Below are 144,179 nucleotides of genomic sequence, written 5' to 3' on the forward strand. Positions count from 1 at the left end.
GATGATAGTAACCTTCTTACATTTGCTAGTAATTTAGCTTCTTAATTTTTCTTGAACTTCATCTTTTTTTTCTTTGTCTTGGTTTTGGACTTTGTCCAATTAAACTTTATGATTGTACGTTTTTAATACCCATTATTATCATACACTTATTATTATCATACTCTCTCCCCGCGTTTGACCTTGGGAAAGTGAGGTGGGAATTATACACTACAAAATCCTAGCAATAAGCATAAGGTTATCATATATTTTTCAATATGAAAACATTTATTTGATATCTCCATTACTATTCAATTCAAACAAGTCAAGTCGCAGGAGGGGACTAAATTTCAAGTCTAAGTTACCAAACTTTCTGACAAATTGTGGCAACTCAAACAGATAGATATAACTGTTTATCATAGACATTTTAATCAAATTTTATATTTAAATGTCAGTAAGATAAGCATAATAAATTTCGATTTAAATGTGACTAAGATGAGCAAAATGGATTTTGATTTAAACAAATAAATTTGAAGTTGGACATTTAAATCTCGTTTTACTACAGATGTACAGGGAACAGCTGTTGTTATAACATAACGGGATAAACCAAAACTCGTTTTAAACTTTAGCATTCCATTCTCCGTCTGATCTATGTTCGTATCATTCCTAGGTTGCAAAGATGAATTGTGTTGCAGTGTTGTGTTTTCATCTGTTTCTGACTTTCATCTTTAGCACTCACCGGACAATTGCTGCCCAATCCAGCTCTGATGAACAAAGTCTTATTGCAATCTAGAATTCAATCACCTTGGATCCCCTGAAGGTTTTTGACACTTGGATCCCTGGTAATGACTTCTGGAACTGGACAAGGGTTACTTGTGATACAGCAGCGCAGAGAGTAGTCTCCCTTATTCTTGAGAGTAGGGGTTACAGGGTACTGTTTCCCCTTCAATTGGAAATCTCTCCTTTATAAAATAACTCTCTCCCTATGACAGCAGCCTCAGTGGTGAAATTCCAGAGGAATTAGGTAGACTACAGCGTCTGCAACAACTCCGTTTATCAAGCAATGAACTTGATGGCCCAATTCCATTGAATCTCATTGCTTGCTGGGATTTAGTCTGATTGGCTGTAGAGTATAATAATTTGGCAGGAAGTATTCCACCACAGCTGTGTCGCCTCACAAAACTCCAAGTTGTTAAGTTGGGATCCAATAACTTCACAGGTACCATTCCTTCATCTTTAGCAAATCTTTCTTCTCTAAATACTCTCTTTCTGGAAACTAACAATCTTCAGGTACAAATTCCTCCCGAATTAGGACAGCTCAGTGAATTGCAATCGCTCTATTTATTTGAAAATTATTTAACAGGCCGTGTTCCATCTTCTCTGTCAAACATATCTGTCCTTAGTGAGTTAGATCTTGACAGCAATAACTTAAGTGGTGAGATCCCTCCCGAGTTAGGGAATTTAGCCCAGTTGCAAACTCTCTATTTATGGGGCAATAATCTCAAAGGCAATATTCCAACCTCACTTTCCAATTGTTCCCAAATGGTTCAGCTGGATTTAGAGTTAAATCACCTTACTGGGTTTGTGCCATTGGAGTTCAGCAAGCTATCCGGCCTCAAATTTCTGAGTTTATCTTCTAATGAGATTGTCAGTGGCAGTTCTATCACAATCCCCATTCTTTCAGCTCCGTCAAATTGCACCCAATTGAATAAATTACTTTTCCATGACAATAATTTGAGAGGGCGCATACCAGAACAACTTCCATCAAGTTCTGCGAATCTATTCACGGGCCAGATCCCATCCTTGTTGAGCAATCTTCAGAAGTTGCAAAGATTACGGCTGGATAACAACAAGCTGGAGGGAAGCATACCTAGCGAGATTGGTAAAACGGCAAATCTTGGGGAGTTATCAGTGAGCAATAACAGGCTTTCTGGAGACATCCTTCTCACAATTGCCCTACTTCAACAACTCAGACGCCTTAAGCTTCATCACAACCAACTGTCTGGGAGCCTACCAGCTAGTTTGGGGAAATGCTACAAATTGGAGGTGCTGGACCTTTCCCACAATCAATTCACTGGACAACTACCCCGTGAAGTGGCTTCTCTTCCTAATTTACAGTTTTATTAAGCAATTAGGTGCTCATATTTGTAAAATTTTCCAAACCTGCAAACTAATGTACAGTTTTATTAAGCAATTAGGTGCTCATATTTTAAAAATTTTCAAACCTGCAAACAGAGTACAGATCTGCACAAGATCTAGCTAGAAAATAAGAAAAGCAAAACTGCAGATGAAAACCAGAGCAGCTAAGCAAGGAAATTATATTAACCATCTTATATTACATTATGCATACTGCCTATAAATACAGAAATAGACACATGAAAACCAGAGCAGCTAAGCAAGGAAATTGTATTAACCATCTTATATTACATTATGCATACTGCATATAAATGCAGAAATAGACACCGCATGAACAGAGAAATTACGGTGGATTAGGTAATTACAAAGGACATGCATTATGTTAAACATGCACTCTTCCTTTGTCAGATTAAATGCAATTACTGTTTTAACTAAATCATGGAGTTAAGAACTCCATTGAACTAAGCCTGCATGTATTGAAAAGGGCGGAGATAACAATATTAATCTGTCATTCACCTTGGTTAGATTTCGGAGATAATAATATTAATATGTCCTTCACCTTGGTTAGACTTAACATGCGCACAGATGCATATGCATGAATTCCTGTTATGGTGGAACAAACAGTTATCTGCAAATCATGAATAGGAGTCTGGTGCATGCGCTAACACCCCCCCTTAAGTCTAAGTGAGGAGAGATAAACATACTGAAAGGAAAGAGGAAAGAGGGAAAACCCAGTGGGAAGAAAACCCCCCCTCAAAATTTACACTCTCTGCATGATACCTAATATGCTACAATGTCTTGCAACCAAATATCTCACAAAAAGTGGCTATTTGTGCCTTCACAAAGAAGAGAAAGAATGTCAATACAGAATGTAGCAAAGTGAATGTTGTAGTAGGTTCCCTTGCAACAAATGATGCCTCTTCCTTTTGGAAGATAGAAACCTCGAGCTATCAAACTGCTGGATTCCTACTGAAGTGAAATGTATGAAGGAATCAAGATGAATGGTTCTAAAAAATACTCATGTTTCTCCAATCCAATATTGAACTGCGACTCTACCATATAAGATTCCAGAATAGTGACCGCTGAAGTGTGAGATTTGTTCGGATATGAATCAGGATGTGTCAAGATAGTAGCATGTAATGGTTGAGAGAAAATAAGAGAATCCAAATGAAAAGAAGATGCAACTTGATGTGAGCCGACATCAGAGAGAAGACATGTGTCCTCAAAATTCTCATCATGATCAGAGACAGATTAAACAAAGAAATGATAAATATCTTATAGGATGATATCTCGCTCATCAAGAGGACAAGAATGAACCTGCTGAAGAGAATCTGAAGTAACATTCAAAGAAGCCAAGATCTCTATCAAACTCGCATGTGAAGGTGAAGGTACATCAACTATTTTTGTAGGTGGAGAAGGAGCAGCATGCGATTCTAATGCATTCCCAAAAAAGAGTAGAAAGACATTATGTGAGAAATGGGGACACCATTCATGCCCATGTTGATTGGTTTCACAATACTTGCATTTACAACCCTTATACACATACATCATTCACTCCTTAAAAATATCTCCAAAAAGATACAAAAACAAAACCTTCAATACAATGGTCATTCCAATCTAAAAAGCTATATCTTCAGTGCCTGCAAATAAAAGTGTTTAACTTCTTCTTCCTAGCAACCTTGCTCTGATACCATGTAAAATTTTCCAAACCTGCAAACAGAGTACAGAGTTGCACAAGATCTAGCTAGAAAATAAGAAAAGCAAAACTGTAGATAATAGCATAGATGATGAAAACCATAGCAGCGAAGAAAGGAAATTGTATTAACCATACATTATGCAAACTGCATATTAATACAGAAATAGCCACCCCATGAAGAGAGAAATTATGGTGGATTAGGTAATTACAAAGGACATGCATTATGTTAAACATGCACTCTTCCTTTGTCGGATTAAATGCAATTACTGTTCTAGCTAAATCATCGAGGTAAGAACTCCATTGAACTAAGCCTGCATGCATTGAAAAGGGCGGAGATAACAATATTAATATGTCGTTCACCTTGGTTAGACTTCGGAGATAACAATATTAATCTGTCCTTCACCTTGGTTATACTTAACATACGCACAGATGCATATGCATGAATTCCTATTACAGTGGAACAAACAGTTATCTACAAATCATGAACAAGAGTCTGGTGCATGCGCTAACAATATTGACCTTTATATAATTTGATATGACAGGAACTTATTTTTTGTTTGTTTTTTAAATGCAGAATATGGAGTGGGTGGGAAGGTTTCAACAAAGGGTGATGTTTACAACTATGGTATTGTGTTGTTCGAGATGATAACCATAAAGAATCCAACTGATGATATGTTTATGGGAGATTTGAACCTTCAGATTGTTAGGTCCCGAAGACAACTAAGAGGGGGTGGGTGAGTCAATTGTCCAATAATTTCAAACCAAATATAACTTAACCAAACTTAATGCTTTATACCGGTAAACCAAACTTTATGTCGTTAGACAGTTTTAACAGTTAATTGTAGTACTGGTAAAGTTTAATACATGAAACAGAAAGACAAATAACATGCACAACACATAACATGGATATTTGTACATGGAAACCCTGTAAGGGGAAAAACCACAGTTGGAAACCTTACCCACAATCAGATGATACTACTGTAGATAGTATGTGTGTACAATATGGAGTCTGCACATGTAGAAAGGCCAATTGCCTAGAGCTCACTGCTCAATCACAAAATGGGAGTCATCCTAACTACAATTGGATGGTTAAATCCAATAATAATGTACTGCTCAAAATAACATCTTCATATGCTGGATTTAGTACTGGTTAAGCTTTGATTTGTCTTCTTCATACCTTCCTTGAAACTTGAATGATATTTGTGTGTATAGCTCTAGTTATATTCACATATACCTTATTAAACTCCTCTTCCACAATCACTACCTCAATCTCACAAATGAGATCTTACATATATACCAAACCTAAGACCAACTGAGTAGGTCGACTCACTAAAGATATTACAATAAAATCAATTACTAATGAATCAATATGCGATGCATCATGTCAGCTCAATGCATTTACAATAATAACAAATAATCTTCATAATGTGCCATGCTGATTTGGAATGAATAATGCTTGTCAGTGCATAACCTAGACCTATTTGCTGGTAATAGCAAATATGCAAACTTGATTAGACCAATGACCAAATCACAAAAACAAAGTGTCCAAACAATGTCTTCGATAGAACCAAGTAATCTCCAAGTCATTCCAAGTTCCGGTGAACAATATAACCTATCGGTGAACCATATATTAGTGACTGTGCATAAGTCACTAAACATGCTGGTGAACATAACCAAAGATCTCCAAGTGCTGATAAGTGTTGATAAGTGTTGCATCAATGACAAAACTAGTGCAATACATCCAAAATACCAACAATCTCCCCCTTTGGCATTGATGGCAACACAAGATGGAAAAACCATCTAAGTGCCAAAGCAGAAATGCCAAAAACCAAAAACCAACAATCTCCAAAAGAGATCATTAAGTAGAAATCAAAATACAGATACAAAGAGTAATAATCTCTCCCCCAATGAATAATGTCTCATCAAAAAATAATGTGTTTTTCCATAGATATCTCTCCCCCTTTGACATCAAATGCCAAAGAAATACAAAAATCAAGTTCAAATAGTTCATAGAACTTCTTACAAAATACCAACTACTCAATTTATCCAACTACTCCCCCTGACAAGTAGCTCTCCTCATCAAAGCCAGAAAAAAAAATTCTCTATTAATTCTGGCAGTTGATGACAATCATCAACTATCTAAGTCTCTACTAGTGGGGGTATTACTCAAAGCTTCTCTCTAAGATATTCAAAAGTTTCCTTAGGCAAAGGCTTAGTAAAAATATCTACAATCTTCTCTTTAGTATTCACATAAACCAATTTTACTTCTTTTGCCTCAACATTCTCTTTCAAAAAATTGAATTTGATAGAAACATGTTTAGTTTTAGAGTGAAATACCAGATTCTTAGATATATCAATTGTTCTCATATTATCACAGTAAATAGTTATAGGTTCCTTGCATTTTACCTTTATGTCCTTCAACATTTGTTTAATTCATAATACTTAGGTACATTTAGTTGTTGCTGCAACATATCCTGATTCTATTGTTGATAAAGATGTGCAACTCTGTTTCTTGCTCAGCCAAGAAATTAATCTGCTACCAAGAAAGAATGCTCCCTCGGTCATGCTCTTTCTGTTATCTATATCTCCTGCCCAATTTGCATCTGTGTATGTACATAAATCAAAGTTTTCATCTCTAGGATACCATAAACCAAGATTCGTTGTGCCTTGTAGATAGCGGAAAATCCTTTCCACTACTAATTCATGATTTTCTTAAGGATTACTCTAAAATCTTGAAACAATACATATTGCATTCATAATATCAGGTCTTGTTTGTGTCAAATAAAGTAAACCTCCTATCTTAGAATTGTATCTTGTCAGATTAACGAGTGTTGATTCATCCTTCAATGATAGTTTATCAGTTGTAGTCATAGGTGTACTTACCGGTTAAGAGTTTTCCATGCCAAATTTCTTTAGTAATTCCTTCAAGTACTTTGATTGACATATGAATATACCTTTATCAGTTTGTGAAATCTGCAATCCTAAAAAGAATTTTATCTCCCTAGTCATAGGCATTTCAAATTCTTCCTACATCTTTTTAGAAAAGTCTTTACACAATTCATCTTCTCCTCCAAAAATTATATCATCAACAAAAACTTCTATAACCAAGATGTCATTATCAGTCACTTTGTAATATAGATTGTTGTCAGTATTACCTTTAGTGTAACCAATCTTCAAAAGATATTTGTCCAATCTAGCATACCAAGCTCTAGGAGCTTGCTTTAATCCATACAAAGCTTTCCTTAACCTGCAAACCATATCTTTATCATTTGTCAATGAAAATCTATCAGGTTGTTCAATGTAAACTTCCTCTTCAAGATCACCATTCAGAAATGCACAATTAACATACATTTGATATACTTTATAGTTCTTGTGTGCTGCAAAAGCTAAGAATAATCTGACTGCCTCAATTCTAGCTACCGGTGCAAATGTTTCATTATAATCAATTCCTTCCTTCTATGAATAACCCTTACACACTAATCTTGATTTGTTTTTGATTACCTTACCATCTTCATTGAGTTTATTTCTGAATACCCATTTAGTTCCAATTACATTTTTGTCTTTAGGCTGGGGAACCAATGTCCATGTGTTATTTCTTTTCAATTTGCTCCAATTCATTTTCCATAGCTTTAATCTAATGTTTATATTCACATGCCTCATTAACTAATGCTGGTTCAATTTGAGAAATCAAACATACCTCTTCATTTGCCAGTCTTCCTCTAGTCATAACACCTTGAAATTTATTCGCAATTATCTAACTTTCAAAGTGGTTCAATCTTACATACCGGGGTGTTTTTACTTCTTGTTGTTCCTCAGTCACTATGGAACTTTCAGATGATGTTGGTGGGACTGGATCAACATTTTGTACCAGTGTACTCATTCTAGGTTCATTTGATATTATCTCTATTGCCGGTTCAGAGTCAATGTACCTTGAATTACCTCTAAATTGTTCATCAATCTTCACATTTGCACTCTCAACTATTTTCTGCAATCTCTTATTGAAACATCTATATACCTTGCTCTTAGATGAATAACCAAAGAAATATTCCTTCATCACTTCTAGGATCAAATTTGCCAATATACTCATCTCTTCTATTATAGCATTTACTTCCAACAATTCTGAAATATTTAAGAGTAGGAGTATTACCAAACCATAGTCCATGAGGGGTCTTACCGGTTTCACCTTTGATGTGAACTTTGTTGAATGTGTAAACCACTGTACTCACTACTTCTCTCCAATATACATGAGGTAGATTTTCTTTAGATAACATACTTCTAGTTCAATCCAAAATAGTTATGTTCTTTCTTTCCACAACTCCATTCTACTGTGGTGTCTGAGGTGCTGATAACTGTCTCCTAATTCCATTCACTTCATAGAATGTATTAAATTCCTTAGATGTGAATTCAACTCCTTGATATGGTCTCAGACATTTGATTTTCTTACCAGTTTCATTCTCTACTGTCACCTTGAATAGTTTGAATTTCCCAAAAGCTTTTGATTTCTCCCTGAGAAAAGTAACCCACCACATTCTAGAATAGTCATTAGTGATTAGCATAAAATATCTATCTCCTTGTAAATTTCTAGTTCTTGTTGGACTAGATAAATCAATATGAATTAAGTCAAGAACATTATTGGATTTTTCTGGGATACTCTTAAGAGTTGTTTTAACTTTCTTTCCAAATTGACATTCCTTACATACCAGATTGTGAGGTTTAATAATCTTAGGTAAATCCCTGATTGCCTTGGTTGTACTGATTTTTACAATGCAAACAAAATTTACATGACAAAGTCTCTTATGCCATAACCAACTTTCATCAATATGTGCAATCAAGTGTGCTTTCTCATTGTTATTCAAATGAAAGATATTACCTCTAGTCTGATTACCAGTTGTAATTTCTAAGCTAGTTTTGTTCATGATTTTGCATTTTCTATTCTTAAATTGTAACTAAAATCCTTTTTCAAGTAATTGACCAACACTCAAAAGCTTATTCTTTAAACCTTCAACATAGTAAACATTATCACTATTGTGCTTACCATCAAATGATATAGTGCCTTTTCCTTTGATCAAATAAGTTTTATCATCTCCAAATCTTACTAGACCTCCATTGTATTCCTAAAAGGTTAAGAATTTACTTTTATCACCAATTATATGATGTGAACATCCAGAATCAATGATCCATTCATCCTTATCTTCAATTTTAGCTGCTAGGACCTTCTCTACTGGTTGCATAGTAGGTGTCAATTGATCTTTTATTATAGCAATAAAAACCCATCCATTGTCTGTCGATTCCTCATCATAATCACCAATAACTCCTTCATTAACATAGTAACATGATTTGTCTCTATTCTTCTTAAATTTGTATCTCTGATATTCAGGGTTAGGCTTATATGTTCTTTTAGCTTCTTCTTTCAATCTTGCATGTCTATCAGGACACCTAGATGCCATATGACCAATTTTATTGTAGTTAAAACATTTAAATGGTGCTTTACCTTCATACTTACTTCCAACTGGATCTTTAGGCATTTTCCTTGCAAATAGTGCTTCAAGTTCTTCTAGTTCTCATTCTCCTTTCTAATTTCATCAAGTTCTCTTGTATAAAAGGCTTGTGATATTTTTCCAAGATCAAGAGGCAATGAAAAGCACAAATAAGAGAGACAAAATAGATGATAGAAATAAATTGTATTCTATCAAGAGAAAATACTGATCAACTGGATCATCAATTGTTCATTGTTTTCAATGAATATGAGCTTGCTTATATAGGCAAGGCTATATGGATATGTGAGCACACAAACATGACATGTGGCTCAATAAGAAACAAGGGTAGGTAGGAAATAGGTGTGGGTAGGTAGGAGAAACAATATAATATTCCACATGAGGTGGATCACCCACTGAATGTGGAGTGTAACAACAAGATCACACCATAAAAAGTGGAAATTCTCCTACACACACTATCCCAATGTGGTACAAACACCCAAGTGTCTCATACCCAAACTACTATGAAATGCATTTCCTAAGTAAACTTAAGTAAGGTGTAATAATATCCAAGATGAATAATTATTTACACCAACACCCCCCCTTAACTGCAACATAGGGGAATGCACTTAAGTCTAAAATGCAACTAAGCAATGCAAGATGGGTCCCAGCTACTAGGCCATGTTAGGTATTGAAGTACAAATGAAAAAGCATGCAAACCAATGCAATGAAATCTCTCACAAAATAGGGAAAGAGAGAAAAACCCAATGGGAAAAAACCCTCCCCCAAAAGAGAGATAAAAACTAGATACAAAGAACTCTCATAGAAGTATGTGAAGGACAAAACCCCATGTGAGGAAAAAGTCCCCACCATATGAGAGAAGAAAAAGGAAAGCTAGGAAGCCCCTCGCCAATGTGGAATCTGCACCAATGATAGAAGCTCGAAGATGAATGAAGAAACTATTCCATGAATGTCGAACCACATTCCTCCCCTTAGGAAGAAATAAAACCAAAGGTGTATCCATGAAGTCTCCCCAACCATGAAAGGAGGATGGAGAAAAAATACTCATGATGAAAGGAATCTCTGAAAACTGCTCAAGTGTCCCCATGTCGATGCTCAAAGGTACCCCCTCCAAAGATGGTAAACTGTGCCACACTGCTGAAAAAGGCACTCCAAGATCTAGTGGAGATGAATGTAGAACAATGTCCAAAGACTCATATGTCTCCTCAAAAGATAAAGGGACCTCCTCCAAGTGTTGTATAAAAGTATCCACAATCATGTCAACCTCTAAAGATTGATCATGTAGAGAATGCACAAGAGGGTCAAAGCGATCCCTCACAATAATCAAAGAAGGATCATCTTCGTCAAAGAGAAGATGAATGTCATCAATGGTATCTCCCAAATCTGCAATGTAGGAGTCCACAAACAAACCTACAATGTCTGTCAAGTAGGCATCCCAATCAACTGAAGCTGGAAGACATGACATATCCTACTGCATTGAATCATAAGAAGGCCAAACTATTGCACTAACTGCATCATTAGGTGCAATAGGTGGTGTGATATCAATAGAAGGAGATGAAATGCAAGGCTCAAGAACGGGTTCACATGTGAAAATCCCCAAGTTCAAATTCCCAAAGTCCTCCTCAAAATCTAAATCATCAACATAGGAAGAACCAACTTTATCAATAGGACCAGAATCTGAAAAAGAGTACAACCGAGATGAATGATCAACCACCCCAATCGCAATGATAGCTCCACTCTCCAAGTCTCTAATGATAACTGAATTAGGTGTGAACTCCATAGTTTTCCTAGTTGCCCCATGTGTGATTTGATAGATGGAAAGAAGATTATTTGTCAAGTGGGGTACACACAACACATCATTGAAGGAGTTATCGCCAATGGCAATAGATCCTTTCCGAATCACATCCATGTATGTATGATTGCCCATCAAAATCTGTGGCATGTGGCAAGGCTCAAATGTAGAAAACATTGACTACGAAGATGCCATATGATGAGAAGCCCCTGAATCTAGAAGCCATCTTCTTGAATCATGACTTGTAGTAGCACAAAGAGCTTGTCCCTTCCCTTTATCTATCCAAAAAGAGTGATCCTTTCCTTTATCCTTGGAAGAAGAAGTTGAAGTAGACATTCTAGAAGGTAGGTTGATTCTATTCTTCTCAAGAAGATTCTTCAACTCATCAATATCCTTCTTATAACAATGATGTTCATCATGTCCTAACTTCTTGCAGTATCCACAAAAGAAATTGTCCTTATATGATTTCCTCTTAGGTGAGAATGGTGAATCACCTTGTTGTGGAGAGGAAGATTGTGCTCCATCTTGTTTTGGTTTTGACTTAGGTTGCTTTTGATTCTTGCCTTTTCCTTGATTACTTTGATTCCCTTTGTTAGCCACCAAAGCTTGTGACTTTGAAGATTTGAGAATCTCCATCATGGTCAACTTAGATTGCTCAAGTATCAACATCTCTGTGATTGAATCAAATGAGAGAGAAGTGTATGAGGAACCTTGAGCTAACCAATGGGTGTGAAAGCTAGATACAAAGGTTGCATACTTTGAAGGAAGCTTGTCCAACAAGTTATAAACCAATTGAGCATCCTTTTTGTCAATTCCACAATCCTTTAGCTTTTCTCTTAACTCAGTTACTTTTGTGACATAATCTTGGATTGTATCAAAATCCTTGGAATCCAAAGTTGTGAGTTCACTATCAAGCTTGTAGCCCTTCATCTCATCAACTTGACCATACAATTTCTTAAAAATATCCCAAGCCTCTTTAATTGTAGTACACTTATAAATGTGAAAAATGAAGTCATCTGATACATACTTTCTAAGAGTTCCAAGTGCCATAACATTCTTTGTAAGCCATTCAATTTAAGCATTAGGATCAGCCTTAGGATTAGGTGGTGCTATAATAGTTTCATTTACATAATGAATGAGTCCTTTTTCCATTAGTTTACTCCATGCCTTAATTTTCCATGATGCATAATTATGAGGAGTTAAAAATGGAAATTTAGGAGAACCCATAGCACCAAAATGAAAAAACACAAGATAGAGAGAGGCACAATCACACAAGACACCCCCCCAAAATACTCAATCAAGAAATCCCCCCAAAATGGTGATTTTGGCACTTTATACTTAGTGTGTATACAATGGGCTACTTGCAAAACAAGGCAAAGTGGACTTCTGATTTCAATTTACAACTTCTCAAAATGAGATTTAAGAGACTTCAACAAATACTGCTAGTGATCTAAACTGAGATACAAGCAAAATGCAAGTACCAAATATACCAAAAATGGCCAAATACTGAAAGTACAATTTCTACTTAAAATCACTACAAACAGATGGCAGATTATGAAAGTAGATGAAAAAATATGCACTTTTAAAAAAAAGGCACCTGAAAAGGAGTCCATATGAGTCCAAACGAAGCCTCCAAAGTTGTAAAAATCAAGATTTCACGATTTCCGAAAAACCTATATCCAAAAATTAGAAAACTCCTGCACCACTGTACAAATCATGAAATTATACCCCCCAAAAAAAAAATTCTTTAAAAAACGAGTCTAGATGAGTGAGATATTGCTATTTGAAAATTGCCTACAAAATTATAATTTTTGGAAAATTTCCGCCGCAACGTCAAACTTCAAATGCCTCTAGATTTGGCCTCTAAAGTCTGATTTGGATGAAACAAAAGGCAAAACTAACTTTCTTGGACCTCCTTAATCCAATGGTAGCCTCAGATTTGACCCATCAAGCTTCAATAAAAACCTGCAATAGAAAGCTCCAAAATGCACAATCTCAAATAACATCAAATTTTTCTCAATTGACAAACCAATGACACTCTAATGGCTATGATACCATGTGAGATTTTGCCAAGATCAAGAGGAAATGGAAAACACAAATAAGAGAGACAAAATAGATGATAGAAATAAACTGTATACTATCAAGAGAAAATACTAATCAACTAGATCATCAATTGTTCGTTGTTTACAATGAATATAAGCTTGCTTATATAGGCAAGGCTATATGGATATGTGAGCACACAAACATGACATGTGGCTCAATAAGAAACAAGGGTAGGTAGGAAAATAGTTGTGGGTAGGTAGGAGAAACAATATAATATTCCACATGAGGTGGATCACCCACTGAATGTGGAGTGTAACAACAAGATCACACCATAAAAGGTGAAAATTCTCCTACACACACTATCCCAATGTGGCACAAACACCCAAGTGTCTCATACCCAAACTACTATGAAATGCATTTCCTAAGTAAACTTAAGTAAGGCGTAATAATATCTAAAATGAATAACTATTTACACCAACAAGGCTTTCCAATCATATTTTTCAGATGATGATGATGCCTTGAGAGCTAAATCTGTCTTAATTGTAGCAACAGGACCAAATTCCTCAAGTTCAAAAGCTGAAAGTTTTCCAACCAAAGTGTCTCTAGATACTAATGTATTAGGCATTGTTTTCAATTTATTTATAGCAGTTACTTTCATTTTATATGCCGATGGCAGTGCTCTTAAAACTTTAGAAACAATTTCATCTTCACTTAAGGTTCCTCCACAACATTGTATACCCAAGACAATTTCATTTACTCTTTCCATAAAAGTAGAAATCCTTTCATCTTCTTCCATTTTCAGATTTTCATACTTGACCCGGAAGCATTCAAGTTTTGCAATTTTGACTGCGGTATCACCTTCATTCAATGTTTCCAATTTGTCCCAAATAATTTTAGCAGTAGATCGGTCTGATAATCCCATGATTTATTGATTTGAAAATGCGCTCAAAAGTGCTTGTCTTGCTTTGCAATCATTTTCCTCATCTTTAGCCAAAGTTTGTGGATTAGGTTGACCTTGAGTAGGACCAACATAGTCATTCTTTGTAACATCTCATATGTCCTTTCCAATGCAATTCAGATGTGTCTCCATCCTGACCTTCCATATGCCATAGTTAGTTCCATCAAGTTTTGGTCTGTCCTTCCCGAAATAGTTAGAAGACATTGGATCTCCTCAAGTTGTTAAACTTCTACAAAAAGAGGACTAGGCTCTGATACCAATTGTTAGGTCCCGGAGACAACTGAGAGGGGGGGGGTGAATCAGTTGTCCAGTAATTTCAAACCAAATATAACTTAACCAAACTTAATGCTTTGTACCGGTAAACCAAACTTTATGCCGGTAGACAATTTTAACAGTTGCAGTACTGATAAAGTTTAATGCATGAAACAAAAAGATAAAGAACATGCACAAACATAACACAGATATTTATACGTGGAAACCTTGTAATGGGAAAAACCATGGTGGGAAACCTTACTCACAATCAGATGATACTACTGTAGATAGTATGTGTGTACAATATGAAGTCTGCACATGTAGAAAGACCAACTACCTAGAGCTCACTACTCAATCACAAAATAGGAGGCACACTGACTACAATTGGATGGTTAAATCTAATGATAATGTACTACTCAAAATAACATCTTCATCTGCTGGATTCAGTACCGGTTAAGCTCTGATTTGTCTTCTTCAAACCTTCCTTGAAACTTGAATGATGTCTGTGTGTATAGCTCTATTTATATTTGCAAATACCTTATTAAATTCCTCTTCCATAATCACTACCTCAATCTCACAAATGAGATCTTACATATATACCAAAACCTAAGACCAAATGAGTAGGTCGGCTCACTAAAGATATTACAATAAAATCAATTAGAAATGAATCAATATGTGATTCATCATGTCAATTCAATACATTTACAATAATAACAAATCATTTTCATAACGTGTAATCCTGATTTGGAATGAATAATGTTTGCCGGTGCATAACCTAGACCTATTTGCCAATAACAACAAATATGCAAACCCGATTAGACCAATGACCAAATCACCAAAACAAAGTGTCCAAACAATGTCTTCGACAGAACCAAGTAATCTCCAAGTCATTCCAAGTGCCGGTGAACAATATAACTTTCCAGTGAACCAGATACCAGTGATTGTGCATAAGTCACTGAACATGCCGGTGAACATAACCAAAGATCTCCAAGCGCTGATAAATATTGACATGTGTTGACATCAAGGACAAAACCAATGCAACACATCCAAAATACCAACACAGAAGTGGGTCAGCATGCATTTTCCGGATAGAGTGGTGGAGATTGTTGACCACAGAGTGATGAGAGATTTAGAGGAATATGAGATAAAAGGTGGTTCTTATTCCATTCATATACATTGGTTTGGTTTGTTCAAATGAATCACCTCTGCAACGACCCAATGAACAACTGGTAGCAAGAGCATAGGAAATCATGAGGAAGAACCTCCTTCAAAGCACAATGACAACCCAACCACAAACATGTATTTAAGCTTTTTTTGGTGGTAGAGAAATATGCAAAGGGTGATTCAGGTTAAGATGTGCCAATATTTAAGAATCCTTGTTTATTGTGAAGTTTTTGAAAAAGTTTTTGCTGAACACAGTTAATTTATCAGGTATGTCAAGTTATAATTATTAGATAGAAAAATGACCTTTCATTGCCAAGAATGACATAAAGCGGTTGACCAGATTGGTCAGCACATATCAAACATTTCATCGTGGATGATAATCAAATTACTTATAGCAATTTATATTTATTCTCATATTCCACACAAAATCACTCTTTCCAAGCGAAGCTTAGTCAAGCATATATGCAATATCTGATGTTTCCACTAGATGACATTTACAATGATCTCCACCAAACATGCTTGTAAACTCATGATATTGACGTGAGAGCTTTTCTTGTTAGTTAACAAATTGCAATAAAGTTCATGTTGTTTTAGCACAGAGCTTGTGTGCACTTGCGCGGGAATGAGATGATATCATGTACCAGTTGTCTGAAACACTAAAAGAAAGATGACAAGATTTTGTCATCAATCTGGTTGTGCTTTTTAAATGTCGTTTTCAAGTTCAGAGTGCTTGTAATATCTGTGTTTTTCTTAATGTCAAAAATATATAGTTCAAAAGGTGAAACTCTACCCAACTGTCTGAACTTCTAAAGTTCCTATTCAACTTGAAGAAGCCCATCAGGATAGGTGTCACAGTTTGGTATGGGACAAACACAAACAGCAGTATGTACTAAACCAGGCTTCACATGGTATAGATTTCTCAAGATTTGTTCAGAACATTCTCCTGTTATAGTGTCTCACAAATGGATATTTGGACCATCATGACAATTTCTTTTGTGCTACTTCAAAAGCACTCGATGAACGAAGATGATTAAGTAGTTTCAACAGTTCATTCAAGCAGTATAGCAGAACGTTGAATTTGTCCGGAACAAAATGACAAAACTAGACGGTAGAAACGCAAATGAAATATTTGTTAGGATGATCTGTAGTTGTTCTAATGTTTAGTTTAGTTAATTTTTTTTTTTTTGTGTGTGCTTTTATAAAATTGTCTGTTTTATTTTATATTTTAGTCATTATTATTTATGTGAAAGCAATCCTTTCATGAAGAATATGTTAAAGCATATATAATAAAATAAGTGGTTATAACATGTAAAAACATAAGTATATGGAGATTGTATTGTACATTAAGAATTTTGATCAGCTTATGATACATATTAAAGATGCGTTAGAGAGCATGTTTGAGGGGACTAGGTGAATTCAAAATGGGGTGCTTAAGTTCATGGGTAGGTTATAACAAGTCATTATTTCTATGATAGGTGAATAAAGAATATTTCAAAGACAGTCTATAATCTAAATTTAAAATTAGATGTTGCAATTTTCATTATGAATGTTGGATGTTACTTTTGTAGTTGGTGTGTTGGCACATGGTTTCTTAAAATCATTGTTAATTCCTACAATCTAGATGTTTATATTTGTTATTTTGATGGATTATGATATTAGATTTCAATTGAAAGAAGAGGATGTTTATATCCATGGAAGAAAGAGTGTGCAATTTTATTTTAAATGATTTATGAGTGTTAAATAATACATTGCTTTGGTGCTAAGGAAGCTAAGTTTCTTTTGAAAGATTTTTCCCAAAATATATTATGTATTTTCTCTTGCGTCTTCTTTTCATTCCATTTCTCTCATTCTTTCTTTTCTAAATGTATTGTTTGAATGTCAAAATATTATTAAATTTATGTAGATCTTATTAAAATATAATATTCTCCTCAAAGGCTAAATGTGGAAATATCTACATGTCCAATAATTATAGATGGTTTCTATTTTACTTGCTAAGGGGTTTATGGATACTTTTTCATAAAATTTAGCATCAAAGTAAAGGAATTTCAACGGATCACCACACATGTTTGCATGTGAGTTACATGTGCTTGCAAGGATTTGAATGTTGGTTGCATATGCTTCCACATATTGGTCTATCTTGATTGTTTTTGGCCATGCCTTTGTTGTTGATTTCTTACACTAGAAAAATTATGGGAATTTGTTAGGAGGAACTAACCTTTTATCAATCTTTTTAAAAATTAGATACTTTACTTGATATATTTCATGGCTTAAGAAATAACATGGTGAGCACTAATGAATGGTAGAAAGGTTGAACAAATGAATCTATCCTAAAAGAGGTGGAAATGAATGTACTTCAAACCTCCCAAGGTCTTTTTAGTTGGATCATAATGTTGTTGGATGGCTATGTGTTCATGATGGCCTATTTGCAAGGGGGCATTGCTAGTATCCAAGCAAAACTATATTGGTTTCTAAATTATTTTTTAAACTATAAGATTTAAAAGAAATAGAAAAAGATGGAACAACAATACAAGAAAATGAATGATCAGTATTATATCTACCCAATATTACCAACAAAATCAACAAATAATTATGCATTTAAATCATTCAACATGCACAAATTATCAATTCTAGCACTAAAATCAAATCAAACCTTTAGAACATGATTTTTTTTTCCTTTTATAGATTCATTTTAAACCTCAACCACCATTATGCATGCACAGACTAATTATAAAGATGAATATGCTTTAAAAACTTAACATCTATTTTGGATTAATGAAGTTAAATGAGCCATTAGACACTAAAAAATCACAACAAGAATCTAATGAGATTGCAAACCATAAGATTGATTTCCTTTATCCTTCAAATTATACCAACAAATCATTGATGTCTAATTTACAACTTTGCACAAAATATTTCTTAGAGTAACTAGCTGCTAAAACAAAGAAAATAATAAGATCTATAAACTTAACTAGGACCTCAAATCATCGATTCTCAAACCCTAATAACAAGTTTTGAGTTTATATTTGTAGTGAGAACCCTGCTAAAAATAAGGGAGTAAGATCCTTCTAAGACCAATAGCCTATAAGGCACAACCAACATAAAAATTATTGGCCTAGAACTAGAAGTATGAAAAACATAAATCTTTCCAAAATATTGAAAATTTTAATTACAAAATGGAAAGAAGATTTAGAGAAGAATGTGCACTGAAGGTAAAAATACAAAGATGAATCTAATGCATCTAGATAATTTCCTAAAAAAATTAGTTGTAACTTAAAGTATTGGAAATAGCAAATTTTAGACTACAACCATTGAGGAAAGTCTACCTTGTTGCCTTGGAAGGAGAATTTGAACTAACCGAGGGGAAGAAACTATTTATTTTCAAACTGAAAGTAACAATTGTTCAAGAGATGTTATTACATAGTGGAAGGAAGTTGTCAATTTGAAGCTCAGAGGCCAAAGTTAGCTACTTTTGGTATTATATTACATGTCCCCAACCAACAAACAATGTGAAATAAATAATCTATTGAAAGCATAAAAGAATGTTCTCAATTTTGAATTCAAAAGTATACCTTACTACTTATTACTATCTCTTGTATTCATTGTAGCTCTCCATGTAGCAATTCAGTAGCTCTTTCCTAGGTCCATCTATTCAATTTACTCCAAAAAATTTCACTATTAAAGCCTCTTTCAATTTATTGATATCTTCTTCAAGGGTGCTAACAATCTTCATTGCATGTTCTATTGACAAAACTAAATCTATGAATTCATTAAAAATTTGTTGATCAAACTTCCTACAAGGACCAAATTAGTTATCAACAAACTTATCCCATTAGGTAATTTATACCTCTTTAGTTTGGAGGACATGTTCATATTTCAAGTTTTGGTTTTCTCATCAAGTGAAGCTATGTTGTTCTGTTGTTTGGTGCTATTAGTTGTGTTGATCTCTACCAAACTTAGTTGATTTATCCTATTTAGATCTTACTCTTTTAGTCCAGATATGGATGGGAGAATGAGTTAAGGTATTGTTATGGGTTTTACCTTGGTATGATATTCACATTAATTTAATTACATTGAATAATACTTTTGGATTGATTGGTTACCATGCTCTATTCTTATCTATAGATTTTGTTTGATGTTAATTTTTGAGGATGTGTTAGAGTGTGTAGTTCATTGAGATCAATTTAGGAAGACATGTTCAAATGTATTTGGGTCCCCTTTATCTCCTATAGCGGACTACATTTAGCACAAGTTCTTATTGTGGCTGACATTGTTTAATACATGTTTATTTTGTCCATGACTAACCTGATTGAGAGTTTCAGTATGTAACCTTATATATGGATTTGCAAATGTGTGACTTGTAGTCTATATTTATTGTGAGTGATGATAAAGCATATGTGGAGAAGAAGTGCCAATTTTAGTTTGTGATGAGCTTTAATGATCATATATTTAAGTGTAATAGGGTTTTGAGATGGTGAATGAAGTGAGTTGTGTTCGCCATGATATTTTTATTCTGATGTATTCATTCAAGCATAGTTTCATGATAATGAGATCTTGTTCATTTCAATCCATCATTTCTTTATACATGTCAGAAGATGGATAGTCCTTTTGGTGGGTTGTGTATTTTTGTATCTTGCCCTCTAGTGTGCTTTAGTTTGTAAATCCTTTTGTATCTTTCGCTAAGATTATGTGTCTCAATAATGTAAGTCCATTGTATCTTTCCCTAAGGTTGTATGCCTTATTCTTGCAAGTCCAAATTAGGAACAATGAGCTACCTTGGCCTTGAACCTAAAACATTTTACTTAGTTATTCATATTGTCAGTTTGATTCTCCTCATGGTTTTTCTTTCCTTAGATTTTTCCATGTAAATTGGGTGTTCTCTTGTGTATTGTGTTGTGTGGTTTTATGTTCTATTTCTAGTATTCATGATAATTATGGTTTGAGGTGTAAGGGCTTAAATTATTTTAAGGTTCAAAATGATTCATTGCCCCTCTAAGTCTTGTGATGCATTCAACAAATATGTGATAAATACTATTTTTTTTAAAAATCATTTTGATGTAATTATATTCCTCAATTATGTTTTCAATACCTTCACCATATGGTTTCTCATAGGCTTCATCTGCATCATTTTTTTCCTCAAAAACATAGGTTTTGATGCTTTTAGAATGGAATTCCCCATAGATCTTTCATGACTAGACATGATCCCTCCACCTTGTGGAATTTTGTTCAACTACATATTCTTCAACTCATTTAGAGTTTATGGCATTTTAAGCATCAATAAGGTCAATATATCTTGTATATCATTCATCTTGATTAAATTCTCTTGCAAAAATTTCTCCCTCTTCAACACTATGCTTCTTCTCTTTCCCAAATATTTTATGTTTCATCGATTTTTTTTGTTCATTGGCTATTTTGTTGTTTTCTCCAAAATTTGATCTCTCTTTCCCTCAAAATCATCCACAAATAATTTTACCTTGTAGATTCACAAGGTGTTAATCTAATACTACTTCAATTACTCAAATAAAATATTTTTATTTTTATTTATAAACTACAACAACAACAACAATTTAAACACTATTTAAAATTAACTTTTAAATACTTTTAATGTTGAAATTGGGGCCAATTTACACTACAACAACATCTAATTCAATGTATCCTACACTCAAGATGGAAACCAAGAACAATTACATATTCCAGGGTTACAATGAATCTAAAAATCAAAATGAATACACAATAAGGTTGTTTCATTACAAAAACAATTGAGTTGACCAAATCCAAAGTAGATTCCTTTGGTCAGGGATTGAGCAGAAGAATAGAATGTCTCTCATTGATTGTGAAAAAGTGTTCTGTAATAGAATATCTAGTGGCCTTAGTATTTGAGATTCCCACTCCTTGAATGACACCCTTATGGCTAAAGTCAGTTGGAGACCTACTTCTGAATTTAGTGATTGGTCTTTTGTTATGAACTTCAAGTACCTTCACAAAAGGGATAATTATTCCTTCTTATTCTCTATGGATCATCTCATGGGATCCCATATCTAGAATAATTTGATAAAAACCAATGACATCCTTTTGAAAGGAGCTCAATGGAAAATTGGTAATGGTCATAAGAATAGATTTTGGATGTTTTTCCTCTGTCCCACTAGAATTCCACCCAATTTGTTCTTCTATTTAGTGTATTATGACAACTAGATAAGGAGTTCTTGTTTGTATTTATTGGATTCCTGATTCCTTCACTCCCTAATGGAATTTGAATTTTCTTGTTTGACCCTCTTCTAAGAATGGTGACTTTAGAACTCCTTAAGATCATCAACAATTTCAAGTTTTTTAGATATGAGGATGGTGATGGACTGATTTGGGTCCCTTTCAAAGATGGTAAGTATCTACTTTGTTTAGGATTTGAGTTGGTTTGTCCTGTAGAGCACAAGATATCACTGAGAGGGGGGTGAATCAGTGGTTATAAACAATTTCAAACAAAGTGTGAAACCAGTTAAGAGTGAAAACCATAAAAACATATCACACACACAAGCACATCACATAACATGGGATATATGAGGAAAACCTAATGTGGGAAAAACCTCGATGAGAAATGTTGCTAGAGATCTACTACTCTAATCCATCCTCACAATGAAAATAATTGTTTTATAAAGTTTTAGGGCACTGACCCAAGGAGAACCATACCCTAAACTATTTTGAGCACCAACTCAAGGAGAACCAACCCCTATACCGAGAACCCACTCAGTGAAATGAAATAAGATAAAACTATACAATAATATGAACCTTGTTACAAATGTATTTTATAACACCTTCAATCAATTCTCTCTACCAGTTTAACTCTCCTTTGTCTCACTATTTTTTCTAACTGATTGAGACATTGTTGGTTTAATAGATTGTTATGTTCTGTGATAGTTTATCGGTAACCTCAACCCTTGCCAGTTACACCTATCTTACCGATTCTTCTCCAACACTCAGTCACTTCAATATTTGCAGTTACACTCAGACTGATCACTCTCTGCTCATACAATCACCTTCTCTTCTCTAGCATCATAAAAAACAACCACTTAGACCTTCGATCTATATATTTATATCCATGTTTTCCCACCAAAATAAAAATTCAAACCTTACGCACCTAGGGTTTTCTTCACCAACCATGATCTGTATTAGATCAAATCAAATCTTATCTTTTGTATTGACAACCTACAACAAATCAACCATCATCACCATTTTGATCCTTCCAATGCACATTTACTATGTTTAGAAAATTTTATCCTATTCATCTGCCTTGATTTTTGTCAACCTAGCTATTTCCTTTCAATCCTCTTTGAGCTGCAATCCTCTGCACTCAATCTATGATTTTTGTAGTTGACATTTAATAGCAACCTACTCAGTAACAACCTCATCGATGCACCATTCACCTACCATTGCATGTTTGCCACTTGGAGTTCACGTGTTAAATTTGTCGACATCCAGCTCATTTGATTGTGTTGATTCAAGCTTAATCATCGACCAAGCACATTACCAGTATATACTGACCGGTTAAACACTATGAAACAAACTTCTTTGCTATGTTGGTCAGGTCATGACAACCCAAATTGTTCTCATTTCTATGTTCATGTCTTTAGTTTATACAATCTAACAACCAATTGATTTGTTTCCTTCAGATCTTGATGGCTTCTTTGTTTTCTTATGCTTTCTCACCGATGGACATCCATACCAGTAACATCTCCTGTCTCCATGCCAGTAACTTCCATGAAGACACCATGCCAACAATCTCCCTTTATCATACAACAATATCCATCTTACATACCAGTAGACAATCATATTGATAACATGTTGTATCTGTTGGCTATACCAGTTTGCTAATGTTACTAAATTTTCACTATGTTTCAATTTAGTTGAAGAATTATGCATTATGGAAAAGGTACATCTTTTAAGCTTATCCATTATTCAGTTTTGAAAGATTAAAATATTACAAGTACAAGTAAGGAACATCAAATTTTATTTAGTATTGAACTTTAAAAGATCATATCTTTTGTACATCAAAAGAATAAATGTAATCAATTGAATCTTAAAATGATCTCTCACACAAGCCATGAGAGTGACCTTACTCTTTTCTATACAAAGAGAGATTGTTAATTAGAAGAATAAGGAAGAGAGGTCAAGGGTAACCAGTCACTACCTTGCTCAACTGGTTGAAGTGTCTTCCATATCCATATTGTATTAGGTTGTGGTCTACATTTGCTTCCAAGTAGCTCCCAAAACTTGCATAGATCAAAACATAGTTAGATCCAATGGATCTAAGAAATAGTTGATTATGCTAAACCTTTATCACATATGCTATTAATATCTGCTCTAAGTTTTCATAAAGTAAAGCAAGGTCTTATTCACCATAATACATCTCATTAGAGTCACTATTTTTCTAATATGTTTGCTTCATGTATAGAACTAGGAAAATAATTGTTACAAATTTTGGATTTTATGTATGAGTGGGAGTAAATGAGGCTCCCACAAGGGTTGAGCCTAGCTCATAAATTTGTGTCCCTATAACTGACCTTTGGTCATCAAGACAATGATAGAAACAATCAGAGATCGGGAGGGAAAATAATTAGTGCATCATCATTGTATAAAATGAAGAAGTCCAATCAGATTAAGTATTACTGAGAATCAAGCATAATGGAACATTAAAGCGACATGTATACCTCACATGAAACCTTTTGTTTCAATCAAATCTATAGTAGTAAATGAATCATTTTTATGCTTGTTTCATAGTGGGTTATGTTGTAAGCCGAAAAAAGTTTAGTGGACCTATAATTGAAGGTTCTCTGAACTTTCCTAAGCTTACTATATAAAACCACTTATGAAAGAATAATGCATTCATATAAGAAGCAGTTTTGTGATAGAGGTAACAAAGAACCCTGCAAGTAAAAGAGGAATTCAAATCAAGATCATGTGTAGAGGAAGAAAGAGTCCAAGTTGTATCTCATATTTTGAGCAGCCAAGTGATGGGACCAAGACTGTAGTCAGGACAGTGTTCCTAACTAGAGAGCAGCTTTAGTATTTGTTCAAATAACAATGAAACATAAAAAAGACAATAATCATAGAGGATAGTGACCTATATGAGATTCAGATTTGGATCTTAATAGTGATAGTAGTCTCAAGCATCAAGTGAACAATGATCAAGGTGTCTCGGAGCGTAGCATCTCATGTGGACAAGTTTGCAGTTCAATGTAAGGAAACCATAGTCCATAAGAATAAAAAGGTACAAGTAAGTCACAACTAGTTACAGTGATCTAAAAATATCATATGACAGTCATCATAAAGCCCTTTGAGTAGACAAAATAGAGATACACAAATCAATAGAGGTTGATAGTAGCAATATTTGAACTCTACTAGGCTTTTGAAAGAAATGCTAAAGAGACTAACACTAGCAAATTAAGCTTTAGAGAAGTCATTAGCCTAGATGTAGGTCAAAAGAGTAGTACAATCATGGTAGTAAGAAGTCCTTATTACTGTGATAAAACAGACAAAAGAATGCAATCACAATTTGAAGATAACCATGTATTGCAACATTTCAAAATTCATAGAGATATGTAAAATGGAAAATATTGTGCAAGGTTGAAGAATTAGATGTTTAATAGACCTATAGATATCATTATTTCATGATCTTAAACATTAGTCATCTTTCAAAAGCATATCCTCAATACACATGTATCTGCAGAAAACAAAGAAAGCTTCAACAAGAAGGATTATTCAACATGGTGATGTTACAAACAGAGCCATTATATGCTCACAAAGGTCATTATCAACTACAAAGAGTGTTTCCATTAGAATACAATCATAGCCTGCAGTAAGTAGCTACTAGAGGGATAAATGCATGTTGACAATATATTCAAAACTAACAAGTTCAGAGTATCATTAAGCATTCATACACCTAGTCATAGATGCATATCATAGTAGTCCATAGTAAGGGATTTAATCATTGTTCTGTGACAACCAAGGTTCATTATCATAGGGTATATACTGGTGCATAGCTAATGAGTATATATTGTTTCAAATCAGTCATGATTCGTATCCTGAAGTGAACAAAGAAGAAAAACCTGTAAGAGCCATATCTATCCTACAAAAGACACTATCATTCGTGTAATACCCTAAAAATGGTCATCTAAACCATGGGCCCCTACTCTCGACAACATCACCAAGGTCCTAACCAAAGGCAATTAAATCAATATTGAGCACATAATTAATTCTTTAATCATCAAATGTTACATGGCAAATTAATTACTCAATATTACTTAAATATTTATTTAATTAATTGAATCATTCCAAGAATATCATTTGGATCAATTATCCTATGTTTAATTTATTAAATATCCTAGCATATTTAATTAATTAATAAATTTTCTATTTAATCATAAAAAAGGAATTAATTTATTACAAAAGAGGAATTAATCACAAAGCAAGAGTTAAATTGAAAATAAAATAAAAGAATTGAATTGACAAAAATCAAACTTGACGTATTCTAGGGCAATCGAACAAAACATGGGGCAATCGAACCTACAAAAATCAAACAACGATGCATGAGGAAACATTTCAAATTAGCCTATAAGAGAAGCAAAACATCATGCAAATCCAACTACATCAGTTGTAAAATCAAAATTTCAAGTTTGTACCTTCAAAAAAAGCTTACTATTTTTCAAATGAAAAAATATCATAAAGCCAGCAACTCGTATGAGTCAGGAATCGGCCTAGGATGACAAAAGACTTTAATATGACACAAGACTAGTTGCAGTACATCAAAATGGGCTCTTTTACAGGTTCTCGTATGACAGAAGGGAAGGTTCGGGATGACAAAACTAGTAGACTTAAAGGATAAAACAAACTTAATCACTTTGTCGTATGAGACAGGGTCCTGTCTCGCACGACAAAATGATAACACCCGACTTCTACATGCCAAAAAAAAAAAAAATTCAACAAAAAAATTCACAATTGAAATGATTAAAAGGTTTAAGTTCGATCACTAACCACTGGCTTGTAGTTTCGCAGTCAATTATGTCATCTCTGGTGCTCGAATCGATGCTCTTGTGTGGGAACCACCATTTTTCTTCACAGAATGCTTTTTGAATTTGCAAACTTGGAAGGTTAAAATGAACTAAAAATGACACTTTTACCCCATATTTAGCCAAAACCCTAATTTTTCAACTCTCTCCAATGGACATGAAAATTGTACCCTTAGCTAATTTTCCCATCCTGATTCCATTTTCGGGATCGAAATCAAAATCTAAGATCATTCTCCTAGTCAATTTCACTACAATTTCAACCACTTAGTGCTTTTCATCAAATACTCATTCTATCTCCAATTGAGGTCATTTTCTAATGAATCGACGCTTAGTCTCAATTTTATTCTACAAATCAATTTTGCACTCAATTTCTCATCAATCAATGCCAAATTTTCAAAAATTTATCTGACTCAATTTTGTCCTCAAGTCATTATCATTGCCAAAAATTGCCCCTGAGGAGGAATACTCATGACCTCACATCTTCAAAGTTGACAAAATTATTCAAATCTTCATCAAAAGTTGAGCAAAAATATTTTTCAACTAAAGAAAATCAAACAAATTCTTATTGCTAAGGGGCATCTTAGCTTCATTGCTTGATATCAAGTTAAGATTTCTCAATCATCTAAATCAAATCAATTGCTAGGGGTATACCAGTTTCATCACTTCAAATCAAGCTAATATTTCTCTTCATCTGAATCAATCTCTTAACATTAATCAGTTTCATCTCTTTTAAGCTCGTTATTCATTTAAACTCAATCAAAAGTTTAAAGAGTATCATTGATCACACACTCAATCTAAGCAGGTGTTTAGTTTCATCGCATCAAATCAATCTATACAGTTTACCTTCACTCATCGTGTCTTGATCCATCAAGTTCAAGATCGATTTTATCTTTGCTCACTATGTCTAGATCAATCAAGTTCTAGATCAGTAAGATCTGCTTCTTGATCAATCAAGTTCAATTTCAGTATCTTTACTCTCTATCGTTCCTAGTTCAATCAAGTTCGAGATTGGTATCATTTTAAACAACTCTGTTCAGCTTCATCGCTTCAAATCAAGCTAAATACCTCACTCTTCATCTGGTTTGTGATCAATCAAGTTCAGAACTGGTATCTCCTAGACACCAACTATTCTTTGAACCAACGCACTACTTGCACATTAATTCAAAGAGGGGAAAATGTAATACCCTAAAAATGCTCATCTAAACCATGGGCCCCTAATCTTGACAACATCACCAAGGTCCTAACCAAAGGCAATTAAATCAATCTTGAGCACATAATTAATTCTTCAATTATCAAATATTACATGGCAAATCAATAACTCAATATTAATTAAATATTTATTTAATTAATTAAACCATTCCAAGAAAATCATTTTGATCAATTATCCTATTTATTTTACTAAATATCCTAGCATGTTTAATTAATTAATAAATTTGGCTTTTAATAATGTAAAAAAGGAATTAATTTATCACAAAAGAGGAATTAATCACAAAGAAAGAGTTAAATTGACAATGGAATAAAAGAAAAGAATTGAGAGAAGTTAAACTTGAGATATTCTTCTAAATTGTGATTAACTTGAAATAAAAAAAGAAATTAATTGAATTATTAATCATTCTCCAAAATTATAACATGGTGCTTTTGAGAAAAAGAAGTTCAGTTGCATTGAAAAGACTCTTTTCTTGAATAAATCAAATAATTACAAGTGCATGGAATTAATTAATTCTTATCATCAATGCAACTTGAACTTATAATCTGAATACATTTTAATTAAACTATAATTGGAATCTATCTCAAGGTTAATTGAATCTGATTTCTCAATTATTTCAATTAATCCTAAACTACGCTTTTTCTTAGTCTCTCTTGTGAATTTCTATAAATTCAGCTTTCAGCTCTCATTCAAAACACCTTAGAGATTTATTATTATACACTTTTCTCTCTAGAGTCATTGAATATATTGTGCTTGCTTTTTGAGATTATTTGCATCTTAGTTTAGCTTTTTGCATATTTATTTCAATTATGATTGCTTGAATCCATATTGCTTGAATCCATATTAATTGAACTCATATTACTTGAATCCTTTTTTCGCTTCAATCTTTCATTCATCTTGCATCCATTTAGATTAATGTCATGCTCATATAGATTAACTCATTCATCTTGGTGTAGTCTAGTCACTGGTATTGCTTATACAAATCTGAGAGCAATGTTATACTCACATCTTTTAGAAGGCAATTGGTCAATTTGTTATGGTTTTATTATGCATTGTTATATATGTCTAACCATACATGTAATGACTTAATTGAAGTGTTGTGTCTTGCAACTTATAGACTTATTCCACTTTTTCACACACACAATTTGTGTCTTTATCAGAAGGCTATTTATATTAGCAATAAAAATGGCAATAAAGGACTAAAGCATAGCACTGAACTTCATAAGCATGAGTGTTAATAGTGATCAAGGTATGGCATAAGTGTTATGGAAACCCTTAACTTTCCAAAAACAAACCTGAAGTTATGAAAAGAAGGGATAGATATTACACAGGGTAAGAAGAAAATGAGCTTCTATAAAGATATTTTCTCTAGAAGATGAAACAGTTCCCAGATCTATGGGTCACCTCAAAATGATATGAATGGCATTCACAAATAGTGGCATATAATCTTCACAAGTAAAACCCCTAGTATCGACAACAAAAGATTTTCACTGATAAGAAATTGTCCTCAATACATGGAGCAGATCTAGAATAATTTGAACTTACCAGTTATTTCCCTGCAAAGATATCCAAAAAGTCATCAAAATACCAAAATAGAGTTCTTCCCAACCCGATTAGGGTTTTTCTCATGGTGACCATCCTCATGTAGTCAAAATGCAAAAATGAATGAAGGAAGAATTGAGTTTACCTTTCACATTTTTAAGGTTTCAAAGCCTAATGAAAAATGTTGTCATCTTCTCACTTTTGTCTTTGCTATTTTATTCAAACTTTAGCATTTTCATATTCTTTAAAATTCATTTATGTTTTTTGTAAACACTTAAAAGTTTTTATGTATGATGGGGAATATTTTGAGTGTTGTGAGAAGGCTTAGTTATTGTTGAAGTGCTAGCTTGAATAAATGAGATTGTTAGGTGTTTTCAAGAATAAGGTTAGGTGATAACTCCAATGCTTTGGTGATGTGGGATCATGAAGGGGAAGATGTGGCATCTTTATTTTTCCAAGTGGAGAGGTTTTAAGTTGAACGAGGAGTTTCCAAATTTGTGAAGACTTTGAGATGTAATGGTGGCATTTTTGTTTTGTCACATGGCTTAGAGTTATTTTGAACTTGGAGTCAACTTGATGCCTCATTTGAGTGCTTTTAGTGATTCTTTGAGTTATTTTGAGTTGTCACTAGGAGTATGTAATGTGACAAGTCTTTCACATTTGTTGGACACCATTTTTGGAGCTGTTAAGAACCTCTTTTTGGGGGATTTTGTTCACATCCGCCCAACATTTTTCAAAATGAAGTCCTATTTTCATGGGATTTGTCTTGAGGTAACTAAGATATATCCTCCTCTTTTATGCATTTTCAAGAGGGAGGAGGATAGGGGGCAGAGCCTAAGTGATGTGACATATGATGTCCTTCACATTGTGCTTGTAATTTTTTTGTTTGTTTTGAGAGTCTTTTTCTTGTATGCCTTGGGAGCATAATATATCAGACTTTGGATCTACTTTGTGAATTGAATCTTATGGTCCATTTGGTGATTGATGCCATATTTTGTGTTTTATTTCAGTAAACTTGAGTTTATATCTCATTTTTGCATCTTATTCAAGTTAGTGTTTACTTTGCATAGGTCATAAGTTGTGTAAAAAAATTTGGAAATCTTTCAGTTGTGATTATATCCTTTCGATTTTGCTTCATTAGAACCTTCTTCTGAAACATTGTTATGGAGGGTTATTCCTTCAAGGTTGTATTCTACAACTTGATGTTTTGGCTTTATTGTGCATGAAAGGAATAGGATTATATGTTTAGTTTGGTGCATAACCTTGTTTTTTATTGCTTTTAAGTCATTTCTTTTTAGAGTTATCTTTCTTCCCTTTTCCTTTCAAGGTTCAGGTTTTATCAGTTTAGGTGAAGTATCCAAGTAGGAACCAGCCTAATTTGGAGGTTAAACCAAGCCATAGGTTACCCACAACCTTTGGTTGTTCCCATGTTACCTTAAAAGTGTTAAGTTTTTCAGGAATTTCAATAGATATATCAACTAAAAATTCTTCTAAAATCCCAAATTCAATCTTTCCATCTTATTTTTGTCTTCCAACCAATTCTTAGCCTAACTTTCTAGTCCATACCAACCCTTTATTCGCTTCATCTTCTGTATCAACAATTTCTATTCCAGTAGTGGTTCTAGTGGTACTATTTCAAGTAGCTAGAATGGAAAGACAATTTTCTTTTATGCCTTTTAATAAAGTCAACCCCCTTAATCCTACCCAACATCATTATATTCCTTTGGAAGCTTTGAAAATCCTTCCTGATTTCACAAGAGAAGGGCAAACCACTATGTTTGAGCACATTAGGCATGTTGCAACTTTGTGTATTGTGCATCATATCACTAAAGAGGATATAGCTATGAGGCTTCTCGCAACCTCATTGAAAGGAAAAGCCCTTCAATGGTTCAGGAGTTTAGCACTTGGTTCAATACATTCATCAGACTTACTGGGAGATGCATTAACCAGGTTCTTTGAAGACAAGTCTGATCACTTGTCTTTAGTAGAATAACTTACCACTATCAAGAGAGCTCCTCAAGAGAAAATGACAGATTTCAACACCCACTATCAGAAGACATGGAACATGACTCTTATTATAGTAAGGCCTTTAGAAAACCATGCCTTTCTATATTATTTGAAAAGATTAAACAATGATATTTCTATCATGATTCAATCTATGCGGGGTCTTTCACTACCCCAAGCTTATGATATTGTTGTTAGAGCAGAAAATAGTCTTATCTAGGTTTGGAAGATTGCACCTAGGCCTCCTATGACCATCTTAACACATATTCAACCTAATATGCCATTGCAAATATCTCATTTTAGCCCTTTACCAGTTGTTTCTAGCCAAGAGATAGTAGTTGCAGGACCTTCTCAAGAGTTTCAAGAGATAAAAAATAGTCAGCAAAAGATAGAAATATTATTACAAAGTTTTAATAATGAATTGGTAATCCTTAAAAAGCATCAATTTTAGGGTAGATAGCATTACCAACTTCAAAACCAACCTACAAATCAACCTTTCCAGAAATAGAACCAAGGTCCATAGTACCAAGGTAATAGGCAACCTTATCAGGGTATTAATTTTGCTGCTAGGCAGAATGTCAACCAAAGACCTTTTAGGCTTTACACACCTACACCTTTAAATATAGTAATAGATATTGTTCTAGCCCAGAATTACCTTGCAGTTGAATATGAGTGGTTCTATCCATGCAACCAACCTCATAATCAAGCCACATGTTCCAAGGGAGTCATCAACCAAGTATTGATGGTTCAGAGTTCTTCAAGTTCACAGCCTATACTTGATGGTGAACCTAAGAAGCAACAAGATGTGCTTCCAGTTGATGTCACTTTCATGAACTGGCAGAGTGAGGAGTTTTGTGGTGTGAATAGAGATGATCTTCCAATTGTAGCAAATACAAGAGAAAAGAAGAGAGCTCTTGATAATGAGCCAAAAAATAAAGATAAAAATGTAGCAACTCCATGACCATCTACTCCACTAGTAACTCAAATTTCGCAAAGAAATCCTCACATGGTTGTCAAACAACTGCCACAACTATAAGAAGACCCTCTTGTTCCTAAGGTCTAGCAAAAGGTACATGCTATTGTGCCTTTTAATATTGTTGAAAACATGAAGAAAATAAATGTCTCAATCAGTAGTGGGATTCTCTATCGATTCCTAGACAAACAGATATCTTATAATCTACATTATCAAAAAAGGATAAGTCTAGTGACATTGATAAGATTCCTAATAGAACTATTTTGACAAATGCAATTGAGGTTAACACTAAGTCAATATTCAACGGTGCCAATCTTCTTCCTTTCTATGTTTCATTAATTATAGGTGATATATTAGTCCATAATTGTATGGTTGACAGTGTGGCCATAAGTTTTGTCATGCCTAAGAAAATTGCACACCACTTAGGACTAAAATATCAAACCTTGGAAAAATGAGTAGTTCATCTTGATGGATCAATTGTGAATACTATAGGTTTGGTTAAAGATGTAGCCCTGACCCTTCATGCTTGTCCCAACTTTTGAATTGCCTAGGATATCTATGGTATTTATCTTCCTCCTTACATTGCATTATGCCTATCTAGAGACTTTACAACAAAGATTGGATGGTATTTGTCATCTGATTGGTCCCATATGTTTTTCAGAACTAGGTATGGTACAAAGGTCACCATACAATTAGAGGTTCTTGCTATAAATCACATTGAGCCTTATGTTTCTAGTGCCATTAATGTAAATTGTGTAATTCTTGATCATAGTGATCATGTTAATGTGTCTAAACCAAAGACACAAATAGATGAGATTTCTAACATCCTTTTACATGAGAGGATAACAGAAAATGCATTAAGTGATCAACACACTGTTATTGAACAAACTGGAATGGGTATGTATATGATTCATGAGCCTAATTTTGTTATTCCTAATTTTGTTAAAGTTGTAGATCAAAATTCAGAATAACAAAATGAGGTGTAGGAAATGCACTTTGATGTATCTACAAGTAAGAATGGTACTAGTGGAGGTGTTATGCTTGTATCCCCATAGGGTGATAAGTATTATTCTACTTTTCAATTTTTTGTTTTCCTGTACTAATAATGTGGCTGAGTATGAAGGTTTTATTCAAGGTCTGGAATGGGCTAGGAAGAGAGGAATGAGATGCATTAAGGTATTTGGTAATAGTGAGTTGATTGTGAATCAGTTAAGGGGTTTACATATTACAAAGAATGATACTTTAAAGTTGTATAAACATAGGGTATGAGATATAACTGAGGAATTTGATGCATTTAACACTATATCTACATCTAGAAATCAAAATTAGTATGCAAATAGACTAGCTATTGTGGGGGCTCAATTTGACATTCCAAGTTAGATCAACAAAGAGAAGGTTTCATAGTATGTGAAGGTAGTTGTTAGACCTTCAATTCCTGACAATAATACTAATTGACAGGGTTTTGACAGTGATGAATAGATATTAAGTTTTGTGTTGGAAGAAGATTTTTTTCTGTTATAAATCAGGATAAGATAAAGTAGTACTATGATGAGCAGATTATTCAGCTTAAGTCTAATAAGCTGTCTAAGGGCCTAGTTACCTTGGAATCTACTTTCAGTTTAGATTACTAGCTGAAAAAGAACAAATCCAGTATGCAAGACAAGGATGCTCAATATGAGGAGGTTGATATTGCCAAGGATAAGTGCCTTAAGGTTGGTAAAGTTTGTACCCAGCAAGAAAAGTCTGATTTTGTTAGGTTATGTCAAGATTTTCTAGATATTTTTGCATGGGAATATTCTGATCTTAAAGGATTTGACCCTAAAATTGCACAACATACCATTGAACTTTTTCCAAATGCCAAAGTGGAAAAGTCGAAACAAAGGCCACCTAATCCCAAGTTAGAAACCCTAATGATTAAGGAATTGACAAATCTTATTGAAGGGGATATTATCTATGGGATTAAACATACTAGATGGGTTTCTAGTCTGGTCTCTATTAGGAAGAAAAATGGGGAGATTAGGCTTTGTGTACACTTTAGAGACCTAAATAGAGCCTCTCTACAAGACCACTATCCACTTCCTTTAATGGAACAAATTTTGCAAGTGGTAGCTAGTTCAAAAAGATTTTCCCTTGTTGATGGGTATTAAGGTTATATTCAAGTGTTGGTTAAAGATGAAGACCAATTTAAAACTGCTTTTACCACCAAATGGGGTACTATGGCTTATAAAAGAATTCCTTTTGGCTTATCCAATGGTGGTGCCACTTTTTAGAGGGTAATGGATATGGCCTTTAAAGTCCTGTTGTATAAAATGGTCCTAGTGTACCTTGATGAAATCACAATTTTTTCTAAGAGTGCAGATCAACACTTAATGCATTTAAGATAAGTATTTGAAAGATGTAGGGAATTTGGAATATCCCTAAATCCAAAAAAGTGCATCTTTGCAGTGCTTGAGGGTAAGCCTTTAGGACACATTGTGTCAAAGGATGGTATAACCATTGATCATAAGTGAGTTAAAGCCATCCTAGAGATGCCTCTACCTAGTCATAAGAAAGGTTTATAGAGTTTCATTTGTAGAATTAACTTTGTATGGAGATTTATGCTTGATGTTGCTTTACTTTTGAAGCCTCTAACTACAATGTTTAAAAAGAATACTATTTTCAGTTGGACAAAGGAAGGCAAACGTAGTTTCCAGCTATTGAAGGAAGCCTTAGCATCTACCCCAACTCTGGTAAACCCCATTTTTTCTAAAGACTTTATTCTTTATGCTTATGGGACTATGGATTCCATTTCTACTATACTTGTATAGAAAAATGGTGAAGGCTTTGAGTAGCCTATTGCATTTTTTAGTAGGAGTCTTGAAGACTTTGAGAAAAGATATAGTTTTGTTGAAAAGAATTCATTAGCTATTGTTAAGAGCTTGAAAAAGTTTAGACGCCTACTCTCTAACAATAAGATTCATTTAATGGTTGTTCATCCTAGTGTCAAGGAATTTTTGCTTAGCAAGGATCTTAATGAGAAGAGAGTAGGTTGGATCACTAAGGTGATGGAGTATGACATTGATAATAAAATCACCAAACTGGTAAGAGGGAGAGGCTTGTGTGAGAAGATGGCTAAGGAGCCTGTACAAGAACCAGAAAGCATGAAATATGCAGTTTTAGCCATCAATCATGCAGCTGCAAGTGATGAACCAACAAGTTGGTTGAAAGAAATGCTTCACTTTTTGCAAACAAGTGAATTCCTACCTGGTCTTGATAGAGACAAGAGAAGGTATTTCAGAATCCAATCTGTGCCTGATGTGCTAATTGATAATTTTCTATTCCAAAAAGACCATAACAGTGTTCTTCTTAGGTGTGTTGATATTGATTAGGTCAGCAAAGTGTTACAAGAATTCCATGATTCAGGGGGATATTTTTCCCCAAGAACTACTACTTTTAAGATCATGAGAGCTAGCTATTATTGGTAGAGCTTGTTCAAAGATACCCATGCATGGGCTAGAAAATGTGTTAAATGTGCTATGTTTATAGGCAAGGAGAGACTACGAACATTGCCATTGCAACCGATTCAAGTTGAGAAGCCCTTTATGAGATGTGGCATAGATTTCATTGGTACAATTAACCCACCTTCCAACACATGTCACAAGTGCATACTTATTGTAAAAAACTATTTTACAAGGTGGACTAAAGCTTTAGCTTTGAAAGAAGCTAATGAGACATCAATCCTTGATTTTTATGAAGATATTGTGACCAAGTTTGGTGTGCCTGAATCTATAATTTTAGATAATGCCTTAGCTTATGTTGGTTTAAGAGTAATGGATTAGGCTATTAAGAATTGCATTTACTTGAATATATCTTCTAGCTAGTATCCATAGGGTAATGGTTTGGTTGAATCTACAAATAAGAATCTGATTAAAATCATTAAAAGGACTCTGCACGACAACCAGATGGATTGGCATACAAAGTTAAAGGCTGCCTTATGGGCATACATGATAGCACCTAAGAAGTCTATTGGTAACTCTCCTTATGTTCTTATGTATGGTAAAGAGGCTAGATTGCCCATTTCTACTGAACTTCCTACACTTGACATTGCTAATCAATTAATGTTATTTGAAGAAAATGATCCTATGGCAGTAAGATATGCTCAACGTTTAGAGCTAGAGAGGATAGGGACAAAGTCATGAAGATTTTGGTATTATGGATGTGTTGCATTAGTTTTTTCATTGATGTAAATACCTGTCAACACTTGTGAACACTTATCAACACTGAAAATCTTTGGTTATGTTCACCAACATGTTCAGTGATTTATGCACAGTCACCAGTATTTGGTTCACCCGTAGGTTATATTATTCATCAGCACTAAGGATGATCTATTATCATCTAGAGATTAATTGGTTATGACAAAGACATGGTTTGGGCACTTGGTTTTGGTGATTTGGTTATTGGCCTAATCGAGTTTGCATATTTGTTGTTACCAGCAAATAGGTCTAGGTTATGGACCGGCAAGCGTTATCTATTCCAGATTAGCATGACACATTATGGAGATTATTTATTGATTGTTTATTATTGTAAATGCATTGAGCTAATATAATGCATCACATATTGATTCATTTTTAATTGATTTAATTGTAATATTCTTGGTAAGCCGACCTACACATTTGGTCTTAGGTTTTGGTATATATGTAAGATCTCATTTATGAGATTATGTAGAAGGTGTGGAAAAGGATTGTAATAAGGTATATGTGAATATAAGCAGAGCTATATGCATAGACATCATTTGAAGATTAAAGGAAGGTATGAAGAAGACTATCTGAGTGTAACTTGTATTGAATCCAACATATGAAGATGCTATTTTGTGCAGTACATTATCATTGGATTTAACCATCCAATTGTAGTTAGTGTGACTCCCATCTTGTGATTGAGCAGTGAGCTCTAGGTAGTTGGCCTTTCTACATGTGCAGACCCCATTTGTAGACACATACTATCTGCAGTAGTATCATCTGATTGTGGGTAAGGTTTCCCACCGTGGTTTTTCCCCTTATAGGGTTTCCATGTACAAATATCTATGTTATGTATTGTGGATGTTATTTGTCTTTCTATTTTATGCATTAAACTTTATCAATACTATTACTAACTGATTAAACTGTCAACCATCGTTAAGTTTGGTTTACTGGTATTATACATCAAGTTTGATTAAGTTATGTTTGGGTTGAAATTAATAGACAACTAATTCCCTCCCCCCTCTTAGTTTCCTCCGGGTCCTACCAATTGGTATTAGAGATAAGTCCTCTTTTTTCAGAAGTTTAACAGCTTGAGGAGATTATATGGCAACTAACTATTTTAGGAAGGATAGTTTGAAGCTTGATGGAACTAACTATGGTATATGGAAGATCAGAATGGAGACACATTTGAATTGCATTGGAAGAGACATATGGGATGTTACAAAGAATGGCTTTGTTGGTCCTACACAGAGTCAACCTACTCCACCAACCTTGGCTAAAGATCAAGAGAATGATTGCAAAGCAAGAGAAACACTTTTGAGTGCATTGTCAGATCAACAAATCATGGGATTATCATATGGATCTACTGCTAAAGCTATTTGGGACAAATTGGAGACATTGAATCAAGGTGATACCACTGTCAAAATTGCAAAACTAGAATGTTTTTGGGTCAGGTATGAAAATTTGAAAATGGAAGAAGATGAAAGGATTTCTGCTTTTATGGAAAGAGTCAATGAAATTATTTTGGGTATGTAAAGCGGAAAATCGAACCCTAAGTGTTCCCCCCCCCACTCCAAGGAAAGAGAAAGGAGGTCACTAGGGTTGACAGTTTTCTCTTAGGAGAGACTTTACATTCAAAAGAGGGGTTGAAACCCACAAGACTCAATCCCACACAATGCAAGACTAGATTCTAAATGAGTTTCAAGGGTTGAGACAGCAAGGATACCTTCTTTTGTAAAGAATGTAGATAGAAGGATTTGAACTAGGAGTGCATGTAAAGTAGGAAAGATTCACTTGTAAATAGAGATAGGGACACAGGATTAAGCTACGAACCTGGAATTAGTAGTAAAATGTCGAGACGAAGCTATCCTACAAATTTGATCGAAAGTTGATGGGACAATGGCACCCGGAGTGCACATGGTCCTCCGAAAAATCTGCGAAATGAATTGGGATTTGTTCGTCTCTGCACAAGGATTCCAGATCTTCAATTATAGCCGCATACCTACAACCTACACACAGAAAAGAGAGGATGATTGCGGGGTTAGGCATTAGGGGTTTGCCTTTAGGTCAAACCCCAGTTTTGGAATTAACTAAGAAATGAGAATGTTGTAAATGTAAATGTTTGTAATGTAAACAAGTACTGATACCTTGTTGTAAGAATGTTTGTATTCTTACATGCGAAGGTGTAATGATGTTGTATGTTGTATGTTGTAAGTGATCTCCTCTTCAATGGTTGAATCCTTGTCTTGAATGCAACACTTAGCCTTGAATGGAGACTTAGAATGCTCAATTGCTTGAAGGAATGCTTGAATGCTTGAATGTTTGAATATCGCTTCCGCTACGTATGTTTTTCCTCCTTTTTTTGGGAGGGGAAAATGTAGTTTATATACTTGTAAATTAGGGCTAAGAGACTAATTTTTCTGACCTTAGGCCGACCTAGGAACATTATTTTCCAATTTGCAAACTTGAAGACCCGATGCCCACAAGAGACCGGGCCCAAAATAGGGCCAAGGACCAGGGCGTTGGGCGCCATGGTCCTGAAGGACTAGGGCATTGGGCGCCATGGTCCCACCTCCTGGGATAGCAGGGTGCAAGGAAGGATCAGGCCAAGGTGCAGAAAGATGTAGTTTTTGATGTCGTAAACAGGTTTCGGGGTCTCCATTCAGGTTCAACGTTGCACCGCCATCGTGAAGACCCAAATGCAGTTGAAATTGCAAGTGTCACAATTTTAGGATGCTACATTTAGCCCCCACTTTAGCGAGAGTATAAGCGTACACCCATACTTCCGGTAAAGTACAAGGAAACAACTTTGAAAGACTTTCACCACATCAAGGAGGCAAGATACACCAAGCCCCTAGTGGACTAAGGATCTTATGACTTTGATTGACAAAGTAAAAGGGAAGATCATGAGGGAGAACCATGACTGTCAGTAGTAAGGTTCCCTCACTATGAGTCATGCAAGAAATACCAAAGATTTTCAAGGCAAAGCTAAGTTCGCCAAGAAATTTTCAAGTATCTTGAAGAGATATGGATGGAGTGTATGCCCCCTACATTAAAGCGATCGCACACGCCTCATCGGGGGTGATTACTTTAAGGTAGTGATACACATAAGAAATGAGAAGGGAAAGGAGCATGTTATCGCAAGGATTTAGCCCCCAAGTGTGAGATAAAACCAAGGATAATAAACACAAAGCACAAGGTGACTTCACTTTCCTTGGGGTTAGTATGTTGTATGATAATTCATGTATATCATATGTATGTATGCATATTTGTTCTTCATTCCCCAATCAAGGAACGTCACCTAGAAGAAGGGAACACGTGTGTCTTTTGAGTCAACATGAGAGAGACCAAAAGAGATCTCAATGCTTTGCATCATCCTCAAGTAGACAACACTAAGGACAACAAATAGAAGAATGATAATAACACATAGAAGAAGTAACAAAAGAGATCAAGAGAGGAGGAGAGAATCTACTATGCTAATGAACTAGTCTAGCACGTCATCTACCCGCCGATCTTGCTGATCAATATTTTGGGAAGGTAGGAAACATGCTAGAGAAGGAACATCCAACACAGCAGATGGAGCTATCACAAGATCCAAACAAGGGCTATGTTCATGTTCCAAGCCACGTTGTTCTTATCTAGGAGCTAGGATAAGTGCTTCAGAAAATTCGTTAGATAAATGGTTATCAACATCAACAGATTCATATTCACTATCACAATGAAGAGGAGTAACATTTTCATCATGAATAACATTTTCATCTATATCATCATCAAGATTTATAAAAATAGGATCTTTAACTCGCACAGGATCAAGACCATCATGCATCTTATGTTTAGGATATTTTGGCTCAATTTTCGGCTGAGGAGAAAATGGGATAATACTAGCTGAAGGTGTCTTTGGGGATTGCAAAGTTTGAGAGGCAGCTGCATAAGCTCTAAGATGATGCTTTCATCAGTGTTCACATGCAGAACGATTTCGTCTAGTCTTAGTAGGAAGTTGAGAAGATTGAGGAGGAGGAATGTTCTCATCCTTATCACTTGGGTGTTTGGGTTGTGGTCTCTTAGATTGGACAATAGGACAAGAGAAAGGTTTCTTCTCTCTATAAGAGGAAGGAGGAGGAACTGCTCCATATAAGTGAGGAATATTTGGTTTAGGAAGGAGACCAAGTCCATCATGACGAGGAGGTATAGGTCTACCTTTAGAAAGTTTATTAGATATAGTCACATCCATAGGGATGGGTTGGGAATCTTCTTGAGAAAAGACATTAGTTTTATCTTTCAAAGGAAGAACTTCCTTCTCAAGAATGATAGGAATATCAAGTTTGGGTGTTCTAGGTTCACTTAGAGATAGGATCATATCTTTTTTCCACTTTTGATAAGATTTGAAAAGATGATCACTTTGCAGTGGAAGAGATTGGAATTGTTTAGGCCAGAAATAATCAATAGGAACACTAGAAATTCTTTCAGCTGGTTTAAAGAGACTAAGACTGATAGTAACAACTTCACCATTATGGGGAAAGTTCAAACACTTGTGAAGGAGAAGCAATAGCTTTCATGGAAGATAGCCAAGGATAGCCTAGCTTCACATGAAATTGTTCGGACGATGGAATAATAGCAAAGTTCACATCAAGGGATTTGTTATGGACCTCAATAGGTAATGTAATAGAACCAATTGCAGGAGAAGAAAATGCATCAAATAGTTTCACAAGCACATTTGTTTTGTCATAGATCACTTGATTCAATTGCAAAGTAAAAAGAAATTCTTCAGTAATGACATTAACCATGCAAGAAGTATCAATAAGCACTCCACGGCAAGGTGTATCCTTGACTTTTGCAACTATATATAAAGGACCATCAGGTGCCCTGATAGTTTCACTGGAATCAAATGTGATGGAAGGCTCTTTAGGGATTTTCTGCTGCTCTACAAAGTTAATCACATTTGGAGTCATAGACACAAGACCATCAGGTGAGAAAGAGGAATCATTAGTCTCAATCACATTAGAGGTATGAGAAGGTAATGGATCAGTAAAAATCTTAAGATTTTGGTTAGGAGGAGCTACAGATGTGTTGCGCCTTTATCATTCACACCTGAAATAGAGATAGTATTATTATCAATCAAATCTTGAATTTTACCCTTTAAAGCAAAACATTTTTCAGTATCATGCCCAGGTTGACGATGAAATTGACAAAAAGATTTGTTATCAAAATAGGGTGAATTAATCTTTGTAGGATCTATTTGCTCTATAGGAGGGAGAGTAAGAACATTTTGTTCCAATAACTTATTCATAATACTATGCAATGATTCATTCAAAGGAGTAAACTTTCTTTCTTTCTTGAAAAACTTAGAAATAGGAGGCACACCTGATGCTACATTCACATTGTTGTTGATGATGTTTTCATTGAACTTGATGAATTCTCTGTTCGGTTTAAACTTCCCAAATGGTTGTTGACTACTATCACCCTTATCACTCAGAGCCATAGGATTTGCTTGTTCCATTTGGCTCATAATCAGTTGATAATTGTGAAGAGTTGCGCACAACTATTGGAATGAAGTAAACTCAGAAAACAAAAGTTTTTCTCTAATATCTTTTTGTAAATTAGAAATAAACATCCTTTAAATATCATTGTCAAGTACTAGAAAAGAAATTTGAGCACACAAATGCTTATATCTACCAATGAAATCAGTCACTTTTTCTTTAACACCTTGTTTACAATGCATTAAATCAATCAAAGTAACTTTAGGACCTATATTGTTTTGAAATTGTTGAATAAAAGCATTTGCAAGTTGTTGAAAAGAAGTAATAGAATAGGAAGGCAATGAGCAATACCATTGTAGGGCCTTATCTCTTAATGTTCTAGTAAACAGTTTTGCAAGCAACCTTTGGTCATGAGCAAAATCGGTACATATTGTTTGAAAGGTCTTAACATGTGTTAGAGGATCTCCTTGACCATTATAAAGCTCCAACTGCAGGATTCCAACATGCTTAGGGGGAATAGCTCGAACAATGTCAAGAGAAAGTGGGCTCACAACATCAAATGTGGGCACACTAAACTTAGATTGATTCATAGAAGCAATTTGTTGTTGTAAAGAAGAGACAGTTTGTGCAAGATTGTTAATGGTTGCTTGAGTCGAAAAGTTTGTATTAGACATGTTAGATTGTGATGGAGGTATTATGTTATTGAAAGAAGGTATTGATTGAGAATAAGGTGGCGGGACACTATGATGGTTAGTCATAGGAGATGATAGGAGAGGAGGAACACTACAAGGAGGAATGGAATGGTTAAATGAATTGCCCCCTTGGGTCATGTTCATTTGTGGAAATGTAATAGGAACACTCATTGAAGGAATGAATGAAGAAGTCGGATTGAATGGAGGAAGTGGGTTGATTGAAGAAGAAGGATTTCCCCCATGACTGGTGATCATAGGTGGAATTTTTTGTATTGAAGTAATCATTATGTTTGATGTAAAAGTAGGTATACTAGCAATAGAAGTTGTTAAAGGAATAGAATGATTGACGTAGGTAGGAGGTTGTGTATAACCTAAAGTTTCGGCACAACTCTTCATAGGCATCACATTTGAATCCATGATGTGTGCAATACCACGCAAAATATCAATTCCATTCTTATCACTTTGAACCATATGTTTTAGACCCTCAATTAATGAAAGAGCTTGACTATCGGGGTATTCTTGAGACATCCACTGCTGAAAATCATTGAATTGGTTATCCAATTTCGAAAGTTGTTCTACAGAAACCTCATGGAGAGCTTCTTCATCATTAGGGGGATTAGAGGAATTACCCGTGTCTTCGTTAAAAAGGCCATTCACATTAGGTTCCATCTCCTCGGTAATTAAACCTTGGAAAGACTTAATTCTAAGGCTTCATCTAACGGGAATAGTGTAAGTAGGGCTTATTGTTGTAAAACTCATGCACTAGAGAGAGAGAGAAGATTTTGAATTTTGAATTTATTTTCAAATTTAGAGGTAGTAAATTTCACTAAAATCAGCCAATATCCTAGATTTAAGCTGTTAAATGCAATCAAGACAATCTCTCGAAATTTTAGAAAAAATGTCGGGGACCGTGGCGAATGGAGTGCACATGGTCCTCGCAACTTTTTTTGAAATTTTCAAAGATGAAAGTTATGATGATTTTAAAGCTAATCTGAAAAAATTGAGTGATTTTACGATCTGTAGATAGGTCAAATTAAAGTTGCAATCTCAAAATTGAACCCTACCAAGATTATTGAAAAATGCAAAATTTGAATTTTGAAAAAGAGAGGGAAACTGAAATTTTGAATTTTATGATTTTAGAGGGAATACTAAATGCAATGCAAGCTTTGAAATTTAAAAGTTGACTCAATTTCATGCAAAATTCAATTATGGAAGCGGAAATCAAAGTTGTTGCAATTACACACTTAATTTCAAAAGTCACCAACTGCAAAAATTTGAACAAAGTACTGCAACTTCGAATGAATGCCAACACACTTTTCAGATTTAGGATAGTAAGAAATGCAATTTTAACACAAAATTTCAATTTTAGTAGTTTTTGAATGATTAGAAGCCTTAATCCAAGCAATCACTAGACCAACTTTGACTTTAATTTTGAAAGTGTTAGAATTGATGAAATTAGCCAAGATTCTGGATTCTAGCAAAAAAATACAGTAAGATCTAGCTCCCGAAATTTTGAAAAAAATGTCGAGGACGATGGCTCTCGGGATGCACACGGTCCTCGTAACCTTTTTCAAAATTTTCAAGGATGAGAGATATTATGATTTTGTTGCGAAATCCAAAATTACAGCCGATTTGGAGGTGTTTTGATCAGTGAAATCGTCAGTCAAAGGTTGAATCAAGAGGGTTTTAAAAATTAGGGTTTTGACACTTAACCACTTAATTTTCAGAATTAAAGCACAAATATGAATTGACAATTTGCAATAGAAGGGTAGATCTGAAACAAGCATTAACAATTACACATTTCACAAGCTCAATTACTAAAAAGAAAATTTAGGGTTTTTATGCAATTAACCTCTAAAATTTGCAAAACATGGAAATGTAATTAAGGAAGCAAATTTTTTAGATCTAACCATAAATAATCAGAATTAGGATGTTCACGTCAGGTTCACCAAAATGTAAAGCGGAAAATCAAACCCTAAGTGTTCCCCCCCCACTCCAAGGAAAGAGAAAGGAGGTCACTACGGTTGACGGTTTTCTCTTAGGAGAGACTTTACATTCAAAAGAGGGGTTGAAACCCACAAGATCCAATCCCACACAATGCAAGACTGGATTCTAAATGAGTTTCAAGGGTTGGGACAGCAAGGATACCTTCTTTTGTAAAGAATGTAGATAGAAGGATTTGAACTAGGAGTGCATGTAAAGTAAGAAAGATTCACTTGTAAATAGAGATAGGGACACAGGATGAAGCTACGGACCTGAAATTAGTAGTAAAATGTTGAGATGAAGCTATCCTACAAATTTGAGCAAAAGTTGACAGGACGATGGCGCCCGGAGTGCACACGGTCCTCCGAAAAATCCGCGAAACGAAGGGGCATCTGTTCGTCTCTGCACAAGGATTCTTGATCTTCAATTACAACCGCGCACCTGCAACCTACACACAGAAAAGAGAGGACGATTGGGGGGTTAGGGATTAGGGGTTTGCCTTTAGGTCAAGCCCTAGTTTTGGAATTAACCAAGAAATGAGAATGCTGTAAATGTAAATGTTTGTAATGTAAACAAGTACTGATACCTTGTTGTAAGAATGTTTGTATTCTTACATGTGAAGGTGTAATGTTGTTGTATGTTGTATGTTGTAAGTGATCTCCTCTTCAATGGTTGAATCCTTGTCTTGAATGCAACACTTATCCTTGAATGGAGACTTAGAATGCTCAAATGCTTGAAGGAATGCTTGAATGCTTGAATGTTTGAATATCACTTCCGCTACGTATGTTTTTCCTTCTTTTTCTGGGAGGGGAAAATTTAGTTTATACACTTGTCAATTAGGGCTAAGAGACTGATTTTTCTGACCTTAGGCCGACCTAGGAACATTATTTTCGAATTTGCAAACTTGAAGACTCGATGCCCACAAGAGATCGGGCCCAAAATAGGGCCAGGGACTAGGGTGCTGGGTGCCATGGTCCCACCTTCCGGGACAGTAGGGTGCAAGGAAGAATCAGGCCAAGGTGCAGAAAGATGCAGTTTTTGATGTCGTAAATAGGTTTCGGGGTCTCCATTCAGGTTCAATGTTGCACAGCCATCGTGAAGACCCAAATGCAGTCAAAATTGCAAGTGTTGCAATTTTATGACGCTACAGGGTATACAATGTTGTGGAGGATCTCTAAGTGAAGATGAAATTGTTTCTAAAATTTTAAGAGCATTGCCACCAACATACAAAATGAAAGTAACTACTTGTTCTTCTGCTCTTTTAATTTTTCTGCATCCAAAGAATGTTTTAATTTTGTGGCCTTTCTTGAACTTGAACCTTGAACCTTTCAAAAAAGTGGTTCAAAGTTCAAAGTTCAAAAGTTGGTTTATAAAGTAATGGCTGTGCTTAATAGGGCATCAATAGACTTTGTGATAATTATCATTGAACTTGAATCTTTGAACCTTCTTTTTAAGTGGTTCAAGGTTCAAGGTTCAAACATCTTGTATTAAGTCTTTTGTGAGTCGTGTTCATAAAGTGTGAGTCCTTGTTTGGCTGAATGTTTTGTTCTCTAGTGCAGTCTTGAACTTGAGCCTCCAAACTACTTTTCAGTGGTTCAGGGTTCAAGGTTCGAGGACAGATAATTTTGAAGACAAAGTAATAAAGTATCGACATAAAAAGGAATATTTTGGATTTGAATGATGAACCTCAAGGGAAATGAATGATAATGACATCCGTACTAGAGATAATCATGTTGAGGAAAGATATGAAAGGAGAAGGCATGCAAGAATTAATAAGGTGTCAGGATCAAATCCTCTCGGCACAATGGACACAAATAATCTGACAAGCGTGAGTCATAAAGAGTCATGCAGCCGACATTTCAGGTTATGTTATAAGTTTGTTTCTTTGAAAGTAAATTATTGGCCTCTGTTGTTTGCTCAAATCAATCAGTAGGGAAGTAGCGGCGGTGGTAGTTTCTTTTCTTAGCTTTGTGTGAATTTTCGGTTCTGCATGAAATGAGAGCTCAAAGTTCTTCTTTCTTCCCTGTTAAATTTTGTAAATTAAAGTGTTGTTCAGTATTTCAGTTAGTTCAGTCCATTCTTCTTGCTGTGCACTTTTCCTATTTGTTGAGTAAAGATGAGACCAAAACCACCTCAGCCGAACCCAAAATCTAGTTTAGTCTGTTCCTTGCCAGACATAGGAGACACCTTCTTGCCAGTAGTGAATTTAGAGGAATTTCCTCAAAGAGCATGTGATTCTACCAATAACCCATTAATGCAAAAGATTCTAGACAGTGGGTTAATTGAAGCCACAACATTTCTCCCTGTCGTATCATGTCCAAAGTTAGTTTTAGAATGTATGAGTAGATATGAACCTGTCGAGAGGTGTATTAGAGATGTAAAGGGGAAAATTTTTCTAGTAATTAGTCAACAGACTATTGCCACAGTAATGAGGATTCCTGAGAAAGAACAGTATGAAGACTGGACGATTTGCAAGTCACAAGGGTTGTTTTAAGAAAAAAAAGGCCTATTACCGAAGTGTTATTGCTAGAAATTGGCTATTGAAATTCCAAAAAGGAGGTTCTTGGTTGCCCAGCCCATTAACCGGTGATCACATGATTCAAGAAGTAAGGGACATTATCATTCTCTTGCATAGAACGCAGGGGAATCAGATTGCCTATTACTAGGAGGATTGGATGTATTTCTTTGTTCAAGTTATCTTTGGTAAGAAAAGATATTTAGACTGGGTCGAGTTGATTGTAGAGAGAATTCATGAGGGTTTAAGCTACTTTGGAAACAAGAATCTTTATATGTCTTCCTATCTTATATATTTCTTAGCTTGTATAAGACAATGGATAGGTTTGTTCCATGAAGTTACAACAATGCAAGGTAGCAGAGAATTATTGTAAGGTTCAAAATATTTTTCTAGGCAGGATAGTATTTGACTTGAGGGGAGATATGCATAAGAGATTGACTGAAGAAGCTATGTAGTTTATAAGTACCTATGGTGGTGTCTATATTTAGTTTTCTAGATTCACTTATCTGAGGGTTGGTGGCTTTGAAGGAGAACCCTATAAATTGCCGAGGTATGTCTTTGATAGATAGGTGCTAATGGAAGTAAGTAGACAGCTTACTTATATAGTAAAGAAATACAGAGAAAAGCATCAAACAAGAGTATCTTTCCCTATTGAACTAACACATTACACTTGCAATACTATTTCAGATGCCTTGAACCTCGAGCTAGAGTTCAAATAGTTCAATTTCAAACTGTATATTCTTCGCAATAACTTTGATATTAAAGGTTTTGCAATAGCTCATCTTACAATTAGTGAACATTTTCAGCATATGCCGAATCTAGAAGATTTCTGGATAAATTTTGAGGATGAGTATGAGGTTTGGAGAAGAGCCCACCTAAGATTCACTGTGCAAAAAGTAAGAGAGTATGGCTTGGAAATGAACACTGCTCATATTGAGGAAGATGGAAAAGATTTAACTGATCCATAGTTTGTTGAAGATAAATAGCCAGAGGTAATCCCAGAGATAGATTGGGAGAAAAATGAGGAGGAAGATATTTAGGCTAGAACAATTATGGTCATACGAAGAATGGAGAAATGGCTTAAGCAACACTGATTGAGGCAAAGTCGACAGAAGGCTTCAACTTCATCCTCTAAGAGCCTAGTTTCTAATACATTTATTCAATCTTGTGATGCAGGTCATTCTCACAAAAGGGATAAAGGTGAGTGGAAGAGCAGGGGATTACAAAGCACGGGGCAATTGATTCCTATTAGAGTTACCCGCTCTAAAACCAGTAGTAAAAGAAGGTCCTTTCCTCCAGACACAGTAGTGGTTGATCTTGAAATGGATGCCATTCAAAAAAATCCAGGTTCAGAGCAACAAAATATAGATGATGAGGAAATCAGCAAGCAAGCACCAGAAACCTTTCAGGTAGATTATATCATGGTAATAAGAAATGAAAAAGATGTAGGAATTGATTCTGTAAAGACTACAGTTTCCACAGGCCTAGTCTGGTTGGATAATATGCTTGGTAGCAAGAAGAGAAACATAGTCCCCACATCCATTCCAATGGAAGATATGGTGAGTAAGTGCCTAGGAAAGACTCCCAAAGCCAAGAAATAAAAGACTGTCAAAACTTGATTTTGATGCTGATAGTGGAGATTGGGTGGTAGAGATTGCACATCCATTGATAGATGCCAAGATTGAAAATCCTATAGTTCAACATTTTACTATTGAGAAAGTAAACATAGGGACTGCTACTTGTGCCACAGACGTTCTTCATCTTGAAGCTTCAACTAAGAAGATTATCACAAGGACTTGGAAAGATGAAAGGGACAAACATCGAATGAAGGAGATGTTGCGCAGAATGGCAGAGTACATTGAGGTAGTGAACAGTCTGAATCCTCAACCCTTGTCACAATTGCCTACATCATTTGATCCAAAGTCCCTAGTCAATCAAAAAACCTTGGAACAAATACAAAAATGTAGACTGATAAAAGAGACCATGATGGAGTGGTTGGAACAGATGCAGAAATCTTGAGCTGCGTATTTTGGGAACCTGAGTAAAGTTCATAATGGGGCAATACAAGTAATGAAGGAATTGGAGACTAAAATAAGTAATTGGAAAAATGAAGAGGTGGAATGGGCAACAAGGACTACACAAATGCAAGAAGTACAAACTTACAAAGTTATGAAATTCCTAACTGAGAAACCAGTGCGAGGATTGTATGATAGCATCTTGTATGTTTGCCAAAAGAATATTGAATGGAGGAATTCATTGATAAAATAGGCATATGAAGAATTCACAAAATTGGTAGGCCAAATTGCAAAGTTAACCACTTCCATGAGAAATGAGCTCTTATGCATTTGAATTCGGTGCCTAAAAAGCGACGGGACACTAGAGACCGTCGAAGTAATAAAAGAATCTTTTGAGAAAAATATTAACTATGTGAAGGAGGCTAAAGACTTGGTCTCAGATGACCTAACTACTATCACTAAAATTGAGTCACTTCTCTTCCTATGCATTGGACATTTGGATAGCCACTCCGATAAAGTTGCATAGGTTCACAAGGAAAAGGAGGTGTGGAAGCAGTGCATAGCACACGTGGGGCTTCCACATAAGCCTGTTATCCAACACTTCATCATAGTGTATTCTGATTGGAAGGAAGAATCTGTTTCTTGAAATTGCTTTCATGTTTTCTAGACGATAGGCTCTATTTTCTGGTAGTGAAAAAAAGATAGTTTCATTTGGTAAATTTTGTTGAACTTCACGAGGTGGAAAGTTAGTTTTTTTCGTGTTTCCTGCTTTACTGTAAGCCTTGTTGTGGCTATTTAAGGGATGAAAAAGACTCCATTTGGTTCCAAAAGATTTTGGGGGAAAAAAGGAATACAATAGATAAAGATCTATTTTTCATGATGTTTTGAGAAAGGAGAGAACAATTTTTATAAATAAAATTGTTGCAAGTTCTGTAGTATTAAATGTGTGAGTTTAATAGATTTGGATGATAATCTCTATGTGGATTTAGTTTGAATCTGGAGTTTGTTACTTTTCTCCTCATTATATGTGAATGCATGTAAAATTCTTTTCCCTTGAAAAACAAATGCTTGAAATCTGTGAACTTCATGATTAAATTGGTGTTGTTAATTGAGAATATATTCATTGTGTGCTGACAAGTGAATATAAATCTGCCTTTAAGTACTTTCGGGTAAAAAGTATGCAAATTAAATTACTATAATCATAGATGATTGAAAGTCATTCTTTGTTGGGGAGCTGTACCCATATGCAAAGGATAATTATTCCTAAAATTATCCAACTGTTAGTTGCTTTTGTCTTTTAATTAATGGGCATACAGAGATTTAAGAATATAATGTATAAAAGACAAATCTGTTGACTAACAGATTTTTGGCGACTCTGTTGGGGAGTTGAATAAGAGATTAGTAATAAAATCATAAGATGTATAGGGCTATCTTGTGATTAGCTTTAGAGTTCATTCTGGTTAAATATTAGAGATATATTTTGCAAACAGATTGGAGTCCAAAAGGTGTACGAGGTCCCAGAGGCGTGAAGGGGTTATTGATTCAGTTTTTCAGGAATTGAAGAATTGGAGTTTTTCTACTTCCTTTGCATCACAAAGAAGAGCGAGGAGTAGACCTTCTAGTGCTTTTTATCATATACCTGCATCATCTACTTGTCATGCGCTGACATTGCATGGTGTTTCCCTTCCTACAGTTTTCAACCCTACACCTTTGAACATTATCCTACCAATGGCTATGAATAATCCCTGGAGACCAATTGTAGGACCACTTGCTTTAGGGGCTAATTTAAACCCTCTACCAAAAAGCTCACGAGATCACTTGCCTAAGTTTAGTGGAGATGGAAAAGTTACAACTAGTGAGCATTTGAATGCTTTTCATGCAGCATATGGTGTTTTAGCAATTCAGCATGAGGATGTAGCAGTCAGACTTTTTGTTCAAACATTAACTGATGCAGCTGCAGATTGGTTCTACCATTTACCGAATGGTGATATTACGAACTGGCATGATATTAAGACAAAATTTGAAGCCAGGTTCAAGTTAGCTAAGGATGAGCATTTCCTTTTGGCTCAATTAGCATAGCTTGAAAAAGAGATTCCTGAAACTATGAGAGATTTTGTGGCTAGATTTAACAAGATACTACATAAAATCCCTGCTAATCAAAGACCTTCTTATGATAATTTGAATTGTTTCTTTATTAACTCAATGCCCTCAGAGATAAGTTTCTTGATCCATAGGCAGAGAGTACAAAACCTAGAAGTTGCTAAGACCCTAGCAATTAAATTGGAGAATGATTTAATTATAGCTGGGAAATGGAAAAGAGAAGTTCAAACTTCCACTGCACAAGCCTCAACATCAACTACTTCATCAGATCTTGTGATTCAAAGGTTAATGAATGATGTCATAACACTTAAGAGACAATTGCCTAAGTCTAATGTGATGTATCCTCAGCCTTATCAAGATGTTCCTAGAAGATTTCCAAATCAATCAACTGGAACTAGAGTAAGAGTACCACAATTACCTCCGGTGCAACAAAGGTTGGCCATTGAGGCACCTCCATCAAAAGCTAATATGTGTGTCTTTCATCTTATTGATGATCATGATGGAAACTCTTGTCTTGAAATGGTATGCTATACACAATTGATTGGATCAAAGGAGATGCTGAGGGAAGTAAGTGAAGAAGAATCTTTAGGGCAGCCTGGCAACTCTAAAATACACTTCCTTGAGTATGAGTCAGATTCAGAAAGAGGAGGCGACATTTTGGTTACCTTAGAAGATCCTTCATGTGCAGTATTAACTAGAAACCAACACAATATCAGGTCTCAAGGGGCCTCTTCATCCTTAGCTGGGAGTTTCAGAGGTAAGGAAATCTTCTCTCATTCTCACAATAATGATTTACACATACAAGAAATCCCATTGTTAAAGCTTGTAGATATGGTCAGTCCATTTGATATAATAGAATTTTGTAAATCTTCTAGAATCCAAATTTTACCAACGAAATATCTGAAATTGAATCCTAAAGAACTTGATAGGCTTGTTAAATTTGTTAAAGGAAACAATACCTCTACACAAATTGGGACAATGCAGCAGTCAGTTAACCAAGAGTCAACACATCCAGTCAGTCCTGAAATTTCACCTAATATTATTGGTAATCAAACTGATGAAATGATTCCTATTTTTGAACCTAAACCTGACCCTTTTTATGTATCTTTGTTCATAAATGGACATAGATTGAATAACTATATTATTGATTCTGGTGCCTCAGACAATATTATGCCATCTGCTGTAGCTAAGGCCTTAGGGTTATCTTTAACAAGAACCTTTGGAAGATGTTATTCCATGGATTTCAAAAAAATTCCTCTTATAGGACAAATTAAAGATGAACAAGTGACTCTTGCTGAACATCCTGATAAATGTGTTAGGTTGACTATTTTAGTAGCTGATATCTCAACAAGTTATGGCATGCTACTTAGTCAGACCTTTTGCAAAGACCTAGGTGGTGAAATTAAGATGGACTGGTCCCAAGCCACCATTCCTATTGGGAAAAGACAAGTTGTTTTGCAACCAGAACCAAAGTCTAAGTTTACTGTTTTCCTAATAGATGATCCTAAAGCACAAATTTTGTATCAAGAATGTGACTTTGGTAACTATATGATTTTGTCTGATGACGAGGTTATAGCTTCAACTCACCAATCACAAAGAGCCAATGAACTTTGGAATATGGAGTTTGATGGCAGTTGTTCAACATCTGATTCAGGGGCAGGGGTTGTTTTTATTCCTCCTTCTGGAAGGCTTATCCCATTTTCCTTTAAGTTACAATTTATGAATACAAATAATATAGCCGAGTATGAAGCTTTGTTGTTGGGGTTGTCTAAAGCAAAGAAATTGGGAATCAAGATGCTATGAGTTAAAGGGGATGCAGAGTTGATTGTGAAGCAAGTCAAGGGGTTATTTAGTGTTAAGAATAAGAAATTGAGGCATTAAAGGAATAGGGTATGGGATGAGATTGAAGGGTTTGATGCATTCTTTATTGAACTTGTTCCTAGAGACAAAATGCTAAAGCTGATTCTCTAGCAGTTTCGGCTTCTCTCCTGATTCCACACCCAGAATTTATAGATGATACTTATCGAGTGGAATTGATTTATCGATCAAGTGTGCCTAATAATGTAATATTTTGGCAGGTGTTTGAAAAAGATCAGTAGATAAATAATTTCTTGCAATGTGCAGAGATGTTTACAGCTACTTTCTTTGAAGGCTCAACCTTAGACTGTAGAGAGTTTTCTCCGAATTTAAAACAAGAAGCAAATGAAGGGATACTACAGTTAAAGGGAAATAGAATTCCTAAAGGTTTGGCTTCTTTAGAGTGTCTTTTTGATCATCATGATGTCGTAAGGCAAAGGAAGGATGAGCAAGTTCCTGTAGCACAGGATAAAGGAGGATATGAAAGAATCAACATTGGAATAGAGGAAGATCCTAAGTATGTTAACTTAGGAAGATGTTGTACATTTGAATAAAAATAGGGATTCATAAGTCTCTTAATGGAGTTTTGAGATGTGTTTGCCTAGTGTTATGATGATCTAAAAAACTTTAGAGATGGACATTTTCAACATCATATTCCTTTAAAACCTGGAGTGAGTCCTTTTAGATAGAAGCTAAGGGGTTTCAACCCCAAAGTTGTAGAGGCTATCTTTAGAGAGGTGGATAAGACGCTGAAAGAAAGGATTATTTATCCTATTCATCATTCTACCTGAATTGCAGATATAGTTCCTATTCGTAAGAAAAATGGAGAAATAAGGATATGTGTAGATTTCAGAAATTTGAATTAGGCCAGTTTGAAGGATAATTACCCTTTACCCTCAACAAATCATATTTTGCAGATAGTCTCGAGCTCAAAAATGATGTCTATGTTAGATGGCTTTTCTAGTTACAATCAGAGAAGTGTTCAAAAATAGGATCAGCATAAAACAACCTTTATCACCCCCTGGGGTACCTTTGCATACAACATAATGCCTTCTGGTCTGATCAATGTTGGAGCAACCTTTCAGAGAGCCATGGACTTGTCGTTTGGTCATCTGAAGGATAAAATAATAGTTGTATATCTTGATGATTTAACAATATTTTCAAAAGTGTGAAAAGATCATTTAGGAGACTTAAAATAGGTACTGCAAAGATGTCGGGAGCATGGAGTGTCCTTAAATCCTAAGAAACAAATGTTTGGTGTCACCGAAGGTAAATTACTAGGTCACATTGTCTCAAAGGAAGGTGTTAAAGTAGATCCTGAAAGGGTAAGGGTGATTTAGCAACTGAGCTTGCCATCTAATAGGAATGAAGTCAGATCTTTCTTCGAGCAGGTAAACTTTTTAAGGAGGTTTATTCCAGATTTTGTAGAGACCACCCGATATATTGTAAACTTAATGAGTGAAAAATTAGTGTTCAAATGGAATGAAGAGGGAAAGAAAGCCTTTGAAGCAATTAAGGAAGCTATAGCACATGCTCCTACCCTTGTTAATCCTGATTTTAAGAAAGATTTCATTATTTACTGTTATGCTTCTGAACATACCATGTTAGAAATATTGCTTCAAAAAAATGAAGAAGCTGAAGAAGTCCCCATAGCATTCATGAGTGTGCCATTGAAAAAGCATGAATTAAAATATTCACTAATAGGAAAGCAGACATTTGCTATTGTGAAAGCTGTAAAGCAGTTTAGGTATTATATTCTTCATTCCCATGTAGTAGTATATGTGCCTCACTCTGCTGTTAAAAGCATTCTAACACAACAGGATATTGGTATGAATAATAGAGCCTCATGGGTTTCTAAAATTCAGGAATTTGACTTAGATATAAAGCCAACCAAATTAGTAAGAGGACAGGGTCTATGTAAGTTACTTGCAGAAAATGAACATGAGGATAATAAGAAATTGCCCTTAGTTTTGTTTGTTGGACTATAAGATACTTGGTTTGTAGATGTTGCCTATTATCTGACCTATGGAGATTTTCCAGTCCATTTATCTCTGAGAGAAAGGCAAAACCTAAGATTGAAGGCTGCCAAGTACATCATTTTTGATGATGTGCTATACAAAAAAGGGTTGGACAGAACTTTCTTACATTGTGTAGATAAACCACTCCAAGAATTGTTGTTGAAATCTTTTCATGATGAAGCTTGTGGCAGTCATTTTTCATCAATAGTAACTACCTATAAGATCCTAAGGAATTGCTATTATTGGCCAGGTATGTTCAAAGATGCTTATGCTTGGGTAGCCAAATGTGAAAAATGTAAAATGTTCACCGGAAAGCCTCAACTTGTAGCATTGCCTCTCGGACCTATGATTATTGATGAACCAGTTAAACAGTGGGGTTTAGACTTCATAGGACCATTGTCACCTACATCAAGCGTAGGACACACTCATATTATTACTGCTACTAATTATTTCATGAAATGGGTCGAAGCTATTCTGGTAAGAAAGACTACATCAGAGGTTGTCTGTAAATTTCTAAAGGAAAATATTTTGGTTCGTTTTGGTGTTCCCCACAAACTTGTGGCTGATAATGCAACTAATTTCTCCTCCACTAAAATTTCTATGTTTTGCTATGATTATGGGATTTTTCTTGCTCATTCCTCTGATTATTACCCACAGGGTAACGACCAAGTGGAATCAAGTAATAAAAACTTGATAAACATTATGAACAAATTAGTTAGCGAAAATTTCAAAGATTGGCATAAAAAGTTATATGAAGCTCTCTGGGCAGACCGTACCACTCCAAAAAGAGAAATTGGCATGTCACCTTTCGAGTTAGTCTATGGTGTTGGAGCCTAGGTATCACTTCCTCTGGAACTTGCGGCTTCAAAGTTACAAACAGTAATAGAGGATGTGCATTTTCAGGATTCTCTAGAGAGGAGAATTATGCATTTAATGAAAATTGAAGAAGAAAGAGAGAAATTGGTTGATTAGATTATAGATCATCAGATGAGAATCAAGAAAATATGACAGGAGAGCCAGACCATAGAAATTCATGTCAGTCGATCAGGTTTTACTTTGGGATGGCCGAAAAGCACCAAAAGGAGCCCATAGAAAATTTGAATCACTTTGGAAGGGACCGTTCGACATCCATGAGGTAAAAGGACCAAATTCATTTATACTTGCATACCCAGATGGTATGGTTCTTCCCCTGACCTATAATGGGCAGGATCTAAAATTGTATAAATTGTAAGCAGGAATCCCCTGCATGTCTTGTATATAAAATTTTGTTGTGAGTAGTCATAGGTTCAGTTTGTTGTGGTTTAGATCTTTTCCTTCTGAGTCTTATTTTGTGAAAAAAGAGATTTTGGGTTCATACCTTAGTTCATTACTGTCCTAGTACCCAGTCAGAGCCAATTTTAGTCTGCTCTTTTAATTTTTCTGCATCCAAAGAAAGTTTTCATTTTATGGCCTTTCTTGAACTTGAACCTTGAACCTTTCAAAAAGGTGGTTCAAATTTCAAAGTTCAAAAGTTGGTTTATAAAGTAATGGCTATGTTTAATAGGGCGTCAATAGACTTTGTGATAATTGTCGTTGAACTTGAATCTTTGAACCTTCTTTTTAAGTGGTTCAAGGTTCAAGGTTCAAACATCTTGTATTAAGTCTTTTGTGAGTCGCGTTCATAAAGTGTGAGTCCTTGTTTGGTTGAATGTTTTGTTCTCTAGTGCAGTCTTGAACTTGAACCTCCGAACTACTTTTAAGTGGTTCAGGGTTCAAGGCTCGAGGATAGATAATTTTGAAGACAAAGTAATAAAGTATCGGCATATAAGGGAATATTCTGGATTTGAATGATGAACCTCAAGGGAAATGAATGATAATGACATCCATAATAGAGATAATCATGTTGAGGAAAGATATGAAAGGAGAAGGCATGTGGGAATTAATAAGGCGTCAGGATCAAATCCTCTCAGCACAATGGGCACGAATAATCTGATAGGCGGAAGTCATAAAGAGTCATGCAGCCAACATTTCAAGTTATGTTATAAGTCTATTTCTTTGAAAGTAAATTATTGGCCTTTGTTGTTTACTCAAATCAGTCAGTAGGGAAGTAGCGGCAGTGGTAGTTTCTTTTCTTAGCTTTGTGTGAATTTTTGGTTCTGCATGAAAGGTGAGCTCAAAGTTCTTCTTTCTTCCCTATTAAATTGCATAAATTGAAAAGTGTTGATTAGTATTTTAGTTAGTTCAATCCATTCTTCTTGCTGTGCACTTTTCCTATTTGTTGAGTAAAGATGAGACCAAAACCACCTAAGCCGGACCCAAAATCTGGTTTAGTATGTTCCTTGCCAGACATAGGAGACACCTTCTTGCTAGCAGTGAATTTAGAGAAATTTCATGAAAGAGCATGTGATTCTGCCAATACCTCGTTAATGCAGAAGATTCTAGACAGTAGGTTAATTGAAGCCATAGCATTTCCCCCTATCGTATCATGTCCAGAGTTAGTTTTAGAATGTATTAGCAGATATGACCCTATTGAGAGGTGTATTAGAAATGTAAAGGGGAAAAGTTTGCTAGTAATTAGTTGGAAAACTATTGCCACAATAATGAGGATTCCTAAGAAAGAACAGTATGAAGACTGGATGGTTTGCAAGTCACAAGGGCTGTTTTCAGAAAAGAAAAAAAAAAAAAAAAAAAGAAGGAAGGAGGTTTATTACCGAAGTGTTATTGCTAGAAATTGGCTGTTGAAATTCCAAAAAGGAGGTTCTCTGTTGCCCAGCCCATTAACCCATGATCACATGATTCAAGAAGTAAGGGACATTATCATTCTCTTACATAGAATGCGGGGGAATCAGATTGCCTATTACTAGGAGGATTGGATGTATTTCTTTGTTCAGGTTATCTTTAGTGAGAAAAGATATATAGACTAGGCCGAGTTGATTACAGACAGAATGCATCAGGGTTTAAGATGCTTTGGAAACAAGAATTTTTATATGTCTTCCTATCTTATATATTGCTTAGCTTGTATAAGATAGTGGATAGGTTTAGTCCATGAAGTTTGGCAGAATAATATGAAAATTTATGAGTACCATCCACATTTACAACAACACAGGGTAGCAGAGAATTATTATAAGGTTCAAAATATTTTCCTAGGCAGGATAGTATTTGAATTGAGGGGAGATATGCATAAGAGATTGACTGAAGAAGCTATGTAGTTTATAAGTACCTATGGCGGTGTCTATATTCAGTTTTCTAGATTCACTTATCTAAGGGTTGGTGGCTTTGAAGGAGAACCCTATAAATTGCCAAGGTATGTCTTTGCTAGACAGGTGCTAATGGAAGTAAGTAGACAACTTTCTTATATAGAAAAGAAATACAAAGAAAAGCATCAAACAAGAGAATCTTTCCCTATTGAACTAACACATTACACTTGCAATACTGTTTCAGATGCCTTGAACCTAGAGCTAGAGTCCAAACGGTTCAATTTCAAACTATATATTCCTCGCACTAACTTTGATATTAAAGGTTTTACAATGGCTCATCCTACAATTAGTGAACATTTTCATCATATGCCGAATCTAGAAGATTTCTGGATAAATTTTGAGGATGAGTATGAGGTTTGGAGAAGAGCCCACCTAAGATTCACTGTGCAACAAGTAAGAGAGTATGGCTTGGAAATGAACACTGCTCATATTGAGGAAGATGGAAAAGATTTAATTGATCCATAGTTTGCTGAAGATAACTAGCTAGAGGTAATCCCAAAGATAGATTGGGAGAAAAATGATGAGGAAGATATTCAGGCTAGAACCCTTATGGTCATACAAAGAATGGAGAAATGGCTTAAGCAACACCGATTGAAGCAAAGTTGGCAGAAGGGTTGAACTTCATCCTCTAAGAGCCTAGTTTCTAATACATTTATTCAATCTTGTGATGCAGGTCATTCTCACAAAAGGGACAAAGGTGAGCAGAAGAGCAGGGCATTACAAAGAACAGGGCAATTGATTCCTATTAGAGTTACCCGCTCTAAAACCAAGACTAAAAGAAGGTCCTTTCCTCCAGACACAATAGTGGTTGATCTTGAAATGGATGCCCTTCAAAATAATCCAGGTTCAGAGCAACAAAATCTAGATGATGAGGAAATCAGCCAGCAAGCACAAGAAACCATTCATGTAGATTCTATTATTTTAATAAGAAATGAAAAAGATGTAGGAATTGATTCTGTAAAGACTCCAGTTTCCATAGGCCTACTCTGGTTGGATAATATGCTTGGTAGGAAGAAGAGAAACATAGTCCCTGCATCCATTCCAATGGAAGATATGGTGAGTAAGTGCCTAGGAAAGACTCCCAAAGCCAAGAAATCAAAGACTGTGTCAAAATTGGTTTTGATGCTAATAGTGGAGATTGGGTGGCAGAGATTGCACATTCATTGATAGATGCCAAGATTGAAAATCCTACAGTTCAAGATTTTACTATTGAAAAAGTAAACATAGGGACTACTACTCATGCCACAGACATTCTTCATCTTGAAGCTTCAACTAAGAAGATTATCACAAGGACTTGCAAAGATGAAAGGGACAAACATCGAATGAAGGAGATGTTACGCAGAATGGCAGAGTACATTGAGGCAGTGAATAGTCCAAATCCTCAACCCTCATCACAATTGCCTACATCATTTGATCCAAAGTCCCCGATCAATCAGAAAACCTTGGAACAAATGCAGAAATGTAGACTGATAACAGAGACCGTGATGGAGTGGTTGGAACAAATGCGAAATTCTGGAGTTGCTTATTTTGGGAACCTGAGTAAAGTTCATAATGGGGCAATACAAGTAATGAAGGAATTGGAGACTGAAATAAGTAATTGGAAAATGGAAGAAGTGGAATGGGCAACAAGGACTACACAGATGCGAGAAGTACAAACTTACGGAGTTATGAAATTCCTAACTGAGAAACCAGTGCCAGGACTGGATGATATCATCTTGTATGTTTGCCAAAAGAATATTGAATGGAGGAATTCATTGATAAAATAGACATATGAATAATTCACAAAATTGGTAGGCCAACTTGCAGAGTTAACCACTTCCATGCAAAATGAGCTCTTATACATTGGAATTAAGTGCCTAAAAAGCGATGAGACACTAGAGACCGTCAAAGTAATAGCAGAATCTTTTTAGAAAAAGATTAACTATGTGAAGGAGGCTAAAGGCTTGGTCTCAGATGACCTAACTACTATCACCAAAATCGAGTCGCTTCTCTTCCTATGCATTGGACATCTAGATAGCCACTCTGATAAAGTTGCACAGGTTCACAAGGAAAATGAGGTGTTGAAGCAGTGCATAGCACACGTGGGGCTTCCACATAAGCCTATTATCTAGCACTTTATCATGACATATTCTGATTGGAAGGAAGAATCTGTTTCTTGAAATTTCTTTCATGTTTTCTAGACAATAGGCTCTATTTTTTGGTAGTGAAAAAAATACAGTTTCATTTGGTAAATTTTGTTGAACTTCATAGGGTGGAAAGTTAGTTTTTTCTGTGTTTCCACTTTACTGTAAGCCTTGTTGTGGCTATTTAAGGGATGAAAAAGAATTTGTTTGGTTCTGAAAAATTTTGGGGGAAAAAAGGAATGCAATAGATAAAGATCTATTTTTCATGATGTTTTGAGAAAGAAGAGAACAGTTTTTATAAATAAAATTGTTGCAAGTTTTGTAGTATTAAATCTGTGAGTTTAATAGATTTGGAGGATAATCTCTGTGTGGATTTAGTTTGAATCTGGAGTTTGTTACTTTTCTTCTCATTATATGTGAATGCATGTAAAATACTTTTCCCTTGAAAAACAAATGCTTGAAGTCTATGAACCTCATGATTAAATTGGTGTTGTTAATTGAGAATATATTCATTGTGTGCTGACAAGTGAATATAAATCTGCCTTTAAGTACTTTCGGGTAAAAAGTATGCAAATTAAATTACTATAATTAGAGCTGATTGAAAATCATTCTTTGTTGGGGAGCTGTACCCGTATGCAGAGGATAATTATTCCTAAAATTATCCAACTGTTAGTTGCTTTTGTCTTTTAATTAATGGGCATACAAAGATTTAAGAATACAATGTATAAAAGACAAATTTGTTGACTAACACTACTATTAATAAATTGAGAACAATGCCTAATACATTAGTATCTAGAGATACCTTGATTGGAAAACTTTTAACTTTTGAACTTGAGGAATTTGGTCATGTTGCTACAAATAAGATAGATTTAGCTTTCAAAGCATCATCATCTATAGTTTCATCATCATCATCTGAGAAATCTGATTGGAAAGAACTAATTGCAAGAAAAATTCCTAAAGGTCCAATTAGAAGTAAGTATGAAGGTAAAGCACCATTTAAATGTTTTAACTGCAATAAAATTGGTCATATGGCATCTAGGTGTCTTGATAGACATGCAAGATTGAAAGAAGAAGCTAAGAGAACATACAAGCCTAACCTTGAATATCAAAGATACAAATTTAAGAAGAATAGAGACAAATCATGTTACTATGTTGATGGAGTCACTAATGATTCTGACGAGGAACCGATAGACAATGAATGGGCTTTTGTTGCAATAACAGAAGATCAACCAGCACCTACTATACAACCGATAGAGCAGGCCCTGACAGCTAAAATTGAAGAAAATGATGAATGTATCATTTATTCTGGATGTTCACATCATATGACTAGTGATACATGTAAATTCTTAACCTTTCATGTGGTCTAATAAGATTTGGGTATGATAAAGCTTGTTTGATCAGAGGAAAAGGCATTATATCTTTTGATGGTAAGCACAATACTGACAACGTTTATTATGTTGAAGGTTTGAAGCATAATCTTTTGAGTGTTGGTCAGTTAGTTGAAAAAGGATTTCAGTTACAATTCAAGAATGGTAAATCCAAAATCATGAATAGAACTAGTTTGGAAATTACAACTACTAATCAAACTAGAGGTAATATCTTTCACTTGAATAACAATGAGAAAACATGCTTGATTGCACATATTGATGAAAGTTGGTTATGGCATAAAAGACTTTATCATATAAATTTTGATTGCATTGTAAAGATCAATGCAACTAAGGCAGTAAGGGATTTACCTAAGATTATAAAACCTCAGAATCCGGTATGTAAGGAATGTAAATTTGGAAAGCAAGTTAGAGAAACTTTTAAAAGTGTAGCATACTAAAATTGCAACACTTGCAATTTCTACTGCATTTGGGTCTTCACGATGGCGGCGCAACGTTCAACCTAAATGGAGACCTCGAAACCTATTTACGACATCAAAAACTGCATCTTTCTGCACCTTGGCCTGATCCTCCTTGCACCCTACTGTCCCGGGAGGTGGGACCATGGTGCCCAGCGCCCTTGTCCCTCAGGACATGGCACCTAGCACTCTGGTCCCTCAGGACCATGGTGCCCAGTGCCCTGGTCCCTGGCCCTATTTTGGGCCCGGTCTCTTGTTGGGCATCGGGTCTTCAAGTTTGCAATTTGGAAAATAATGTTCCTTGGTCGGCCTAAGGTCGGAAAAATTAGTTTGCTAACCCTAATTGACAAGCATATAAACTACATTTTCTCTCCCAGAAGAGAGAGGAGGAAAAAATATCTGTGCAAAAGGCGGAAGCGATATTCAAACATTCAAACATTCAAGCATTCAAGCATTCCTTCAAGCAATTGAGCATTCTAGGTCTCCATTTAAGGCTGGGTGTTGCATTCAAGACAAGGATTCAACCATTGAAGAGGAGATCACCTACAACATACAACATACAACAACATTACACCTTCGCATGTAAGAATACAAACATTCTTACAACAAGGTATCAATACTTGTTTACACTACAAACATTTACATTTACAACATTCTCATTTCTTGGTTAATTCCAAAACTGGGGTTTGACCTAAAGGCAAACCCCTAATCCCTAACCCCCCAATCATCCTCTCTTTTTTGTGTGTAGGTTGCAAGTACGTGGCTATAATTGAAGATCTGGAATCCTTGTGCAGAGACGGATAGATCCCCCTTCGTTTCGCGGACTTTTCGGAGGACCGTGTGCACGCCGGGTGCCATCGTCCCATCAACTTTCACTTAAATTTGCAGAACAGCATCATCTCAACATTTTATTGCTAATTCCATGTCTGCAGCTTCATCCCATTTTTCAATTTCTGTTTGCAAGTGAATCTTTCTTACTTTCACATACACTCCTAGTTTAATCCTTCTATCTACATTCTTTACAAAGGAGGGTATCCTTGTTGTTTCAACCCTTGAAACTCATTTAGACTTCAATCTTGCATAGTGTGGGATTGGATCTTGTGAGTTTCAACCCCTCCTTTGAATGTAAAGTCTTTTCTAAGTGAAAACCGTCAACCCTAGTGACCTCCTTTCTCTCTCCTTGGAGTGGGGGGAACACCTAGGGTTCAATTTTCCTCTTTACATTTCGGTGAACCTGATGTGAACATCCTAATTCTGATTATTCATGGATAGATCTAAAAAATTGGATTCCTTAACTACATTTCCATGTTTGATCTTGTGCAAATTTTAGAGGTTAATTGCATAAAAACCCTAAATTTTCTTTTTAGTAATTGAGCTTGTGAAATGTTTAATTGTTAATGCTTGTTTCAGATCTACCCTTCTATTGCAAATTGTCAATTCATATTTGTGCTTTAATTTTGAAAATTAAGTGGTTAAGTGTCAAAACCCTAATTTTTAAAACCCTCTTGATTCGACCTTTGATCGACGATTTCACTGATCAAAACACCTCCAAATCGGCTGTAACTTTGGATTCCGCAACAAAATCATAATATCTCTCATCCTTGAAAATTTTGAAAAAAGTTGCGAGGACTGTGTGCACCCTGAGCGCCATCGTCCCTGACATTTTTTCTGAAATTTCGAGAGTTAGATCTTACTGTATTTTTCTGCTAGAATCCAGAGTCTTGGCTGATTTCATCAATTCTAACACTTTCAAAATTAAAGTCAAAGTTGGTCTAGTGATTGCTTGATTAAGGCTTCTAATCATTCAAAAATTGTTGAAATTGAAATTTTGTGTTAAAATTGCATTTCTGACTATCCTAAATCTGAGAAGTGTGTTGGCATTCATTCGAAGTTTCAGTGCTTTATTCAAATTTTTGCAATTTGTGACTTTTGAAATTAAGTGTTTAATTGCAACAACCTTGATTTCCACTTTCAAAATTGAATTTTGCGTGAAATTGAGTCAATTGTTAAATTTCAAAGCTTGCATTGCCTTTAGTATTCCCTCTAAAATCATAAAATTCAAAATTTTAGTTTCCCTCTCTTTTTCAAAATTCAAATTTTGCATTTTTCAACAATCTTGGTAGGGTTCAATTTTGAGATTGCAACTTTAATTTGGCCTATCTACAGATCGTAAAATCACTCAATTTTTTCAAATTAGCTTTAAAATCATCATAACTTTCATCCCTAAAAATTTTGAAAAAAGTTGCGCGGACCGTGTGCACTCCGTTCGCCACGGTCCCTGACTTTTTTTCTGAAATTTTGGGAGATTGTCATGATTGCATTTAATAGCTTAAATCTAGGAGATTGGCTGATTTTGGTGAAATTTGCTACCTCTAAATTTGAAAATAAATTCAAAATTCAAGATTTCAATTTTCAAGATAACAATTAAAATTAAGTGCTACCCCCTTGGCCCTAATTTTCAATTGTGCCTACCTTTCTTGGAAGTTGTGTTTCCCTATTCTTTCATTGGATAATCATTATCTCATTGTTCAATTTTGCCAACTTTATTTCTCCAAATTCAAAATCTTCTCTCTCTCTCTAGTGCATGAGTTTTACAACAATAAGCCCTACTTCAATCATTCCCATTAGATGAAGCCTTAGAATTAAGTCTTTCCAAGGTTTAATTATCGAGGAGATGGAACATAATTTGAATGGCCTTTTTAATGAAGACACGGGTAATTCCTCTAATCCTCCTAATGATGAAGAAGCTCTCCATGAGGTTTCTATAGAACAACTTTCAAAATTGGATAACCAATTTGATGATTTTCAGCAATGGATGTCTCAAGAATACCCCGATAGTCAAGCTCTTTCATTAATTAAGGGTCTAAAACATATGGTTCAAAGTGATAAGAATGGAATTGATATTTTGCATAGTACATTGCACACATCATGGATTTGAATGTGATTCCTATGAAGAGTTGTGCCGAAACTTTAGGTTATACACAACCTCCTACTCACGTCAATCATTCTATTCCTTTAACAACTTCTATTGCTAGTATACCTACTTTTACATCAAACATAATGACTACTTCAATACAAAACATTCCACCTATGATCACCAATCATGGGGGCAATCCTTCTTCTTCAATCAACCCTCTTGCTTCATTCAATCTGACTTCTTCATTCATTCCTTACATGAGTGTTCCTATTACATCTCCACAAATGAACATGATGCAAGGGGGCAATTCATTTAACCATTCCATTCCTCCTTGTAGTGTTCCTCCTGTCCAATCATCTCCTATGACTAACCATCATAGTGTCCCACCACCTTACTCTCAATCAATACCTTCTTTCAATAACATAATACCTCCATCACAATCTAACATGTCTAATATGAACTCTTCAATTGAAGCGACCATTAACAATCTTGCACAAACTGTCTCTTCTTTACAGCAACAACTCGCCTCTATGAATAATTCTAAGTTTAGTGTGCCCACATTTGATGTTGCGAGCCCACTTTCTCTTGACATTGTTCGAGCTATCCCCCCTAAGCATGTTGAAATCCCGTAGTTGGAGCTTTATAATGGTAAGGATGATCCTCTAACACATGTTAAGACCTTTCAAACAATATGTACCAATTTTGCTCATGACCAAAGGTTGCTTGCAAAACTGTTTACTAGAACATTAAGAGATAAGGCCCTACAATGGTATTGCTCATTGCCTTCCTATTCTATTACTTCTTTTCAACAACTTGCAAATGCTTTTATTCAACAATTTCAAAACAATATAGGTCCTAAAGTTACTTTGATTGATTTAATGCATTGTAAACAAGGTGTTAAAGAGAAAGTGACTGATTTCATTGGTAGATATAAGCATTTGTGTGGTCAAATTTCTTTTCCAGTACCTGATAATGATATTCAAAGGATCTTTATTTCTAATTTACAAAAAGATATTAGAGAAAAACTTCTATTTTCTGAGTTTACTTCTTTCCAACAGTTGTGCGCAACTCTTCACAATTATCAACTGACTGTGAGCCAAATGGAACAAGCAAATCCTATGGCTCCGAGTGATAAGGGTGATAGTAGTCAACAACCATTTGGGAAGTTTAAACCAAGCAGAGAGTTCATCAAGTTCAATGACAACATCACCAACAACAATGTGAATGCAGCATCAGGTGTGCCTCCTATTTCTAAGTTTTTCAAGAAAGAAAGAGAGTTTACTCCTTTGAATGAATCATTGCATAGTATTATGAATAAGTTATTGGAACAAAATGCTCTTACTCTCCCTCCTATAAGGCAAATAGATCTTGCAAAGGTGAAGTCACCCTATTTTGATAACAAATCTTTTTGTCAATTTCATCGTCAACCTGGGCATGACACTGAAAAATGTTTTGCTTTAAAGGGTAAAATTCAAGATTTGATTGATAATAATACTATCTCTGTTTCAAGTGTGAATGATAAAGGCAACACATCTGTAGCTCTTCCTAACCAAAATCTTAATATTTTTATTGATCCATTACCTTCTCATACCTCTAATGTGATTGAGACTAATGATTCCTCTTTCTCACCTGATGGTCTTGTGTCTATGGCTCCGAATGTGATTAACTTTGTAGAGCAGCAAAAAATCCCTAAAGAGCCTTCCATCACATTTGATTCCAGTGAAACTATCAGGGCCCCTGATGGTCCTTTATATATAGTTGCAAAAGTTAAGAATACACCTTGCCATGGAGTGCTTATTGATCCTTCTTGCATGGTTAATGTCACTATTGAAGAATTTCTTTTTACTTTGCAATTGAATCAAGTGATTTATGACAAAACAAATGTGGTTGTGAAACTATTTGATGCATTTTCTTCTCCTGCAATTGGTTCTATTACATTACCTATTGAAGTTCATAACAAATCCCTTGATGTGAGCTTTGCTATTATTCCATTGTCCGAACAATTTTGTGTGAAGCTAGGCTATCCTTGGCTATCTTTCATGAAAGCTATTGCTTCTCCTATTCACAAGTGTTTGAAATTTCCCCATAATGGTGAAGTTGTTACTATCAATCATAGTCTCTTTAAACCAGCTGAAAGAATCTCTAGCATTCTTATTGATTATTTTTGTCCTAAACAATTCCAATCTCTTCCACCGCGAAGTGATCATCTTTTCAAATCTTATCAAAAGTGGAAAAAAGATATGATCCTATCTCTAAGTGAACCTAGAACACCCAAACTTGATATTCCTATCATTCTTGAGAAGGAAGTTCTTCCTTTGAAAGATAAAACTAATGTCTTTCCTCAAGAAGATTCCCAACCCATCCCTATGGATGTGACTATGTCTAATAAACTCTCTAAAGGTAGACCTATACCTCCTTGTCATGATGGACTTGGTCTCCTTCCTAAACCAGATATTCCTCCTCTATATGGAGCAGTTCCTCCTCCTTCCTCTTATAAAGAGAAGAGACCCTCCTCTTCTCCTATCATCCAACCTAAGAGACCACAACCCAAACACCCAAGTGATAAGGATGAGAACATTCCTCCTCCTCAATCTTCTCAACTTCCTACTAAGACTAGATGAAATTGTTTTGCACGTGAACACTGACGAAAGCGTCATCTTAGAGCTTGTGCAGCTACCTCTCAAACTTTGTAATCCCCAAAAAAACCTTCAGCTAGTAGTATTCCACTTTCTCCTCAGCCAAAAATTGAACCAAAATCTCGTAAACATAAGATGCATGATGGTTTTGATCTTGTGCAAGTTAAAGATCCTATTTTCATAAATCTTGATGATGATATTTATGAAAATATTATTCATGATGAAAAAATTACTCTTGTTCATTCTGATAGTGAATATGAATATGTTGATGTTGATAACCATTTATCTAACGAATTCTCTAAAGCACTTATCCTAGCTCCTAGACAAGAACAACGTGGCTTGGAACATGAACATAGCCCTTGTTTGGACCTTGTGATAGCTCCATCTGCTGTGTCAGATGTTCCTCCTCTAGCGTGTTTTCGGCCTTCCCAAAATATTGATCAGCAAGATCGAGGTGTGGATGACATGCTAGACTAGTTTCATTAGCATAGCAGACTCTCTCCTCCTCTCTTTTTTTACTTCTTCTATGTGTCATTCCCATTCTTCTATTTGTTGTCCTTAGTGTTGTCTACTTGAGGACGATGCAAAGCATTGAGATCTCTTTTGGTCTCTCTCATGTTGACTCAAAAGACACATGTGTTCCCTTCTTCTAGGTGACCTTCCTTGATTGGGGAATAAAGAACAATTATGCATACATACATATGATATACATGAATTATCATACAACATACTAATCCCAAGGAAAGCGAAGTCACCTCATGCTTTGTGTTTATTATCCTTGGGTTTATCTCACACTTGGGGGCTAAATCCTTGTGATAACATGCTCCTTTCCTTTCTCATTTCTTCTGTGTATCACTACCTTAAAGAAATCACCCCCAATGAGGCATGTGCAATCGCTTTAACGTAGGTGGCATACACTCTGTCCATATCTCTTCGAGATTCCTAAAAATTTCTTGGCAAACTTAGCTTTGCCTTGAAAATTTTTGGCATTTTTCTTGCATGACTCATAGTGAGGGAACCTTACTACTAACAGTCATGGTTCTCCCTCGTGATCTTCCCTTTTAATTTTTCAATAGAACTTGTAAGATCCTTAGTCCACTGGGGGCTTGGTGTATCTTGCCTCCTTGACATGGTGAAAGTCTTTCAATGTTGTTTCCTTGTACTTTACCGGAAGTATGGGCGTACGCTTATACTCCCGCTAAAGTGGGGGCTAAATGTAGCATCCTAAAATTCTGACACTTGCAATTTCAATTGCATTTGGGTCTTCACGATGGCGGCACAACGTTGAACTTGAATGGAGACCTTGAAACCTATTTACGACATCAAAAACTGCATCTTTCTTCACCTTGGCCTGATCCTCCTTCCACCCTGCTGTCCTGGGAGGTGGGACCATGGCGCCTAGTGCCCTAGTCCCTCAGGACCATGGTTCCTAGCACTTTGGTCCCTCAGGACCATGGCGCCCAGCGCCCTGGTCCCTAGCCCTATTTTGGGCCCGGTCTCTTGTTGGGCATCGGGTCTTCAAGTTTGCAATTTGGAAAATAATGTTCCTAGGTCGGCCTAAGGTCGAAAAAATCAGTCTCCTAACCCTAATTGACAAGTATATAAACTACATTTTCTCTCCAAGAAGAGAGAGGAGGAAAACATATGTTTGCAAAAGGCGGAAGCGATATTCAAACATTCAAACATTCAAGCATTCAAGCATTCCTTCAAGCAATTGAGCATTCTAGGTCTCCATTCAAGGCTAGGTGTTGCATTCAAGACAAGGATTCAACCATTGAAGAGGAGATAACCTACAACATACAACATACAACAACATTACACCTTCACATGTAAGAATACAAACATTCTTACAACAAGGTATCAGTACTTGTTTACATTACAAACATTTACATTTACAGCATTCTCATTTCTTGGTTAATTCCAAAACCGGGGTTTGACCTAAAGGCAAACCCCTAATCCCTAACCCCCCAATCATCCTCTCTTTTTTGTGTGTAGGTTGTAGGTACGCAGCTATAATTGAAGATCTGGAATCCTTGTGCAGAGATGGATAAACCCCCCTTCGTTTCATGGATTTTTCGGAGGACCGTGTGCACACCGGGCGCCATCGTCCTGTCAACTTTCGCTCAAATTTGCAGAACAGCATCGTCTCGACATTTTATTGCTAATTCCAAGTCCGCAGCTTCATCCCATTTTTCTATTTCTATCTGCAAGCGAATCTTTCTTACTTTCACATACACTCCTAGTTCAATCCTTCTATCTACATTCTTTACAAAGGAGGGTATCCTTGTTGTTTCAACCCTTGAAACTCATTTAGACTTCAGTCTTGCATTGTGTGGGATTGGATCTTGTGAGTTTCAACCCCTCCTTTGAATGTAAAGTCTTTCCTAAGTGAAAACCGTCAACCCTAGTGACCTCATTTCTCTCTCTTTGGAGTGGGGGGAACACCTAGGGTTCGATTTTCTGCTTTACAAAAAGTATTTCAAAGAAATCCAATAATGTTCTTGATTTAATTCATATTGATTTATGTGGTTCAAAAAGAACTAGAAGTTTACAAGGAGACATATATTTAATGCTAATCATTGATGATTATTTTAGAATGTGTTGGGTTACTTTTCTCAGGGAGAAGTCAAAAGCTTTTGGGAAATACAAACTATTCAAGGTAATGGTAGAGAATGAAACCGGTAGGAAAATCAAATGTTTAAGATCAGATCAAGGAGATGAATTCACATCTAAGGAATCTAATACATTGTGTGAAGTGAATGGAATCAGAAGATAGTTATCAGCACCTTGGACACCCCAACAATATGTGTTGGCATTACATTAAGTTTGTTGGTATGATGATATTGAGAAGGCTGTTGGAGATTGATGATATAATTGATAAAGGATGATTATTGTCTTAATAATATGATTTTGTCATTGATGTAAAGCAATTGATTTTTTGATTCAGTATGATGTTGCCATATCTTAAAAAGTACGTTTTGATGAGTAAAAAGATGTCGGTAAGTGACACTAAAAGAATTTGAAAATGAAGGGGAGTAATAAGTTATTCAATGGGCAACTATTACAAAGTTAGACAGTTATGAGACTGAATAAGAAGGAGAAAATATTTCATGCAATAGAATGATTAAAGGTTTGATACTATTCTATTTTACCAAGAAAGAAGCCATTCGGTAAACTCCAAAGTTATTGATGTCGGTTAAAGAAGGAAGAAGTCACCGAGCGTCGTCAGCAAGCAAAGCTACTGAGACAATAACCGAGACGAATACAGAATGTCTACCGAGTAAAGTTCAGAATTAACCGAATATCAACCGAGCAGTAACAAAATGCATTGGATTAATAAATACATTATTAAATGAAGGATGCCAATGAGCTGGAGATTTATAGAAGATTGGAATTTCGTGCAATACGTTTGTTAAGGATCAATGGCAATGAAAATTCAACAGTTATATCTACAACACAGATTGAACGATCATAACTGAGCACAAGTACCAAGGAAGGAATACTAGTTCCAAGGCAAGATAAAACATTTTTCAGTTCAAAGGATTCAATGAACCTAGTCAAGTTTGAAGATATGATGGATAATATTAATCATGGAAAATGTGATTAAGGAGATTAAGCAGTTAGGAATTGCTTATAAATAAGGAAAAGTTGATAAACTAAGTATGCGGGCAAATAGAAGAACAATGAAGTTGTAGAAGTGATTACCAAGTACAGAAGATTGAAGATCTGATTGAAGAACAGAGTGAGAAGCCCAACAAGGAGGAAGATAAGTCTTAGGACAAGATTATTTTGAGCACAGAATCTGCTATAAAATTTTAGATGTGAAGTTGTAGATATATTTGTTAGGGTTCCCATAGATATTGAGAGGGGGGGTGAATCAGTATCTGACCAGTAATGAAATTTTCTTAAAACTGAATATGTAGAACATAAAGTAACAGTATACCGGTATGCAAGAATTAATGCAAATAATAGAATCAAAAACATCCATATGAAAAGAACACCATAACACAAGATGTTTAACGAGGAAAACTGGTGTGGGAAAAACCTCAGTGGGATTTGTGACCCACAATATTCACTTACTGGCCAATAAGAGAATATTACTTACAATAGGGGCTTGCACATGCAGGAAGGCCAACTACCTAGAGCACACTGCTCAATAAGAAGTCACACTGACTTACAATGAGGATTTACACAAATCCAATATTTTGTACTGCTTTACAATAGCATCTTCAATGCCAGATTCAGTACCAGTTCTTGCTCTATTCTTTACATATACCCTTGACCTACAATTCGCACATTAGGTGTGCCTTATAATTTTCTTTATACTTCCTATCCATATATTACAAATGTCTACAATGATCTCTTTTATATACAAGAGTCATTTTACAATTTGCCAAGTCGGCTTACAATAATAAACAAAATATTACATATCAAAAATCCTGTCGGCCTCTATGCCAGTATACATGTTCTCTTCTGTGCTGGTGTACATCTTCTATGCCGGTGTTGGTGTAGAGTGATATTCCTGATGCCGATGCACTGTCTTGCTTGAATAATGTTTTGCCGGTATAATGTCTTGCCGGTGCCATAGGATTTCAAGGTTGCCTGTGTAATGTTTTGCCAGTATAATGTCTTGTTGGTGCCATAGGATTGCAAGGTTGCCATCAATGACAAAACCTTAAATCACACACAATGTCTCATTGGAGTGTCCATATGCCAACACTCCCCCTTTGGCATTTATGGCAACACTCATGAGAAATTTCAAAAGATATCCAAAAAATGTGTAGACCAAAAATGTTAACAAAAATGTGAGAACTCCCCCTAAGCATGTGATCCCTATGTTTTGAATTTTCTCATCCTACTACTCCCCCTTTGGCATCAATGACAAAGGTTAGTAGATTTTGTAGTTGTACCAATCCATAACCTTAACCTTGTAGCTGGGTAGTTATTATCTAAAGAATATCTCCCAAAATTAAGTTTATACCATCCATAAACTTCTTACTGTCTTTTATTGATGTCTCAGTTTGGTATACTGTACTGGTGAGATGCTGCAAGTGCTCTGCTAGTGTTTTGCTTCCCTGTGTTAGTGCCTCTGAGATTTCCTTCCGTAGAGATGCTAAATAGTCCCATCTTGGACTCAGTTTAGATCTCAAGAATTTTGCCTTATTTATTATTTTCTCTTTCTCTCTTTCTAATTTGAGCAATTCTTCCTCAAAATTTGTTATCTTTTCTTCAAAAACTAATAATGTATCGGGTGAGTTAACCAAATTATCTGCAAGTTTATTGATCTCTTCCTATACCTTGCTCATCTTTTTGTCTACATCTATGGTCAAAAAGTTTATCTTATAGGTGTCTTTGTACAGAGTTTTGTACTCTTTCAATAAATTGCACATTTCTGATAGAAGTGTGTCAAATTCCCTGTTACACTTCTTTATTCCTTCCTCAAAGAATTTATGTTTCTCTTTTTCTACAATTTCCTTTACAGATTCTACCTTTGTTTGCTCAAAATTTCCAAAAATATATTTACAAAGTGTATCCAACTGGCCTAAAGAATCTTTATTGTCTACATTACAATTAGGAGCTATTGATTTCAAAAATGGAATTGAATCATCTATCGCTTTATAAGCTTGTGAGCTATAATCAGTTATTTTCTTGATAGATTCCAGTAATACCTTAGTCACATTTGGTGGTGACCCAACAAACTGAGTACCGATGGAAGTGACCATGCTAGTATTGACCTCTGGTAGGTCTTTTTGTGTCTCCATCTCTTTAAGCACTGGTTTTCCTGCATCATTTCTTACCAGTGGCATCTATTCTGGAGCCTTTAGCTCTGTTGGTTTCTCTGTTTGTGTTACAGATTCCATATTTTTCTCTGTATCTGCTATCAGTTTCTCTACGTTTCCTATTATCGGAGGCTCTTTGGATATACCTGATTTATCTATTGTATCCTTATCTAGCACTATGTTTATCTTCTGAGTATCAACATTCATAGTATATAGGACTTCAGGATTAGGATTATTATCCTCTGTATCCATACTCTCAGCTACCGGTTGATCTTTTGTAGTTGTTGTTTTTACCGGTGCAGTATTTAAAGGAGGTGGCGGTAATTTGTCTCTAATCTTGATACTTGGTGGTCCACCAACTTTAACTTTCCCTTTGTCCTTCTGATATACTAGAATGGGCTTGGAATCCCTATTTTCTTCTTGTTTTTCTTTTTCAACCAAGAATGTATCCCAACCATTTTCTGTTTCCTTTGAAACTTCTATAACTCTACTTGCCATTAGTGAAATTTGCCGATGTGCAGTGGAAAAAATTGTTCAGTTGGCCTGAGCTATCAGATCATCAATTTCCTTAGTTGAGTTAACCAGGTATACTGCAAGTAATTTTTCTATTTTAATTTTCTTATCCAACTCAATTATTCCTTGCCTTCTCGCCTCAAGTCTTTTATGTAGTTCATCAGGAATTTCATTTAAGACTTGCAACAAAAACTTTTTATACATGTCCATGTGTAATATAACACTCTCCTCAACTTGTCCTTTCTCATCATCTGATAGGGTGTCATAGATTTTCCTTATGTTTTTCAATTTACCTTCTTCTGTGATCTCATTCAGTAATATGTCAAGAGGGGCCAAGTTAGTGTTTGTCTTCTTCTTCCTTTTGGGGGTCAGCTTCTTCTTAGGTGTGACTTTCTTGACCAGAGATCTCACAACTTGTTGCTTTTGTCTTGTCCTTCTAGGTGAAGGAGTGGTTACCGGTGAGGGGTCTCTTTTCCTAACAACTCTTTTAAAAGTTGCTGGCATATCTCCTTCTGAGGAAGTATCTATCGGTGATAGATGAGTTTCAGGTTGTTGGGCTTCCAACTCATCTTCAGTTATGCCAGTTTTCTTTAATACATCTTCCTTTATGGCTTTTGCTTGTCTGGTTCCTTTTCTCACAAATGCCTCAACCTTTTTCACTCTCTTCTTAGATTGAATTTGACTTTCTATGGTCTCAGCACTACCAAATACTTCTTCCTTTGGTTCATTGGGGGCTTCCAGAAGTGCTTTGGCATAAGTTTCCACTATGTGGTCATCTATTTCATACCCCATCTCTGTTACCTAGATTGTCCTTGGGATGACTGCTTCCATCCAGATCGCATCTTTTTTTATTACAAAACATATATCATCCTTGTATTTGTTGACAATTTCCTGTGATAGTTTGATTCTTTTATTCATTTTGACTTTTAGTGCTTGAAAATACTCATTGATATTCTTTTCTCTATTTTCACCCATGTTGTTGAATAAGTCATATAATTGTTTTCCTACCGGTATGTCAAATCCAAAATCCTTGTTGCCTATATCGGGAGCTTGTTTGGTTATATATAGCATTAAGCATACAAGTAAATTTCCAAATCTAAAGGTTCCTTTCTTATCCTTCTTGATTTTTGCTAAATTATCAATCAACTCATCCTTTAACCATTCACAGATATCAATTTTTACATTGTCATTAACCATGTCATAAGCACTCTTTATGCATAAACTAGAAACTAAGTTAAGCCTATTAGCATGAGTTGCTTTGTAACCTAAAATCATGCTAACAAATCTAACATTTGTATCTGTCACATCATTAACCCTCAATGATCTCTTGTCGGATGTTGCACTAGTTAAGTTTATTACTAAGTCATTGGAGACCTTCTTGGTTTTGTCAGGTCTGTTACCAGTGAAAGGTAACCCTGTTACTGCTTTCACAGCTTCCTTTGTAATTTTATGCATTGAGTCAAGCCAAAAGAATGAGCCATGTACCCTGCTTAGATCTATCCTAACCACTTCCTTGGGAAATTTAGGAATGCAGAGGATTTCAGTGAATCCTAGGGTTTCAACAATTTTATGCTCAGGTTTCACATTTCCAGAATTGTCACATATGACAGACTTATACATGTTTTTAATTTCTTCATCACCTAATTCCTCTATGTTGCAATGAATATACATTCTAGGGTCTTCTGCATAAACAACACCTTTTGGAATTTTTGAAAAAGCACCTGTGTTGTCATCTTTCTTAGCTACCTCGGGAACTAGTTGAAACATGGGCCTAGGTCATTTTATAACTTCAACTACTGTAGGGTTTGCTATGAATTCATGTGTAGAGGAGGATGCCATGATGATAAATACATTTTTTTGCCTTTGGATGGATTGATTGCTGAAGTGCTTTGCCTCTTTGCTCAGAATGTCCTAGCTCAGAAATCTTCGCGCTCTCTAAAAGTTTGAATTCATAGTGAAATGAAATGGAGCCAAAAACCTTATTTTATAAAGTCTTTTCTACTACCTACCACATTAATTGCTTGCCGATAACGTATTAGCTTAACTTTATTTGCTGGTAATGAATGATTTTCAACTTCTTTTCTCTAACTGAGGGAAAAATAGGACATTTGTCATTAGATTGCCAAACCTTCAAGATAATTTTTTTCAATTTGATGAACATCCTGCCGATGGAGCATTTCTCTGTCCTATCAATGGAGCATCATATTGTCCTGCCGGTGGAGCATTTGTTGGTTCTATTGGTGGAGGAGTATCCCCAATATTTAGATCACCTTTTCTAATCTATTGCTTTGAGAATTCTTGCTTAACCTCTTCAACCTTTTCTTTACCTTTCAAACTAGTACTTTTGTTGTCTACCGGTGTACCTTTACTTCTACAAAATTTATCAATATGACCAATCTTGTTACATGCATAACAAGTTACATTATTTTTTTGAATAGCTTTCCCATAACCTATGATGGTTTGTGTTCTGCATTTATTTGATAAATGACAAAATCTTCCACAAACATAACATCTTACATTCATTCTACAATTTTCAAAGTTATGACCAATTTTGTTGCATTTGGAGCATTGACCGATGGGAGGATTGATGTTTTGATAATTCCTAGATCTACATTCATTTTTCCTATGACTATATTTATTGTAGTTAAATCATTTTACATTGAATTTGTAAGTATTAGAAGGTCTTACCAGTTTGCTGTGATCCTGGGTATTTGTAGTGCCGAAGCTTTCTCCAACTTCAAATCCAATTCTAGAAGTGTCACCTTTGGGTTTTTGATTCTTCAATAAGGTACCAAGTTCTTCTGAGCTTTTCTTGAATTTTTCTTTGTGTTGATTTGCAGTTTCCAATTCCCTTTCCAAGATTTCTTTTTGTCTCATTAGTTCATTTGAGTCATTCTGAGTATGCATCAGATCTGTCTTCAACATGTCATTTTCATAGCTAAGTCTTGTGTTCTCATTTGTTGCATCACTTAGTCTTCTTGTCAATTCTTCTTCATTCTTCTTTCTGTCCTCAATCTCTTTGTAAAATCTCATAGTCATATCTTGCATTTCATTTTTTGTTGTCATGATCTCTTGTTTCAATCTTCTTATCATATCATTTAGTGATTTCTTTTCATCATTCTCATTTTGCAATTTTTCACAAAATTCTCTTCTCTTATTTCTTGTAATAGTAAGATTTTCTTGAAGTGCCTGAATAATGTCCTGAGCTGCTTTTAAATCATCTTCTAATTTGATATTTTTCAACTTCTCTGCATCATAGTCAGTAAGAGCTCCTTCAAGTTGCTTCATCAAATTTTCCATCTTTATCGGTGTCAAGATCTTCCTCAAGCTATTAGGTTTTTGAAAATAGAGGACCAGGCTCTGATACCAATTGTTAGGGTTCCCACTGATACTGAGAGGGGGGAGTGAATCAGTATCTGATCGGTAATGAAATTTTCTTAAAACTGAATATGCAAAACATAAAGTAACAGTATACCGGTATGCAAGAATTAATGTAAATAATAGAATAAAAAACATCCACATGAAAAGAACACCATAACACAAGATGTTTAACAAGGAAACCTAATGTGGGATTTGTGACCCACAATATTCACTTACTGGCCAATAAAAGAATATTACATACAATAGGGGCTTGCACATGCAGGAAGGCCAACTACCTAGAGCACACTGCTCAATAAGAAGGCACACTGACTTACAATGAGGATTTACACAAATCCAATATTCTATATTGCTTTACAATAGCATCTTCAATGCCAAATTCAGTACTGGTTCTTGCTCTGTTCTTTACATATACCCTTGACCTACAATTTGCACATTACGTCTGCCTTATAATTTTCTTTATACTTCCTATCCATATATTACAAATGTCTGCAATGATCTCTTTTATATACAAGAGTCATTTTACAATTTGCCAAGTCGGCTTACAATAATAAACAAAATATTACATATCAAAAATCCTGTCAGCCTCTATGCCGGTATACATGTTCTCTTCTGTGCCTGTGTACATCTTATGTGTCAGTGTTGGTGTAGAGTGATCTTGCTGATGTTAGTGCACTATCTTGCTTGAATAATGTTTCACTGGTATAATGTCTTGCCAGTGCCATAGGATTGCAAGGTTGCCTGTGTAATGTTTTGCCGGTATAATGTCTTGCCAGTGCCATAGGATTGTAAGGTTGCCATCAATGACAAAACCTTCAATCACACACAATGTCTCATTGGAGTGTCCATATGCCAACAATATTTTATTACTGTTATTTATTTTTGTAAGTGACAGGAAATCTTTTAACCGAGTGGACCTAACAGTCTTATTTGTAAATCTTCTAGCAAGGTAACATTCTAATTGAGTGTTTGAAATCCTTTGACAAGGTCACTTCTAATAAAGTGCAAGATTCTAATAGATCTAAGGGAAATCCCTTGACCAGGTCACATCTAGCAATGTGTTAATGTAATCTTTAACAGGATTGGCTTTTAACTGAGCATACTCTAGAAGAGTATATTTTCTTTGTGGGTCTGAAATTCCACAGTGGTTTTTCCCTATTTGGGTTTCCACGTTAAATCTGGTGTTAAATGTGTTTTGATGTTTCAAGTTTATCAATTTATGAGTTTGAATGATTTACAGTCATAGTTGCATATCAAGTAAGTTCTACCGAGGTTGAATCTGATTAGAACATTCTATTGTGAGTTTATCTGATTCACCCGCCCCCCCTCTCATTTAACTAACAATTGGTATTAGAGTTCCAGGAACTTTGAAAGAAAATTTTAAAGGAACTTGAGGCAAGATCCGAAGATGTATAAAAGGGATGCACCAAAGTTGAACAATTCTAGTTTCACCACATGGCAGAAAAGGATGAAGCTGCACTTATTAGGAATTGGAGATTATGAAACATATTATCTAGAGAATGATTACACTGCACCTAGCACCTACCCTATGACAATGGAATAAGTAAAGGCAAAGCAAGAACATATTCAAGCAATGATTGAAATAACATCAGCATTGACCGACTCAGAGTTTAATGATCTAGAAGGTTGTAATGATGCCAAAGCTATGTGGAATAAGCTTAAATCTGTGTATGGTGGTGATGAACATGTTCAAAGAGAAAAAGTACACAGTTTAAGAGGACAACTTGAATCCATGAGAATGAATGAAGGTGAGAACATAATCCAATATAGTATAAGGTTAAAGGAAACTATCAATCAAATAAAAGGAGCAGGAGGAACTATTGAAGGAAAGGATGTAACAAGTAAGTTACTGAGAACACTTCTAAGTTCTTATGCCATTCGAGTCTCTGCAATTAATGAATTAAGGTCAGTACCAAACATGCCAGTCTCTTTGGATGCTACTATTGGTAAGCTACATGCTTTTGAGTTAAGTAATTTTGATAACAGTGGGTCCTCGGTAAACAGAGTTGAATCTGCATTTAGTTCTTTTCATCTTGGTGAATATGATGATTACAATGATAGAATGCATAAGTATGCTAAAGGAAATCACAGTGGAGCAAGTGAGAGATTTCGCAAAAACATGGAAGAAGTACAAAAAACTATATGAGGAAATTAGAAAGCAAGAAGAGTTTGAAGCATTATTGGCCAGAAGGTTACCGAGAGGCAAAGGTAAGTATAAAGGAAAGTTGCCTTTAAAATGTTTTAACTATGATAAAATTGGACATATGGCTTCTAACTATCCTGACAAAGAAACTAGTGAAAAGAGAGAATACCGAGATGACAACCAGAAAGACAACCAATATAGAGGGAACCAAGACTTCAAAAGGAGAGATAGAAAGACATGCCTAGTAGCTGATGAGGAATCCAATGATGATAAATCTAATAGGATTGAGATAGAGGAAGTTGTATATGTGGCTATCAAAGATTGCTCAGATGAAGAAAGGTATGAAGAAAAAGCCTTAATATCACACATAAATAATAATGATTCTTGGATCATAGATAGTGGATGCTCACATCACATGACAGGTGATAAACACAAGTTTGCTAAATTAGAAGATTATGATGGAGGTTATGTAAGATTTGTTAATGATGCACCATGTCCTGTGAAAGGCAAAGGTTCTATCACACTTCTTGACAATGCTAAATGTGATGATGTATATTGGGTTGAAGGTCTGAAATACAATTTGTTGAGTGTAGCATAGCTAAACAATATAGGATATCGAATAGAATTTTAGAAAGGAATTGTCAAAGTTCATGACAAACATGGAAATTTGGTTGCTACTGGGCTCAAACGAAGAGGTAATACATTTCACCTTGACACAACTCAGAACAATTGTCTGTATGCAAAAATAGAAGATACCTAGTTATGGCATAAAAGGTTTTGTCATGTAAATTTTGATAACCTGATCAAAATAAGTAAGAAGCACCCTGTAAGAGGCCTACCAAGCTTGGAAAAACCTGAGAATGCAATATGCCGAGGATGCTAGATGGGTAAGATGAAAAAATCAAGATTTACAAGTAAGTCTTACACTTGTAAAGGAATTTTAGATCTTGTGCACACTGATCTTTTTGGTCCTATGAAATTTCAAAGTTATTATGGTGATAAATACTTCATATTATTTGTGGATGATTACTCAAGGATGATGTCAGTTATGTTTTTAAAAGAGAAATCAAAAGCCTTTCAAATGTTCAAATGGTATAAGGTAAGAGTTGAAAAAGAAACAGGAAGACAGTTGAAATGTCTAAGATCTAATAAAGGAGGAGAGTTCATTTTAGATGAATTTAACTTATTTTGCAATGATCATGGTATAAAGAGACAAGTGTCTACACCGAGAACACCACAACAAAATGGGATAGCTGAAAGAAGAAACATATCAATTGTAGATTGTGCTAGAACTTTGATGATAGAAAAGAGAGTACCTCAAATATTTTGGAGAGAAGTAATAAGCACTATAGTTTAAACCCTAAACCAAGTACAATTGAAGAAAGGAACTATGAAGATACCGTATGAAATCTGGTATGACAAGAAACCAAATGTAAGTTATTTTAAAATATTTGGAATTAGATGTTATGTTCACAAAGATGACAAAAATGGAAAATTTGATCAGAAAAGCAAGGAAGGAACATTTCTTGGTTATTCCTCTAGGAGTAATGCATTTAAATGTCTGATCAAATGATCTAACAAAATAGTGTAAAGTGCAAATGTGAAAATTGATGAATTTGTAGAAAGGAATGATGAAGGAAATTTCAAAGAACAAGAAGATTATGAAGAGTTTGTATATGTACAAATGAGAAGTCTTACCGAGAAGGCCGATGAAGAAAATACTCAGTTACTGAGTGATGAAGAAGATCATACAGAGCCTACTGAGCCTATATTAGAAAAAAAAGTCAGAAGAAATCATGCATCAAGTTAGATTATAGGAGATAAGGATGCTCCAGTAATGACAAGGAACAAACTGAGACAGAACACATGTCTGATATCCAAGTTTGAACCAAGGATAGTAAAAGAGGCATTAAACAATGAAGATTGGGTGAATGCTATGATAGAAGAGAGTGAACAAATCAAGAAAAATAAAACATGGACACTAGTCCCAAGACCAAAAGAGAAAAATGTAATCGGTACAAAGTGGTTTTTCATAAATAAGCTAAATGAAAAAGGTGAGGTCATTCAGAATAAAGCAAGGCTAGTTTGCAAAGGTTATGCTCAAGAAGAAGGAATAGACTATGGCGAGACTTTTGCACATGTGGCAAGACTTGAGGGAGTGAGAACATTGTTGGCATATGCTACTTAGAAAAATTTCAAGGTATATCAAATGGATGTTAAATCTGCATTTTTGAATGGTATACTAGAAGAAGAAGTCTATATTGAACATCCTGAAGGATATATTGAATAGAAGAATAAAGATCAGATATGTAAGTTGATCAAATCTTTATATGGCCTAAAGCGAGCACCTAGAGCATGGTATGAAAGGTTGCACTCTTACTTAATAAAGATTGGATTTATGAGGACTAGTGAAAACAACAACATGTATATGAAGAATGATAAGAATAATGAAATACTGATTTCAGCCATATTTGCTGATGATATTCTTTTCTGTGGAAATGATTATTTATGTAAGAACTTTAGAAATGAAATGTGCAAAGAATTTGAGATGTCATTAAACAGTTAAATAAAGTATTTTATAGGTTTACAAATATTGCAAATGAAAAATGGGATTTTCATTACTCAATCCAAGTATATAAAGGAAATCTTGAAGAAATTTGGAATGGAGGATTCTAAACCTGTAAGTAATCCTATGACTACTAATTGTAAACTATCAAAGAATGATGAATCTACATTTGTTGATGAGACACTTTACCGATCTATGATTGGAAAGTTGCAATATGTAGTTCATAGCTGGCCTAATATAGCACATGCAGTAGGTATAGCTGCAATATTTTCTATAGATCCCAAAGAAACCCATATGACAGCAATCAAGAGAATTTTTTAGATACTTGAGAGGCACTGAAGATTATGGTTTACTATATAAAAAGGAATAATTTTGACTTAAAAGTCTATACTGATGCTGATTAGGTAGGAAATATTGATGGCAAGAAAAGCATAAGCGGTGGAGCTTTCTTCTTGGGAGAAAGACTAGTGAGTTGGCTTAGCATGAAATAAGGATGGATTTCATAGTCAACAGCTAAAGCTGAATATGTCACTATAGCATTGAATTGTACCAATATAGCATGGATCAAACAACTATTGGAAGGTATGAATGAGATAGTTACCGAGTCAGTAACTATATTTTGTGATAATACAAGTGCCATTAATATTTCAAAGAATCCGGTAATGCACTCTAAGACAAAGCATATTTCTATAAAGTATCATTATCTAAAAGAAGAAGTTCAAGAAAAGAAAGTTGTGCTCGAATATCTTAGCACAAAGGAACAAATAGTAGACATCTTCAAAAAGCCACTACCAAGGGACACTTTTGAGTATCTCAAAAGTAGGTTAGGGGTCCTACCCCTATCTAGTACTCACTGATAGAGTTCGGTGAAAGCATCAATTCTATGACTCTATAGAATACTATTTGTGAGTTGATGTTGATTTACACACTTTAGAAGGTTGTCTAAAGTTGTGCAAGAAATAGTGAATGAAGACAAGATGCTCTGACTGAGACTAAGATGATACATTTATATATGTTTTAACAAACAAAGAAATTACTTCACAAGGGAAGTAATCATGGATCAGTCTTACTTTTGGCATTGTTTTCAAAGGGGGAGAAGACTAATGATAAGGGGAGAAGATTACAGAAGAAGTTTAGAGCTCAAGGAAAATAGAAGAAGAATAACAACAGTTCAAATCGATTGGAATAAATCAAGTTGGTATTGCCATCAATGCCAAAGGGGGAGATTGTTGGAATTACATTAAGTTTGTTGGTATGATGATATTGAGAAGGTTATTGGAGATTGATGATATAATTGATAAAGAATGATTACTGTCTTAATAATATTATTTTGTCATTGATGTCAAGCAATTGATTTTCTGATTCAGTATGATGTTGCCATATATTAAAAAGTATGTTTTGATGAGTAAAAAGATGTCGGTAAGTGACACTGAAAGAATGTGAAAATGAAGGGGAGTAATAAGTTATTCAATGGGCAACTATTACCAAGTTAGAATGTGATGAGATTATGACATTTTGATTGTTTTTATATCCTATATTTGTGTATTTGAAGACTGACTAAGAAGGAGAAAAGATTTCATGCAATAGAATGAGTAAAGGTTTGATACTATTCTATTTCACCAAGCAAAAAGCCATTCGGTAAACTCCAAGGTTATCGATATTAGTTAAAGAAGGAAGAAGTCATCGAGCGTCGTCAGCAAGCAAAGCTACCAAGATAGTAACCGTGACGAATACAAAATGTCTACTGAGTAAAGTTCAGAATTAACTGAGTATCAACCGAGCAGTAACATAATGCATTAGATGAATAAATACATTATTAAATTAAGGATGCCAATGAGTTGGATATTTATAGAAGATTGGAATGTCATGCAAGAAGTTTGTTAAGGATCAATGGCAATGAAAATTCAAGAGTTAGATCTATAGCACAGATTGAATAGTCATAACTGAGAACAAGTACCAAGGAAGGAATAATAGTTCCAAGGCAAGATAAAATGTTTTTTAGTTCATAGGATTCAATGAACCTAGTCAAGTTTGAAGATCTGATGGATAATATTAATCATGGGAAATGTGATTAAGGAGATTAAGTGGTTAGGAATTTCTTATAAATAAGGAAAATTTGATAAACTAAGTATGCAGGAAAATAGAAGAATAGTGAAGTTGTAGAAGTGATTACCAAGTACAGAAGATTGAAGATTTGATTGAAGAACAGAGTGGGAATCCTAGCAAGGAGGAAGATAAGTCTTAGGACAAGATTATTTTGAGCACATAGAGTCCTCTATAACATTTCAGATGTGAAGTTGTAGATATATTTTATTACTATTATTTATTTTTGTAAGTGACAGAAAATCTTTTAACCGAGTGGACCTTACAGTCTTATTTGTAAATCCTCTAGCAAGGTAACATTCTAATTGAGTGTTTGAAATCCTTTGACAAGGTTACTTCTAATAAAGTGCAAGATTCTGATAGATCTGAGGGAAATCCCTTGACCGGGTCACATCTAGCAATGTGTTTATGTAATCTTTAACAGGATTGGCTTTTAACTGAGCGTACTCTAGAAGAGTATATTTTCTTTGTGGGTCCAAAATCCCATAGTGGTTTTTCCCTATTTGGGTTTCCACATTAAATCTGGTGTTAAATGTGTTTTGATCTTTCAAGTTTATCAATTTATGAGTTTGAATGATTTACAATCATAGTTGTAGATCAAGTAAGTTCTACCGAGGTTGAATCTGATTAGAACATTGTATTGTGAGTCTATCTGATTCACCCCCCTCTCTCATTTAACTAACAAAATGGAGTTGTTGAAAGAAAGAACAATGCTATTTTGTATGTAGTTAGAAGCATGACATCAGAAGAAAACCTACCTCATGTGTATTGGAGAGAAGCAGTCAATACAATGGTTTGCACATTCAACAGAGTTCACATCAAAGGTGAAACCAGTAAGACCCGTCATGAACTATGGTTTGGTAATACTCCTACTCTTAAATATTTTAGAGTATTTGGAAGCAAATGTTATACTAGGAGGGATGATTATATTGGTAAATTTGATCCTAGAAGTGATGAAGGAATATTTATTGGGTATTCATCCAAGAGAAAGGCATATAGATATTTTAATAAGAGATTGTAGAAAGTTATTGAGAGTGCAAATGTGAAGATTTATGAACAGTTTAAAGGTAATTGAAGGTATGCAGACTCTGAACCAGAAGTTGAGATAATCACAAATGAACCTACACTAAGCGCACTGGTACAAAATGTTGATCCAATCACACCGGCATCATCTGAGAATTCCACAGTGACTGAAAAACAATAGCAAGTGAATACACCCAGGTATGTAAGATTGAATCACTCTGAAAGTTAGATAATTGGGAATAAGCATCAAGGTGTAATGACTAGAGGAAGACTAGAAAATGAAGAGGTATGTCTAATTTATCAAATTGAACCAGCATCAATCAATGAGGCATGTGAAGATAAACATTGGATTAAAGCTATGGAAGATGAATTGAAACAAATTGAAAAGAATAACACATGGACATTGGTTCCCCAGCCTAAAAACAAAAATGTAATTGGAACTAAATGGGTATTCAGAAATAAACTTATTGAAGATAGTAAGGTAATCAGAAATAAAGAAATATTACTGTGTAAGGGATATTCACAGAAAGAAGGAATTGATTACAATGAAACCTTTGCACCGGTAGCTAGAATTGAGGCAGTCAGGCTATTTCTAGCATTTGCAGCACACAAGAACTATAAAGTATATCAAATGGATGTTAAATGTGTATTTCTAAATGGTGATCTTGAAGAGGAAGTTTACATTGAACAACCTAATGGATTTTCTTTGACAAATGACAAAGATATGGTTTGCAGGTTAATGAAAGCTTTATATGGATTGAAGCAAGCTCCAAGAGCTTGGTATGATAGATTGGACAAATATATTTTGAAGATTGGTTACACTAAAGGTAATGCTAATAGAAACTTATATTTGAAAGTGACTAATGATGACACATTGGTTATTGAAGTTTTTGTTGATGATATCATCTTTGGAGGAGAAAATGGTTCGTGTAAAGACTTTTCTAATAAGATGCAGGAAGAATTTGAAATGTCTATGATTGGGGAGATAAAATTCTTTTTAGGATTGTAGATTTCACAAACTGATATATGTATATTCATATGTCAATCTACATACTTGAAGGAACTACTAAAGAAATTTGGTATGGAAAACTCTAAACTAGTAAGTACTCCTATGACTACAACTGATAAACTATCATTGAAGGATGAATCAACACCTGTTAATTTGACAAGATATAAATCTATGATTGGAGGTTTATTGTATTTGACACAAACAAGACCTGATATTGTGAATGCAGTATGTATTGTTTCAAGATTTTAGAGTAATCCTAAAGAAAATCATGAATTAGTAGTGAAAAGAATTTTCTGGTATCTACAAGGCACAACAAATATTGGCTTATGGTATCCTAAAGATGAAAATTTTGATTTATGTGCATACACATATGCAAATTGGGTAGGAGATGTAGATGAAAAAAAAAGCACCATCGGTGGAGCATTCTTTCTTGGTAGCATATTGATTTCATTGTTGAGCAAGAAACAGAGTTGTACATCATTATCAACAATAGAATTAGAATATGTTGTAGTAGCAACTAATTGTACTCAGGTATTATGGATTAAGAAAAATGTTGAAGGACATAAAGGTAAAATGCAAAGAACCTATAATCATTTACTATGATAATTGTTAGGTCCCAGAGACAACTGAGAGGGGGGGGGTGAATTAGTTGTCTATGAATTTCAAACCAAATATAAACTTAACCAGACTTAATGCATAATACCGGTAAATCAAACTTTATACTGGTAGATAGTTCTAACTATTAATTGCAGTACTGGTAAGGACAAATAACATCCACAAAACATAACAGAGATATTTGTATCTGGAAACCCTATAAGGGGAAAAACCATGGTGGGAAACCTTACCCACAATCAGATGATACTAGTGCAGATAGTATGTGTGTACAATAAGGAGTCTACACATATAGAAAGGCCAACTGCCTAGAGATCACTTCTTAATCACAAAATGGGAGTCACACTAACTACAATTGGATGGTTAAATCCAATGATAATGTAATGCTCAAGATAACATCTTCATATGCTGGATTCAGTATCGGTTATGTTTTGATTTTCCTTCTTCAAAAACCTTCTTCAATCTTGAACAATGTTTGCATGTATAGCTCTTCTTATATTCACATATACCTTATTATATTCCTCTTCCATACATTCTCATTAATCTCACAAATGAGATCTTACATATATACCAAATCCTAAGACCAAATGAGTAGGTCAACTCGCTAAAGATATTACAATAAACTCAAATACAAATAAATTAATATGTAATACATCATGTCATCTCAATGCATTTACAATAATAACAAATCATCTTCATAATGTGTCATGCTGATCTGGAGTGTGTAATGCTTGTTGGTGCATAACCTAGACCTATTTTCTGGTAATAGAAAATATCTAAACTCGATTAGATAAATGACCAAATCACTAAAATAAAGTATCCAAACAATTTCTTCAACATAACCAAGTAATCTCCAAGTCATTCCAAGGGCTAGTGAACGATATAACCTACTGGCAAACCAGATACCGGTGACTGTGCACAAGTCACTGAACATGTCGGTGAACATAACCAAAGATCTCCAAGTGTTGATAGTGTTGATAGGTGTTGACATCAATGACAAAACCATACCAACATATCAAAATACCAACAATCTCCCCCTTTGGCATTGATGGCAATAGAAGATGGAAAAACCATCTAAGTGACAAAACCCAAAAACCAACAATCTCCAAAGGAGATCATTAACCAAAAATCAAAATATAGATGCAGAGAGTAATAGTCTCTTCCTCAATGAATAATGTCTCCCTAAAAGATAATGTGTTTTTCCATAGATATCTCTCCTCCTTTGACATCAAATGCCAAAGCAATACAAAAACCAAATTCAGACATTTATAAAATACCAACTTATCAATTTATCCAACTACTCCCCTAGAGAATTAGCTCTCCTCATGAAAGCCGGAAAAAAGATTTCTTTGTTAATTCTGTCGGTTTGATGCCAAGCATCAACTATATAAGTCTCTACCATTGGGGGTATAACCTATTAGGATTCCTGTAGATACTGAGAGGGGGGTGAATAAGTATCTAATTGGTATATAGAATTTATGTTAATTTCTTGAATTTCATGAATATATATGAGTCATTTTACAATGTTGCCAAGTCGACTTATAAAGATTTTACAATAATAAACAAAATATATTATAACAAAAATCCTATCGACCTCTGTGCCGGTATGCTTCTTTTCACTGCCAATGCCAGTGGTCTGAGTGTTAGTGTAGAGTTTGATCTTGCTGGTGCCGGTGTAATGCCTTGCCAATGTTATAGGATTGTAAGGTTGCCATCAATGAAAAAACCTTCAATCATCTACAATGTCTCATTAGAGTGTGCATATGCCAACAATCTCCCCATTTGGCATTGATGGCAACACTCATGAGAAAATTTCAAAAGTGTATACAAAACTTGTAATCCAAAAATTGTTTCCAAAAATGTGTACCAAAAATATATGAGCTCCCCCTGAGAAGGTAAGTCTTTTGTTGGTTATTTTCTCATACTAGTACTCCCTCTTTGCCATCAATGACAAAGGTTGTCAAGGTGTCAATAGAGTTGTAGTTTTCTATCTCAACCTTGTAACTGGGTGGTTACAATTTGAAAAAGATCTGCCAAAACCAAATTTATGCTTTCCATAAATTTCTTACTGTCTTTTATTGCTGCCTCTATTCTTTGAACTATACCGATGAGGTGCTACATATGCTCTGCCAATATTTTCTATCCTTGTACTAATGCCTTAGATATTTCCTTTCGTAAGGATGCTAGATAGTCCAATCTTGGACTTAGTCTTAGTCTCAAATTTTTAGCCTTGATTGTTATTTTCTCCTTTTCTCTTTCTAACTTAAGTAATTCTTCCTCAAAACTTGTTATCTTTTGTTCAAAAACTAATAATGTATCAGGTGAGTTAACAAAATTATCAGCAAGTTTATTGATTTCATCCTGTACCTTGCTCATTTTCTTATCTATGTCAACTGTTAGAAAGTTTTTCTTGCAAATGTATTTGTATAGAGTTTTAAATTCCTTCAATGAGTTGCATAGTTCCAGTAGAAGTGTGTCAAATTCCCTAGTACACTTCTTTATTTGATCCTCAAAGAATTTTTGTTTTTCAATTTCCAACCTGTCTTTGAATGCCTCTTCCTTTATTTTCTCAACTATGTCTGTGTTCTTAGTGATGTATTTAGACAAAGTGTCAAGTTGGCTTAAAGAATCCTTATTATCTACATTGTAGTTTGGAGCTATCATCTTCAAAATTGGGATTGTGTCATCTATAACTCTATATGTCTATGAACTACAATATGTTATTCTCTTGATGGAGTCCAAAAGAACTTTCGTTGCATTTGTTGATTTGTAACCTGCTGAGGAGGAACCAACATTCTGAATTCCGTGGGTGGAGGAAGTAACCAAGCTTGTAGTGACCTCTGCTAGGTTAGTCTGTGTTTCCATTTCCTTAATCAAGGGTTTTTGTTTCTCTCCTGTTGCCGGTGGCACTATTTCCATATGAACCTATTCCTATTCTGGAGCCTATTGCTCTACTTGTCTTTTTGTCTGTTGATTTGTTTCAGTCTCTTTCTGAGTCTCTGCCTGTTGCCCTATGCTATCATCTTCCACTTTTCGTTCAGTGTTATCAATGTTATCAGTTGCCAATGTCTCACTAGCCATATTTGTCTTACCAGTTGTGTCCTGGTCTATCATAATGTTGAAATTTTGAGTATCAACATCAACTATGTATAAAACCTTAGGATTAGGATTTGTATCCTCTATATCCATACTCTCATCTACTAGTTGATCTTTAGTTGTTGTTATCGGTGGAGTAATCAAAGGTAGTGGGAGTAATTTATCTTTTACTTTGATGTTAGGAGGTCCACCAACCTTTCCTTTTCCCTTGTCCTTGTCTTTCTGATATACTTTTATTGGTTTAGGGTTTCTATATTCTTCTTTTTTTTCCTTCTCAACAAGGAATATATCCCATGCATTTTTTGTTTCTTCTGTTACCTCATTTACTCTTTCAACCATTAGTGCAATATGTCAGTGTGCAGTAGAGAATACTAACCGGTTGGCTTCTGCAATTAAGTCATCTATCTCCTTTGGTGAGTTTACTAGGTAAACAACAAGTAATTTTTCAACTTTAATTTTCTTATCAAGCTCTACAATAGCTTGTCTTCTTGCTTCTAGTCTTTTGAACAGTTCATCTGGTAGTTCATCTACCACTTCCATTAAGAACTTCTTATAGATATCCAAGTGTAAAATGACACTATTTTCAATTTTCTCTTTCTCATTTGCTGATAATGTATTATATAACTTTTCTATGTTCTTGAGTTTTCCTTTCTCTGTGATTTCGTTTAGCAATTTTTCAATTGGGGCAATGTTTTGTTGAGTCCTTTTCTTCTTTGGTTTTATCTTTTTCTTTGGGGTTGTCTTCTTGACCGGAGACCTCACTGCCTATTATCTTTGTATAGTTCTTCTAGGCGAGGGTGTGGATGCCAGTGAAGGATCCCTTTTCCTTACAACTCTTTTGAATGTTGCTGGCATGTCATTCTCTAAAGAAGTTGTTACCAGTGATAGGTGAGTTTCAGGCTGTAATGTTACTAACTCAACCTTAGTGATACCGGTTTGTTTCAGTACATCTTCTTTGATAGCCTTAGCTTGTCTTGAGCCTCTTCTCATAGTTGCTTCAACTTTCTTCACTCTCTTCTTAGATTGAATTTGGCTTTCAATGGTCTCAGCAATACCGAATACTTCTTCCTTGGGTTCCTTGGGTGCTTCAATAAGGGCTTTAGCATAAGTTTCAATGATGTGATCATCGGTCTCATAACCCATCTTAGCAACCCAAATTGTTCTTGGGATAACTGCTTCCATCCAGATCTCATCCTTTTTTATTACAAAGCATATATCATCCTTGTATTTGTTAACAGTTTTCTATGACAATCTGACTCTTTTGTTCATTTTGGCCTTTAGTGCTTGAAAATACTCATTAATATTCTTTTCCTTATTTTCACCCATATTGTTGAATAAGTCTGATAATTGTTTCCCTACTAGTATGTCAAATCCAAGGTTGTTGTTTCCTATACTGGGTACCTATTTGGTTATGTGTAGCATTAAGCATACAAGTAAACTACCAAATCTAAAATTCCCTTTCTTATCCTTCTTGATTTTTCCTAAATTATCAATCAATTCATACTTTAGCCATTCACATACATCAATTTTTACATTGTCCCTAACCATGTCATAAGCACTCTTTATGCATAAACTGGAAACTGAGTTAAGTCTATTTGCATGAGTTTCTTTGTAACCTAGAATCATGCTAATAAATATCACATTTATGTAAGTTACATCATTAACCCTCAAGGACCTTTTTTCGGATGTTGCACCTATTAATTTTGTTACTAGGTCATTTGAGACCTTCTTTGTCTTGTCTAGTTTGTTATCGGTGGAAGGTAACCCTGTTACAGCTTTCACAGCTTCCTTGGTAGTTTTGTGAATTGAATCTAACGAAAAGAATGCACCATGTACCCTGATCAAAACAATCCTAATCACTTCCTTGGGAAAGTCTAGAATGTAGAGGATTTCAGTGAATCCTAGGGTTTCAACAATTTTGTGTTCAGGTTTTACATTTCTGAAATTATCCCATATAATAGTTTTGTACATTTTTTTGATTTCTTCATCTCCTAATTCATTTATATTGAAATGGATGTACATTTTAGGATCTTCTGCAAAAACAACTCCTTTTGGAATTTTGGAAAATTCACCAACATTATCATCTTTCTTAGCTATCTCGGGAACTAGCTAAAATACGGGCCTAGGGCATTTTATTACCTAGACTACACTAGGGTTTGCTATGAATTCAGATGTAGAGGAGGATGCCATGATTATAAATAGCTTTTTCTACCTTAGGAAAGATTGATTGCTAAAGTGCTTTGCCTCTTTCCTCGAAATGCCTAAGCTCTCGAAATTTCACGCTCTTTGAACTTTTGAATTCTTGGTGAAGTGAAATGGAGCCAAAATCACAAATTTATAATGTTTATTTGTCATCTACCACATTTAATGCATGTTGGTTAATTAATCACTTAACATTATCTGCCAATATAGAAGTAATTTTCAACTTCTCACCATTAACCAAGGGAATAATAGCATATGTCTCATTTGATTGCCAAACCTTCAAGAACACTTTCTTCAATTTGATGAAGAGCTTCTTGCTGGTGGAGTGTTGATTGGTTCTACCGGTGGAGGAGTATTTCCAACATTATTTAGGTTTGACTTTCTAATCCATTGTTTTGAGAATTCTTTCTTAACCTCTTCAACCTTTTCTTTTCCTTTCAAACTAGAACTTTTGTTGTTTGCCGCTGATCCTTTACTTCTGTAGAATTTTACAATGTGTCCAATCTTGTTACATGTATAGCAAGTCACATTATTTTTCTGAATAGCTTTCCCATAACCTATGCCAATTTTTGTTCTCCATTGATTAGATAGGTGTCAAAATCTTCCACAAACATAACATCTCACATTCATTCTGCAATTTTTAGAGTTATGACCAACTTTGTTGCATTTTGAACATTGACCGGTGGGTGTGTTGATGTTCTGATAATTTCTAGATCTACATTAATTTTCTCTATGACTGTACTTATTATAGTTAAAGCATTTTCCATTGAATTTATAAGTAGTAGGTTGTCTTACCAGTTTGCTATGATCCTATGTGTTTGCAGTACCAGAGCTTTCTCCTGCCTCAAAGCCAATTCCACAAGTGTCACCATTAGGTGTCTGAATCTTCAACAGGTCACCAAGTTCTTTTGAGCTTTTCTTGAATTTTTTTTTGTTTTTATTTGCAATATCTAGTTCTCTTTCTAAGATCTCTTTCTGTCTCATTAGTTCATTGGAGTCATTCTATGTATGCATCAGATCTGTCTTCAATAAGTCATTTTCATAGCTAAGTCTTGTGTTCTCATTTGGTGCATCACTTAATCTCTTGGTCAACTCTTCTTCATTCTTCTTCATATCTTCAATTTCCTTACAAAATCTCATGGTCATGTCTTTCATTTCATTCTTCATTGTCATGTTCTCTTGTTTCAACTTGCTTATCTGATCATTAAGTGATTCTTTTTCATCATTTTCATTTTGCATCTTTTCACATAATTATCTTCTCTTATTTCTTGCAATGGTAAAATTTTCTTGAAGTGCCTGAATGATATCCTAACCTGCCTTTAGATCATCTTCAAGTTTGACATTTTTCAATTTTTCTGTATCATAGTCTAAGAGAGCTGCTTCTAGTTGCTTCATCAGATTTTCCATCTCTACCAGTGTCAAGATCTTCCTCAAGCTGTTAGGCTTCTAAAAATAGAGGACCAGGCTCTGATACCAATTGTTAGGATTCCCACAGATACTAAGAGGGGGAGGGGGTGAATCAGTATCTAACTGATATATAGAATTTCTTGACTTAAAACATGTAGAACATATTAAAATAGTGTATTGGTAAACAAGAAGTAATTCAATAAACAGCGATAAAAGCAACTACATGAAAAACACACCATAACTCAATATTTTAATGAGGAAACCCGATGTAGGAAAAACCTCGGTGGGATTTGTGACCCACAATATTCACTTATTGGCCAATAAGAGAATATTACTATTACAAGAGGGGCTTGCACATGTAGGAAGGCTAAGTGCCTAGAGGTCACTGCTCAATTACAAAAAGGGAAGTCTCACTAACTTACAAAATGGATTATATAAATCCAGTGTCTTGTACTACTTCAAAATAGCATCTATAATGCCAGATTTAGTACTGGTTTCTGCTCTGCTTCTTACATAAATCCTTCACCTATAATTAGCATAATAGGTCTACCTTATTTTGCCTAATTACATTCTACCATTTTTTTTTTCCACAAATGTCCTACAATGATCTCTTATATATATGACTCATTTTAGAATAAGATTTTACAATAATAAACAAAATATATTATAACAAAAATCTTGTTGGCCTCTGTGCCAGTATGCTTCCTTTCATTGCTGGTGCTAGTGGTCTGAGTGCCGGTGTAGAGTCTGATCTTGCTGGTGTCGATGTAATGCCTTGCCGGTGTTATAGGATTGTAAGGTTTCCATCAATGACAAAACCTTCAATCATCTACAATGTCTCATTGGAGTGTGCATATGCCAACATAACCCCAAGCTTCTCTCTAAGATATTCAAAGGTTTCCTTAGGCAAAGGCTTAGTAAAAATATCCGTAATCTACTCTTTAGATTTCACATAAACCAATTTCACTTCTTTTGCTTCAACATTCTGTTTTAGAAAATTGAATTTTATAGAAACATGTTTAGTTTTTTAGTGAAATACCGGATTCTTAGATATATCAATTGCTGCCTTATTATCACAGTAAATTGTTATAGGTTCTTTGCATTTTACCTTTATGTCCTTCAATATTTGCTTAATCCATAATATCTGGGTATGATTAGTTGTTGCTGCAACATATTCTGATTTTGTTATTGATAATGATGTGCAACTCCGTTTCTTGTTCAACCAAGAAATTAATCTACTACCAAGAAAGAATGCTCCATCAGTGGTGCTTTTTCTATCATCTACATCTCCTACCCAATTTGTATCTGTGTATGCACATAAATCAAAATTTTGATCTCTAGGATACCATAAACCAACATTTGTTGTGCCTTGTAGATATCGGAAAATCCTTTTCACTATTGATTCATGATTTTCTTTAAGATTACTCTGAAATCTTGAAACAATACATACTGCATTCATAATATCAGGTCTTGTTTGTGTCAAATACAATAAAACTCCTATCATAGAATTGTATCTTGTCGGAATAACAGGTGTTGATCCATCCTTCAATGATAGTTTATCAGTTGTAGTCATAGGTGTGCTTACTGATTTAGATTTTTCCATGCCAAAAAATTTTAGTAGTTCCTTCAAGTACTGTGATTGACTTATGAATATACCTTTGTCAGTCTATGAAATCTACAATCCTAAAAATAATTTTATCTCCCCAATCATAGACATTTCAAATTCTTCTTGCATCTTTTCAGAAAAGTCTTTACACAAATAAAATAATATCTAATGCAATAATTGATTGAACATGTCGACTTGATGCATTTACAATAATAATAAATCATCTCCATAGTATGTTGTCCTGATCTGGAAAAGATAAAACTATTAGTGTATAACCTAGACCTATTTGTCAGTAACAACAAATATGCAAACACGAATATGCTAATGAACGAATCTCCAAGACAAAGTTTTCAAATGATGTCTTCGACATAATCAGGTGTTTTTCATGCCATTCCAAGTGTCGGTGAACATCATATCCTGCTGGTGTACCAGATACCAGTGATTGTGGATAAGTCACTTGCTTGATGGTGAACATTGCCGATTCTTCAAAGTGCCAGAGTTGATAGGTGTTAATAGGTGTTGACATCAATGAAAAAACCATATCAACATAACCAAAATACCAACAATCTCTCCCTTTGGCATTGATGGCAATACAAGATGGAAAAACTATCAAAGTGCCAAAATAGAAATGCCAAATACCAAAAACCAACAATCTCTCAAAAAGAGATCATAACCTGAAATCGAAATACAGATACATAGAGTAATCAATCTCTCCCCAAAAGATAATGTGTTTTTCTATATCAATCTCTCCCCCTTTGACATCAAATGCCAAAGCTAATACAAAAACCATATAAAATACCAACCAATTCAGTATACCAACTAATCCCCCTAAGAAGTAGCTTCCTCATCAAAATCGGAGTAGAAGATTTCTCTGTTAAACTTTCTAGTTGATGACAAACATCAACTGTCTAAGTCTCTAGTGGTGGGGGTATGACCCAAAGCTGATCTTTGAGATATTCAAAAGTCTCCTTAGGTAGAGGATTAGTGAAAATATCTGCAATCTGCTCTTTAGTATTCACATAAACCAGTTTTACTTCTTTTGCTTCAACATTCTCTTTTAGAAAATTCAGTTTGATAGAAACATGTTTAGTTTTAGAATGCAGTACTAGATTCTTAGATATATATAAAATTGTTGCAGTGTTATCACAATAGATAGTTATGGGTTCCTTGCATTTTAGCTTTATGTCCTTCAACATTTTCTTAAGCCATAGTACCTATGTACAGTTAGTTGCTGCTGCAACATATTATGATTCAGCTATTGATAAAGATGTACATCTTGGTTTCTTACTTAACCAAGAAATTAATCTACTTCCAAGAAAAAATGCTTCGTCGGTGGTGCTTTTTCTATCATCCACATCTCCTACCCAATTTGCATCTGTGTATGCACATAATTCAAAGTTTTCATCTCTATGATACCATAAGCCAAGATTTGTAGTGCCTTGTAAGTACCAGAAAATCTTTTTTACTGCTGATTCATGATTTTCTCTAGGATTACTCTAAAATCTTGAAACAATACATACTGCATTCATAATATTAGGTCTGGTTTGTGTCAAATATAGTAAACTTCCTATCATAGATTTGTACCTAGTCAGTTTAACAGGTGTAGATTCATCCCTTAGTGATAATTTATCATTTGTAGTGACTAATTTATAATTTCTTTAGTAACTCCTTCAAGTACTTGGATTGACTCAAGAATATACCTTTATCAGTTTGTGAAATTTGCAATCCTAAAAAGAATTTTATTTCTCCAATCATAGACATTTCAAATTCTTGCTGCATTTCAATAGAAAAGTCTTTACATAATCCATCTTCTCCTCCAAAGATTATATCATCAGCAAAAACTTCTATAACCAAGATGTCATCATTAGTCACTTTGTAGTATAAGTTGCTATCAACATTACCTTTAGAAAATCCAATCTTCAAAAGATACTTATCCAATCTTGCATACCAAGCTCTTGGAGCTTGCTTCAATCCATACAAAGCTTTTCTTCACTTGCAAACCATATCTTTGTTATCTGTCAAACAAAATCCATCAGGTTGTTCAATGTAAACTTCTTCTTCAAGATCTCCATTCAGAAATATATCTTTAATATCCATTTGATATACTTTGTAGTTCTTGTGTGCTGCAAAAGCCAAGAATAATCTGACTGCCTCAATTCTAGCTCCAGGTGCAAAGGTTTCATTATAATCAATTGCTTCTTTCTTAGAATATCCCTTACACACTAGTCATGCTTTATTTCTAATTACCTTACCATCTTCAATAAGTTTGTTTCTGAATACCCATTTTGTTCTAATCACATTTTTGTCTTTAGGTCGGGGAACTAATGTCCAAGTTTTATTCTTCTCAATTTGCTTTAATTCTTCTTCCATAGCTTTAATCCAGTGTTTATCTTCACATGCCTCATTAACTAATGATGGTTCAATTTGAGAGATAAGACATACCTCTTCATTTGCCATTCTTCCTCTTGTCATAATTCCTTTATACTTGTTTCCAATTATCTAATCTTCAGAGTGATTCAGTCTAACATACCGAGGTGTCTTCGTTTGCTGATGTTCCTCAGTTATAGTGGAATTTTCAGATGATACCGGTGTAACTGGATCTCCATTCTATACCGGTGGGTTCAATGTAGGTTCATTTGTCAGTATTTCTTTTGTTGGTTTAGAGTCTATATACCTTGAAGTTCCTCTGAATTGTTCATCAATCTTCACATTTGTACTCTCAACAATTTTCTGCAATCTTTTGTTAAAACATCTATATGCCTTGCTCTTAAATGAATAACCAAGAAATATTCCTTCATCACTTCTAGGATCAAATTTTCCAATATACTCATCCCTTCTAATATAGCATTTACTTCAAAATTATCTGAAATATTTAAGAGTAGGAGTGATGTCAAACCATAGTTCATGAGGGGTCTTACTGGTTTCACCTTTGATGTGAACTTTGTTGAATGTATAGACCGTTGTACTTACTTCCTCTCTCCATTATACATGTGTTAGATTTGTTTCTGATAACATACTTCTAGTTGCATCCAAGATAGTTTTGTTTTTCCTTTCTACAAATCCATTCTGTTGTGGTGTCTGGGTTGCTGATAATTGTCTTCTAATTCCATTCACTTCACATAATGCATTAAATTCCTTAGATGTAAATTCTCCTCCTTGATCTTATCTTAGACATTTGATTTTCTTACTGGTTTCATTCTCTACCATTGCTTTGAATAGTTTGAACTTCCCAAGTGCTTCTTATTTTTCTCTGAGAAAAGTAACCCAACACATTCTAGAATATTCATCAATGATTAGCATGAAATATCTATCACCTTGTAAACTTTTATTTCTAGCTGGACCGCATAAGTCAGTATGAATTAAGTCAAGAGCATTATTGGATTTTTCTGGAATACTTTTAAAAGTTGCTCTAACTTGTTTTCCAAATTGACATTCCTTGCATAGCCAATTGTGAGGCTTAACAATCTTAGGTAAATCTCTAACTGCCTTAGTAGTACTAATTTTTACCATGCAATCAAAATTTACATGATAGAGTCTCTTATGTCATAGCCAACTTTCATCAATATGAGCAATCAAACATGTTTTTTGACTGTTATTCAAATGAAAGATGTTACTTCTAGTTTGATTACCGGTTGCAATTTTCAAACTAGTTCTATTCATAATTTTGTATTTTCCATTCTTGAATTGTAACTAAAATCCTTTTTCAACTAATTGACCAACACTCAAAAGATTATGCTTTAAACCTTCAACATAGTAAACATTGTCAGTATTATGCTTACCATCAAGAGATATTATACCTTTACCTTTGATTAAACAAGCTTTATCATCTCCAAATTTTACTAGACCTCCATTATATTCCTGAAAAGTCAAGAATTTTCTTTTATCACCAGTCATATGATGTGAACATCCTGAATCAATAATCCATGCATCCTTAACTTCAATTTTAACTACCAAGGCCTGCTCTACTAGTTGAATAGTAGGTGTCGGTTGATCTTCTATTATAGCAACAAAGACCCATCTATTGACTACCAGATCCTCATCGGAATCATCAGTGATTCCTTCATCAGCAAGATAACATGACTTGTCTTTATTCTTCTTAAATCTGTATCTCTGATATTCAAGGTTAGGCTTGTATGTTCTTCTGGCTTCTTCTCTTAGTCTAGCATGTCTATCAGGGCATCTTGAAGCCATATGACCAATCTTATTATAGTTAAAATATTTAAAGGGTGCTTTACCTTCATACTTACTTCCAACTGGACCTTTAGGTATTTTCATTGCAAATAGTGCTTCAAGTTCTTCATTTTCTCTCCTGCTTTCTTCAAGTTCTCTTGCATAAAAGGCTTTCTAATCAGACTTGTCAAATGATGGTGTAGATGATGTTGATGCCTTAAAAGCTAAATCTCTCTTTATAGTAGCAACAGGACCAAATTCCTTAATTTCAAAAACTAAAAGTTTTCCAATCAATGTATCCCTAGTTACTGATGTATTAGGCATTGTTCTTAACTCATTTATAGCAGTAACTTTCATTTTATTTGTTAGTGGAAATCCTCTTAAAACTTTTGAAACAATTTCTGTTAGTTCTTGGGGACAATTGAGAGGAGGGGGGTGAATCAGTTGTCTAATAATATTAAACCAAAAACAACTTAATCAAATTACTGTTTAATACCGGTGAAACAGTCTGCTATACTGGTGGATAGATTTAACAAATAAATGTAATACTAGCAAAGATTAATGCATGAAACTGAAAAACAAAGTCATCCACAACACATAACACTAATATTTGTATGTGGAAACCCTGTAAGAGGAAAAACCACAATGGGAAACCTTACCCACAATTAGATGATAGTACTGCAGATAGTAAGTGTACATAAATGGGGTCTGCACATGTAGAAAGGCCAAGCGCCTAGAGCTCACTGCTCAAACACAAATGGGTGTCACACTAGCTACAATTGGATGGTTAAATCCAAAAAGAATGTACTGCTTAAAATAGCATCTTCATATGCTGGATTCAGTACCGGTGTAGTTCTGATATGCTTTCACAAAAACCTTGCTTCACCTTCAAACGATGTCTATGTGTATAGCTCTGTTTAATCTTGTATATACCTTTGCACAAAACCTTTGTTGCATTCCTCTATCAATCTTACAATTAAGACCTTACATTTATACCATAACCTAAGACCAATTTTAGTAGGTCGACTCTACAAGATATTACAATAAAATAATTTTACAAATAATAAAATATCTAATGCAATAACCAATTGAACATGTCGGCTTAATGCATTTACAACAATAATTAATCATCTTCATAGCGTGTCATGCTGATCTGAAAAAGATAAACCTGCTGGTGTAACCCTAGACCTTTTTGCCGGTAATAGCAAATATGAAAATATGAATATGCTAATAAACAACTCTCCAAGATAAGGAGTCCAAATAATGTCTTTGACATTACCAAGTGTTTTCTATGCCATTTCAAGTGTCTATGATCATTATATCCTACCAGTGTGCCATATACCAATGACTGTGCATTAGTCACTTGTTTGCTGGTGAATGTTTCTGGATCTCCAAAGTGCCAGAGTTGATAAATGTTTAGTAAGTGTTGACATCAATGACAAAACCATACCAAAATACCAACAATCTCCCCCTTAAGCATTGATGGCAACACAAGATGGAAAAACCATCAAAGTGCCAAAATAGAAATGCCAAGTATAAAAACCAATAATCTCCCCAAAGTAACAATCTCTCCCCCTAAGAGTAATATGATTTTTCTTGTGGCTTTTTGTACCAATCTCTTCCAAAAGATAATGTGTTTTTCCATAGATATCTCTCCCCCTTTGACATCAAATGCCAAAGTTACAACAAAATACCAATACAAAATACCAATTAATTTCAATATGCCAACTACTCCCCCTAAGAAGTAGCTTCCTCATCAAAGCCAGAGTAAGAATATATCTTTGTTAATTCTGTCAGTTGATGATAGACATCAACTCTCTAAGTATCTACTAGTAGGGGTATAACCCCAAGCTATTCTCTTAGATTTTCAAAAGTCTCCTTAGGTAGAGGTTTAGTGAAAATATCTGCAATCTGCTCTTTAGTGTTCACATAAACCAGTCTGACTTGTTTTGCTTCTACATTTTCTTTCAAAAAGTTCAATTTGATAGAAACATGTTTAGTTTTAGAATGTAGTACCGGATTCTTGGATATATCAATTACTACAATGTTATCACAATAAATAGTTATAGGTTCCTTGCAATTCACCTTTATGTCTTTTAACATTTGTTTAAGCCATAATACCCATGTATAGTTTGTTGCTGCTGCAACATATTCTGATTCTACTATTGATAAAGATGTGCAACTTTGTTTCTTACTTAACCAACAAATTAATTTGTTTCCAAGGAAAAATGCTCTACCGATGGTGCTTTTCCTGTCATCTACATCTCTTGCCCAATTTGCATTTGTGTATGCACATAATTCAAAGTTGTCATCTCTAGGATACCATAAGCCAAGATTTATAGTGCCTTGTAAGTACCAAAAAATCCCTTTTACTGTTGATTCATGATTTTCTCTAGGATTACTTTGAAATCTTGAAACAATACATACTGCATTCATAATATCTGGTCTTGTTTGTGTTAAATACAGTAAACCTTCTATTGTACATTTGTACTTGATTGGATTAACAGGTGTTGACTCATCTCTTAGTGATAATTTGTCATTTGTAGTCATAGGTGTACTTACCGGTTTAGAGTTCTCCATCCCAAATTTCTTTAGTAATACTTTTAAGTACTTTGATTGACTTAAGAATATACCTTTGTCAGTCTATGAAATTTGCAATCCTAAAAGAATTTTACTTCTCCTATCATAGACATTTCAAATTCTTGCTGCATTTTGATAGAGAAATCTTTACATAAACCATCTTCTCCTCCAAAGATTATATCATCAACAAAAACTTCTATAACCAAGATGTCATCATTAGTCACTTTATAGTATAAATTACTATATGCATTACCTTTAGAAAAACCAATCTCCAAAAGGTACTTATCTAATCTTGCATACCAAGCTCTTGGAGCTTGCTTCAACCCATACAAAGCTTTCCTTAACCTACAAACCATATCTTTGTCTTATGTTAAAGAAAATCCATCAGGTTGTTCAATGTAAACCTCTTCTTCAAGAATTCCATTAAAAAATGCACATTTAATATCCATCCGATATACTTTGTAGTTCTTATGTGCTGCAAAAGCCAAGAATAATCTAACTGCCTCAATTCTAGCTACCGATGCAAAGGTTTCATTATAATCAATTCCTTCCTTTTGAGAATATCCCTTACACAATAGTCTTGCTTTATTTTTGATTATTTTACTATCTTCATTAAGTTTGTTTCTAAATAACCTTTTGGTTCCAATAACATTTTTATCTTTAGGCTGGGGAACTAATGTCCAAGTGTTATTTTTCTCAATTTGCTCTAATTCTTCTTCCATAGCTTTAATCCAAAATTTATCTTCACATGCCTCATTAATTGATACTAGTTCAATTTGAGAAATAAAACATACCTCTTCATTTGCCAATCTTCCTCTTGTCATAACTCTTCTATATTTGTTTCCAATTATCTGATCTTTAGAATGATTCAATCTTACATACCGGGGTTTCTTTGTTTGCTGCAGTTCCTCAGTTACTGTGGAATTTTCAGATGATACCAGTATAACTGGATCTTCATTCTGTGCCAGTGGGTTTAATGTAGATTCATTTGTCAAAATTTCTGTTGCTGGTTCAAAATCCATATATCTTGAAGTTCCTCTAAATTGTTCATCAATCTTTACATTTGTACTCTCAACAATTTTCTGCAATCTCTTGTTGAAACATCTATATGATTTACTCTTAGATGAATAACCAAGAAATATTCCTTCATCACTTCTAGAATCAAATTTTCCATTATACTCATTTCTTCTAATATAGCATTTACTTCCAAAAATTTTGAAATATTTAAGAGTAGGAGTAATGCCAAACCATAGTTCATGAGGGGTCTTACCGGTTTCACCTTTGATGTGAACTTTTTTGAATGTATAGACCACTGTACTTACTGCCTCTCTCCAATATACTTGTGATAAGTTTGTTTCCGATAACATACTTCTTGCTGCATCCAAGATAGTTTTGTTTTTCCTTTCAACAACTCCATTCTGTTGTGGTGTCCGAGGTGTTGATAGCTATCTTCTAATTCTATTCACTTCACAAAATGCATTAAATTCCTTAGATGTAAATTCACCTCCTTGATCTGATCTTAAACATTTGATTTTCTTACCGGTTTCATTTTCAACCATTGTTTTGAACAGTTTAAACTTGCCAAGTGCTTCTGATTTTTCTCTGAGAAAAGTAACCCAACACATTCTAGAGTAGTCATCAATGATTAGCATGAAATATCTATCACCTTGTAAGCTTTTAGTTCTAGCTAGACCACATAAATCAGTATGAATTAAATCAAAAGCATTATTAGATTTTTCTGGAATACTTTTGAAACTAGCTCTAACCTGTTTTCCAAATTGACATTCCTTACATAATGTATTGTGAGGTTTGACAATTTTAGGTAAATCTCTAACTACCTTAGTAGCACTGATTTTTACCATACAATCAAAATTTACATGACAGAATCTCTTATGCCATAACCAACTCTCATTTATATGTGCAATGAAGCATGTCTTTTCACTATTATTCAAATGAAAGATATTACCTCTAGTCTAATTACCGGTTGCAATTTCTAAACCAGTTTTGTTCATAATTTTGCATTTACCATTTTTGAACTATAACTGAAATCCTTTCTCAACTAATTGACCAACACTCAAAAGATTATGCTTTAAACCTTCAACATAGTAAACATTGTTAGTTTTATGCTTACCATCAAGAGATATTGAACCCTTACCTTTGATTGAAAAAGTTTTGTCATCTCCAAATCTTACTAGACCTCCAATATATTCTTGAAAGTTCAAGAATTTACTTTTTTCACCAGTCATGTGATGTGAGGATCCTGAATCAATGATCCATTCATCCTTTAATTCAATTTTAGCTGCCAAGGCCTATTCTACCGGTTGCACTGCAGGTGTCGGTTGATCTTCTATTATAGCAACAAAAACCCATCCATTGTCTACTAGATCCTCATCAGAATCATCAGTTACTCATCATCAGCAATATAACAAGATTTGTCCTTATTCTTCTTGAATCTGTATCTCTGATATTCAGGATTAGGCTTGTATGTCCTTCTAGCTTCTTCTCTTAACCTAGCATGTCTATCAGGGCATCTTGAAGCCATATGACCAATCTTGTTGTAGTTAAAACATTTAAAGGGTGCTTTACTTTCATACTTACTTCCAACTAGACCTTTAGGCATTTTTCTAGCAAATAGTGCTTCAAGTTCTTCAAGTTCTTCATTTTCTCTCTTGCTTTCTTCAAGTTCTCTTGCATAAAAGGCTTTCCAATCAGATTTGTCATATGATGATTTAGATGATGTTGATGCTTTGAAGGCTAAGTCTGTCTTTATAGTAGCTGTTGGCATTCCAATTACAATGAGAGATTGTTGGCATTTCAATAAGGATATTGAGAAGGTTGTTGATGATTATGAATATAACTAATTATGGATGTTCACTGTCTTAATATTATTATTTTGTCATTGATGTCAAGAAATTGATTTTCTGATTCAGTATGATGTTGCCATATCTTAAGAAGTATGTTTTGAAAAGAGTTTAGATGTCGATAAAAGACAGAAAAGAATGTGATGAATAAGGGGAGGAATAAGTTATTCAATGGGCAACTATTACCGAGTTAGACAATGATGAGATCATGATGTTTAGATTGTTTTGATATCCTACATATGTTATTGATTGTAAGGTTAATACTATACTATGTTACCGAGAAAAGAATCTGTTCGGTAAACCCTAAGGTTATCACTATCAGTTAATAAAGGTAGAATGTCTACCAAGTGAAGTTTAGTATTTACTGAGTTGCAACTGAGTAATATCAGGATGCATTAAATGATTGAATGTATTATTTAATGAAGGAAGTTGATGAGCTAGAGTTGATTAAATGGTTAGTAAGTCATGCATGAAGTTTATTAAGGATCTATGGTAATAAAAGATCGGCAGGAAGATCTACAACTCAGATTGAACTGCAATACCTTAGCACAAGTTCCAAGAAATGTATGCAAGTTCCAAGGTGAGGTAAAATGTTTTCAAATTGAAGGATACATTGAACCTGGTCAATATTGAAGATCTAATGGCTATGATTGATCATGGGAAATGTGATCAAGGAGATTAAGCAGTTGGCAAATTGTCTATAAATAAGGAATTGTTCATAAACAACGAATGCGAGCAAGTGTAAGCACAGGGGTGCTACATAGTGATTACCGAGCATAGAAGCTTGAAGACCTATTTTGAAAACAGAGTATAGAACCTAGCAGAAGGACAAGATAAGTCCTATGACTAGATTGTATTGAGCAAATAAGAATCTACTTTAGCATTTGTAGATGTGAAGTTGCAGATATATTTTATTACTATTATTTTATGAAGTGATAGAAAATCTCTTAACCAAGTGGACTTAATAGTCTTATTTGTAAAACTCTCTAGCAAGGTGACATTCAGATTGAGTGTTTGAAATCCTTTAACAAGGTGAAGATCCTAATAGATTTGAGGGAAATCCCTTAACCGGGTCACATCTAGCAATGTGTTTGCAATATTTAACATGATTTTATTTTAACCAAGCATACTCTAGAAGAGTATATTTCTTAGTGGGTTTGAAATCCCATAGTGGTTTTTACCTATTTGGGTTTCCACATTAAATCTAATGTTATATGTTTTGTGATCTTATCTATTTATGAGTTTGCATGTTTTACTGTTTTTCTGATAAGGTTACCAAGGTTGAATTAGTGGATTTTATGCAAGATTAAGTTTGTATGATTCACCCCTCCCTCTCATCTTGTTAGCTTGGCATCTGTACTAAATATTTAGTATCAGATCTATCAATTGGTATCAGAGCATTGGACTCCAGAAGAAAAAGTTTAAAGGTACTTGAGGCAAAGATCCAAAGATGTATAAAAGGGATGCATCAAAGCTGAACAAGTCGAGTTATTCTACATGGCAGAAAAGGATGAAGTTGCACTTATCAAGAGTTGGAGAATATGTTGTATATTATCTGGAGAATGATTTCATCACACCAAGCACCTATCTATTGACAATGGAAGAAATAAAGGCAAAGCAAGAACATATCCAAGCAATGATTGAAATAACATCTGCATTGACCGACTCAAAGTTTAATGATCTGGAAGGTTGCAATGATGCAAAGGCAATGTGGGATAAGCTCATATCTGTGTATGGTGGAGATGAACATGTTCAAAGAGATAAAGTGGGTAGTCTAAGAGGACAACTTGAATGTATGAGGATGAATGAAGGTGAGAACATAACCCAGTATAGTACAAGACTAAAGGAGATTATCAATCAAATCAAAGGAGCAGATGGAACTATTGAAGAAAAGGATGTAACAAGTAAGTTATTAAGAATCCTACTACCAGCTTATGCAATCTGAGTCTCTGCAATCAATGAATTGAGGTATGTACCCAATATGCCAGTTTCTTTAGATGCTACTATTGGTAAGCTACATGCATTTGAGTTAAGTAACTTTGATAACAGTGGGTCATCAGTAAATAAAGTTGAGTCTGCATTTAGTTCTTTCCATCTTGATGAATCTGATGATTACAATGACAGGAAGTATAAGTATTCTGAAGGGAATCATAGTGGAGCAAGTGAAAGATTTCACAAAAACATGGAGGAGGTACACAAACTATATGAGGAAATCAAAAAGCAAGAAGAGTTTGAAGCACTATTAGCCAGAAGGTTGCTAAGAGGAAAAGGTAAGTACAATGGAAAGTTGCCTTTGAAATGTTTTAACTATGATAGAATTGGACATATGGCTTCTAACTGTCCTGACAAAGAATGTAGTGAAAAGAGAGATTACCGAGATGACAGACCGAAAGATAATTATTACAAAGGACACCGAGACTTCAGAAGAAGAGATAAAAAAAGATGCCTAATAGCTAATGATGAATCTAATGATGATAAATCAGATGAAACTGATACAGAGGAAGTTGTTTATGTGGCTATCAAAGATGGATCAAATGAAGAAAGGTATGAAGAAAAAGCCCTACTATCTCAAATAAGTAAAAATGATTCTTGGATCATAGATAGTGGATGTTCACATCACATGATAGGTGATAAACACAAGTTTGTTATATTAGAAGACTATGATGGAGGATATGTAAGATTGGGTAATGATGCACCATGTCCGGTAAAAGGTAAAGGATCCATAACACTTCTTGACAATGATAAATGTAATGATTTTTATTGGGTTGAAGTTTTGAAATACAATTTGTTGAGTGTAGCACAGCTAAACAACATAGGTTACCGAATAGAATTTTAGAAAGGAATTGTCAAATTTCATGACAAGCATGGAAAGTTAGCTGCTACCGAGACACAAACAAAGGGTAACAAATTTCACCTTGACTCAACTTGGAATAAGTGTCTATATACAAAGATAGATGATACTTGGTTATGGCATAAAAGGTTTTGTCATGTAAATTTTGATAATCTGAACAAAATAAATAAGAAGCACCGAGTAAGAGGTCTACCAAGTCTTGAAAAACTTGAGAATGCTATGTGTCAAGGGTGCTAGATGGGTAAGATGACAAGATCAAGCTTTACAAGTAAGTCCTACACTTCTAAGGGAATTTTAGATCTTATGCATACTGATCTTTGTGGTCCTATGAAAGTTCAAAGTTATTATGGTGATAAATATTTCATATTATTTGTGGATGACTACTCAAGGATAATGTCAGTAATGTTTTTAAAAGAAAAATCAGAAGATTTTCAAATGTCTAAATGGTACAAGGAAAGAGTTGAAAATGAAACAAGAACACAACTGAAATGTCTTAGATCAGATAGAGGAGGTGAGTTCACATCTGATGAGTTCAACTTATTTTGCAATGATCATGGTGTTAAAAGACAAGTATCTGCACCGAGAACTCCACAACAAAATGGAATAGCTGAGAGAAGAAATAGATCTATTGTTGATTGTGCCAAAACCCTGATGATTGAAAAGAAAGTGCCAGAAACATTTTGGAGAGAAACAATAAGCATAGTAGTTTACACCCTGAACTGAGTACAACTGAAGAAAAGAACTTTGAAGACACCTTATAAAATCTAGTATGACAAGAAACCTAATGTAAGTTATTTTAAAATCTTTGGAAGTAGATGCTATGTTCACAAAGATGATAGAAATGGTAAGTTTGATCAAAAAAGTGAAGAAAGAACATTTCTAGGTTATTCTTCTAGAAGAAAAGCATTTAAATGTCTGATCAAATCATCTAACAACATAGTAGAAAGTGCAAATGTAAAAATTGATGAATTTACAGAAAGAAATGATGAAGGAAACTCCAAAGAACGAGAAGATTATGAAGAATTTATCTATGTTCAACCGAGAAGTCCTACCGAGAAGAGTGCTGAAGGAAATGAAGAAAATATCCAGTTACCAAGTGATGAAGAAGATCATATAGAGCCTACCGGGCCTGTATTAGCCAAATATGTCAGAAGGAATCATGCATCAAGTCAGATTATAGGAGATAAGAATGATCCAGTGATGACAAGGAACAAACTGAGACAAAACACATGTTTGATATTTGAATTTAAACCGAGGATAGTGAAAGAGGCATTTAACAGTCAAGATTGGATAAATGCTATGACAGAAGAGATTGATCAAATCAAGAAGAATGACACATGGACACTGGTCCTAAGACCAAATGACAAAAATGTAATCGGTACAAAGTGGATTTTTAGAAATAAGTTGAATGAAAAAGGTGAGGTCATTCGAAATAAAGCAAGACTAGTTTGCAAAGGTTATGCTCAAGAAGAAGGAATTGATTATGGCGAGACTTTTGTACCTATGGCAAGACTTGAAGGAGTAAGAACATTGTTGGAATATGTTGCTTACAAGAATTTCAAGGTATATCAAATGGATGTCAAGTCTGCATTTCTGAATGGTATATTAGAAGAAGAAGTTTTTATTGAACAACCTGAAGGATTTGTTGAAGGAGAAAATAATGATCAAGTATGTAAGTTGAACAAAGCTTTATATGGTTTAAAACAAGCACCTAGAGCATGGTATGAGAGATTGCACTCATATTTGATCAAAATTGGTTTTATAAGAACTAGAGAAAACAACAATATGTACATGAAGAATGATGAAAATAGAATATTGATCTCAGCCATATTTGTTGATGATATTATCTTTTTTGGGAATGACTCTTTATGCAAGAATTTTGGAAATGAAATGAGCAAAGAATTTGAGATGTCATTAATTGGTGAGATAAAGTATTTTATAGGTTTGCAGATACTGCAAATGAAAGATGAGATTTTCATTATCCAATCCAAGTACATAAAGGAAATCTTGAAGAAATTTAGAATGGAGGATTCAAAACCAGTAAGCACTCCTATGACTACCAACTGTAAACTATCAAAGTCTGATGAATCTGCATCTGTTGATGAGACACTTTACCGATCTATGATTGGAAAGTTGCAATATGTTGTTCATAGCAGGCCAGATATAGCACATGCAGTAGGTATAGTTACAAGATTCTCTATAGATCCCAAGGAAACACACATGATAGCAATCAAGAGAATTTTCAGATACCTAAAAGGCACTGAAGATTATGGCCTAGTATATCAGAAAGGAAATGTTTTTGATTTAAAAGTTTATACTAATGTGTTTCACAGTCAACAGAAGAAGTTGAATATGTTGCTGCAGCATTGAATTGCACCAATATAGCATGGATCAAACAATTGTTGGAAGGCATAAATGAGCAAGTTACCGAGCCAGTAACTATATTATGTGACAATACTAGTGCCATAAACATTTCAAAGAATCCTGTTATGCACTGTAAGACAAAGCACATCTCTATCAAGTATCATTATCTTAGGGAAGAAGTTCAAGAGAAGAAAGTGGTGTTGGAGTATGTTAGCACAAAGGAATAAATAGCAGATATCTTCACCAAGCCACTATCAAGAGACACTTTTGAGTATCTTAGAAGTTAGTTAAGGGTCCTACCCCTATCTTCCATTCACTGACCGAGTTCTATGAAAGTATCAATTCAATGACTCTACAAAATATCTTTTTAAGGGTTGATACTGATTTACACACTTTAGGAGGTTTTCTAAAGGTGTGCAGGAAACAACATCAAGGAATAGGAATTGAAGACAAAATGCTTTGACCGAGGCTAAGTTGATACATAACAGCAAGGAATTTACTTCTCAATGGAAGGAATTATATTTTAATTCTCTTTCATTTTTGGCATTGTTTTGCAAAGGGGGAGAAGACTAATGTATGGGGGAGAAGACTAATGATAGGAGGAGAGCATTTCAGCATTTCAGAATTTCACAGCAATCCAAATCATTTAGGTCAAATCAATTTGGTTTTGCCATCAATGCCAAAGCGGGAGATTGTTGGCATATCAATAAGGATATTGAGAAGGTTGTTGATGATTATGGATATAACTGATTAAGGATGTTCACTTTCTTAATATTATTATTTTGTCATTGATGTCAAAAAATTGATTTTCTAATTCAGTATGATGTTGCCATATCTTAAGAAGTATGTTTTAAAAAGAGTTTAGATGTCGGTAAAAGACACAGAAAAGAATGTGATGAATAAGAGGAGGAATAAGTTATTCAATGGGCAACTATTATTGAGTTAGACAATGATGAGATCATGATGTTTAGATTGTTTTGATATCCTACATATGTTATTGATTGTAAGGTTAATACTATACTATGTTACTGAGCAAAGAACCTAGTCTGTAAACCCTAAGGAACCTAGTCGGTAAACCCTAAGGTTATCGCTATCAGTTAATAAAGGCAGAATGTCTACCAAGTGAAGTTTAGTATTTATCGAGTTGTAACCGAGTAATAACAAGATGCATTAAATAATTGAATGCATTATTTAATGAAGGAAGTTGATGAGTTGGAGTTGATTAAATGATTAGTGAGTTGTGCATGAAGTTTATTAAGGATCTATGGCAATAAAAGATCGGCAGGAAGATCTACAGCTCAGATTGAACTGCAATACCTTAGCATAAGTTCCAAGGTGAGGTAAAATGTTTTCAGATCAAAGGATACATTGAACTTGGTCAATATTGAAGATCTGATGGCTATGATTGATCATGGGAAATGTGATCAAGGAGATTAAGCATTTGGCAAATTATCTATAAATAAGGAATTATTGATAAACAATTGTTGGTGTAAGTAAATATTCATTTTGGATATTATTACACTTTACTTAAGTTAACTTAGGATAATGCATCTCTTCATAGTTTGGATTTGAGACACTTAGGGAAGTGTGCACATAGGGATAGAGCTTGTAGGAGAAATTCCACCTTTTGTGGTCTTATTTTGCTATTACACTCCACATTTGGTGGGTCATCCACCTCTTGTGGAATATTATATTATTTCTCCTACCTACCCTTAGTATTTCTTACCTACCCTTGTTTCTCATTGAGCCACATGTCATAATTGTGTGCTCGTACATCCATATGGCCTTGCCTATATAAGTAGGCCTATATTCATTGTATTGGTTAATCTAGTTGATTTTTTGCATATTGATGAGAATACAGTTTGTTCTTGTCATTCTATTGTCTCTCTTTTTATGCTCTTCATTGTGCCCTTGATCTTGGCAAAATTCTACATGGTATCAGAGCCATTGGGGCTTTATTGATTGGTTTTTGGAGACATCATGGAAGGCTTCAATTTTCAGATTTAGGGATCTTCATTTTTTGGGGGCGTCATACAGCAATTTGGACATCACCATTGAATCCAGGAGGTCGTTTCCATAAATTTTGACTATAAAGTCGACCTATTTTGGTGAGAAATTTTTTTTTCTCATTTTGGCTATTATCGTACAGATTTCGAAAAAAAAAATTATTTTCTGAAAAAAAAAAAAAATTCAGAGAAAAATAGAAAAACAACGATCAAAAAAAAGAAAATTTTCGGATAAAAGCGATCAATTTTTTTTTGAAAAAAAATTTGAAAAAAAAAGGGGCGAATCAAAAAATCAAAAACAAAATATTTTTGGTTGTTTTGGGGGTCCGTAGACCCCCCCATACTCTACAGTACTCTGCAGGTTGCAGGGTCATACCTGCTGTCCGAGCCGCCGCAGTCACCGCATAACTGCTCCCGCCGCCGCCTCGCTCCACATGCTGCCTTGGCTCCTAGCTCGGCTCTCCGGAAGCCCACCCCCGCCTTCGGTGACCTCAGTTCCTAGCCCTGCTCTTTGGCAGCCTACTCCCACCTCTAGCGACCTCGGTTCCCAGCTCGGCTCTCCGGCAACCCACTCCAGCCTCCAATGACCTCGGCTCCCGGCCCGCCGGAATATCCTTCTCTGACAATGCCTTCTTCTCACCAGCGGTCTACTAAATTGATGGACCCACGCCCACCACATGGCAAGCAGCCACTGGCCCATGGTCGACTACCGTATGCCCCATCAACAGTCCATACGCCTAGTCAGCTGCATAGTCACCGCGCCCAGTCAATAGCCCGTATGGTACGAACGTCCAGTCAGCACGGAGATGAAGTTTGCATGAAGGTCATATGACCATAAAATTTAAGCTAGTAAATTGATGATGTTAGCACCACATCAGTAAACTTTTGAAATTTTTCAACCCCTCTCCATTGAGCTTTTCAGTTTTGTAGTCCAACTTTGAAAGGCCATATCTTGCTCATTTTTGCTCCTTTTTTTGTGCAATTTTTTTTGAAATGGGCTAAAATTTCATGATCTACACAGTGGTGTGGTTATTTTATTATTTTCGTGCATAGGTTTTTCATAATTTTTGGATTCTCTCAGTTGTACCTATCCAATCCTCAATTCTGCAACTTCCAAGGCCTCATTTGAGCTCATACGACCTCCTTTTCAGGTGCCGTTTTTTTTGAAAGTGCATGTTTTCTCATCTACTTTTATAATCTATGATCAGATTTTAGAGATTTTGAGTGGAAATTGTATTTTCAGATATTGGTCTTATTTAGCCTATTAGGTACTTGTAAAGTGCTTGGATCTTAGTTTAGATCTCTTGCATTTTTAGTTTGAGTCTCTTTTGGCCTTATTGAGGCAGTTGTAAAATTGTAATCAGAAGTCCACTTTGTCATTTTTTGCAAGTGGCCCATTGTATACGCACTAAGTATAAAGTGCCAAATCATCACTTTTGGGGGGGTTCTTTGATTGAGTGAATTTGGAGGGGTGTCTTGTGTGATTGTCTCTCTCTTTGTGCTCTTTCCATTTTTTGTTGCAATGAGTCCTCATAAATTTCCACCTTTAATTCCACATAATTATGCATCATGGAAAATTAAAGTTTGGAGTAAATTAATGGAAAAGGGTCTCACACATTACATAGATGGAACAATAGCAGCACCACCTGATCCCAAGGCTGATCCTAATGCTCAATTAGAATGGCTCACAAAGAATTGCATTGCTCTTGGAACCTTGCGCAAGTATGTATCAGATGACCTCATTTTTCACATTGAGAAGTGTAAAACAATCAAAGAGGTTTGGGATATGTTTCAGAAATTATATGGTCAAGTTGATGAAATCAGAGGCTATAAAATTGACAATGAGCTCACCAACTTGGATCCCAAGAGTTTTGATACAATCCAAGATTATGTCACCAAAGCAAATGAGCTAAGAGCAAAGCTTAAGGATTGTGGAATTGACAAAAAGGATGCCCAGTTGATATTCAACTTGCTGGACAAGCTTGCACCAGAATATGCAGCATTTGTGTCTAGCTTCCAAACTCATCGTTTGATAGTGGGGAGTTCCTATGTTATGCCTTCATTTGATGCTTTAATAGAAATATTGATATTGGAACAATCTAAGTTTTTGAACATGGGACTTCTCAAGTCTTCAAAGTCCAAGGCTTTGGTGGCTAATCAAGGGAATCAAGGAAGTCAAGGCAAAGATTCCAACAAAAAGAAGAAGCAATCCAAGTCTAAGCCACACCAGGAAAAAGGACAATCATCCTCTTCCAAGAAGGGGACACCACCTAAGAAGGATAAACCAACTTGTGCATATTGCAAGAAGTATGGTCATGATGAGCATCGATGCCACGTAAAGCAAGTTGATGAGTTAACTAATCTTCTTAAGAAAAACAACATCAACTTGCCATCCGCCTACATAAAGAAGGATTCATCTCCTTCCTCTTCCTCACATTCTAAGAGAAAAGGGCAAGCATTTGTGGCTACAACAGGTTCTTCATAGCAATGGATACTTGACTCGGGTGCCTCATATCACATGGGTTCTACAAAGGAGCAGTTTTCTTCATTGGAGCCATCTAAGCTACCTCACATCTACATAGGTGATGATACACAAGTAGAGGTTGAAGGGAAAGGTTCAATTGACATGGATGATGGAACATTTGAGAATGTTCTCTATGTTCCTAACTTGTCTACCAACCTTCTCTCTATCTACCAAATCACTCACTATGGGAATGGGAAAAAGGTTGAGTTTACAGTAGATTCAGTTGTGGTAAAGGAACTTGATGATGATGCCTTGGTAGCAGTGGGACAAGTCAATGACAACTCAAGGCTGTATTCATTCTCCCATTTTGTGCCAAGTTCACCTTCTAGGGCCTTGCTTACTCATTCAAGTTTAGAAAGTAAGCCATGGCATGAGTGGTTTGGTCACCTCAACTATCGCTATCTTCAACAACTCAGCACTAAAGACATGGTCATAGGTCTACCTCAAATCAGTTTTTTAGAGGGTGTATGTTCAGGTTGTTCCATGGGCAAGCATCCCGAAGAGAAGTTTGATAAGGGGAAAGCTTGGAGAGCTTTGGAAGTTCTTCAACTTGTTTACAGCGATGTAGTAGGTCCATCTCCAACACCTTCATTTAGCAAGGCCCACTATGTCCTCACCTTCATTGATGATTACTCCCATTTCACTTGGGTCTACTTTCTTATTCATAAGAGTGAAGTATTTGATAGATTTTGGGACTTCAAGACTCATGTAGAGAAGCAATCAGGGAAAGTGGTCAAGATTCTTCGTACAGATAATGGAAGGGAATATGTGAACAAAAGACTTGAGGTTTTTTGTACATTTGAGGGGATTGATCTTTAGCATTCTGTCGCATACACTCCACAGCAAAATGTGGTTGCAGAACGCAAGAATAGAACTCTCAAAGAAATGGCTAGTTGTATGATACATGCACATTCTCTTGATCCCGCCTTTTGGGCAGAGGCTATCAGTTGTGCCACACACATCCAGAATTGGGTTCCTCACAAAGCTTTGCAAGGTATTACTCCTTTTGAGGCTTGGGCTGGTAGGAAACCAATCGTGAGACATTTCAGAGTCTTTGGGTGTCCAGCATGGGCTCACATACCTTTGCAGAAACACAAGGTATTGGAGCCTCAGAGTCGGCCTTGCATATTTGTTGGATATCCTGAGGGTGTTAAGGCATACAGATTGATGGATCCTGAGACACATGAGGTGTTCATTGAGAGGAGTGTTGACTTTGAGGAAAGCTCTCCTAGCTTAGCCTCTCTACCTTCTCCACCTTCCTCCATTGTGGATAGTGATGTTAGTGATTCAGATGATGAGACTCCTTCAACTTCGACTCGCAGGGTTACACCTTTGTAGGGTCCACTTGTAGTTGAGGAGCCTCATTCTCCACCTCCACCTCAACCTCATTGGGCTTGATAGACACTTGAGTCTACAGGTTCTCTTGTTGGGGATCCTTCAGATACACAGAGAACTCCATCATAGCATCAGGATCTACCACATGCATTCATTGCTATCGCTTCTGATCCATAGACATTTAGGAAAGCATCAGGGGTTCCTAAGTGGGACCAAGCTATGGAGTAAGAGTATAGTTCCTTGATGAGGAACAACACATGGGATTTAGTCCATCTCCATAAGGGGAGAAAGATGGTTCAATGTAAGTGGATCTATCGAACCAAGTTTGTAGCGGATGGTAGTGTGGATAAGTATAAGGCTCGACTTGTTGCGAAAGGTTTCTCTCAAGTTGCAGGTGTTGACTATACTGAGACCTTTGCACCCATAGCCAAGATGAACTCCATTCATTTGACACTTGCTATTGCTACAGCTCATGGTTGGGTTGTACATCAAATGGATGTGAAGAGTGCTTTTCTTCATGGTGATCTTGATGAGGAGATTTATATGGAGCAGCCACAGGGTTTCATCTAGGATACTACCTTGGTTTGCCGACTAAGGAAATCTCTCTATGGCCTTAAGCAGGCCCCCAGGGCTTGGTACGCCAAGATGGATTCCTTTCTTCTCTCCGCAAGGTTCACTAGGTGTCATTCCAATCCCAATGTCTACATTTTGTGATAGGATGACTCTCACTTGATACTTGTGCTCTATATTGATGACTTGATCATTATAAGGAGTACTGCATCCATCATTAGCAAGGTCAAATCTTCTTTGCATGACAGATTTGCTATGACTGACTTGGGTCTTTTGCACTACTTTCTCAGGATAGAGATTTCATAGGCACCCTCTGGGATTACACTAGCATAGCCCAAGTATGCTCTTGATCTACTTGCATGCTTTCATATGGCTGATTATAAGCCTGCCTCAACCCCCTTTCTTTCAAGAGTCAAGCTTGAGGCCCATTGTTCTTCTCCACCAGTTGATGCCACTTTGTATCGTCAGCTTGTGGGTAGTCTCATCTACTTGACTCATACACACCCTGATATTTCATTTGCAGTTGGCATGGTTTCCTACTTCATGCAGGAACCACATGAGCTTTCCAAATGCATCTTCATTTCATCTAGGGTACACATCACTATGGGATTCACTATGTAGTAGGCACAGGACTTCGCTTGGTTGGTTGCATAGACTCCGATTGGGTAGGTGATCTTGATGATTGTAAGTCTACTTCTGGTTATAGTTTTGACCTTGGTTTGGGCCCCATTTGTTGGTAGAGCAAGAAGCAACATACTATTGCTCTCTCTTCGACTGAGGCTAAGTATCGAGGCACTGTTAATGCAACGACTGAGGCCATTTGGCTCCAGTAGATTCTCACAGAGTTTGCTTTTACCACTCCATGGCCGACAGTTCTACATTGTGACAATCAGAGTGCTATTGCAATCTCGAAGAACCCAGTCCAGCACCAGCAGACTAAACACATCGAGATTCATATGCACTATATCCAAGAGCTCATTCAGGAGCAGGTCATTGATTTTCAGTATTGTCCTACAACAGAGCAGGTTGCTGACATATTCACCAAACCTTTCACCGAGAGTAAGTTCCAGCAGTTGCGAGCTCTCTTGGGGGTGTGAGATGTGTCATTAGGGGGGGTCAGCTGACTTCTCCTTCCTCTCTTATGGGGGGGACTTTTCCCTCTTTGAGGTTTTGTTCTTCTTATTTTGTAGTCTTTTGTAGATTCATCTCTCTTTTGGAGGGGAGTTTTTTCCCACTGGGTTTTCTCCCTTTCTCCGTTTGTGAGAGATTGCATTGCTTTGTTTTGCTTGCATTTGCATATTGTACATGGGTACCTATCATGGCCTCGTAGCCGGGACCCATCTTGCATTATTGACTTAGGTCTTCATTCCCCTAACGTTGCACTTAAGGGGGGGTGTTGGTGTAAATAAATATTCATTTTGGATATTATTACACTTTACTTAAGTTAACTAGGATAATGCATCTCTTCGTAGTTTGGATTTGAGACACTTAGGGAAGTGTGCACATAGGGATAGAGCTTGTAGGACAAATTCCACCTTTTGTGGTCTTATTTTGTAGTTACACTCCACATTCGATGGGTCATCCACCTCTTGTGGAATATTATATTATTTCTCCTACCTACCCTTAGTATTTCTTACCTACCCTTGTTTCTCATTGAGCCACATGTCATAATTGTGTGCTCATACATCCATATGGCCTTGCCTATATAAGCAGACCTATATTCATTGTATTGGTTAATCTAGTCAATTTTTTGCATATTGATGAGAATACAGTTTGTTCTTGTCATTTTATTGTCTCTCTTTTTATGCTTTTCATTGTGCCTTGATCTTGGCAAAATCCTACAACAATGAATGTGGGCAAGTGTAAGCACGGGGATGCTACATAGTGATTACTGAGCACAGAAGCTTGAAGACCTATTTTAAAAATAGAGTATAGAGCCCAACCGAGGGACAAGATAAGTCCTATGACTAGATTGTATTGAGCAAATAAGAATCTGCTTTAGAATTTTTAGATGTGAAGTTGTAGATATCTTTTATTACTGTTATTTTATGAAGTGACAAAAAATCTCTTAACCAAGTGGACTTAACAATCTTATTTGTAAAACCCTCTGGCAAGGTGACATTCAGATTGAGTGTTTGAAATCCTTTAACAAGGTCACCTCTAACAAGGTGAAGATCCTAACATATCTGATTGAAACCCCTTAATCAGGTCACATCTAGCAATGTGTTTGTAATCTTTAACTGGATTTGCTTTTAACTGAGCATACTCTAGAAGAGTATATTCTTTAGTGGGTCCAAAATCCCACAATGGTTTTTCCCTATTTGGGTTTCCACGTTAAATCTGGTGTTATATGTTTTGTGATCTTATCTGTTTATGAGTTTGTATGTTTTACTATTTTTCTGATAAAGTTACCGAGGTTGAATCAGTGGATTTTATGCAAGATTAAGTTTGTATGATTCACCCCCCCCTCTCATCTTGTTAGTTTGGCATATGTACTAAACATTTAGTATCAAATCTATCAGTAGCAACAGGACCAAATTCCTCAATCTCAAAGGAAAATATTTTTCCAATCAATGTATCCCTAGTTACTGATGTATTAGGCATTGTTTTAAGCTCATTTATTGTAGTAACTTTCATTTTGTATGTTAGTGGAAATCCTCTTAAAACTTTTGAAACCATTTCATCTTCACTTAAGGTTCCTCCGCAACATTTTATACCCAAAACAATTTCATTTACTCTTTCCATAAAAGCAGAAATTCTTTCATCCTCTTCCATTTTAAGACTTTCATACCTGACCCAGAAGCTTTCAAGTTTTGCATTTTTGACAGTGGAATCTCCTTCATTCAGTGTTTCGAAATGATCCCAAATAGCTTTAGCAGTAGACCTATCAGATAGTCCCATGATTTGCTGATCTGATAATGCACTCAGAAGTGTTTCTCTTGCCTTGCAATCATTTTCTTCATCTTTAGTCAGATTTGGTGGATTAGGTTGACTTGTAGTAGGAGTAGTATAGCCATTCTTTGTAACCTCCCAGATATATTTTCCAATACAATTCAGATCTGTCTCCATCTGGCTCTTCCATATCCCATAGTTGGTTCCATCAAGTTTAGGACTGTCCTTTCTGAAATAGTTGCTAGACATTGGATCTCCTCAAGTTGTTAAATTTTTGCAAAAGAGGACTAGGCTTTGATACCAATTGGTAGGTCCTAGGGACAACTGAGAGGGGGGGGTGAATCAGTTGTCTAATAATATTAAACCAAAAACAACTTAATAAAATTACTGTTTAATACCGGTGAAATAGTCTACTATACTAGTAGACAGATTTAACAGATAAATGCAATACCGACAAAGATTAATGCATGAAACTAAAAGATAAAGTCATCTCAAACACATAACACCAATATTTGTACGTGGAAACCCTATAAGGGAAAAAAAAATAGTGGGAAACCTTACCCACAATCAGAGGATACTACTGCAGATAGTAAGTGTACATAAATGGGGTTTGCACATACAGAAAGGCCAACAACCTAGAGCTCACTGCTCAATCACAAATGGGAGTCACACTTACTACAGTTGGATGGTTAAATCCAATAAGAATGTATTGATTAAAATAGCATCTTCATATGCTAGATTCAATACCGGTGTAGTTCTGATATGCTTTCACAAAAACCTAGATTCACCTTTAAATGATGTTTGCGTGTATAGCTCTGCTTAATCTCGCATATACCTTCGCACAAAACCTTTTTTACATTCTTCTATCGATCTTACAATTAAGACCTTACATTTATACCATAACCTAAGACCAATTTTAGTAGGTCGGCTCTACAAGATATTTCAATAAAATCATTTTACAAACAATACAATATCCGATGCAATAACTGATTGAACATGTCGGTTTAATGCATTTACAAAAATAATTAATCATCTTCATAGCGTGCCATGCTAATCTAGAAAAGATAAACCTACCAGTGTAACCCTGGACCTATTTGCCGGTAATAACAAATATGCAAATATGAATATGCTAATAAACAACTCTCCACGATAAGATGTCCAAACAATGTCTTTGACATTACCAAGTGTTTTCTATACCATTCCAAGTGCTGGTGATCATCATATCCTGTCGGTGTGCCATATACCGGTGACTGTGCATTAGTCACTTGTTTGTCAGTGAATGTTTCTGGATCTCCAAAGTGCCAGAGTTGATAAGTGTGTAGTAGGTGTTGACATCAATGACAAAACCATACCAAAATACCAACAATGTCATCTTCACTTAAGGTTCCTCCACAACATTTAATGCCCAAAACAATTTCATTAACTCTTTCTATAAAAGCAAAAATCATTTCATCTTCTTCCATTTTTCAGATTTTCATACCTGACCTGGAAGCCTTCAAGTTTTAAAACTTTGACTATGGAATCTCCTTCATTCATTGTTTCCGAATGATCCCAAATAGCTTTAGCAGTAGACCTATTTGATAATCCCATGATTTGCTGATCTGATAAAGTGCTCAAAAGTGCATCTCTTGCTTTGCAATCATTTTCTTCATCTTTAGCCAAGGTAGGTGGGTTAGGTTGATTTTAAGTAAGAGTAGTATAGCCATTCTTAGTAACTTCCTAGATGTCCTTTCCAGTGCAATTCAAAGGTGTCTCCATCCTGTTCTTCCATATGCCATAGTTGGTTCCATCAAGTTTAGGACTATCCTTGCTGAAATAGCTAGAAGACATTTGATCTCCTCAAGCTATTAAACTTCTACAAAAAGAGGACTAGGCTTTGATACCAATTTTTAGGTCACAGAGACAACTGAGAGGGGGAGGGGGGGGTGAATCATTTGTCAAACAAATTTAATACCGGTAAACCAGACTTTTGTGTCGGTAGACAGTTTTATCAGTTAATTGCAATATCGGTAAGGATTAATGCTTGAAATAGAAAGACAATAACATCCACAACACATAACACCAATATTTGTATGTGGAAACCCTGTAAGGGGACAAACCATGGTGGAAAACCTTACCCACAATCAGATGATACTACAGTAGATAGTATGTGTATACAAATGGGGTCTACACATGCAAAAAGGCCAAGTGCCTAGAGCTCATTTCTCAATCACAAAATAAGAGTCACACTAACTACAATTGGATGTATTGCTCAAAATAGCATCTTTCTATGCTGGATTCAGTATCGGTGTAGTTCTGATTGTCTTTACAAAAACCTTGCTTCATCTTCAAATGATGTCTATGTGTATATCTCTACTTATTCTCACGTATACCTTCTTACAATTCCTTCTCCTTATCACATATCGATGTTACAAATAAGATCTTACATTTATATCATAACCTAAGACCAATTTTAGTAGGTCAGCTCCAAAGGATATTACAATAAAATCAATTTACAAATAAAACAATATCTGATGCAATAACTGATTCAACATGTTGGCTTGATGCATTTACAACAATAATAAATCATCTCCATAGCATGTTGATCTGGAAAAGATAAACCTGTCAGTGTATGACCTGGACCTATTTTCCAGTAACAACAAATATGCAAACACGAATATACTAATGAACAAATCTCCAAGACAAAGTGTTCAAACAATGTCTTCGACATAACCAAGTGTTTTTCATGCCATTCCAAGTGCCGGTGAACATCATATCCTGTCGGTGTACTAGATACTGGTGACTGTGCATAAGTCACTTGCTTGTTGGTGAACATTGCCGATTCTTCAAAGTGCCAGAGTTGATAGGTATTAATAGGTGTTGACATCAATGACAAAACCATATCAACATAATGAAAATACCAAGATATCCCTTACATGCTAATCTTTCTTTGTTTCTGATTACCTTACCATCTTCATTGAGTTTATTTCTGAATACTCATTTAGTTCCAATTACATTTTTGTTTATAGGTCAGGGAACTAATGTCCATGTGTTATTCTTTTCAATTTGTTCTAATTCATCTTCCATAGCTTTAATCCAATGTTTATCTTCACATGCTTCATTAACTGATGTTGGTTCAATTTGAGAAATAAGACATACCTCTTCATTTTCTAGTCTTCCTCTATTTATAACACCTTGATACTTGTTCCCAATTATCTAACTTTTAGATTGATTCAATCTTACATACCGGGGTGTTTTTACTTGATGCTTTTCTTCAGTCACTATGGAATTTTTAGATGATGCCAGTGTGACTAGATCAACATTTGGTACCGGTGTACTCACTATAGGTTCATTTGATATTATCTCTATTGTCAGTTCAGAGTCCATGTACCTTGAGTGATCTCTAAACTATTCATCAATCTTCACATTTGCACTCTCAACAATTTTCTACAATCTCTTATTAAAACATCTATATGCCTTGCTCTTAGATGAATAGCCAAGAAATATTCCTTCATCACTTCTAGGGTCAAATTTTCCAATATACTCATCTCTTCTAATATAACATTTACTTCCAAATATTTTTAAATATTTGAGAGTAGGAGTATTACCAAACCATAATTCATGAGGAGTCTTATCGGTTTCACCTTTGATGTGAACTTTATTGTATATGTAAACCACTATACTCACTGCTTCTCTCCAATATACATGAGGTAGATTTACTTCTGATAACATACTTCTAGCTGCATCCAGAATAGTTCTACTTTTTCTTTCCACAACTCCATTTTACTAGGGTGTCCGGGGTGCAGATAGCTATCTTTTGATCCCATTCACTTCACAGAAGGTATTAAATTCCTTAGATGTGAATTCACCTCGTTGATCTGATCTCAAACATTTGATTTTCTTACCGGTTTCATTCTCTATCATCACCTTGAATAGTTTGAATTTCCCAAGGGCTTTTGATTTCTCCCTGAGAAAAGTAACGCAAGACATTCTAGAATAGTCATCAATGATTAGCATAAAATACCTATCTCCTTTTAAAATTCTAGTTCTTGCTGGACCACATAAGTCACTGTGAATTAAGTCAAGATCATTATTGGATTTTTATGGTATACTTTTAAAAGATTCTCTAACTTGCTTTCCAAATTGACATTCCTTACATACCGGGTTGTGAGGTTTAAGAATCATAGGTATATCCCTTACTGCCTTAGTTGTACTATTTTTTACAATGCAGTCAAAATTTATATGACAAAGTCTCTTATGCCATAACCAACTTTCATCAATATGTGCAATCAAACATGCTTTCTCATTGTTATTCAAATGAAAGATATTACCTCTAGTCTGACTATCGATTGCAATTTCCAAACTAGTTCTATTCATGATTTTGGATTTACCATTTTTGAATTATAACTAAAATCCTTTTTCAACTAATTGACCAACACTCAAAAGATTATCCTTCAAACCTTCAACATAGTAAACATTATCAGTATTGTGCTCACCATCAAAAGAAATAGTGCCTTTTCCTTTGATCAAACAAGCTTTATCATCTCCAAATCTTACTAGACCTCCATTGTTATCCTGAAAAGTTAAGAATTTAATTTTATCACCAGTCATATGATGTGAACATCCAGAATCAATGATCCATTCATCATTATCTTCAATTTTAGGTCGTAGGGCCTGCTCTACTAGTTGAACAATAGGTGTCGGTTGATCTTCTATTATAGCAACAAAAACCCAGCCATTGTATGATGGTTCTTCATTAGAATCATAAGTAACTCCTTCATCTGCACAGTAACAAGATTTTTCTCTTTTCTTCTTAAATCTATATCTTTGATATTTAGGGTTAGGCTTATATGTTCTTTTAGCTTCTTCTTTAAATCTTGCATGTTTATTAGGATACCTAGATGCCATATGACCAATTTTATTGCAGTTAAAACATTTTAATGGTGCTTTACCTTCATATTCACTTCCAACTGGACCTTTAGGCATTTTCCTTGCAAATAGTGCTTCAAGTTCTTCCAATTCTTCAATCTCTTTTCTGATTTCTTCAAGTTCCCTTGCATAAAAGGCTTTTCAATCAGATTTATCAGATGATGATGATGATGCTACAGATGATGATGATGCCTTGAAAGCTAAATCTATCTTGATAGTAGCAACAGGACAAAATTCCTCAAGTTCAAAAGCTAAAAGTTTTCCAACCAAAGTATCTCTAGATACTGATGCATTAGGCATTGTTTTAAATTCATTTATAGCAATTAATTTCATTTTATATGTCGGTGGCAATGCTCTTAAAACTTTAGAAACAATTTCATCTTCACTTAAGGTTCCTCCACAACATTGTATACCCAAAACAATTTCATTTACTCTTTCCATAAAAGCAGAAATCCTTTCATCTTCTTCCATTTTGAGATTTTCATACCTAACCCAAAAGCATTCCAGTTTTGGAATTTTGATTGTGGTATCACCTTCATTCAATGTTTCCAATTTGTCCCAAATACCTTTAGCAGTAGATCTGTCTGATAATCCCATGATTTTCTTATCTGACAATGTGCTCAAAAGTGCTTCTCTTGCTTTGCAATCATTTTCCTCATCTTTAGCCAAGGTTGGAGGATAAGGTTGACCTTGAGTAGGAGCAACATAGCCATTCTTTGTAACATCTCATATGTCCTTTCCAATGTAATTTAGATGTGTCTCCATTCTGATCTTCCATATACCATAGTTGGTTCCATGAATTTTTGGACTATCCTTCTTGAAATAGTTAGAAGACATTGGATCTCCTCAAGCTATTAAGCTTCTGCAAAAAGAGGACTAGGCTTGGACACCAATTGTTAGGTCCCAGAGACAATTGAAGGGGGAGGGGGGGTGGATCAGTTGTCTATGAATTTCAAACCAAATATACACTTAACCAAACTTAATGCATAATACCAATAAATCAAACTTTATGTTGGTAGATAGTTTTAACAATTAATTGCAATACTGGTAAGGACAAATAACATCCACAACACATAACACATATATTTGTATGTGGAAAGCCTGTAAGGGGAAAAACCATAGTGGGAAAACCTACCCACAATCAGATGATACTACTACAAATAGTATGTGTGTACAATAAGGAGTTTGCACATGCAAAAAGACTAACTGCCTAGAGCTCACTGCTCAATGACAAAATGGGAGTCACACTGACTACAATTGGATGGTTAAATCCAATGATAATGTACTGCTCAAGATAACATCTTCATATGATGGATTCAGTACCAGTTAAGCTCTGATTTGCCTTCTTCAAAAACCTTCTTCAATCTTGAATGATGTCTACATGTATAGCTCTTCTTATATTCACATTTACCTTATTATATTCATCTTCCACACACTCTCATTAATCTCACAAATGAGATCTTACATATATACCAAATCCTAAGACCAAATGAGTAGGTCGGCTCACTAAAGATATTACAATAAAATCAATTACAAATTAATCAATATGTGATGCATCATGTTGGTTCAATGCATTTACAATAATAACAAATCATCTTCATAATGTGTCATACTGATCTGGAGTGTGTAATGCTTGTCGATGCATAACCTAGACCAATTTGCTAGTAATAGAAAATATGCAAACCTGATTAGATTAATGACCAAATCACAAAAAAAATTTATCAAAACACTGTCTTCGACATAACCAAGTAATCTCCAATTCATTCCAAGTGTCGATGAATGATATAACCTACCGACAAACCAGATACTAATGACTGTGCATAAGTCACTGAACATGTTGGTGAACATAACCAAAGATCTCCAAGTGCTGATAAGTGCTGACAGGTGTTGACATCAATGACAAAACCATACCAACATATCAAAATACCAACAATATGGCAACAATTGATATATCAAAGAATCTAGTATTTCACTCTAAAACTAAACATGAATCTATCAAATTCAATTTTCTGAAAGACAATGTTGAAGAAAAAGAAGTGAAATTGGTTTATGTGAATACTAAAGAGCAGATTGCAAATATCTTTACTAAGCCTTTGCCTAAGGAAACTTTTGAATATCTTAGAGAGCAGCTTGGGGTTATACCCTCACTAGTAGAAACTTAGACAGTTGGAGCAGGGCATTAGACTGATGGGAATTAACAGAGAAATCTTTTTCTAGCTTTGATGAAAGAGAGCTACTTCTCAGAGGGAGTAGTTGGTTATAACAACTGGTATTTGTAATTAGTTCTATAAACTAGTTGTATCTGGTTTTTGTATTTCTTTGGCATTTTATGTCAAAGGGGGAGAGATATCTATATAAAAACACATTATCTTTTGGGGAGAGATTATTCCTAGGGGGAGAGATATTATGTATTTCAATTTCTGGTAATTGATCTCTTTAGGAGATTGTTCATTTTTGGATTTTGGCATTTCTTCTTTGGCACTTAGATGGATTTTTCCATCCTGTGTTTCCATTAATGCCAAAGGGGGAGAATGTTGGTATTATGGATGTTTTGTATTGGTTTTTTCATTGATGTCAACACCTGTCAACATTTGTGAACACTTATCAACACTGAAGATCTTTGGTTATGTTCACCGGCATGTTCAGTGACTTATGCACAGTCACCGATATTTGGTTCACTGGTAGGTTATATTGTTCACTAGTACTGAGGATGATTTGTTATCATATGGAGATTACTTGGGTATGTCGAAGACATGGTTTGGAAACATGGTTTTGGTGATTTTGTTATTAGCCTAATTGAGTTTGCATATTTGTTGTTACTCGCAAATAGGTCTAGGTTATGGACTGACAAGTGTTATCTATTCTAGATTAGCAAGGCACATTATGGAGATGATTTATTAATTGGTTATTATTGTAAATGAATTGAGATGATATAATGTGTCGCATATTGATTCATTTGTAATTGATTTAATTGTAATATTCTTGGTAAACCGACCTACACATTTTATCTTCAGTTTTGGTATATATGTAATATCTCATTTATGATATTATGTAGAAGGTGTGGAAAAGGATTGTAATAAGGTATATGCGAATATAAGTAGAGCTATACACACAGACATCATTTGAAGATTAAAGGAAGGTATGAAGAAGATTATCTGATTTTAACCAGTACTGAATCCAGCATATGAAGATGCTATTTTGTGTAATACGTTATCATTGGATTGTACCATCCAATTGTAGTCAGTGTGACTCCCATCTTGTGATTGAGCAATGAGCTTTAGAAAGTTGGCCTTTCTGCATGTGCAAAATCCATTTGTACACACATACTATCTATAGTAGTATCATCTGATTATAGGTAAGGTTTCCCATCATGGTTTTTCCCCTTATAGGGTTTCCACGTACAAATATCTGTGTTATGTATTGTGGATGTTACTTGTCTTTCTATTTCATGCATTAAAATTTACCTGTACTATTACTAATTGAATAAACTGTCAACTGGCATTAAGTTTGGTTTACCGGTATTATGCATCAAGTTTGATTAGGTTATGTTTGGGTTGAAATTAATAGACAATTGATTCACCCCCCCTCTCAGTTGCCTCCAAGTCCTAATAGAAGACACTGAAGTATTAGTAACTCCTACCAAAAAGAAATTTTGATAGAAAAGTAGTACCTAGAATTTTCAAAGAAGGAGACATTGTTCTAAGGTGGAATGAACTTAAGAGTAGGCCAGGCAAGAACACTAAATTTGACAGCATGTGGAGTGGCCTATTCATCATTTCTAAATGCAAAGAGAATAATGCATTCCAACTTTCAAGAATGGATGGAGATGTTCTGCCTATCCCAGTAAATGGGATACACCTCAAGCATTGCGTTGAGGTTTGATCTACTTTATTCCTAGGTTAATTTTCATGCTTTCAATAAAATACCATCGCATTATAGATTAGATGTTTTCAATTTTTTAGTGTTGTCCAAGCACAAGTTTTCCTTCTTTTCAAGTTATGTTGTTCCCTTGTATCCAAGCCTAAGATCCTTTGTACAAAGGGTTTCAGGTTTCTAAATCAGTCAACCCTCATTGATTAATCAGGGCCACATATATAAATCATGACAGTGAGTGTCACTCAGTGTCATAAATCGTACACATGCTTATGGTTCATAAGTCAAGGATGTTTAAATCTACATTTCAATATCAAGAGTTTACTCTATACCCAATGGATAAAGGCTATTGTTTATGTCTAGTAAGCAGACATCCAACAAATTTCAGCAAATATGTTACTAAATTTTCACTATGTTTCAATTTAGTTGAAGTTGTTAATGTTTGTAGCTTCAGTCGAATGATCATTTAGAATACATATATTATATGTTGATTAATAATAATATATTATTAAGTTATATTATTATATTATTATTAATCATATAAAATTTAATATTCAATATTAATCTATTATATTATTCTAAATTAATAATTGATTGATGAAATATTATAATATTGATTAAATTATTATAATTAAAGGAGAGACATGTCCATTCAAGGACATGCCTCTCCAAAGGAATATATATAGTATAATGTTATTCAATTTGAGAACACATAGAATTCCAAGAATGCAAGTATCAGATTGAATCAGATATATACATTAAAATACATCCAATAAAATGTTGGAAAATCAACATGGTATCAGAGCTCAGGCCTGTGAAGTTTAATTTGGAGGTTGGAGAGGGTTGGAGAATTCAGTTTTTCCTAGAATTTTCAGTTTGAAATATGCCATTGTACAGCCCTTGGTTGGCCTCAAAATGAGGACTATAATATATGGATGGAAAGATATGTGTTTATAGTTTTCAAATATGTTTATCTCATCAAATTTGATTCAGTTTTGTGAAAGATATGATGACTTTGGTGCAGGTCCCTTGAAACCCTACCTAGGGTTAGCAGTTTTGGGAAAAATGTCATAACTTTTGTTTTAACCATTGGATCTTGCTATAACATGGAGGAAATGTTTGTAGTTAGATTTTCTAATATCTCACTAAAGAGATTGGATAAATCTAGTAAATTGAAAAATTTATTAACAACTTTGTGTGGCAGATCATAATGAAAGTGTTGATCAAAATTATGAAAATGTTCTACATCATTCAAAGGGAATTATGATGAGAGATGATTCATGTGTAATATTTCTTATATGGGCTCGCCTTATTAAAAGAAATGTTTTAAACTTAAGATAAGTATTCCATGTTTTACTAAGGCACATGAATTATTGAGTTTGTAATTTATGCTATAATATTGGCTAGTAAAATATTGTATGCTTCTATCATTGGTATTTCTGTTCGAGATAATTTAGTTTATGAGCTATTTGTAATCTCTCTTTGACATACCTTCAAGATGAAAGCACAATAAAATTGAATTAAAGGGAGAAATAAATTGATGCTTATAAACAAATTGATGATTGAGACCAGATGCAAAGGGAGTCTGCCATTTCAAAAGAGGACAAGAGGTTGATACAAGAACTTGAGCTTCAGAGGGAGCAGATGGTTCAGTCAACTTGTGACAATTTTGATCATAGTGATTGAGAGGGATTTTCACTATTGAAGGTGAAACACTTATGAGGTAAAACTTGATTCAATTGATTATTATACTAAGGAAATCATTTAATGCCTTATGGGCCCTATGTAAATCATAAGGAAGTGATGACTTCCAAATGATTTCCACTTGTATTTTTGAGTTTATTAGAAGGTGACGATCTTACAATAACTTGAGCTTGTGGATAGAATCATCGGCAAAGGCAATCCACATGAGAGCTCATGGATAGAATCACTGACTGAGGCAATCCACATAAGAGCTTATGGATAGAATTGCTGACTGAGGCAATCCACATGAGAGATCATGGATAGAATTACCAACTAAGGCAATCCATGTAAGAGCTTGTGGATAGAATCGTCGACTGAGGCAATCCGCATGAGAGCTCATGGATAGAATCGCTAACTGAGGCAATCCACATGAGAGCTCATGGATAGAATCACCGACTGAGGTAATCCACACAAGAGCTTATGGATAGAATCACCGACAGAGGCAATCCACGCAAGAGCTTGTGAATAGAATCACTGCCGGAGGCAAATTCACACCTTGAGACTATGGTCCCCTGTGATGAGCATCATATGGTTGATACAAACACTCCCAATATCATGAGATAATATTTTTGAGTTATGGTGAATATCATGTGCCTTGATATTCTTGTTTATACCATACTTCTTGATATCATAGTGAGATAATATTTTCTCTTTTCCATAATTAATCTAGACTTAATGCATTTGCATTGATTTTATCTTCCCTAGCTAAGAGGGAGTGTTAATTATTTTCATGTAGCTATGGTGAGGGCCATAAGTGTTGACATGGGAGATCACTACACATTCTGTCTAATCATCCTCCCTAGCTAAGAGAGAGTGTTAATGTTTGTAGCTTTAGTCAAATGATCATTTAGAATACATATAATATATGTTGATTAATAATAATATATTATTATGCTATACTATTATATTATTATTAATAATAGAAAATTTAATATTCAATATTATTCTATTATATTATTCTAAATTAATAATTGATTGATGAAACATTATAATATTGATTAAATTATTATAATTAAAGGAGAGGCATGTTCATTCAAGGACATGCCTATCCAAAGGAATATATATACTATAATGTTATTCAATTTGAGAACACATATAATTCCAAGAATGCAAGTATCAGATTGAATCAGATATATACATTAAAATACATCCAATAAAACCTGGGAAAATCAATAGAAGCATTATGCATTACAAAAAGGTAAATCTTTTAAGCCTATCCATTATTCAATTTTGAAAGAATAAAACATTACAAGTACAAGTAAGGAATATTAAATTTTCTTTTGTATTGAACTTTAAAAGATTTCATATCTTTTGTACATTAGAAGAATAAATGTAATCAACTAAATTTTAAATTGATCTCTCACACAAGCTATGAGAGTGGCCTTACTCTTTTCTATACAAAGAGAGAGCATGTATTCAAAGAATAATAAAGAGAGGTCAAGGGTAACCAGTCATTGCCTTGCTTGACTAGTTGAAGTGTCTATCATGTCTGTATTGTGTCAAGTTGTGGTCTCCATCTACTTCCAAGTAGCTCCTAAAACCTACATAGATGAAAAGATAGTTAAATCCAATGGATATAACCAATGGATGATTATGATAAACCTCTATCACATATGCTAGTAATATCTGCTCTAAGTTTGCATAAAGAAAAGAAAAGTCTTATTCATCATAATGCATCTCACGAGAGTCACTATTTTTCTAACATGTTTGCTTCATGTGCAGAAACATGGAAATAATTGTTACAAATTTTGGATTTTATGTATGAGTGGAAGTCAATGAGGCTCTCGCAAGGGTTGAGCCCAACTCATAAATTTGTGTCCCTATAACTGCCCTTTGGTCATCAAGACAATGATAAAAACAATAAGAGATTAGGAGGGAAAAGAATCAGTGCATCATCATTGCATAAAATAAAGAAGTCCAATCAGATTAAGTATTGTTGACAATCAAGCATAATGGAACATTAAAGGGATATGTATACCTCACATAAAAAAATTTATTTTAATCAAATCAGTAATTGTAAATGAATCATTTTTATGCTTGTTTCACAGTGGGTTATGTAGTAAGATGAAGAAAGTTTAGTGAACTCATAACTGAAGGTTTTTTGAACTTTCCTAAGCTTACTATATAAAACCATTTATGAAAGAATAATGCATTCATATAAGGAGAAGTCTTATGATGGAGGTGACAAAGAACCTTGCAAGTAAAAGAGGAATTCAAATTAGGATCATGTGCAGAGGAATAAAGACTCCAAGTTGCATCTCATATTTTGAGTAGCCAGGTGATGGGGCCAAGACTGTAGTTAGAATAATGTTTCTAACTAGAAAGAGAAGCTTTAGTATTTGGTACAACAAAAATGAAAGATCAGAAATACAATAATCATAGAGGACAGTGACCTATATGAGCTTCAGATTAGGATCGTAATAGTGATAGTAGCCACAAACATCAAGAAAACAATGATCGAGATGTCTCAGAGTTAGCAGCATCTCATGTGGACAAGTTTGTAGTTCAATGTAAGGAAACTATAGTCCATAAGAATAAAAACCTACAAGTCACAATAAGTTATAGTGATCTAAAGATATCATATGATAGTCATCATAAATCCCTTTGAGTAGATAAAAGAGAGATACCTAGATCAATAGAGGTTGATAGTAGCAATATTTGAACTCTGCTAGGATTTTTAAAGAAATCCTAAAGAGAATAACACTACAAAATTGAGCTTTAGAGTAGTCATTAGCCTTGAGATACAAGTCAAAAGATTAGTACAATCATGGCAGTAAGAAGTCATTATTGTGCAAAACAAACATAAGAGTAAAATCATAGTTTGAAGATAGCCATGTATTGCAATATTTCAAAACTCATAGAGATCTCTAAAATAGAAAAGGCTATGCATAATCCATGAATTCAGTCATGTCCAAGCCTGAAGAATCAGATGTTTAGCAGCCCTATAGATATCAAGATTTCATGATCTTCAACATAAGTCATCTTTAAGAAGCATATCCTCAATACAAATGTACCTCCAAAAAACAACGAAAGCTTCAGCAAGAAGGATAATTCAACATGGTGATGGTACAAGAAGAGTCATTATATGGTCATAGAGGTCATTATCAACTAAAAAGAGTGTTTCAGTCAGAATACAACCATAGCCTCTAGTAAGTAGCTTCTAGAGGGACAAATGCATGTTGACAATATATTAAAAAATAACAAGTTCAGAGTATCATCAAGCATTCAAACACCGAGTCACAATTGCATATAAAAGTAGTCCAAAGTAAGGAAGTTAATCACTATTATGTGACAACCAAGGTTTATTATCATAGTGTATATACTGGTGTATAACTAATGAGTGTATATTGTTTCAAATCAGTCATGATCCTTATCCTGAAGTGAACAAAGAAGAAAAATCCTGTAATAGCCATATCTATCCTACAAAAAGACACTGTCATTTGTGTCTTTGTTAGAAGGTTATTTATATTAGCAGTAAAAATGGAATTAAAGGACTAAAGCATAGCAGTGACTTTCATAAGAATGAGTGTTAATAGTGATCAAAGTATGATATAAGGGTTATGGCAGCACTTAACCTTCCAAAAATAGACTTCGAGTTATGAAAAGAAGGGACATATATTGCAAATGGTAAGAAGAAAGTGAGCTTCTATCAAGAGATTTTCTTGAGAAGATGAAACAGTCCCTAGATCCATGGGTCACCTCAAAAATATATGAATGACATTCACAAACAGTGGCATATAATCTTCATAAGTAAAAGCCCTAGTATTAGAAACAAAATCTTCTCACTGATAAGAAACAATCCTCAATACAAGGAGAAGATCCGGAATAATGTGAACTTACCAGTTATTTCCCTACAAAGATCTACAAAATGTCATCAAAATACCAACAATAGAGTTCTTTCCAACCCAATTAGGGTTTGTGTCATGGTGGCCATCCTCATGTAGTAAAAATGTAAAACTGAATGAAGGAAGAACTGAGTTTAACTTTTACCTTTTTATGGTTTCAAACCCTAATGGAAAATGCTGACAACTTTTCACTTTTGTGTTTGCTATTTTATTCAATCTTTAGCATTTTTTATGTGCTTTAAAATTCATTTAAGTGTTTTGTAAACCCTTAGAGATTTTTATGCATGATGAGGAATATTTTGAGTGTTGTGAGAAGGCTTAGTTATTGTTGAAGTGCTAGCTTGAATAAAGGAGATTGTTAGGTGTTTTCATGAATAAGTTTAGGTGATAACTCTAGTGGTTTGGTGATGTGGGATCATGAAGGGGGATATGTGTCATTTTTATTTTTCCAAGTGGAGAGGTTTTGAGTTGAGGGAGGAGTTTCCAAATTTGTGAAGACTTTGAGATGTAATGGTGGCATTTTTTGTTTTGTCACATGGCTTAGAGTTATTTTGAATTTGGAGTCAACTTGATGACTCATTTGAGTCTTTTTGATGGATTCATAGAGTTATTTTGAGTTGTCACTAGGAGTATGTCATGTGACAAGTCTTTCACATTTGTTGGAGACCATTTTTGGAGCTATTAAGGACCTCTTTTTGGTGGATTGCGTTCACATCTGCCAAGCATTTTCCAAAATGCAGTCTTATTTTCATGGGTGTTGTCTTTAGGTGAGTAAGATATATCCTCCTTTTTTATACATTTTCAAGACGAGGGAGGATAGGGGGTAGAGCCTAAGTGATGTGACATATTATGTCCTTCATATTGTGTTTGTAATTTTTCTGTATCTCTTTTCAGAATCTTTTTCTTCGATGCCTTGGGAGCATAATATATCAGACTTTGGATCTACTTTGTGACTTGAATCTTGTGTACCATTTGGTGATTGATGTTATCTTTTATGATTTATTTTAGGAACCTTGAGTTTATGTCTCATTTCTGCATCTTAATCAACTTAGTGTTTAATTTGTATAATTCATAAGTTGGTGTAAACAAAAATTGGAAATCTTTCATTTGTGATTATATCCTTCTAATTTTTCTTCATTAGAACCTTCTTGTGAAACACAGTTATGCAGGGTTATTTCTTCAAGGTTGTATTCTAGAACTTGATTTTTTGGCTTCATGGTGCATGAAAGGAATATGATTATCTATTTAGTTTGGTGCATCACCTTTCTTTTTGTTTTTTTTTTCTTTTAAGTCATTTCTTTTTAGAGTTATCTTTCTTCCCTTTTCCTTTTAGGGTTTAGGTTTTATCAATTTAGGTGCAGTATCCAAGCAGGAACCGACCTAATCTTGAGGTTCAACAAATCCATAGGTTAACCATAGCCTTTGGTTGTTCCCATGTTACCTCAAAAGTGTTGTTTTCAGGAATTTAACAAGGGTGCACTTTTGAGTCCTAACAACTATACCGGTTAACATCAATGACATCACAATGCCAACAATCCCCCCCTTTCGCATTAACATCAACGCACTCAATTATGTCAACATATTGAATTCATCTCTCTCCCAATGTTGAGTTTGTAACATTATTTTTTTCTCCCACTTTAACAACAACGACAAAGGGCCAAGGAATTTTTTTGAGATCTCCCCCTTTGTAGGTAGTTCTTGAATTGCTCTACTCTATCTCCCAATAGGCTAGACTACTTTCCTTTCACCTAGCAGTTAGATTTATGATTTTTATTAAGAACAAATTGAATAGACACTGAAAAAAGCATAAAAACAAATTGATGAGATCTTTCTCCCCCTAGGAAGTTACTCTTTTGGTTAAGCTAATTGTGACTTTGGTAGATAGACAAATTGAATAAACAACTTCCCAAAGTCTTAAACCTGTTGATAATGCAGCAAACAATTTTGATCCCTTTTGACACCAAAATTCTTCTAGCCTATGTATTGAAGAGACAACTGACACAACTATAAAAATCATAAACAAGCTGGTGATGTGTACTCTCCCCCAATGTGCAGCCTATGGTCCAAGAAATAAAAGATGTAACTATGAACTCCACCTGAACCACAAATCTCCATACACATTTAAGTGCATGAAGTTGGTGGGAAAACTCCTAACTTGTGGTGTAGATATGCAAATGTGTTTTCCGGTAGTGGTTTGGTAAAAATATCAGCCACTTGTTCACCTATGGGGACATAATATACCTTTAATTCCCAATCTGCAACCTTCTCCCTAAGAAAATGGTATTTGATTGCAATGTGCTTTGTCCTTGAGTGCATAACCAAAATATTTGATATATTGATTGCACTAGAGTTATCACACTAGATAGAAATAGGGTCAGACATTTCTACTTGAATTTCCTTGAGAGTGTTAGGATTCCCACAGATACTGAGAGGGGGGGGGGTGAATAAGTATCTAATCGATGTATTAAATTTCTTAACTTAAAACATGTAGAACATATTAAAACTATGTACCGGTAAACAAGAAGTAATGCAATAAACAAAGATAAAAGCAACCACATGAAAAACACACCATAACACAAAGATTTAATGAGGAAACTCGATGTGGGAAAAACCTTGTTGGGATTTGTGACCCACAATATTCACTTACTGGGCCAATAAGAGAATATTACTATTACAAGAGGGGCCTGCACATGCAGGAAGGCCAAGTGCCTAGAGCTCACTGCTCAATTACAAAATGGATTATATAAATCTAGTGTCTTAAACTGCTTCAAAATAGAATCTATAATGCTAGATCCAGTACCAGTTTCTGCTTAGCTTCTTACATAAACCCTTAACCTATAATTCACATAATAGGTCTGCCTTATTTCGCCTAATTATATTCTATCATCCTTCTTCTAAATATTCTACAATGATCTCTTATATATATGAGTCATTTTACAATGTTGCCAAGTTGGCTTATAAAGATTTTACAATAATAAATAAAATATATTATAATAAAAATCCTGTTGGCCTCTGTGCCGGTATGCTTCCTTTCACTGCCAGTGCTGGTGGTCTGAGTGTCGGTGTAGAGTTTGATCTTGCTAGTGTCGGTGGAATGCCTTGCCGGTGTCATAGGATTGTAAGGTTGCCATCAATGACAAAACCTTCAATCACCTACAATATCTCATTGGAGTGTGAATATGCCAACAAAGATTCTGCTCCATCCATAACACCTAAGAACAACATGTAGAAGCAATAATATACTCTGCTTTAGTAGTAGATAGTTAGACTAAATCTTCCTTCTTGTTGTGGCATGAGACTAACTAGTTACTTAAAAATAATGCTCCACCACTTGTTATTTTTGGTCATCAATTTAACCTACCCAATCAGCATCAATGTAGGCCTGTAAAGTGAAATCTCCTTGCTTTGGATACCATAGACCATAACTGAGTGTCCCTAGTAGGTACTTGAATATTCTTGTAGGTACTTGAAATATTGCTACCATATATACTACCTGCATTGTATCCAGTCTTGAAGGAGTGAGATATAATAGACTTCCTATCATGGATCTGTACAAGGTCTGATCCACATCCAGTGACTCATCAAACTTTCTCAACTTACATCCAGTCACCATGGGGGTACTAGTCAATTTGTTGCCTTCCATTTGAAACTTCTTCAACATATCTCTGGCATACTTGGTTTGAGAAATAAATATTCCTTTATCTTGCTAAGAAATCTGCAACCCAAGAAAGTATGACAACTCTCTAAGCATTGACATCTCAAACTCTGATTGCATCTTATCGGCAAACTCTCTACACAAGGTATCCTTGTTGCCTCCAAAAATTATTTCATCCACATACACATCGACAATGATCATGTGATTTCCATCTTCTTTGATATACATGTTACTATCTGCACTTTCCTTTCTAAAACATTGCTCCTTTAGATACTTATCTAGTCTTGAATGCCATGCTCTTGGAGCCTGCTTCAAACCATACAAGGCTTTCTTCAACTGACACACAAAGGTATCATCATCATGCAATAGAAAACCTTCTGACTATTCCATGTAGACTTCTTCTTCTAAGTTACCATTAAGGAAAGTAGATTTAACATCCATTTGGTAGACCTTGTATCCTTTGTAGGCAGAAAATGCTAGAAATAGTCTAATAGCCTCAAGTCTAGCAATCGGTGCAAATGTTTCTTCAAAATAAATTCCTTCTACTTGAGAATATCCTTTGCACACTAGCCTTTCTTTATGCCTAACAATCTTTTCTTCTTCACTCACCTTGTTCCGGTAGACCCATTTAGTGCCAATGACATTCTTATCTTTTGGTCTAGGAACTAATTTCCAAGTCTTGTTCTTCTCAATCTATTGCAACTCTTCTTCCATTTCATCCTTCTATTTCTCACTTTTATTGGTCTCATAAAATGTTTTGAGTTACATCTCAGTCATGAGGTAGAAATTCACTTATTCATTATTTCGGGGAACTCTTCTTCTGGTCTATACACCATCATTTTTATCACCTATAATCTACTCTTCTAGGTGATTTTTCTACACATACTAGTAATGACTCTTGTTGAGTGCCTCTTTTGGTTCACTATTAGACTACAATTCATTTCTATCATGAGTCATCATACTAGTTTACATTTTCTTGTCTTCCTTTATGCAAGTCTTCATCAACTCTGACATGAACACTCTCAATTACTCTCCTCGGTCTTTTATTGTAGCATTTATAGGCCTTGTTGTGTGTGGAGTAATGTAAGAAAATATCTTCATCACTCCTAGAATCAAAGTTGCCTAGACCATCTTCATCTCTCTTGATGAAGCATTTACTTCCACTTTGAAATATTTAACTGATGGCTTTCGGTCATACCACATCTCATAAGGTGCCATCCTGCTATTTGTTCTAAACTGAACCTAGTTTAGAGTATATATAGTAGTATGAACTGCTTCCTTCCAATACATATTTGGTATATTTTCCTCATTTAACATTGTTCTTTCCATCTCCTTAATAGTCCAAATTTTCCTTTCAACAACACCATTTTTTTGTGTTGTTCTGGGGGCTGAATATTGTCTTTTGATTCCATGTCTCTCACAGTAATCTACAAACTCATTTGATGTAAAATCACGACCTTGGTCAGATCAAAACACTTTATCTTGCATCCACTTTCCCTCTCAACCATCTTCTAGAATATTTTGAACCTCTCATATGCATGTGATTTGTCATGTAGGAAAGTGACCCATGTCATTCTTGAGATATCATTAATGAACAAGATGAAGTATCTTTCACCGGATAAAGCTCTTGTCCTGGTTGGACCACACAGATCTATATGCAAAAGTTCTAAGGGCCTTGAGGTATTCTGTTCTTTGGTTTTGAAGGATACCTTATTCTACTTACCTTTTAGACATTCATCACAAAAGGTGCTTTTCAGTTTGATAATTGGTGGTATATGTCTCACATAACCTTTCTTGCTTACTTTGACCAAATTCTCAAAATTTATATGGCCCAATATTTTGTGCCATAGCCAACTCTCGTGTACCTGTCCCATCATGCATTGGGATTCATAGCATTATTTTAGATTGTATACATTTCCATCTGTCCTTTTCCCTTTTGCAACAATCTGTCTAGTATTCTCCTTCCTCATCTGACAACCCGTAGAGTCAAATGTGAATTTGTATCATTTATCACACATCTGACTCACACTAAGCAGATTATGCTTTAGTCCTTCCAGATAATATACATCATGTGCTTTTAATTTCCCATCTATGTTCATAATTCCTTTTCCTTTTATCTTGATGGAGGAGTTGTCTCCAAACTTCACCGACCCTCCATTCCAATCTTCAAATTTAATTAACTTATTTTTGTCTCCTATCATGTTGTTGGAACATCCACTATGTACAACCCAAAGGTTTCTTCTTTTTTCATGCAGGGCAGTCTGCACAATTAGACTTGATTCTTCTTTATTCTTATCCTTCTCAACCCAAAACTAGGTTGGCTTCCTTCTTCTTTCCTATAACATATTTATGCTCCGGCTTTTCATCCAGTACTAGTTTCCTTTTCTTAATTGTCCCGAGTTTGCAATGCTTTGCAATATAGCCAAATTTTTTACAATAATAGCATTTCACATTGACATTGAAGGATGAGCTTGAAAAAATATTATAGGACATCGACTGACTTCTCTTACATTCATAACTCTTATGACCAAAGCCATTACATTGATAACAGATAACATTCATCTACTAGAGTGTAGCAAACAAATTTCTACTTTCAAAACTACTAGGGGACTTACTCAACAAACTATAATCAGCAATTCTATGACCAAACTTATTACATTGGTATCAATACCCATGGAATTTTGGTACATACCAATCTTGTTGCTTTGGATCGACAAATCTTTGTCTCACCAAATGTCTTCCTCTCATGTTGTTGACTTTTGTGAATCCTTCATTAGCTACATTGGGCAACACCTACCCATAATAATGAAAGTAGATGTAAAAGATTGATTTTAGAATGAAGTGAATGTAGATAAAAAAAAATGTTTACTTATCCCACACTCACAAATGATATCCAGGGAAAGAAAAAGAAGAAAACCCTTTTCAATAGATGATTTAATCTAAATTAAAAGCTTCAGAATTAAATACATACATAGTACGACATAACTTAATGACACTGAAAGTAATTGCAAAGAAGCACAATTCATTGCAATTTAAAGAAAACATTAATAAATTAAAAGACTCAGAAATATCTTCTTTATTCCTTCAATGTCAAAATCTAAGTTCATAGACTCAACACCCCTGTATTGAAAACAAAACTATATTGCTCTTCCCTCTTTTCCCTCCACCTTCCATAATCTATTAATTACATATTTAAAGACTCTTCAATAAACCTTTTCATTTTTTGTAACTGCTTCTTTTTAAAGAATGAAAAAACCCTTTCACATTCACATTAAATTTCTGCTCTCAAAATTATTTAAAACATCTTTAAATGTTTTAAATTGTTGTACATAAACTATAGAGAAATTGAGAAATTGTTAATTTCTCCTGCAACTAATTTTGAATAAATTCATTGTGGGTTAACCGAGCATCTTGGGGCCATAAAAATTTGTGATGGGTTATGATAATTAAAATTAAACATGGGATTTTAACCATTTTTTAACTACTTACAAAATTGAGATACTTCCTTTGTAAACTAGTCTTGCCAACTATATCACTCCATACAAAAAAAATAAAAATAACATATCATATGAGCTTGTATGATCATCAAATTAAAATTGGGGGAATTTGAGACCAAAATATTTGGTGGGCTTATTTTAGATTTAAGAAATTTGTAACTTTTTTTAATGCATTTTTAGATTTGTGAATCAGTGATGTGAGGAAGTTATCCATTTTTGGAAGTTTTGAACTATTGTGAAGTCAACCATTTTTGGAATTTTTCAACAATTGGGAAGTCATCCATTTTTGGAATTTTTGAACTATCAGGAATTTGACTATTTTTGGAAGTTTTGAACTATCGAGAAGTCGGTCATTTTTGGAAGTTTTGAACTTAAAAACTTGAAAAAGGTTGACTATGAACTTGGACTTAAAAGTTTAAATTTGGCCAGGTTAAAAAATGGACCAACATGTATGATGAATCCACATAGGTCTGGACATTATAGATAGTATAATTATGTCTCTCCTCCCAATATAGTTAGGGTTAATGAATCAGAGAAAATAGCCCATCACTTAGATAGTTATCAAGATCATAATCCCAAGGATCACAAATGAAATAGAGACTTAAATAAATAAGCTTGACTACAATAGGTTTTGAACACGTAGCAAGACTAAGAAGGGGAAAGGTGAATCATTTCAAAACTTCAAAAATATTTTTTAATAAACTTATTCAATATGAACACTTTTACCATCAACACATCAAATAAAAACATATAAACAAATGAACACCATATATACGCGAAAAACCCATATAAAGAAAAAACACAATGACAATATAACTGACAATATGAATAAAAATGTTTACAATAAAAACACTTGAAGGACTTATACAACTAAGGTGCAATACCTTAAGCAAGATACAAAAGGATATGTGCAGTTCAAGAAGACTTCTTCAAGACAAGATACAAATTGATGTTGAACATTGTCAATCAACAACAAATGAAATAGTTAAATTGAAATTGAGAAGGATTCTCCTAATCATGAAATTTTCCTTGAACAATAATTAAGAAAGAAATGACATGGCCAACATCTCTAATGATCTCCACTATCACAACACTTTGTTTGGCAGAATATATCATCTACAAAGTTCTTCCTAAACTGACTTTCACATTACTATCAAATCTTCTTGCAAATGATTAACATACACTTCTCACACAATTAAATTCTCATGCATACTCAATTAATCCTTCCACACATCTTATATATAGGATAAAATGTTGAAATCCTAAACAAGGGTCGACCAAGACAATATTAAATAAAATGCCACCTAGACAAAAATATAATTAGATTGGTCCACTCTAGGAGAAAGAGGAAACCAAAAAATATCATAATACAACATCCCATGAATAATTATAAAATCCACACATGCTAGGACATATTTCAAATGATGTTAAAAAATATAACATGTAGATATAATCAATTATTTAGCCATGTGATCACTTCCTATGCAAATACTCCATGTGGATCTCCACAAACCAAAGTGAGACCCAAGGAATTACCCCAACACATTTTACAACATATATCCAAACTTAAAGAACATGATCCAGTCTCAACCACCCTAAATATAGGATGACATAACCAACACTAAAAGAGTATCTAAAATAAACTCTATCCAAATAACCAAGGCCTAAAAAACCATATCAGGACAAATATCCATCTAGATAACCAAATTTGACATTAGTGACAACCATACAAGCTCAAGCTTCTAAAAATAGGGACTCCACTTTTCTCTTTTATAAAGCAAGTCCATTGTATTCAACTTGGGGCTTATATATCATAAATTTATTCCTTCCTTCTCCAACATGTGCATCAACTACTAATAAGTGTCTAGAAAACTCAAGGGAGAAGGTTCTATTAGTCACAGAGGTAGATAACCTAAAAGTTTCATCCATGAATCCATGACTATGGATCATATTGAAATTGAATGCACAAACCAATCATAGTGGGAAAATATTTCTATCATCCACTGGATTATCTTGGTTGTGATTCGAGTTGGGAGATTTTGAAATTCTTGGAGAATAGGGGATAAATACTTGTTTGACAAATAATAATAATCATATGTTGAAGATATTACATGGGTGGACATACAATTATAGGGTTTTTCTTCCCCAATGAATCAATTCCATTTAAATGGATTTGACCATATCTTTAAAATAAAAGAATATTTTGGTACAAAAACATATGCGCCAAAAAGAAGAGTACCTAAATAAATACTTCTTTTTGTACTCATGTAGTTGCTCTATCATATTTTCTTCAAATTCTAGTTTAAAAATATTTCTCTGTGTTTTGAGCTTGTAGCCCATGGCTACCTAGAATCATTCTACATTTTCATTCAAGTCCATAGTATGAATAAAGGCCATCATAAACAATGTATCTTGCATATCTACTAGAACATTTTTTAGAGCTATGGGAAATATTGGGAATTCTGTTACATTACTTTCACTTTCTAGTTCTTTATTGAATAAGGTGAGTCTCTCTCTTCTATGCTCACAATAATAATCCATTCTATTTCAGTCAAATCTTTGAATTTTAGCCATACTGATAGGGATACACAATATCTCCTTGATGGAATTTGTGTTGATAACAACATGGAGATCACCTCCTTGAATAATCTTTGTATGTGCATCAAAATATAGGGCATGAACCCATACCAACTCAGGAAATGGGTGAAGAAGTGGAACCATGAACTATGGAAGTCTAGAATATTAAACGAGGACTCTAGTAGACCCATATCTCTTTTCATCTTCTCCCTACCATATTCGATTGAAGGGACCTTCATAAATATGTCTAGACTTCTATTGTAGCCTTGGATCATTTACATTATTTGCATAATCCTTCAATAAAACTGAGTTGATAATAAGTCTAATACCCTGGTACTATCAACTTAATTATAGTAGAGGATTATGGAGATACTATATATGATCCAAGGCTGCAATAGGATGTAGTGTCCCTCCATGCTTTTCTTTAGATACTTGTTACTTTGACTTGTAGGACTATTTATAACTCATTATGTATGGTTCATTTCATTGTTTTGTGTGTATGGGTACATTCATGTGATTCTTGTTATTGGACTGTTTTATGATGCTCATAT

The sequence above is a fragment of the Cryptomeria japonica genome, chromosome 11 (assembly GCF_030272615.1).
Source record: "Cryptomeria japonica chromosome 11, Sugi_1.0, whole genome shotgun sequence".
Taxonomy (NCBI): domain Eukaryota; kingdom Viridiplantae; phylum Streptophyta; class Pinopsida; order Cupressales; family Cupressaceae; genus Cryptomeria; species Cryptomeria japonica.